Raw genomic sequence first — 144,179 nt, 5'->3', positions numbered from 1 at the left:
TACTAGAATTAAAGCAATTTTGCTTATCTTTTCAAATGATGACTACTTTATCCCTAAAAACAAAACAAATACCACAATGTGAATCCCTAAAAATGCGAGGCAAGCATACATACTTAAAGCTGTGTGGTTTAGTGCCTGAACTGGGTCAGCCTGAGGCTGAACACCTGCTGTGTTCAAGGGAACCGTTGTTGCAAAAGCCAGTTAATGTAAAGCAAATCAGCATACTCCTGCACACCAGCTATTCCATCTCTCAGGAAAAAGAGTTTACTAGGCTGCTCTATATAGAGTTGTAAATAGTGTGTGTCAACTAGGATCCATTTACATGGATGTACCCAGAACATGCCAACTTAACATCTCACCCCCTTTCCCCATGCTGCACCATCATTCACAGAATACACTGTTGTTTGTTCCCGCCGTCCTCTGCTCTACCCAGCCAGAACTGCTGTGCAATGACTGTCTGGTGCATGGCAGGTTTCTACTGCCTTATGTTGACATGTTCATTCTTGTTTTGGTGCACACACCTGGGCACGGGGAGAATTCATGCCAAAGTGTCTTTTACTGTAATAGATTGCCATACAGCATAAGAATATAGGATGTGTTCAATGTTTCATTGTGACTTAATTTGAGCAGGCACAGAGAGGTCTTCGTGTACTATTTTCATTTTCCCCCACCACCACAGCATGTGTTGCCCTGTGAAGGGTGGGCATTATAATTTTCTGCCATTTCAACATGTGATAAACAGAGCATCTAATCAGACAGTTTAAAGTATTTGGTAGTTTGTTACTGATTTCATGTGCCTTATGTCCATATGGCAAGATTGTTCACTCTGAAAGGTGAAAGTGCATATGCAGTACTTGAGACAAAATTTAAGTGAAACTTCTTTTTGGTTGCCACCAGATACAGATATGCTATATCTTTTACTAGGAATATGTTGAAAGGATCTTCGTAGTCACCATCATTTGAACATCATTTCTTTCTTGGCTAAGTACTTTGGAAATTACCCCTGGCCCTGTTGGAATAATTATGCAGGACTCCTACATCACTCAAAACAGTAAATGAGTAAATTTATTGGACGGTAAATGAGGCAAAGTTTAGTACTGAATATGGCTGATGTCTGTAAATAAATGGGCATTTCTAACATGCAAATCATAGGTGCAAGCACCTGGGAGCTAGCATTACAATACCATGAACACTAATTACAGGAATCTATTTGCTGAAGCACTGAACTTTTCAACTAATGCTGTAGCTATCAAGCTGAAGTAGGATAATGAAACAAAACCTTTTTTCCCTAATTCTGCAGCAGCATCTGTCATTTTTAAGTAGAGAATTTCTAAGATGTGATAGCTGATGTAAAAAGCTTAATTTGGTTCATAGGTTTCACAGCATGTATGGCTCTAATAACTTTTTTTCATAAGAAACCAGCCACAAGTACTGGAAGATGACCTAGTTGGTATACTGGATGACTCAGGGCTAGATTGTGTCCAGCCTAATGTTGATGCACAAGCTGTGAGGAGGAAGAAAGAATAAGGAGATTTATCCATGTTCCCCGTGTCAAGGTTTTGGTGCAATCCCACTCTTTTTGTATTCTAGGAGCAAAAGGACAGCAAATCTAGTGCTGACAGTGAAGTAGTTGGGGAGATTGGCTTCAAGGAGTGCCCCATTGCCTGTGAGAGAGTCTTCCCTATTGATATTGTATTAAAAGGTGCATGAAACTCAATGATAATACTCTACAAGCAGTTCTTAAATAAGTAGAGTCAAGCTCTGGCCATCAATTTAACACAGTCTTCTCTTCTCTGAAGAGTGTCACACTGTAAATTGCTTCTGGAGCCCTTTATATGTTGGCATTTGGGTCTTGTATTCATAACAACAATCCTACCGTTCCATTCCATCCACCAAATTCTGGATGGTTCTTGCTGCTCAAGGCCCAAATGCACTAGCTACCAACATTTTTTCAATTCTGGGTGGTATTTTTGATCATGTACTACACTAAAGGTCAGTGTTATTAACACAGCCTAACCTTATTAGGGAATAAGAAAAAAGTCACCTACCTTTTTAGATTAATAGATATCAAATGTGGAAAGAACCTCTTCAGGAATTTAGCACATGTAACTTGCACATCAGACATAGCAGTATGTACAGATTTGTACAGAATTCCCATTAGTTTTCTTTGTAGCTTTGCCTTGAATACAGAGTTCGCCCTGATCCCTGTGTTACAAAACGCCTGCTACATGTCAGCCTACATTTTTACTTTCTTTACTTTGGGCCATTATTTATTCTTGTGCCTGGACAGACTACTGAAAAAAACCCCACCCTTTTAATATCTTTGTTTATTACATGTAGAAATTTAGAAAGAATTTTGCTGTTTTCTCATATTTTTCTCAGCTTAGTATATATTCAGTTTGCTCAACCTCTCCTCATGTCAGTTTTTTCTAAACCTCTTATTGTGACTGTTGTTGCCCCCCTCTTCAGTTTATTGATCATTTTTAAAGTCCTCAGCCCAGATGTAGTTCTGGAAAATATACTAAAATGATGTATAATGAAGACACTTCTTTCTCAAACTTTGAAACTGTAGGTCAGGAACATAGTACCATGCAGAGCCAAAAGTAATTTAAATATTTGGTTTCACACTGACTTTCTGTTGAGTAGGAAGCAAAATACATACTGCTGGAGTTGCACAAAACAAAACAGCATTTACTCATGCATGGAGAGCAAATTACTTTTGGGTAGAATAAGAATGTTTGAGTTTACAACTGACAGAGTTTTCATGTTATCTTAAAGAATAATGTCAAATCTTTTCTCACTGCATAATTTTTGGGTTGGGTGGTTTGCTTTTTAAATGAAAATGAGAAATGACTTTGTACCATTGATGCATTCTTGGATTCAGGACACTTTCCCACTCTGCATCTCCTACCAGAGCTGCTGGCTCACTTCTGGGAAAGTAATTTCCCTGTGACAGCCACAAGATAGCATCTATAGATTGTTCTAAAAAATCTAAGTTCCCATTAGGAACTCGGGTGACTATTCTCTAGCAATCTAAACTCTTTGATAAATGTTTATTATTATTTCCTTCACCTGGTTGAGACTTGATAGCAATGTTTGAAACAGCTACTAGGCCAGCGCCCTCCGTATTTCTTGTAGTTACTGAAAACCTACTCAGTGACATTTGCTAGCAGTGATCACAGTGGGGAAACAAACCAATACAAGTTTTTCTAAGTATCCTATTTAATGTATCTTCTCTCAGAGTATCAGAGGGGTAGCCTTGTTAATCTGGATCTATAAAAGCAGCAAAGAGTCCTGTGGCACTTTATAGACTAACAGACGTACTGGAGCATAAGCTTTCATGGGTGAATACCCACTTCATTGCTGCATCCAATGAAGTTGATATTCACTGACGAAAGCTTATGCTCCAGTACATCTGTTAGTCTATAAGGTGCCACAGGACTCTTGGCTGCTTCTCTCAGAGTGAAGATCTTGGGTGAGAATCTCCATTCTGCTCACACACACACACACACACAGAGGGATATGGGGAGCTAGTTGCAGCTCCATGATTCTAGACTACCCAGCCACGGTGTATGTTAGGTGGTGTTCCTTATTCCACTGGTGCAAGTTCCCTCAGTGATCTGGCACTACTGGAGGAACAAAGCTTTGCTTCACTTACTCCTTATAAGTCCCTTCCCCACCACTTACACCAGGGATGGAGGGTGCCTGGTGTAGAAACAGTCTCCACCAACTTTCTGTTAGCAGGGAGCTTCCCTATGCAAGGGGAATATTCTGCTAGGCATTTGTGGACAGTTTAAGTCCACTTTGCACCACTCGAGCAGTGCAGGATGAGTTTGATGGACTGGAAAATTTGGTGGCCTATTTCTTCTGATGAAATCCTCATTTATTATGAAACATCAAGTCCAATAAGCCATAGCAAAACTGCCATACATTTTGCAGACCAGAAAGGAAACACAGAATTTCATAAATTCAATAATCAAAACAATATTTTTACACAAGTTATTGGTTATGTCAGTTTTTACCAGGAGACTAGCATGTTTGTTGATACTGCACTTGTAAGCTCTGGTCAGTGTTGTGTTAAGGACGATGCAATTCTGCTGTTTCTCATGAGCTTTCCTAATGAACATCTCTCATTTTCATTCCAGAGATGAAGTACACAGGAGATGACCATCTGACAAAGATATGGGGCTTTCTGTTCTAATAATCACAAGTGACAGTGATGGAACTGTGGAGAGAATCAAACTCAAATAAATTAATTAGCAAGGACATAGTTTATTCAGTGGGAATTCCTAATGTATGTGGTGTCTGGTTTAATAACTTACTGTCAAATCAGTCCCTCCTGCAACAAAACCATGGGGGCAGAAGGACAGAAGAAATGTAAATTGTCCTCTAGAGGAGGAGTGAATTAGAAGGATCTTGAAAATCCACTTGGAGAGAGAGACCTCCATATCTGTAGAGGCTGGAGTCATCCTTATGGATGGCTGCCCTTCAGAATACCTCCTCATGCCCCACTACTGAAATTGCTCCAAACAGAGCTGTACTGCCATTGGCTGGGCCCCAGCCACAGCAGAACGGGGAACAAGGGCATTTAAACAGTCCACTCCCACTAACACAGTGAAGCACCTATGAAGATGCAGCTACAGAGAAACAAGGAGGAAAGATGGTGCCCTAGTGGCATTTGCCTTTTCATACAAGCAAGGGGAGATTTATTTGTGAATAGTCCCTTCTTTGAGTACACCTGTGGGGATAATCTAGCCTCACTTTCTTAAATAATAACCTACTGAAATGAACTAAATCAATGATAAGGATTATTCCCTCGGACAAACTAATGTTCTTGTGCCAGATCCTGAGGTGGTGCACTGAAGTCAATGGAGCTGGTTCCTTTTTTGCCAGATTATTTCACTCTGCAACAGAGCTAGCACTAGAAGTGGATTTCCATTGACAAACTACTTTCTTCCCTTTTAAACAGTCTTTACGGAGTACTTCTCACTTGTGTATTATAATTTTAAATGCACAAAGACTGTAGTTCACCAGGGAGTGATAATTAAGGCTCTTCATGTGCCATGGCTGTGACTTCCATAACAAAACTTCTAGAGGTTTTATCCTTAAACTCATGGTACTTTGCTACCCTGGCCAGCCTGCTACTAAAGAGGATTACTTAAATGTTAACAAATCAGAATCTCTATATATCCAGTGTAGTGGAGTATAGGAGAATGAGCAAGATCTTTAAATAAAAGAATTTGGAGCTTAGTAAGTATGTTCTCCAAGGAAGGAAAGGTCTCAGTTATATGTCTGTATAGTGTTTAGCATGAGACCCTGGCTTTAGCAAAAACTAAGTATCCATAAAACAAGTGACTTCTGTGACACTGTTAGCCAAAACATCCTCTTCCTTATGTACTGCTGGGCCACTTCAGTGTTCAGTACTATTCAAAAAAGCAATGGAACATTTTTGAAAAGATTCATTATATCTCTATACTTCTCAAAGAAAAACAAAAAACCTCCACACTATTAAGTCTGACCCATGTATTAGTGAAGGAGTGCAACATGTCACATTTTTTGTTGGAATAGTGATGGCCTATGGAAGGGTTAAAATATGACAGTTAATAGAGAAAGAGATGTTTCAGAGTAGCAGCCGTGTTAGTCTGTATTGCTCCAACCCCTCAGACAGAGACAAACACCTACAAGATCTCTATCAAGCATTCTTACAAGTACAATACCCACCTGCTGAAGTGAAGAAACAGATTGACAGAGCCAGAAGAGTACCCAGAAGTCACCTATTACAGGACAGGCCCAACAAAGAAAATAACAGAAAGCCACTAGCCATCACCTTCAGCCCCCAACTAAAACCTTTCCAACACATCATCAAGGATCTACAACCTATCCTGAAGGATAACCCATCACTCTCACTGATCTTGGGAGACAGGCCAGTCCTTGCTTACAGACAGCCCCCCAACCTGAAGAAAATACTCACCAGCAACCACACACCACACAACAGAACCACTAACCCTGGAACCTATCCTTGCAACAAAGCCCATTGCCAACTCTGTCCACATATCTATTCAGGGGACACCATCATAGGGCCTAATCACATCAGCCAAATTATCAGAGGCTCATTCACCTGCGCATCTACCAATGTGATATATGCCATCATGTGCCAGCAATGCCCCTCTGATATGTACATTGGTCAAACTGGACAGTCTCTACGTAAAAAAATAAATGGACACAAATCAGATGTCAAGAATTATAATATTAAAAAACCAGTCGGAGAACACTTCAGTCTCTCTGGTCACTCGATTACAGACGTAAGAGTGGCTATTCTTCAACAAAAAAACTTCAAAAACAGACTCCAATGAGAGACTGCTGAACTGGAATTAATTTGCAAACTGGATACAATTAACTTAGGCTTGAATAGAGATTGGGAGTGGATGGGTCACTACACAAAGTAAAACTATTTCCCCATTTATTCCTCCCCACCCACCCACCCCTCACTGTTCCTCAGACGTTCTTGTCAACAGCTGGAAATGGCCCACCTTGATTATCGCCACTAAAGGTTTTCTTCTTCCCTTCCCCCCCCTCCTGCTGGTGATGGCTCATCTTAAGTGATCACTCTCCTTACCGTGTGTATGTTAAAACCCATTGTTTCATGTTCTCTCTATGTGTATATAAATCTCCCCACTGTATTTTCCACTGAATGCATCCGATGAAGTGAGCTGTAGCTTGCGAAAGCTTATACTCAAATAAATTTGTTAGTCTCTAAGGTGCTACAAGTACTCCTTTTCTTTTAGAGAAAGAGATGGCAGTGTAAAATACGCAGTACTTTATGACATCAAATCTAAAGTAAAAGATTTCTCTCTAATATAATATTTTAAAAAACAAACATATCCATAAAAGCGGCAGAGTCCTGTGGCACCTTATAGACTAACAGATGTATTGGAGCATAAGCTTTCGTGGGTGAATACCCACTTTGTCGGATGCATGGAATATCCATAGAATTTACAAAACACAGTCCTTACTACTTTGTTTAAGATGGTCATAATCTTCTTCCATTGTAATTTCAGGTACTAGTACAAGAACAGAAACAACTATACCTGCTCTCTGGCAAGAGAATGATTATTTGATCATTGTAAAATAAAGTGCTGTGTCACTGTCTTCCCTATGCTAAATGCACTTATGGATATGCAAAGGAGTAAGACTATGAAAAGAAAAAAATATAAAATGAAAAGAGGGGACACTACTGAATTGTCCACCAGAACAAAACTAAATTAATATTATGTGAGTCTGCTCTATACAATTAATATGGGTCCTAGTCCTATAAAGGGACCCACAAAGGCAAATTCTTTGAATAGAGACCATTGACTCTGCACAGAGTCAAAAGTCTGCTTTTATTGGTCTCAAGAATGATTAGGTCCATAATGTAATTTATCACAAATATATGCAAGTGTTACACATGAAAGGTAAAATTTTGAAGTAACTTAGTACAGTGGCTTTCCAGACTACTGTACCCCTTTCAGGAGTCTGATTTGTCTTGCGTACTCCCAAGTTTCCCCCCCTCACTTAAAAACTAGTTGCTTACAAATTCAGACCTAAAAATACAAAAGTGTCACAGTACACTATTACTGAAAAATTTCAACTTTCTCATTTTGACCACAGAATTATAAAATAAATCAATTGGAACATAACTATTGTACTTACATTTCACTGTATAATAGTCATTGTATGAAATTTTAACTTGTATTGACTTCGCTAGTGCTTTTCTTGTAGCTTGTTATAAAACTAGGGAATTACCTAGAAGGGTTGATGTACCCCCAGAAGACCTCTAAGTACCCCCTGGACAGGGCTATCTCTATGTTTTTTGCCACCACAAGCAAAAAATTTGCCACTTCAAGAGTGCAGCTGCCCAAGCTAAAAAAAAAAAAAAAAAAAAAAAAAAAAAAGGATGGCCGGAATGCTGCCCCTGGAATTGTGCTGCCCCAAGCACGTGCTTGCTTTGCTGGTGCCTAGAGCTGGTCCCTGCCCCTGGGCTACACATACCCCTGATTGGGAACCATGACTTAGGAGTCTAGGAGTAAAATTTTGGAACTATGTCTTTGTCATTTAGGCATGTAATGCAAATGTAGTGCATACTGAGTTACCTACCCAAACATAAACCTGATGATTCAGAATTTAATTACTGATTGTTTCATATTGAATGGAGTAGAAATTGGACATTGATACTATTTTTTTAGTTTTATTAAAACTACAGTTGATTTATAGGCAAGAATCACTATACTTCAAACTAAAACAATGAGGAGTCCTTGTGGCACCTTAGAGACAAACAAATTTATTTGGGCATAAGCTTTTGTGGGCTATAACCAACTTCATCAGATGCATGGAGTGAAAAATACAGTAGGCAGGTTTTGCAGTTTCTGGACACTCAATAACTTAAAAGTGGCCATTCTTCAACAAAAAAACTTCAAAAACAGACTTCAACAAGAGATTGCAAAGCTGGAATTAATTTGCAAACTTGACACCATCAAATTAGGCCTGAATAAAGACTGGAAGTGGCTGGGTCACTACAAAAAGTAATTTTCCCTCTGTTGATACTCACATCTTCTTGTCAGCTTTTGGGAATGGGCCACATCCACCCTGATTGTGTTGGCCTCATTAGCACTGACTCCCCACTTGGTAAGGCAACTCCCATCTTTTCATGTGCTGTATATTTATACCCACTGACTGTATTTTTCACTCCATGCATCTGATAAAGTGGGTTATAGCCCACGAAAGCTTATGCCCAAATAAATTTGTTAGTCCAGGGGTGGGCAAACTATGGTCTGCAAACCAGATCCGGTCCCTCAGGGCTTTGGATCCGGCCCACGGGATTGCCACCCCCTTGGTGCTGCGGGCCTCAGGCTGCTCTGGGAAGCGGCCAGCATCACGTCCCTGCAGCCCTGGGGGGAATGGGGGAAGAGGGCTGAGCGCGCTGCCCTTGCCTGTGGGTACCTCCCCCGAAGCTCCCATTGGCTGGGAAGGGGGAACTGTGGCCAATTGGAGCTTTGGGAGAGGTACCCACAGGTGCGGAGCCCTCTGCCCCCCCACTTCTTCGGGGCTACAGGCTGCAGGGACGTGGTGCTGGCCGCTTCCCAGAGTGGCATGGGGCTGGGGAGCTTGCCCTGGCCCCGCTGCCGCCCCGGAGCTGCTCCAGGTAAGTGGTGCCAGGCCAGAGCCTCCACCCGAACACCTCCTGCACCCTACGCCCCAACCCCCTGGCCCAACCCCCCCCGCCGCACACCAACCCCCTGATGCACCCTGCACTCCCTCCTGCACCACAACCTCCTGCCGCATCATTCACCCCTCCTGCACCCCAACCCCCTGCCCTGAGCCCCCTCATATACTCCTCTCCCCTCCTCTGCTCCAACCCCTTGCCCATAGCCCCTTCCTGCACACCGCACCCCTTCCCACATCCCACACTCCCTCCCACACCCCAACCCTCTGCTGCAGCCCTACATTCATGGCCCTGCATGCAATTTCCCCACCCAGATGTGGCCCTTGGGCCAAAAAGTTGCCCACCCTTGTGTTAGTCTCTAAGGTGCCACAAGGACTCCTCGTTGTTTTTGCTGATACAGACTAACATGGCTACGCCTCTGAAACCTACACTTTGAATTGAGATTTAAATACGTTTGCTGAGCTCTGAACTAAAATCTGAAGTATATAATTTTTTAATTTTTTATTTTATTTTACTTTGAAAAATATTTGGTAATGGACAAGATGTGTAAGTTTGTTTAAAGTTTACTAAGTACTGCATTATGGAATTAGTGTAATCATATTAGAAGTTAATGCAGTGTGATGGCAAGTAATGTGAATGCAAAGCAAAAGGTAGTCTTTTTAATTATGTTCTGAGTCTACAGAGATAGAATGATTGCTGCTAAGATATGTTTGTGAAGACCCCATTCAGTTGCCAGGAAAATGTGGTTTTACAATATGCATCTTTGTAACCAATGGCCTGATGCTAAAGTCCTTACTTATATAAAACCTCCTTTCATGCAGGCCATTGTGATGCTCTTAAAATGTCTTTGTCATATCAAAACAATTTCAGTGTCATTTGAGAGAGAACTTAATATTCTTCCACCAAGCTCAGATGCTGAGTTGCTACATAGTACAAAGGCAAAGGCAGGCAGCCAAAAAGGAGGTCCACGAGTTAAACTGCTTATTATAGAAAAACCATACATAAATAGCACAATGAAAGTACACTTAGTCCTAAATAACCATTAGCATACAGATCAATATTTCAGCTTTTTGGTGATTTGACCCAGTAAATGTTTTATGCACTCGTGAGGGGTGGATGATATTGCACGCTTACATAGAAATACCTTCATTTGATTAGATAAAATAGGCCTAGTGGTGCACAGACCTGCACAATATACCTTGCCCAATGAGCTGGCACTTGTGTCTGCACCTCCTTCTCTACAGGCATGCAGAACCTAAGTGGCATCATACTGGATGCATTGGTGCTGAGCCCTCATTTACACTATTGACCTGAGGAGCATTAAAAGTCATTTTCTGAAGGCACATGGGTCCCTTGCCAACGTCAAAAGATAGTTAATAGCTCCATACCAAACTGAATACCTCAGCCACGCAATTATGGGTCTACCTCTCCACCTCACTCCGCATACAGGATCAAACCATTAGTTGTGATGCTCATAATTACCCTGTTTCAACTCATTTGTAACTTTCACACTCACAGGACTCGGCAATAAGATTTCCCATTTTTAATGGGGCCATTGAGAGGAAGAAACTCAATGTTTTGTTATTATTGGGTAAAAATAAAAGAACATAACATGGCCTGGGCATTGTAACAGGCGGGTCTTCCTTTTTAGGGACAGCAGACTGGGGGCCAACCCTCATTAATCAGATGCAGCTGAGAAAGTGGTAGGTATTTGGGGTTATTAGACCCACCTGAGAAGAATTAAGAGAAAGGGAGAATTGGATGGCTGGGAAGGGGAATTAGAGAGGCTCCAAGCCCAGTCAGAGGATGCTACTAAGGAGGAAGAGGAAAGAGAGAGAAGGCTAGAAGCCATGCAGGCTGCAGTTGGTGGTGGTCTCTCTCAGGTTCCAGGAAACTAGCCTGACCAGACTGAGACTCTAATTTGACAACTTGACATGTGGGAGCTTTCAATGAGAATTCTGAAGGAAGGGCCTTATGGACTGTTGTAACAATTGCTCCTTTTCAGAGACTTTAATGAAGGGGACATGCTTTATTTTGTTAGTGTGTTTTTGGCTTCCTCTTGCCCAGATCCTTGAAAGGAAACTTATAGATGCCCCATATGAGGGAATGGAGAGAATGAAGGTGGGGTACATTTGCAATACCACACTTGGCTGGCAGGGGACGTGTGGGGATGGCACTTACATTTTACAGGCATGAATACATTTTTCAGTTAAGTTTACAAATCTCACAACTCCTTCCCAGGCTTTTTACAACTATGGGTTCAATTATGCAACATTTACACATGATTAGTAGCAACTGACTCCATAAGAGATCCCGTAGAAATCCAAATGAGGGTATGTCTACACTTCAAGCTACGGGTATAATTCCCAGCACAAGACAACATATCTGTGTTAGTTCTAACTGAGCTAGCATGTTAAACAGAATATAGCTGTGGCACCACCAGTAGTGGGATGGGTTAGCTCGAAAGCTTGTCTCTCTCACAACAGAAGTTGGTCCAATAAATGATATTGTCTCACCACCTTGAGCTCTTGCTTATAAGACTGTCCTTTACAACCCAGGGAGAATCATCATTGTGCTTGTTTCACTCTTCCATGGACACGCACTCCTTTCCATCTTGGAGCTCACCAAGCTTTCCCCTATGCAGAACACAGAAAGGGAACATAGAATAGAAAATTGCTAATCAGCCTCATTTGTAGGTAAAGAATAACAATTATTGAAATTCCCACAGAAGGTAACTATTTAACTCCAGACACTCTGCTAGGGAACAGCCTAGGAGGGTACCCTAAACTGATCCCAGCCATATCTCTTCCTTTCCTTGCCCAAGAGGGAATACAAATCAATCAATCAATCAATCCCTACCAAAACAAGAGAGTGGCAAAGAGAGCATGCAAATTTATTTTGTTGTGAGAATAAAAAATAAAATAGAACATTAAAATGGTTTAGCATCATCATACTTCAAAGAAAAAATATTAAAATATTATGGATTTTAAGACAAACATAGCTTGAATTTTAACCTCTAACTACTTTTCAATGCCATAATAAAACCTGAGGGGAAAAATCCTACTGAATTGTCCCAGAATTAATATCAGATTTCTCCAAGTCCTATAATAATAGTATTGCCATATGAGGTGTCAATTAACCTCTCCTGACATTCCAAGCAGATTATTTTAAGGGTTGTGAAGCATACAAATAGAAATTTAATTTCAAAATGGACATACACCATAATGTTAAAAACTCCAACACAACTAGCTCACTGTTTCAGCAAACAGTAAAAGATGATGTCAGGCAGTTTGACAAAATTGGGGCTCAATAACCAAATTTCTTTCTCAGGTAGAGAACAGAAAGATGAAGAGATACTATTTTTTCTGATATTCAAGCCTACTTTCTCTGTTGCCCAATTTCATTTCATTACCCCTTGTTATAAACCCCAGGGCCACAATTCCTTTCTTGATAATTATGTACTTCAAATATTTCTACTTGCCTATCCCATCACCCCTCAGTCACTGAAAAATAATAAACAATCTCCACAGGAAAAAATATACACACATAAACCTGCCAATTTAAAATAGGGTAAGAAGAAAGTTTTAAAATAAACTGAAAGCAAAACAGATAAAAGCTGAGCTCAGCCGGAGAGGTTGTTCCACCCACTGGAGAAAGGACATAAGTATTTTTTCTTCAATTCTTTGATTGTGGTCGATATAAAAAAATGCCTTTCATTTTCTGTTACCACCTGCTGGTAGGAAGATTCCCACAGTGTCCCTTAAGACACAGAAATTATTAAAATCACTGAAATCTTTCCTGAGAAGTCACTCCCTTCAGCAATAAAGGTGTTGCTTTTCTTTGAATTCCCTTCCAACATGTTTACATCATTCATGTAATGAGGTATCCAGAGATGTACACAGCACTCTAAAGTTCAAGTGTTGAGTGCCCTCACTTCCAAATCAATGGGAGTTGGGAGCATTCAGTACCTCACAGAAAGCACATAGGCCTGAATGCTCAAAAGGAGTTAGGCACTTCAGTGTGTGTTTCAGGCACAGAGGTCCAATTTTTCACAGTGATGCACAAAACTCTTGCTGAAACCCTGTAAGTGCCTAAACTAGCTCAATGCCCATGTTTCTGCAGTAACAGTTCCCTATATGTCTATGTGTCTACCTCTGAGCATGCATTGCAAACTGCTGCCTCCCCCTAGGCGTTGCAAACTGCTGCCTCCCCCATGGGCCTGATTCTTCTTTCAGTTACACCAGTGTAAATCCATTTATTTCAGATTACACATAATTACAAATTACACCCATCTCCCCCACTGAGGTCCAGAGCAATTCAAAACTTGGGGAAGACTGGCATTCAGTCTCCTAACTCAGCTGATCTGATAGGCATGCTCAGAGGCTGCCTACTGGATTTGTGCCCAATAGGTAAGCTTATACACAACATCAGCACTGTCCAATAACTTTTAGCCTAGTGGTTAAGGTACTTACTTGGAGACCCCAGGGGAAATCCTCCCTCCGCCTAACAGGAAAACAGATTTGAACAGGGGTCAGCCACCTCTCAGGTGAGTGCTGTAGCCATTGGACCATGGGATAGTCTGATGCAGGGAGTCCATCAGTCTCTCCTGTTGAAGCTGTTGCACTGTGGATAAATAATGAAAGAATCATTGGAGTAGGGGACTGGACCCTGGGTGGGGGAAAGGGAGGGAGTTTCTCTCTCACACACACACACACATACACACACTAAAAATCCCATTGGCCCTTTTTCTGCCACACTGCATGACAAATTCATATCTAATTTGCTGCCAATATCATCCCCTCAGTCTCTTTCAGCATTACTGTTTTTAAAATGTTGCCTCCCACTGAATCTCTATGTGTCCAATTCGGTTTCCCTAAATGCCTGAACTTAGAAAAATGCAAGTTCAGTCACATTCTGTTACATGCTAAGACTCTTTTTGGTGATCCATAACTCATTGAACTGCACTTGTCACATAGCAGATGTATGGGGATAACATGCAAAGTATGCAACATTCAATCATTACAAATTCAAGAGTTTGCCTTCTCCCCGCTCCCAGCCCACCTCCTGCCAGTTAGTAATTAACCAATACTCAGCTTATCATTATATTCTCTCTCATAGGTATTGTAAATATTTTTAACATACAGCTTATACTGCTGGCCCTTCTCCTCTCTCCCCACTACGACGGCTGTATCCTAAATTGACATTCCAATTATAGGAATCAAACCACAAGTCTAGTTATGCCTAGTAGGTCATAGCTCCCAATCATTTAGTGCATTAACTCTTTTTATTTGCCATTTATCTGAAGGATTTTTCTTATTCAAAGGCTAGAGAGTCTTTAAATATTTAAATGAATGAGGGACTATTAAAATGATGTGCTGAATATAATTCTTGGACAAGGAACTTGTGCTTTATTATCTTTAACTCATCATAGGGGAATTGCAATAACTCCACTGTTCACTTTTGCTTTAGCCCACTCTCCTGGGAGCAATAAGGTTGCCACTAAATAGTGTGTCACTTCTGATGAGTTTACTGGTTCGCATGGTAACAAAAACAAAGAAATGGCTGATGCTAATGGCCCTGAGTGCTGGAGCACAGCAGCTCCCAACAGCTGGAGGAAGCCTGAGGTGGCTCTGTAGGGTCCTGCCTCAGTTTATCCTCTTCAGGGCTTTTTAAATAAATTCTACCAATTCAGAGTCCTCAAAATATTCCCTCTGCCTCTTCCCTGAGCCAGGCCCCCAATGTCTCCTCTTTTCCCAGGAGAGAATCCAAGCCTTTCAGCTTCACCCTGCTTCTGCTCTGACTTTATAATGAATATTGTTGCCTTATCCCACACTTTCTGGTGTTGTTTTCAGAAGTACAAATTCATATCCGAGTGTGTAAGACTTGGTAGATGGGACTATCAGGCTAATTTTCAAGTTTTACCTTGTCCTTTTCCCTCTATGCCAATAAGACTTGTCGCCAGGCCAAGCTGAAGACAGATTATTTTACAATGATGTTTTCCAACTAGAGAAACTTTTTAGCTGGTTTTGCCAAAGTGGTTATGTTGAGATTTTGGAGGATTGGAAATATAGGCCAGAGCAAGGTCTTTAGGGAAAAACGTGTTAAGTGTTTTCATCCTGGGCTGGCTCCTTTTGGGAAGATAAAAAATCATAACATACATGCAACCCCCTCAACCCATTAACAATAAAACCAAAAAGCAGGAGGGAACAGAGAACTTTTTCTGTCCTTTCCTAATTCTTCTTATCCTCCCCTCTGGGCACCTTTTTATTTATAGTCCCCTCAGGTCTCCTCTCTCTCCCACTGAAAAACTAAATAGGCCTCCTACAGCTGTTGCTTTGTCTATCAGGTGCACTCTACTGCACATACCAGTGCCCCAAAATGACTAGTGAATAGGCTGCCACACTGGTGCAAAGACACAGTACAGAATTGCTGCAGCTAACATTGGATGGTGAGAGAAAAGACAGCGAAATACCCCACCACCATCAGCAGGAATCCTTCAGGGGAACTAATATCAGCACCCTTCCCGCAGACTTCCCCAAAGTCTGCACTGCCGGATCTCTTCAAGGGAGGGGGACACCATCTTACCCAGGGCACTAGCAGTAGCAAAATGGTAGCAGTTTCCCTTCCCTGGAAGGATCCTCAATTCACTGAAATGTGAATTTCAGCTCCACTCAAGCAGCAAATCATCACCTTCCCCTTGAGGGGATACTTAGGTGGAGGTTAGTGCTGGTAAAAACTACAGTGGAGCCAGCCATGGTAATAATCACAATAAAATGCCTAGATGGATAGAAGACAATTCAGCAAGTGAGAAGAGGGAGCAGTACCGAAGGATTTCATAAAGAAGCTGGAATGTAATTCTGGACCATTCCCCTCATTTTTATTCAGTTTCCAGGCAATGCCTGTCTTATAGCGTGGATAAAACTGCCATGGATTTAGTGAATTAAAAAAAAAAGCACACATAAATACAATACAATACAATAAAAATAAAGATAAAACAGAGAGACGGACAAATGAATCCATATAGCTGGAATAATCCCCTCAGCAGTGAAACCCCCATCCTCTGTTTAAAATCAGGAAACCCAGGCGATTCTAAAAGCATAATTAAATAACATCACTACAGGAACTGCATCCACATCCAGCAAACAATTTCTAATACATTTTAAGCAGTGACCTTGCTCTGTATTTAAAACAAAGACAAAAAACAGAGACTGATCCACCACAGAGCAGAGTATTTCAATGTCAACATACCTAACTTTCAGATATAAATACTAATGCAGTCAGGACAGCAATGTTTAGTGTATTCCTGATTAAGGACATGCACAAACCATCTCAAAATGCTATTCAGAGCAAGGTATTCTGGCATTCAGGAGTTTCCGTGCTCAAAATATTCATGTTCCCTCAATGCTAAAAATTTCAAGCAGGGACTCTCTTAATGGGGAAAATGTTCAAGTATGTAGCTAAATGTAAGTCAGCTTGTCCATCACATATTTTTCATCATTTTTTCTAGAATATTTGCTAATAGCAAAAACATTTAAATGTATAAACGAAGGGTGGTTCATAGCCAATCTACTCATATTTGACCTCGCAGTAGAGCTATAGAATCAAATTATTGTGGAGTTGCACCCATTTACACCAGGGCAGAATCTGTTGCACATTGCTCATTTTGTGACATCACAATCTTGATTCCTCTCTATGACAGCATAGTATGATATAATGAATTCAGATTTATTATATCACTGTGGAATAAATCAGAAGACACAGCTGCTCTTTAATGGAATAATCTCTGACTACTGCAAAGGTAATAGCAAGAGAGATCACAGAATGATATTGGCTATATACCTGGATTTTCAATACACATTTTCTTTTTTTCAGATTTGCGAAATCCCCTCCTTTAAAATTCATGAAATTTTGCTCAAAGAACGTACAGTGGCCAAATTTTAAATGTTCATTCTGCTTAAAAGTAGTCTACTAGTGTGACCCAGTATATTCCATAGACTTAAAATAGTGAGGGCGGGGAGAGGAATGGTGCTCTCTCTCAAAGAGGAGTGAACTTCCTGAGTGTGAATAGTGTAAGAACATAGGAAGTGAATTATATTCTAATAATTATGGAGTTTAGTTTACACTGAAGATAACGTTAACGGCTCACTGTTTGAGATTGTTTATAACATTCTTTTTCTGGCTATTGCCACTAAATCAGTAACTTCCAAACTGTGATCTGAGAACTACTGTCTGTCTGTAGGATACTTGCTGTGAGTTTCAGAGCTGGCTTGTCACATAGTGTAGGCTCTTCATTGGAAATGAGATACATAAAAGCAACTTGAAACAAACAGGAGAGGAATCCTACATATCTCTGCTAGAAACTGCTGTAGCATAAGAGTAGGAGAGGAAACAGGTGCTGCTCTCCAAGACTGGTATCACCAGTGGGATTGGTGTTGCCAAGCACTTTTCGGAAAGAAATATTCAAGGGAAGCAGAAGAACAGAACCATGTGGCTGAATGTCCCTGGGGGAAAATAGGAGAAGGAAATGAAGTGGTAGGGAAGCATATGCAGGGGAAAAGGGCAAATTTGAACCACAAGGGAAGCAGCAATAAATAAAGGACTTGGGCCTCATTCTCCACTCCACCTGTTTTAGACTGGTGTATTTGCATGTGTAGTACTGCCAGCATTGAATCAGTGTACCATAGTAGAGAATCAGGACCTTGAAGTGAAACCTTTGTGGTTTATATATAAAAAGGAGACTGGGACACTGATGAGTTAGTTCCAGTATTTTAGTATATTGTGCTACAGGCACTTTTTATAGGAATTTAGACACATCGCCTACTCTATACCCAGAGACCAGTGCATAGAGCAACACAGATAGCCTCAGAAAAGACTAGAGGTTGAGAAAGTGCAAAAAGCATCTCAGAATAAATGAGATGGCCAGGCCCAGTTTAGATATTCCATTGTAAATGACAATGTTTCGTTGATGATTTAACCATTCAGCTGACACTCTGGCCATGTCTACACTTACTGGGGATCAACGCTACTGCAATCGATGCAGCAGGGGTCAATTTAGCGAGTCTAGTGAAGACCCACTAAATCGATCACATAGCACTCTCTAGCCGACTCCAGTACTCCACCCGAACGAGAAGATTAAGGTAAGAGAAGGAGCCAAGAGCAACAAAGCCTCTGACTAGCTAGCAGGTAAGCAGAAGGAAGGGAGGGAGTCTCCCTTCAGCACCACCTACTAGGGTAGCCAAGTCAAAATTTAGGAGACCCCAGCTGGGAGGCTGGGGAGCTGTAGGGGAGGCCAGAAAGAGGAAGGTTATGCAGATGTGGGCTCTATGCAGGAACTAGGTCATGCTGCAGGAGGCACAGGCCACTGGATCTGTGGGGTTCTATTCATAAATGGCTCTCTCTTACCCCACTACTCTCCAAAAGTGGGGTCATTCTCTCCCACTACCCAAGGCATGGTAGTGAGGTGGCTCCAGGAAAACAATTTTGATAGATATGGCAAGGGAAAAAAATCTCAGACAAAACACATTTTAGTAACATTCAGTTATCATCTTTTGAGCTTTGGCAGGCAATTTCCCTCTTAGAACATTTTAGCTCAACCTTCTTAGGTCTTCAGAGGCTGCACTGACAAGCAAAAGTCTAATTACCATGTTTACTTTGCTATTTTTATCATGCTCTGAAATCTTTATCATCATTTTGCTGTGAAAAGAAGTTTTTGTTTTGTTTTGTTTAAAGAGGTTTCTTCACTAATATCCTTGCTAGGATAATACTGCACCAGAGAGGCCTTTGATTGTTTGCTTGTGTTCAAATTACCATTAGTCCTGTTTTCCTTTGAAAGTACTTCCTGTGGGTTTACTTTTACACTGTCTGGCGAAGGAGTTTATTTTTCTGCTTGGTTACGACTGCACATACAAAACATACAGAAAATAAAATGCTCTCTCTGTCTCAGGATTCACTCTTTTTGTCTCTCTTTGTGCTGTATCAAAAAATTTCAATAAAATCTATTGAGTAATAATCCTATAATAAGCATAAAGACATGAAAGTGGAATATAGCACATTGACAAACCACTGGGGCAGAAGACAAAGCAACTTCTTTTCAGCAAAGATAAACTCTTTTGAGTCAATTTCTTTTTAACCTGAAGTTTATGTATTTTTTGTTGACAAAATCTTTTGCTTATGAAAACAAAACTCTTGCATCACAGAGAGGTGGGAGAAATATTAATATACAAGTTTAGCTTTTCTGTGCCATGTACTGTGCTCATGTTCTGAATTTGGCTTCAATAAACAGCACTACTAGTCTTACAAAAGGGAAACCATTACAAATAGAGAAGCTAACACTTACAGTAGAGAGAAAAAATCAAAAGACTTTTTAAAAAAATCCTTACAAATGTGAAAAAATCAGATATTTGTACATTACACTGTGTCATACATCAATCGGCCGTGCAATTACAGCAGGTAAAATATTTGAAAATTGGCATTTTCTTCATGTCTGTGGGGGAGAACATGAGTAGAAGAGTACTTTGTAAAAAAATGAAAGAGTGAAAGAACATAGAACAAAATAATAGAAATAATAAGTACTATGGTAGGGTTTAAATTCTCCACTGTAAAAGCAAAAAAAAAAAAAGGAGGGGGAGGGGGAATCACATCATCAGGCATAAATTGGTCCATTGCAGCAGAAAAAAAATATGCTGAAATGAGAGAGTCATTTTTACAATAGTATGATGCCTCTGATTTTATGGGTCTTCCCAGTCCATACAGTTCACTCGCCTGACTGTACTCCCTTTTTTCAGTGAATGTTTTATGCCTGCTTCCTTTGCTGAGCACTTTTGACTGGTATGCAGCAATGCCTTTTTCTCATTACCACCTCCTCTCTCTGCATGCTTCCTGGCTTTTCTGTCTCAGACCAATTCAGTTTTCCTTTTCATACAGTGCTATTAAATAACAGCATATGATTCTAGAATAAGTGGTAGATATGAAAACAGTTGCTATCAGTGCCATTTTGGGTAGCAGTAATAAAACTCTCACAGAGGTGTTTCAGGTTTAAAAGGCCACTCGCTGTTATATTTTAAAAACCTCATAAAATCCAAGGTTACCTGGCATCTCTTAATCTGTGTGAAAAGGGATTAAATCAGAGTGAAGACACCAAAGTCTATATCTATTGTGATAGGAATCACAGCCTCTTTTTCCCTCAACCAAACCTTGGAGAGACAGAGCAATTCAGGTGCACCCATGTGATGGCTTACATCTGTTCTCCTTCATAAGTCTAACACACCGCTATCATCTGTTTGTGTTTTGAGAAGGGGCTACTTCAATCTAACTCCTACTGAAAAGCATCCCACCTCTGAAAATCTGAGGCAATAAAATGACTAAATTGTTGTTGTTGTTTGTCCTTTGAGTTTGAAGATGACTGTGACACCACTGATTGGTTTGGTTTCTGTGAACACTTGCGTGACTGATCAGGCCAATTTGAGCTTTGAACCATCTGTTGCACACTGAACAAGAGATGCCGCTTGGGTTACTTGATTAACAGTGGACATGTTACAAGATTCACGTGCTGGTGCTTCTGCTCTGCCTCAGCAGTTCTCCTCTGCTAAGGGACTGTAGCTCCTGCATGGATGAGGCTTCACCAGGTAGAATGATCATGAATGACATCTTCCCAAAACTCTGGGTCAATGCTAAAACACTGTATTGATAACTTGAGGCTGTCCTTGAAATGTTCCTTCTGGCCTCCCTGAGAGTGCTTTCCCGCTTTTAGCTCACCATAAAAGATCTTCTTGGGCAGTCACTCATCTGACATTCTTGTGACATGGCCCGCCCTTCTCATCTGTGATTTCATCAACAGAGTATGGGAGCTTGGAATATCTATATTCTATATTAGAATCTTTGTATCAGGAACCTTGTCTTCCCATCTCATCCTCATCAGTTTCCTCAGACAGCCCATGTGATTCAGCTTCATAACACTCTCAGGCCAGTCCTTGCTTACAGACAACCCCCCAATCTGAAGCAAATACTCACCAGGAACCACACACCACACAACAGAACCACTAACCCAGGAACCTATCCTTGCAACAAAGCCCGTTGCCAACTCTGTCCACATATCTATTCAGGGGATACCATCATAGGGCCTAATCACATCAGCCACACTATCAGAGGCTCCTTCACCTGCGCATCTACCAATGTGATATATGCCATCATGTGCCAGCAATGCCCCTCTGCCATGTACATTGGCCAAACTGGACAGTCTCTACGTAAAAGAATGAATGGACACAAATCAGACATCAAGAATTATAACATTAAAAAACCAGTTGGAGAACACTTCAATCTCTCTGGTCACTCGATTACAGACCTAAGAGTGGCTATCCTTCAACAAAAAAGCTTCAAAAACAGACTCCAACGAGAGACTGCTGAATTGGAATTAATTTGCAAACTGGATACAATTAATTTAGGCTTGAATAGAGACTGGGAATGGATGAATCATTACACAAAGTAAAACTATTTCCCCATGGTATTTCTCCCCCCCACCCCACCCCCCACTGTTCCTCTGATATTCTTGTTAACTGCTGGAATTAGCCTACCTTGCTTGTCACCATGAAAGGTTCCCCCCCCCCGCTGCTGGTGATGGCTTATCTTAAGTGATCACTCTCCTTACAGTGTGTATGATAAACCCATTGTTTCATGTTCTCTGTGTGTGTATATAAATCTCTCCTCTGTTTTTTCCACCAAATGCATCCGATGAAGTGAGCTGTAGCTCACGAAAGCTTATGCTCTAATAAATTTGTTAATCTCTAAGGTGCCACAAGTACTCGTTTTCTTTTTGCGAATACAGACTAACACGTCTGCTACTCTGAAACCTATACATATCCCTGTGTCGCATGCATACATCAGAGTTGGCCACATGATGGTTTTGTAGACCTTCAGTTTTGTTTGTTGACTAATGCCTCTGCACTTCCACATATTTGCATGTAGTTTGCCGAAGGTCACACTTGCTTTGACAATTCTGGTGCTGGTTTCATCATCGATGTGAACTGCACGTGACAGTGTACTGCCGAGGTAGGTGAATTTGTCCTCTGCCTGGAGGGTTTGGCTGTTCACTGTGATAGTATGTTGTGCCATAAAGTAACTAAGTATAATAATTTAAACAAACCACATGCAGCTACTGGCCCTCAGAAGTGTCAAACGTAAAACTGTATCCATCATCATTAATAGTGACAGCCAAAACATTTTCTACAAATATTGGTTCAAATTTTTGTTGTGAATTTGCTTTGACTATGCCCACACTGCTTTAAGTTTTACTTCCCCTAAACATTCATGTGGTATTTTTTTTTTACAGGTGTCTATGTTTAGCAAAAGCAAATTTACAAATCACATGAGCAAATTTTCAGGAACAGCAAATTTGGATTTGCATATGCAGATATTTTTGCTGGTAGTGCTTGCTCTTTCATCCAGTCACAGCTAACCTACAAAATTGGAATGGCAAATTGCAAATACAGACAATTTTTTTTTGCAATCAATGCATAGAGTAAAACTAACTAAATAAAAAAAAAGCAAAAAGAGTAGATTGAATACTTTCAAACAATGAAGAGATTCAAGGATCTCCTTGTGAAAGTTCCAATAGCAGAAAGAGGTTAAATTTAGATAAATTGTTTCCAGTTATTTGCTTAGGTCTTCTAGAGAATCATAAACTAAATGAACTACAGTACCACACAAAAGAATAAGCTTTAACACCTACAGGATTCACCTAAGGAACGTGAGAATAACCGTGCAGCATCACTAATACACTGCAAGGAGAAATTTCTCTCTTCATCCCAGGTATAGGAAGGGTGACCCACAAGAGAGGAAAGAACCTCCATTTCATTTCACCACTATATACTGATCTGTAGTTTCACAGATTCTATTTTGTTCTTGCTCATTTTCATCAGGAAAGACACCAATAGTACAACAAAGGGGGTTTGCATGGAAGCTATATGTAACAGCATTTATAATATTACTTATAGTACATGTAACATTAGGAATTGTTTACATTCATTTGAAGTTAGACAGCAAGGTTGATTTTGGGCCTTGGAATGACAGATGGTGGTAGCTGCCTATGGGGTCCACATTTAAGAGAGAGAAAGCCTTTACAGCTACTGGCTCTTCATGGTTTGCTGACAGACCAGTCCTCATGTTCTTTTTCTCTGCACTTCAGGTTTTTGAAGGAGATCCCTGAGCAGTGTGAAATCCTGGCCTTACAAAAGTCAATGGGCATTTCACCTTGATTTCAATGAGGCCAAGATTTCATTGAGGGTCTTTTCCTTTTTAGTGGCTGAAGGGCCATGACTCTTCTCTCCCTGGTACATCAGGGTTGAGAGCCCATGCCTTAATGGATTAAAAAGTCATTTCTCCTTGATGTAAGACAGATCTTTCATGACTGGCCAGGGCACTGACATTTCTTCACTGCGTTCTATGGTTGGAGACCCAGACTATCAGGCAGTGGGTACTGGAATAGTTGTATGCAAAGGATACCAATACACTCAGAGACAGAATTTCTGAACAACAAAACAAAACCAATTTGGATATATATTAGAAGAATAAAGCATCCGCTGAATGGTGTGTAACAACTCTCCAGTGGTAGAAGCCTTTGACTTGGAACTTTGGGTTGAAATTAGAAGAATAGCTCAGAGGCCATAATTATTCTTGGAGTCCTTGCAGGGAGCAATAGTTTCTGAGAAAAGAATTTTCTCTCACAAACAGTCAGAGTACAAGACTGGTGTCAATTATCACTGATCCCCAAGAAAAATATCAAGTATCTTAAGAGTTGAGAACCACTTGGCAGTATCAATCAATATAATGCAGTGTTTCTTTGATTGCTAGAGAAAAGTGGACTGATTCAACTTTAATACAGTATGTGAAAGCAAATATTTTAAAAATGTTGAGTGCATTCAAAAGGGTTAACTAGAAAAACTGAAATTTCGAAGACAATAGGATGTATAGGCATGCTGGAATATATTTAAGTTGATTCAATTAAAAATACACTTTCAGGCAACTAATTTACTAGTAAGTTTATTTTTGTGGAATTTTAAAGAACCATCATTTATTTACTCAGCTACAATACAGTGAAATTGCTCATTTTGCTATCCTGTATTAATAATAAACATGCATATGCAGCATAAATACACGTGGTGTCAGTATTTTAAAACAGTGTTCCTAGGAATACAAGATCATTCAGATTCCCCTTAGCATCCAGCTGTTCTTAGTTGAACATATTATTGTGTTATTTTAAAGCACAGGATAGATAAGTTACATATGTGCAAATATAGCTACAAAAAGCTGTCCTGAGTTATGTTTCCTGAACTTCAGTTGGGCCTCAATTATTTTAATGTATATTCATAACTTTTGACGAACAAGGAAAATATCTAAAACCGTTAAACCAAGAGCAAAGTAATTTAACTTTACAATCTCATCACTCATATTGTACATTTCAGCTTCAGTTATCTCACATTATTTCCACAGGAACCATCCTGTAAAGAAAATGACAACTTCAAGAAAGCAGTAAGGTAACCATCTGTCAAGGAAAAAAGTTAAAGTTCCAATCTGCAATACTATGTTATAGAACAATTATAATACCCAATAATACTGTTTGCCTTGGAATGATAATTACATTTTCAATTTATCCTCTGTCCTGCCATCCTAACCTATAGTAGATGTATATTCTTACCTTGATATGCTTATATAATGAGCATACAACTGTCTCCTCATAGCCAATAAACACATTTGCCTCCAAAATCTGTCATTGCACTAGCAGCCAAATTCCATCCTTGGATAAGCACAAAATATTGCACCTCTTTTCACTGGGAGATATGGAGATACAGCATGTGCATCTAAGGTCAGAATTTGGCCCTATATTGAGCAAACAATATGTTTTCACCATCCACCTCTCAATTATAGGCATAACTGAAAGTTACATCTGTAACTAAGTCTGCCTAACACTTTCCATTATGACAGGTTTCAGAGTAGCAGCTGTGTTAGTCTGTATCCGCAAAAAGAAAAGGAGTACTTGTGGCACCTTAGAGACTAACAAATGAAAGCTCATGCTCAAATAAATTTATTAGTCTCTAAGGTGCCACAAGTACTCCTTCACTTTCCATTATAATACCTGTTTTCTGTTGATTATAACCCTACCAAAATCTATCTATTTGGTCTGAAGTTTTCCATGACATGTGACTGCCTCAGGATGAATTTTTTGGGGAGAAAGTTTGGCCAGACAAGTTGATCTAGAGTGATCTTAGGGAAAATATGCACTGCCCATGTAAAAAAATTCTTACCATTTTGTTGAGAAGTTCTAGTATCTACATGGTTTGGAGCAAGGTCTTGATATTTCGCATGTTGTGGGGTGGTCACCTTGGTGTCAGGAATGTGCCTTTTTTTCTATTCCTGTGACAAAGCACGCAGATTTGGCCAAGTTATACGTCTCTGAAAATCTCAGTTTGCATGTGCTCAGTAGAGACTTGTTAGAACACTTGGCAACTAAATTCTACAAATCATTCCATCTTCACTGAGCATATTGCATCCTTTCACAGCTCCTAGGTGATAATTGTACTGTGCATGTACAGTGTCATCTCCAGAGAGCGAATGAACATGGTCTATCCTTTGTCTTGAAGAACAGGCAGGTCTTTTTTTAGCTATTGTTCCTCCTGGCTGATGGGGGCCAGGCACAGGAACTGAAAGTAGAGAGACAGGCTTCTCTCTCTTTCTCTTTTTCAACTCCACGTTGCCTGGGTACCACAGCAGAGACGGAATTGAGAATACAGAAGAGACTGACTCAAATACAGAGGGGTAAGGAGTGATGGGGGTGGAAGGGAAAGAGAAGCAGAAGGAGGGAGCTGGGGTAGGAATTGGGGAGGAGGGATAGGTGCAGAATGGGATGGAAGGATATGAGTGGGACAGGAGCTTCAGTAGGGTTGCCAACTTTCTAATTGCTCCGAACACCCTTCCCCTGCCTCTGCACTGCCCTTTCCCTGAGGCCCCACCCCTTCTCTGAGGCCCTCCCCCACTCACTCCATTCTCTTCCTTCTCCCCCACCTTCACTGACTCATTCATTTTCACTGGGCTGGGGCAAGGGGTTGGGGAGTGGGTGAAGGCTCCATCTGGGGGTGCAGGCTCTGAGTTGGGGATGAGGGGCTTGGGGTGCAGGAGGGGGTTCCAGGCTGGGTCAGGGGTTTGGGGTATAGGAGGGGGTGAGGGCTCTGTCTAGAAGTGTGGGCTCTGGGATGGGGCTGGGTATGAGGGGGTTGGGGTGCAGGAGGGAGCTCTGAGCTGGGGCCAAGAGGTTCAGAGTGTGGGAGGGGGTACCTGAGTTGGGGTAGGAGGTTGGGGCACAGGAGGGGAGTTTGTGGTGTGGACTCTGGGAGGCACTAACCTCAGGCGGCACCTGGGAAATGGCAACATGTCCGTCCGGCTCCTAGGTGGAATGGCAGCCAGGGGGCTCCATGCACTGCCCTCACCCACAGGCAAGGCCACCACAGCTCTGTTGGCCATGGTTCCTGGCCAATGGGAGCTGTGGAGCCGGCGCTCAGGATGGGGGCAGTGTGTGGAGCCCCCCTTTCCTCCTCACCTAGGAGCCGGAGGGACATGCTGGCTACTTCCTGGGCTGTATCCTGTCAGCCTCGCTGAGAGCAACCAGACTTTTAGTGACCCAGTCATCTGTGCTGACCGGAGCCACCAGGGTCCCTTTTCGACTGCGTGTTTCAGTTGAAAGCTGGACGCCTGGCAACCCTAAGCTCAAGGCAGGAAGAAGGGAGTATAGGAGCAGAGAGCAAAAGCCTGGAGGGGGAGGGAATGGACCAGCAGGGTCAGGAGCTTGGAGGTACGGTAAAGAAGTGGAAGAGCAGACAGTGACAGGAGCAGAAGGAGAAGCTGGAACATGAGGAGGGTGGACAGGAGGAGGAGTTTTGGGGTTCAGGGGATGATGACAGAGGCTAGGCCTCAGGGGTGGGGGCAATAGAAACATAAAAGACAGAGGCAGAAGAATTTACAACCACAGAACACAGTCCCCTCCAGAATTTGGAACTGAACCCAGGATTCCTGAGTCTCTACATTCCTCTGCTGCCAGCAAATAGCTGTGAAACCCACTGGTAATATATGTCTTTTCCCCCTCAAGTGGCTGGTCCACACAGGATAACAGCCTTCTACTACTATCAGTCATTTTGTCAGTTCAAATGGCAAAGGTCTGTGCTGTGGGTCAAAAAATATCTACCCTACTAGTGACTGGGGTCACTGTAGTTCCACACTTATTTTTTTTATTTGCTTTTTTAAAAACCTAGGCAATTACATTAAAAAGTTAGGCAATGCCAGCATTAAGGTTACACATGAGACTTTAATTTGACCCCCTGCATTAGGATACACTCTTTGATTACACGATCACATAGTATTTTTCCCCCACTAGCATTCTTTTAATACCATTTTTTGACTGTAATGAACTATTAGTACCAAAGTACTGGGACTAGGCACCCAACCCAAGCAAACTCTATTGATTATTTTCTCTATTATCTCTTAAAGCACCATTTTCTGTTTTATATCTGCCTCTCCTTCTCTCTGCTCCAGCAATGATTTCCCCAAGACCTAATTCTTTCCTTTGTAAATGAAAATAGGTTATTGTACTGGGACCCACTAGCAGTCCTACGATTAGGGGGTCTAGCAATATTTCTAATATAAAGACTGTTCTAAAGACTTGGACTGGAATGGCTCCAAAAGAAGCCTTACTGAGTAAATTAAAGTAAGTTTTAAAAACAATTGTCTTCGATTGTATTTTTCTGAGAGACCATTATGGCTATATGAGGCAAAGGACACTTAAAGACTCTTCTTCATATGACGTATGTACACAATATGTGACTTTACAATTCTTTCATATTTACACAAGAAATCAAAACAGTAACTGGCTATACTGGTAAATAATAGCTTATAATATCGCCAGTACTATAGTACCATCTGACTCTCAGTCCTGACCATGGTTCAATGCAATAAATAGAATTTTGCTCACTCAACCAATAGTTAGGTTGTCATTAATGGATAGAACATCAATGTTGTCTTTGTCACTACTAGCCGGCAGCCTCTATTTTCCAGCAAGCAGCACATGACATGTATAAGTATGCTACACCTTGAGGGAGTGAGTCAGTATTATCAGTAGCTACTCTTTTCTCAATCTATTATTCAAATTTGTATACAAAACCATTTTTGATACACAACTTTAAGGGATATCATAATATTTTAATATACAATTTCATCCACAGACTATGCCAAAGGACCATATTCTGTCACCCTTACTTGCTTTGCTCTGCCAACAGCTCCACTGATTTCATTGGAATTTCTTGCCAATTTTAGGTACTACTCAGAATTAATAAAGATGGCAGAAGAAGGCCAAAGCCAAATGCCCCAAAGAAACAATAAGATATTCAGACTGATAGCTAAGATCTGGGCTGGCACTCCATCCTTACCCCATGCCGTTTGGCCTTGGTTTAGTGATAAGGCACACATGATGTGTAGGTCATCAATCTCCGAAATACAGACACAGTAGGATTAGCAAAACTGTGAAGTGTCATCTTAAGTATCCACCTGCACTCTCTCTTTTTTTCCTTTGTGGATTTAAATCAGTTCCTTAAAGTATAGCGTAATAGAATTTGTGTGGTTTAAAAACAATACATTGACCAATGGAGGACAAATGACAATTCCCTCTGCAGCTCGTTCTCAGCATCATAGGTTTGTTTAAAAATGCTCTTCTTTTTCAGCTCACCAGACAAACTCTCAAGTACCTATGAAGCAATCATAGAAACCTCCCTAGTAATGTGAGTGCTATATAACAACAACAACGTCTAATAAAAGCATCCTCCATAAAGCACTTTGAGATGCCTTGAATATAAAACATCCTATATCAAATAAAATTCTATTCTTATCCTATTCGATCCTATTTTTCACATTAATTGAAATGTGAACAGTAGCAAAATCTAACTCATAAGCAGAATATTTATAATTAATTATGTTTAAACAACAAGGAATATTATGTAATTAAGATATTATGTAGTTTGCCTTCTATATAAATCACAATAAGCATATATCTTACAGAGTAGTTAAAGCATTCTTGCAGCATGATATTCCACTCATGGCATGTAGCTGAATAATACAATAAAAAACGTGAACAACATTAGTCATTCCTTTGGTGCTACCCAATGACAGTCTTTCACTATTCTTCTATGGCAGAAATCAAATGTTTGGACTATTATACCTAGACACGGGACAGACCCAATAAGAGAAAGAATGGTCCAGCAGTTAGGGCGCTAGCCTGCAACTCAGGAGACCAAGCTTCAGATCTCTCCTCTGTCCCAGACTTCTTGCATGACTTTTGGCAAATCACTTAGCTTCTCTATTTCTGACTTCTTCATCTGTAAAAATGGGGATGATAGAATTTTTCTACTTCACAGGGGAGTTGTGAGGCACTCAGATACTACAGTAAGGGAGGCCACAGATCTTAGCTATCTAAGTAGGGTGTTTGTATCAAGGGTTTTCATAACTTTGAGGAAGTCCAGACTCACAAAGGACCTAATTCTCCTCTCACTGCTACTGCTTTTACACTGGTGTAACTCAATTCACTTCAGTGGAGTTGCTCCTTATTTACACTGCTATAAGTGAGAGGAGAATCCAGCTCAAGAACCTTGTGGCTTGAGGCCATCTCTATTTAAATGTAACAAACAGAAAGAAGTACACCAAGAACTCAAGTGTGTTTCAGATTTATTACGAAAAAATGTATCCAGGCAAAAATGGAAAGTGTCACAGGAAAATAGCAGATATGCATATACAAGGCAAGAGAAAGCTGCGTGGGCAATAAAGAAGCAAAATTCACAGATAAATAGTGGATACTAATGATATATAAAAGTCTAAAACAAACAAGAATTTATTTTCCAATAATCCAACTTAAAAATGATCAAAGATATCTTTGGTTCAGGATGTGCAATGGAATTTGTCATATTATTTGCCAGTGCCAGTAGCTAGCAGCTAGCTAGAACAGGTCTCCAAAAATCATCAAATATACAAAAACAAAGGGTCTTAAGTCATGGGTTTCAAAGCATGCATCGAGTAGAATCCATGAAGTATGATGGACTGTTCATAATATATTAAATATAAAAAATACCATGCCCTTCAGATACCTGGAGAGCTTGAGGTTTGTCTCTACAGTCACACAATAACTAGCCAGGCAGACCCTACTATCGTGCACTAAAAGTGCCACAATTCACTTTGAACTAATACAGCCATTTCACCATTGGAATGATAAAAAAGTCAAACAGGAGAGCTCTGTATTTGGTGGGAAAGGAGATAGCTCAGAGCAGATCTTGTTGCTAGTGGCTAAAAATCATTCAGAATATGGAGCTGCAAAGATAGATGGATATCTATCCAAGCATGACCAATCTCTAGGATGAATGGCAGGAAACAACAATTTCCTGGGGTACATTCTGAAGTGAGGTTTTAGATAAACTGATTCAGCCACTTGAGATTCAGAATGGGAGTTTGATGGGCAATTTCTCCCATCCAGAGACACAATCATAAAGCCCTTAGGATTACAAGTTATCCTTTTGCTACAATTCTAGTTTCTGGGAGGAATTATGGGGAAAAGTGGCTGTCAGGTTAGACATCAGCCTTGACACTTTCTTCCCCTTCTCTTCAGCTCAGACATATGCTGCCAAACAAATTAAAGACAATACCTGGGAGCTTAATGTTGCTGTGATCTGTCTCCAAAGAGGACAAGAGAAAAATGAAGTGAAAGAAGAAACGGAATGCTAGACAGAGGGAACCAAAAAAATTTCACCAAGCATTGGTTATGCTGTAAGTCAAATGAAGGAGAAGGGGAAACCTGATCAATTACAAACTGATAGTGTGAACAAAGAAAGGATAAGGAGTCTGGTGGCACCTTAAAGACTAACAGATTTATCTGAGCATAAGCTTTCATGGGTAAAAACCTCACTTCTTCAGGTTCATGGAGTGAAAGTTACAGATGCAGACTTAAATATACTGACACATGAAGAGAAAAGAGTTACCTCACAAGTGGAGAACCAGTGTTGACAGGGCCAATTCAATCAGGGTGGATGTAGTCCACTCCCAACAATCGATGAGGAGGTGTCAATTCCAGGAGAGGCAAAGCTGCTTCTGTAATGAGCCAGCCACTCCCAGTCCCTATTCAAGCCCAAATTAATGGTGCTAAATTTGCAAATGAATTTTAGTTCTGCTGGTACATTGTGGAAGAGATACATTTATTAACTTTGATTTACCTTTTTTTTATTAAATTTATTTATTAAAGGTTTTATTGCTCTCCTACAGACAACAGCCTTCTCCCTGTTTTGGTGTCATGCCGAGGGATCACCACCAGCTCTTTGATCATACAGAATGTATGAATTTTGCGATAACATGCCATGTTCTGAAACTGATAAGTTTCAGAAATGAGAAGCAAATAAGATTGCTTTCCCTTCATTTCAGAGCTGCTAAAGGATATAATCTCTTCATGTCTTCATGATTATGGTAGTAAGAATATAGCTACTACTAATTACTGCACTGTAGAATTTGATATATTTTCAGAGAAAAACAGCTGAACCAGCTGATTAAAATATTACTTGCTAATTTAAAGCTGCCGCAAGCACAGGATGGATAGAGTGAGGAAGAACAGAATTGGAAGAGTTGCTGTAACTGCTGCACAGAGGGGTGGAAGCCATGAAGAAAACCCAGTGCTTCTGAGAGACGGCAATGTGAGGAGCCATCCAATGTTTTTAAAAATTGAAATTCAACTCTTCAGCACTCCCCCTTGCTAGATAAACTTGAGTAGACAAGATTCCTCAGTTCAGGATTCCCCATTGATTGGCACACCCAAAAATATCATGTAATTCAGTGTCCCCTAGTATTCCCTCACTCTGTTTCCTTGCAATATTTAAGGCCCAAATCCACAAAGGTATTTAGGCTCTGTACTTTCACTGAAATCACTGGAAGTTTGGAGCCCAAAATGCCCCTGTGAACCTGGGACTAACTGCCTTACTTGTTTATCTTTGACCGCACAGAACTTTATTTTGTACCGTGTATGTCACACATACACTTTATGCTCCAGAATTAGAGAGAGAGAGTTACAAAGGATGTTTTGTGGACAGAGAACAATATGTGGAATAAATCCATACAACACTAGCCGTTAAGGGGAAGTTTATGTTGAAAGGACATTTTTCTCATGAATTTGAGAATTTAAATGTCAGAAAGCCATCAGTAAGGTTCTACTCCAAAACCAATTCATAGTCACACTAAAACAATCTCCACAACCCTTTACTCTGCTGTAGTCCAGTTGTGACACTATAGAATCCTTAGATTGGCTTAAAAATATTGCTTATGAAAGTCTGTGTATTAAGTTTGACATCTTTAAGTAATGGAGAAAAATGCTGAATTGATTTATGGACCAAATGTACAACTTTTATTTATGAATATCCAACCTGCAAGGTGATTTGCCATTATGTTTTGATGGGAATTACAAGCAGAATGAAGTCTATAGCCTATGACTGTGGATATCAGTAGTTTTCAACATGTACTGAGAGAAAAAGATTACAGTGACATTCTTTCAATCTTGACACATGACTTTACGATGCATTTATGCATGCAAACCTTGGTTTGAAAATGGCTTGAATAATGTATGACACCATAAGAAAATACAGTATTTAATTTTATGTAATTTGTTAATTAAGAATCCCCAATAATTCTGCATTTGAACTTTTAACTCATGAAAAGGAGCAGACTATATGCCTGCTTTGAATTTGAAAAGTGTTTTTCCCTACCTGCCCAGTGACAGAATATATAAAGCTGGTATTTTGGATGTGTGTATGGAAAGTGAATTTGAAAGAAAGTGTATTTTTAAGTACAATTATTACAGCAACTCCTCTGGGATCATAATTCCTCCTATAGCATTACAACCACTTGACTTTTACTTCCTGATAGTTGTTCAGTGTAATGGTGTGCTGGTTTTTCCCTGTATGAACTAGTATGAGTTTTGGTATCTGTTGCTTTTACTGAGGCAGGGTTAATATTATAGTAGTTTTCATGTGATTCTGTGTCTTGTGCAATTGAAACTCTGTCTGAAATTTCAGGGTTTCTAACATTTGGAATTTTCATGTTAAGTCTAATATTCTTGAAGGATAACATGCACTCTAAAACAGATACATATCTGCAGCTTCAGATTCACCTTAACAAATTTTACATAGGAATTTCCTTTAAAAATGAGTCCTAAGGACTGATGGAGAGGAGCCCTATTCTTGTAAACTCTAGGAGATATACAAGAATGGAGCTTCAATCTAGCAGACATTAGGAGATCTGCTGGGCATGCCTCCTTTTCTGCTAGCCATGAAGTCTCCTACTAGCCACAGTCTACCAACCTATCTGGGAAAGGAAATCCTGATGCTGCAGAACACCCAAGATCTATAGAAAGGAAATCTCACTCTGGCAAACCTTTTCAGCTTCTTAGGATCGGTGCTCCATTCACATAAGAGTGTGGCTCCACTTCCTGTTGACTCTGTAATGTCAGTCAATCTGGAACTCTGCTCCCAAGGCCTGCAGATGTAGCTGGCAGGAGGCTTGGGAGTCACCAAAATGGGCATGGGATGAGAATAAATTTCCCTCTTCTGATACTACCTTGTATCAATGCAGGGAGCCACAGAGAGTGAAAAATCCCTCTCTTACAATCCCTGATCACTCACACATGGCTGAGAACTCTTCATTCCCTTGACAAGTTTCAGACTTTACCCTCCCCCTCCCTCACCCCCACCAGGAAGTTTATGTACTTCATCAGGCAGATCCTAAACCTCCAACCCCTGAAAGTTTTTAGGTGGCTTATTCAGATCCCTTACTTCCTGTGTGTATTAGAAGAGTCATGGACCCCTCCTCCACAGCCATCAGAGACTCTTTTGGGACCTCTTCAAGTTACATCTTCAACCCCTATGGTTCTTAGGAGCAACTGGTTGGTAGCTGTTCTTGTCTCATGAGCTTGGGAGGCCCAGTGTGGAACCTCCCATAAGTCTTTACAGGCTTCTCAGGGCCCCCACCACTGCATTAATTGTCTCCTCATCCCCACTTATCCCAAAAAGCCTTGCCACCCCCATTAACAAGCAAAATATGAGCTCATCAGGGACTAACATACCCACTTAGGAACATGTGGAGTTGGCTCCCAATGAACCTCCTAGGGCTTGGGGGTGTGGGCCCAAAATGAACCTAAGGCTCCTGTGGTGTTAACCTTGATGAGCATCCCTAGACTCAACAGGGAACCAATGAGTCTCATAAGGCTCACTATGGAGTCTCCTCTCCTGTAGGCTTCAGGATTTCACAGCTAAGGGAAATGCACCTTGTCCTGCTTACCCCCAGTTCTCTCTAGTTTCCATCCATCCACAGATCTCGTAAGGTCTACAGAAGTAGAACTCTCTTTCTGTAGATCTCCTCTGCGTAGTGGGGATGGTGGGAGACTGGGGCAGAGCAGAGAGAAAGGGGGCAAAATACCTAGGAAACATTCTTTCCATCTTGCTCACCAGCAGGAGGACCAAGGGAATGAAGAATGCCTCTTCCCTCAAACCCAAGCCCCAGGCAATTCTAGCTGCCCCTTGACATTGACTCTGGAGATCCTGATGCAGTTGACCAAAGGTGATGTGCCATCATGGTATTCATCATTCACAGCTGAGTAACTTGGAAGTAGACTGATCAATTAAAACTTGGTCCTGGGCTATAGATCCCAGATGGATTACTCAATTAAATTGGTTTTATTTCTCCTTCTCTTTCCATTTTTATTGCTTCAAAGTGGCAGAAAAGACGACTTGTGTACCCCTCTAAATTTACGGTCATAATTCAGAAACTCCTTCTCTAATTCAATTAAAATCTGGTAGAAATTCTACATCTGCCCCAGATCAATTTTCAGGTAGGTATGGTTTTTTGTGGATTTTTGATGAAAGAAGCAAAATTGGGCTTTTAATAGAAATTCAGTTTCATTCTTAATTGTGGCATAGTTATCATTATTCCATAAGGAGACCAAACACATAGCTCTGTAACAAACAGAGTGTTGACTAAATTAGCCTTGTCCTCATGCATAGCACATTCTTCCTTACTTGCACACTTTACTAGCCTAATAAGAAATTGTACTCTGCATGCTCACTATGCAAATTTCGAAGGCTCATAACTCAGTCTAATGAAAACCAGCTTTCTCTAAAAAGCTCAGTAAAGACTCCCCCCGCACACACACATACGAAACGTCATCTGTTTTAGCAATAGAGTTTAATGAAGAGCAAACGAAAGGTTGCAAGAATTTTGTTTTCTTTTATATAATGGGCAAAATATATATATTCACTCTTCTTCTATTCAAGAACATCTAGAGAATTTTACTTAAAATTCCCCCCCACCAACCCCTCAAAAAAATCAGTCACCAACAAAAATATCCAATACTCGCCTTCCTGTGGAGACCAAGCATGGAAAATTTCAGCAAGTTATGAAAAAATAGAAAGCAAAGCATTAGAATGGAAACCATTAAGTGCAGCAGTTGCTGCTGACCCCACCCCTAAAAAAACGTAGTACTACAAACCCATGAAGAGCTGTACAAAAGGTAATCTGAGCAATACAAATAGCAGGGTCCCTGCTTCTAGAATCTTAAAACCTAAAGGCATAAAGCTTTAATATTCTATTTGTCCATTTTAAAGGAGAGTGGTTAAGGCTTAAGGGAGTAATGTTTTCCCCCATTCTAATTAGTCAATGACTTACTGGACACTGCAGGTTCATAAATATAGCACTCTGGTAATTTTACAACAGTGCAATACAAGGTGCTGGCTATCTTTTAGAATTCATTTGTATCACAACAATAGTCTTGTTCTAAACTAACTGTATGAAACAAAAAATAATAAAAAAAAAGAGAGCCAATCCACATAAAGACTTCATTTAATGTAAGGACAAGTGGGAACATTTTATTTACTAAAAGAAAAAAAGTCTATAAATATTTGGGTAGCCTTTATTTATATCAAATCACAATAAAATAGCTAATTGTCAGTTCATACTGATGTTGAAATGTCTCAATCTATTGAGTGCTTTATTTTCTCTTTTGCTTTATATCTGTTCAGAAGACAATTTACATAATCAAAACAGTTATTATACTGCAAAGTAAGTATACGTTGCCTAATTTATTGGGCAGAAAACATAGACATAAACTTCATCCACTAACTGCGTAGGCAGTTTCTTCAAACTTTGCACAGTCAGTCAATCATATGTTGCATCCACTCTTTACAAGAGAAAAGTTGTCCCCATTTCCCCCCCAAAAAACAAATGATACTATTTGCTGCTGTGATAATAATACTGAAAAAAAAAAGAGAAATACATTGGCATTTTCATCTCTGTCTTTGTGCCTGGTAAACAGAGATTTCATCAGTCCCACCCTAATCTGGGAAACTAGAACTGAAACTGTAACCAAACAGAATTTGACATAACAGCAGAGTCATTCATATGATAAGTATCAAAGTGCCTATTTCCATCCCAGTCTCCCTCCATCTCCCTATCATCAGAACTTCTACCTGTTCCCCTATCCTGTCTTCCAGCCTACCAGCTTTCTTCCCTTCCTCTATCCCCATCCTTCCAGCTAGCCTCTTACCAGTAAAACTTTCAGCATCCCAAACTCTAATACATCCCTAGAAATATCACCTGACCTTGAAGGCAGCTTTCTGTTGGAAAAAGCTATATAATGAGTATACTATTGACTATAGTAGTTACAGAATCAAACCTGGACAGAATACACATAGAAATGAACCGCAACCAGAGGACAAATTCTCTACTGGTGTAAATGGACAAGAGTCCTCTGATGTCAAAGGAGCCGCACCCATTTATATCATCAAAGAATTTGGCCCTGGAAACATATTAGGATGCTTCAGGTATGCAGCAAATATATCTTGCTTCCTCTAAGTTAACACTGAGCATTGCCAGGTAAGAGGATGCAAAGTCAGCAAATTTAAGTCTCAGTGAGTCAAATATTCATCTCCGTCTCCAGCATATGAACTAGCCTGCTCACTTTTTCCCAGGTTCATTTTGAAAATAACTCAAATGATGATAAAAGCCCCAGATGGGGAAACGTGGACCAAGTTAAGGACGAGTTTTTGAACTACTCTCAGTCTGGCAAGAATTTATCACTATTGCTTTTGATTTGCATTTGTCCCCTATTAAAATGAGACTTTACAATTATTGCAACAATATTGGTCATTTTACCTTCCATCCTATTTTTGTGTGTGCTCAGTTAAAGAGAAAATAAAATTTCCCTTTACCCATCTAGAGACACACTTATGTAATATGACAAGGAGTATGACAGTGGATGTACCAGTTTCCTCAGCTCACTCCCCTTGACTGCCTATACCACACCATAATTAGTTAGTAGCACAGGTCACGGCTGCTCTGCATTGTCTGAATAGTTCCTCTTCTATTCTGGTATGGTCCCACCTAAAAAATACTAATGCAAGTATCTACTGGTAAGATAACTCCAGGACAGCTGGGTCTCTGAGCTAATATTACAGCAATGGACATGTCAAATATATTCTCTATGATCTGTGCATATCTATCTAGTCTATCTCTAAGAAAGTAAGTTGCACCACTAACTTCCACCAATATTCAGAACCACCAGAGACAGGAACAGATGAGAGTGACATGCCTCGTTGGTATTCATGCCCAGAATTCTAAGTGATCAAAGGATCTCAGCAGAAGAAAACTGATGTAGCAGCCTGAGATAAATCTGTGCTGACCAAGGCATGGTCTATGCAAGAAAATTAGGTCAGCCTAACTAAATCACTTAGGGATGTGAAAAAAAATCACTTCACTAAGTGACATAGTTAAGCTGACCTAACCCCCGGTGCAGATAGCACTATGACAACTGAAGAATTCTTCAATCAACCTAGCATCCATCTCTCAGGGAGGCGGATAACCTATGCTGATGAAAGAACCCCTTCCATCAGTGTAGGTAAGTCTACATTGAAGCACTACAGTGGTTCAACTGCAGCAGCATTTCAGGTGTAGACAAAAGCTTTATTAAATAAACCAATTTAGTACACTCTCCAATCTATTTGGTAACCATTTTTACAAAAACTTTACAACCACCACCAGATACTGGTCTTACCATCAGGATCCTGATATATCTTTGATTGATTTATTTGTCATTTCAGGTCCCTAAATAATTCTAAAGGAGGATCCTGCTAGCCTGCCAAATACTAGCATGGAGATTAAAAAAAATCTGAGTCATAATTTAGTAATTCATCTGAAAAGATGTCCAGATCCTTCCACATTATAAAGTTAATTCCTATAAATATTGTTTACATTAGAGTTTAGGATTCCCCACCCCCATATCAAGCAGAGAGAAGATTTGCACTATGGCACTTTTCACTGTATCCAAGTTTTATGAGAAATTTTGAACCGTGTTCCTATATTCCTGGAACACACGGTTAATAAGATTAGTGTTAGTCAGTAATATTGCCAAAATATATCCGATGCAGTTAATTTCTTGGGTTAAATCCTCTCACCCAGTAGCTCCCAAAAAGAAGCCTGTCAGATTTATTCTTTTATGTGCCAATAGTTTTTCTTCTGTTTATCACTTTAGGTTATATGGTATTAGTTTAAATTGGATCAAGTGTTCGCTATGAGAAATGACACCGAGTATACTCAGTTACTGGCTTTATCTTATTTTCAAAGTGACAGTGCAGAATGTTTTGTTTCTAAGTGACAAAGTCAAGCCAGCCAGAACTCTGGTGTGTAGTATCTTTGCCACTTTAAAGGCTTCCCGTTTTATTTCAGATGCTCTAATGGTCATTTTCCCCTCAAAGAAAGATGGTATACACTTAAAAAGAATTAATAAACTGTCATGTACAGACAGCTGCAGAGTTGCCAGTGACTCAGACATGGGCCATTCTCACCACGGAAGAGTTGTCAGCTAATGCTAGACAACATAAACAGCAAAATTCCACTACCAAACCAAAATATCCAAATCCCACTCAGACCATCCACTGAGAAAAAAGCCTAAGTGAGCATAGAGGCTTTGCAAGATGTCCTGCAGTTCAAACTGTGCTGGACCAAAGTGGAAGAAGATTCAAGACTTGAAGGTCATCCCCATCCTCTCAGCCAAGAATGCCAGGACCCCAGATATACAAAGATAGGGACTGTCAGCTCAAGTGTCCCAGCTTGTGAAATTGTGAAATTTTACAGAAAGCATTTCCAGCCATAATATTGGTACACACAGCACCTCTATCAAAGTTAATCAAGTCCATTGTCCATTAATTCTGTGTCTAGTTTAAATCTTTGAGTCCTCTGTCTTCACGTCTTAGTATTGTAATGCAACTGTGTTTTGAGAGACCACTGATGGAGAAAATGTTATTTTCAGCTTTAGATACCATTGATTTAATAAAAATAAATCATCATTATTTTCGTTGTGGTATAAATATGGCTATTACAGATGTGTTTTATTTGGAGGTATGAAAAGATTAAAGTCTCACAGTCTTTCAAGTTTTTAGATTTGTTGCATAGTAGAGTTATTTTGATATATTTCACTCTGTATCCTGTACACCCTTATGCAGGTGTCTATTTTTCTAACAAGATTTTTTCCAAGGGCAATGCAGCTCCACTTCTGAGAGGCAATAAATCCTTTAATCTTTATAAACAAAATAAAAATACTAAATGGTTGCCTGCCATTTACATTAACCTTTTTAAAGGTCTTCTGAACTCTGATTTATTCAAGCAGATTTTTACTGTTATCCTTTATCTGACAAATTCTGATTGATGCTAAAATCGGTCTCCCTCCATAATGACATCACCTTCCATAAATTATTTTCCCCAGCAAAACTGCTGTGAGGAAAGAACTCTGAATTGAAGACCTTCTCTGTGGAGAGAAACACCTTATAAAAGGAAAAAAATACAGGATCATTGGTTGCTGTTAGGAGACCATTAAAAGGAACTAAATATCAAGGCCCTAAAATTGACATCCTCCACAAAAAGCATTCACAGAAAAACTTGTAATAAAGTTTCTTTGCAATGATTCACAAACAAAACTGGACTTTGAATGAAAACACCCCTCCCCCATGTTTAAATAAGATAAGAAATACTGACATTACAGAACCATCACATTTTCCATAACTCCCCCCCCACTTCTAATAGATTAAAGGGGAGAAAGGGAAAATATACATATACTGGCATATAACACTGAAATATAAAAATGAAGGATTGCTGAATGGTTATGTTAAAAGCTTAGTTAGCTATTTGTTTAATGATTTGTAATCATGCATAGTGAATAGGTACAGATGAGGTAACATAGACTAAGTCCTTGCTGGCATAAGTCTTTAAACCATGATTTGAGGACTTCAATAGCTCAGACATAGGTGAGAGGTTTATCGCAGGAGTGGTTGGGTGAGATTCTGTGGCCTGCATTGTGCAGGAGGTTGGACTAGATGATCATAATGGTCCCTTCTGACCTTAATATCTATGAATCTATAAGTATGGTTTTGCCAATTTTTTTTAAAAAAATACAGAATTAGTAATAACATTTTAAGCAGATTAGTGACAGAACAAAGGTAACCTGTTGTGTTGGAAGATATAAGTAAAAGATACACAAACATGTCATAATAAATAAAAAGCTCTCTTTTGGGGAAGACCCGAGGCAGGGTGATATAAAATGACATGACCCAGAAATTGTAAAGCCCGCTGGAAAAATACAGAAGTTGCATAATTGAAGCTTATACACGCATAATGTCCACGGTATCTGAAATCCACAGGGTTGATGTGTTAAAAGCCAATAGGATAAAGATTAAGTAGTTTGTAATGTAGACATGTACAAAAGACGTAAATGAACATGGACCCAAAATGGGAGAAAAACTGGAGCAGAAACTGAAGAATGGGACTGAAGGACCCGATCAATGGCTCAGAGAAGGCGACAGCTATCATGGAAGATGGAAGAATTTCCCTGTGCCCCACAATGTGGTAACTTGGACTCATTGACCAATTCTATCTTGTCCAGGTTTGCCTGGCATAAAGGTATGTCAGACACTATGAGTGACAATAATTTTGTCTGAAACTATATAAAGGCACACATTGATTACGCCTGAATTGAATGAACTTGTGACTCAGTTTCCCAACTTTTATCTCCAACAGTTGCCAATATCATGTTATAATTTAGCATATCATACATGTTCCTTTGATTAGCATAAAAAATCAAATTCACTCAGAGTTCATAACACAGGAGCCCCACTGGATTCTCAGCTTTCTGGAGGTCTGGATTGCTGCAATGGCCAAAAGCACTTTTTCCCCCGGCTAGGAGACTGCAACTTTAATTTTGATGCAGCCCTCCCCACAGTAATGAATCCCCCCCTTTGTTACCTCCGCACTGAATTACTGCAATATGTTCTACAAGGCACTCCCCTTGAAAGCCATTCGAGGACCAGGACCAGAGCTGGTATAAATGAGCACAGCTCTATTAACTTCAATGGCACTATACCCATTTAGACCAGTGAAGAATCTGGCCCAAAAACTGGCCCAGTGCAGAACACAGCTGCCCAGTTTCTCAGCAGTGCTTCTTTCCTGGAGCACATTAAAATTCTTCTCCATAGATTTTCCTGGATTCCAGTTCATTTCTGAATACAGTTCAAGTGTTAGTTCTAAGTCATGAAACACGTTATTATTTCACTGCTGTCTGTCATAGAGATTCCCTCTCTCCTTGTATTCTACTCCAGCATTTGAGATCTGCTGGGACACAAGCCAACAATCCCTATATTTGTGTATTTTGGGGACAAAGGCAGAATGTTCTCAGTGGAGAGTTTAGAGTTTATTTCCCTTTCTGATCCTAAATTTCTTGACCTTCAGGGCTCACCACGAAGCCTAACTATTCACTGAGTTTCTTTCAAGGGGCAGTTTAGTTAAAGGAAATGACGTTTTCAAAAGAGCTTACATTACTTAGGAGCCTAAATCCCATTATGAAAAGCGAGTTAGGTACTTCGGCTCATAAGTTTGTTATATAGGACATGTAAGTGGTGCGCACTCAGCAGCTCATTCTGACAGTTTGCAATGGCTGGAGATAAACATAAACACAAACTTTTGTTCAAGCTGTCACTTTTGAAAATGAAAATTAGGTGCTTTTGAAAATATTACCCATAGTCTTGTTCCAGTAACACTGCAGTTGTCCCTGTTTAGGGTCCGATCCAAATCCATTATCATCCCCCATTGACTTCAAGGGGAATAGAAGGGCAGTTTATTATATGTATGTAAATTGTTTCTCCAATGTCTGTGCATAAAGTGAATAGCATTGACCCTTCATGATTCCTTTATGATTCTTCTCAGCGAGTTTATACATAAACAATAAAAAGCCTGTGAATTACTTAAAATGTATGATATCCACCTGTATTTCACTAAACTGTTTGGCCCAGATCCACAAAGGGACTATTTAGGTGCTACTGTGATCCAACTCCCCACTCATTTGCCGCCTATCCCTGTAGGTACCTAAAAATCTTTGCTGTAAAAGTTCACCAGGCATCTAAGGTTCTGCCTTTGGGCACGCGCATTGCAATTGCAGGCAGGTACCCAGATGTCTCTCTCACATATAAGCCCCAGCACATTCCTCAAATCAGGTAAAGATAGGCATCGCCCTGCTTATTTTGACAGTGAGGCCTGAGTTGGGAGGTGATCTCTGAGCATGGCTAACTCCACATACAATGGCAGAAGAAGTAAGAGGCCTACCTTATAACCTTGAGCCCAGGGGTTAGAGCACTCACCCAGGATGTAGGAGACCAGGATCAATTCCTCACTCTGCCTGCTGAGAAGGGATTTGAACAGGGGTTTCCCACCTTTCAGATGAGTGTTCTAACCACTGGACAATGGGCTATTCTGCTATGGGTGTCCCAGGCTTCCTTGTTGTGCTGTTCCACTTCTCAACCTATTTACATTGTGATCTGCATCCAATATTACCTGTATGGCCCTGAGGATGTCACGTGGGCCGCAGGTTGAGAACCACTGGTATAAACTAATTAAATATTAATTGGGCCAGAGAAAGAGTGAGATTGATGTCAGTAGTTAGGATACATACCTGAGCAGTGGTCTCCTGCATCCTGGGTGAGTACCCTAACACTGGGCTAAAGGTTATAAAGGTAGTAGTGAACTACTTCTTCACCTCCTCCCATCAGGTGCATGACTCCAGCATAGGGGTTCCCAGATGTGGATTGCAAGTAGAGATAGGAACCTCCCCACAGCCCAAACTTCAGCACCTCTCTCTATGAGAGGGGTGGGGCTTAGGACATAGCATTCTCATTGATATCTCCCATTAGCTATTTTAGACACCTCCCTGCTTAGCATGCAGGCTTTTGTGGTTCCCATTCTTAGGCACCTATTTCTCCCCACATATTGTATAGAGAACCTAGGCATCTAACCCAGGGTTTGTGGATTCCACTGATATTTTACATGCCTAACTTTGGGGATCTGAGCCTTTCACCCTAGATATCTAGAAACAATTTTGAGCCAGTAAGTGGTTAAGAGTGTTGAGACTGGAGGATTCATTACACCAGTTCAACATAGTGCCTGTTTAAACTGCTTACATGCAGTGAAAATATAGCTGAAGGGCTGAGTGTGTGCTTTGAGCAATTACAGCCTAGAGATTTTTCAAACACCATCATCCATGATGTCACATTAAACTGACAGCATCTCAGACAAGAGAAGGAAGTATGAATTAATGCATTATGAGTTGTAATCTTAAATAATTTGCCATTGGTTATATTGCTATGTGGTTACTGTCATCCCATAGTGAACTAAAATTAGGACCGTAGTTATCTGTGATTACACCTTCAAGTGAATTGCAAAATAAATGCTAAGCAACATTGACTCTTATGTGCTTATTTGGAATTAATGTGAGAGGTGTGTGTATGTGGACTCAGCTGAGAAGGTGTACTTGTAACTAAATTGGCATTTCAGTAAATAAGCTATTTGCTTAGATTTCTAAATTTCTAACTTTTGAATTGCTTTTGGTTGAACTGTCACTGACAGTCTTCCCTTTTGACGGATATAAAGATTGACTCACAAATAGACAAGGGCTTGTACTGGGGATCCATACTTCCATATTGATACTAGAACCATATACCCTAAATACTCTAGAATTAGAACAAGTTCACTCACTGTCACTGTGTGATAAGATTTAAATTTGTGATTTAATTGATGATTTCTTAATAAATTTTAAACCTCCTATATTAAATTCTAAACTTTAGAAATGCTGTCATAATCTTTAATTTCTCTTGTTTATTATTTATCTTTATATTCTATTTTGATTACTAAAATTTAACACTTCTTGAATCTGTACTTCAGTTTAGCCATCCTGAAATTCAACAAGTGCATGAGCAACATGGTATGTATGCTTAATAAGTTCATGAAAACAAATTGCTTAAGTAACTTTGTATGACATAGCCTAACATTCTCACAATACGGACAAGAACAGGAGTAGCGAGTATCAGAACTGTCAGCACACAGCTCCAATTTAGAGACGAAATCAGCTTCCTGCTGAAGTGGGTTAGAAGATGAGGCTGAGGCACTGTTGTAACTTAAAAGGCACAGACCCAACTGAATCTATTATGAGACCAGAGGGAAAAGTTGAGTTTATTCTTAATCAAGTGCATACATCTGGGGAACAACTCCAGGTACTAAAATTTAAAGTTTACAGGAGTGCCAGAGGGGAGGAAAGGGTCATGGAATGATTATGGTTCTAAAAAAGCTATGTTTAAGTAGTCCTTTAATCTAAACTGTAGGACATAACATTTTCAGATCCAAAGGGCCTACTGAGCAAGCATTTATTGAAAAAACAACAAAACAAAACAAAAAACCCACAGGACACACACATCAGTGACCCAAAACAATTATCCTTACATCTCTGCACTTCCACAACATGGAAATGTTTTTTAGAGTCTGTAGACATGTAGCACATTTGTATTACACACACAGCAGTTCCACCCCCTCCCTTATTAATAGTACTGACTTATTTTAAAAATTAAAAAAATATAGATGCTTCAGTTGCAGAGTAAGTGTAATGGGAGTCCTTACTATTAGCTCATAGCCTCCTTTTTTGGACCTCCCCCTAGCTTGCAACAGACACCTTACACACCATTTCCTTTCCCCTCACATTGCCATGCCCCATCCCTGTTGTCCCCCCTACCCTCTCCCTCGGCTTTTTAGCTCCTGACCACCGCCTACTAACTCTCTCTCTCTTTGCTTTGTATTTATTTTTTATTATTATTTTTGTTTTTTCCTCTCCTTCCCAGTTGCTCCCTCTCCTCATTCCTTTACTCACCAGCAGACATTTTGCTCAGCAGTCATCCACTGGTTTCTCTGCGAGGCTGGAACATGTGATCATGTAGCTCAGCTGCGTGTTGCCTGAGAAGAGAGACAAAGCCTGGGCAGTCTAGGTGCTCTCTGAGTACACAAGTCCTGATCCGTCCAGGCTGCTCTATAGCCCCAATCCAGGAAAGACTTATCCACAAGATGAACATTACACAGGTGGAGTATCAGTGAGTTCAGTTTACTCACATGTGTAAAGTTAAGCACATCTTCATATCTTTGCAGATTAAGAGTCTCAGAGCAAAATTCACCCCAGTTGAGGGACAGCACAAGCCCTACTCCCCACTTAAATTCCATGTAAGCCCTCAAAATAGAAAGTAAATTGGATTTAAGTGGCACATCAGCCTTGTGCTGACCCTCTTCATAGATGGGAACTTCACTCAAGCAGGTGTGTTTCCAGTTGGCCCTATGCTATTTAACATTTTTATCAATGACCTGGAAGAAAACATCAAATCACCACCAACAAAAAGTTTGGAGATGACACAAAAATTGGGAGTGTGGTAAATAATTAAAAGGAGAAGTCACTGACATAGATGCCGAATCTTGGATGCTCCGGAGCTGGAGCACCCACGGGGAAAATTTAGTGGGAGTTCTGCACCCACCAGCAGCCAAGCTCTCCTCCCCCCTGCCCCACCTCCTCCTCCTCCTTCCCGCCTGAGTGCGTCATATCCCTGCTCCTCCACCTACCTTGCAGTGTTTCCTGCCTGGCCGCCGCCAAACAGCTGTTTGAATGCTCCGGGAGGGCGGCGGGAGGAGCGGGAATGTGGTGCACTCAGGGGAGGAGGCGGGGCCAGGGCAGTGATTTGGGGAATGATTTGGAATGGGGGCAGAGAGGGGGCGGAGTTGGGGTGGAGACTTTGGGGAAGGTGTTGAAATGGGGGCAGGGAAGAGGTGGGAAGAGGCATGGCCGCATGGAAGGGGTGGGGTGAGGGTAGGGCCGGGTCAGGGGGGGTTGAGCACTCACAGAAAAGAGGAGATGTCAGCGCCTATTGTCACTGATTCAGGGTGAATTGGATTGCTTGCTAAATGCAAGCAAACAATATGCATTTTCATATGGCTAGATGTAAATGTATGCATCTAGGAACAAAGAATATATGCCATACTTACAGAATAGGGGACTCTATCCTGGGATGCACTGACTGTGAAAGTGATCTTGGGGTCATGGACAATCAGCTGAACACAAGCTCCCAGTGTGATGCTGTGGCCAAAAGGGCTAATGTGATCTTTGGATGCATACACAGAGGAATCTCAAGTAGGAGTAGAGGCTATTTCACCTCTGTATTTGGCACTGGTGCAACCATTGCCAGAATACTGTGCCCAGTTCTGGTGCACATAATTCAAGAAGGATGTTGATAAGTTGGAGAGGGGTCAGAAGAGCCATGAGAATGATTAAAGGATGAGAAAACATGGCATATAGTGACAGATTGAGCCTCCCCTGTGATAGTGCTTGGGGTGTGCTATAGACCACTGGGATCTAATCTGGATATGGATAGAGCCTACTTTAATGTTTTTAATTAAGTAAATACAAATGGAAACTGCGTTATCATGGGAGACTTTAACTTCCCAGATATAGATTGGAGGACAAGTGCTAGTAATAATAATAGGGCTCAGATTTTCCTAGATGCGATAGCTGGTGGATTCCTTCATCAAGTAGTTGCTGAACCGACAAGAGGGGATGCCATTTTAGATTTGGTTTTGGTGAGTGGTGAGGACCTCATAGAAGAAATGGTTGTAGGGGACAATCTTGGTTCAAGTGATCATGAGCTAATTCAGTTCAAACCAAATGGAAGGATAAACAAAAATAAATCTGTGACTAGGGTTTTTTATTTCAAAAGGGCTGACTTTCAAAAATTAAGGAAATTAGTTAGGGAAGTGGATTGGACTGAAGAATTTATGGCTGTAAAGGCAGAGGAGGTTTGGGATTACTTCAAGTTAAAGCTGCAGAAGCTATCGGAAGCCTGCATCCCAAGAAAGGGGGAAAAATTCATAGGCAGCAGTTGTAGACGAAGCTGGATGAGCAAGCATCTTAGAGAGCTGATTAAGAAAAAGCAGAAAGCATACAAGGAGTGGAAGATGGGAGGGATCAGCAAGAAAAGCTACTTTATTTAGGTCAGAACATGGAGGGATAAAGTGAGACAGGCTAAAAGTCAAGTAGAGTTGGCCCTTGCAAAGGGAATTAAAACCAATAGTAAAAGTTTCCATAGCCATATAAATAAGAAGAAAACAAAGAAAGAAGAAATGGGACTGCTAAACACTGAGGATGGAGTGGAGGTTAAGGATAATCTTGGCATGGCCCAATATCAAAACATATGCTTTGACTCAGCCTTTCATGAGGCTAATGAGGATCTTAGGGATAATAATAGCATGACAAATGTGAATGGAGGATATGGAGGTAGATATTACCATATCTGAGGTAGAAGCCAAACTCGAACAGCTTAATGGGACTAAATCAGGGGGCCCAGATAATCGTCATCCAAGAATATTAAAGGAATTGGCACATGAAATTGCAAGTCCATTAGCAAGAATTTTTAATGAATCTGTAAACTCAGGAGTTCTACCGTATGACTGGAGAATTGCTAACATAGTTCCTATTTTTAAGAAAGGAAAAAAAAGTGATCCGGGTAACTACAGGCCTGTTAGTTTGACATCTGTAGTATGCAAGGTCTTGGAAAAAAATTTGAAGGAGAAGTAGTTAAGTTACATTGAGGTCAATGGTAAATAGGACAAAATACAACATGGTTTTATGAAAGGTAGATCGTGCCAAACCAACCTGATCTTCTTTGAGAAAGTAACAGATTTTTTAGACAAAGGAAACGCGGTGGATCTAATTTACCTACATTTCAGTAAGGCGTTTGACATGGTGCCACAAGGGGAATTATTAGTTAAATTGGAAAAGATGGGGAATAATATGAAAATTGAAAGGTGGATAAGGAATTGGTTAAAGGGGAGACTACAATGGGTCATACTGAAAGGTGACCTGTCAGACTGGAGGGAGGTTACCAGTGGAGTACCTCAGGGGTCAGTTTTGGAACCAATCTTATTTAATCTTTTTATTACTGATCTCAGCACAAAAAGTGGGAGTGTGCTAATAAAGTTTGCAGATGATACAAAGCTGGGAGGTATTGCCAATTTAGAGAAGGACCGGGATATCACACAGGAGGATCTGGGTGACCTTGTAAACTGGAGTAGCGGTAATAGGATGAATTTTAATAGTGAGAAGTGTAAGGTCATACATTTAGTGATTAATAACAAGAATTTTGGTTATAAGCTGGGGACACATCAATTACAAGTAACAGAGGAGGAGAAGGACCTTGGAGTATTGGTTGATAACAGGATGACTATGAGCCGCCAGTGTGATATGGCCGTGAAAAAAGCTAATGCGGTCTTGGGATGCATCAGGCGAGGTATTTCCAGTAGAGATAAAGAGGTGTTAGTTACAAGGCACTGGTGAGACCTTACCTGGAATACTGTGTGCAGTTCTGGTCTCCCATGTTTAAGAAGGATGAATTCAAACTGGAACAGGTACAGAGAAGGGCTATTAGGATGATCTGAGGAATGGAAAACCTGTCTTATGAAAGGAGACTCAAGGAGCTTGGCTTGTTTAACCTAACCAAAAGAAGGCTGAGGGGAAACATGATTGCTCTCTATAAATATATCAGACGGATAAATACCAGAGAGGGAGAGGAATTATTTAAGCTCAATACCAATGTGGACACAAGAACAAAAGGATATAAACTGGCCATTGAGAAGTTTACACTTGAAATTAAATGAAGGTTTCTAACCATCAGAGGAGTGAAGTTCTGGAATAGACTTCCAAGGGAAGCAGTGGGGGCAAAAAGAAAAGGAGTACTTGTGGCACCTTAAAGACTAACAAATTTATTTGAGCATAAGCTTTCGTGAGTTACAGCTCACCTCATTGGATGCATTTGGTGGAAAATACAGTGGGGAGATTTATATACACACAGAGAACATGAAACAATTGGTTTTATCATACACACTGTAAGAAGAATGGGGGCAAAAGACCTATCTAGCTTCAAGATTAAACTCGATAAGTTTATGGAGGAGATGTTATGATGGGATAACATGATTTTGGCAATTAATTGATCTTTAACTTTTCATGGTAAATAGGCCCAATGGCCTGTGATGGGATGTTAGGTGGGGTGGGATCTGAGTTACTACAGAGAATTCTTTCCTGGGTATCTGGCTGCTGAATCTTGCTCACATGCTCAGGGTTCAGCTGATCACCATATTTGGGATTGGGAAGGAATTTTCCTTCAGGGCAGATTGGAAGAGGCCCTGGGGTTTTTTCGCCTTCCTCTGTAGCATGGGGCACTGGTCACTTGCTGGAGGATTCTCTGCACCTTGAAATCTTTAAACCATGATTTGAGGCCTTCAATAGCTCAGACATAGGTGAGAGGTTTATTTCAGGAGCGGGTGGGTGAGATTCTGTGGCCTGCATTGTACAGGAGGTCAGACTAGATGATCATAATGGTCCCTTCTGAGCTTAATATCTATGAGATTGAGCTTCTTGAATCTATTTAGCTTAACAAAGAGAAGTTAAGTGGTGACTTGATTTCAGTATATGGGTATCTACATTTGGAACAAGTAATGGGCTCTTCAGTTGAGTAGAAAAAAAACACATAATATGATCCACTGACTGGAAACTGAAGCTGGACAAATTCAGACTGGAAGTAAGGTTTACATTTTTTTAACAGTGAGAGTAATTAGTCATTGGAACAGTTTATCAAGTGAATTCTTCAACACTGACCATTTTTAAATCAAGATTAGAATTTTTTTTCTAAAAAAGATGCTCTAGGAATTATTTTGGGGAAGTTCTATGTCCTGTGTTATACAGGAGGTCAGACTAAATGATCACAACAGTCCCTTCTGGCCTTGGAATTGATGAAGGCCACTAAAAGTAAGAAAAAAACTTTACTCTTTCCTCTGAGATAGCCACATCCATCTCAGGGATAGGGTGTGCATGTGATGGGGAAAATTATTAAAATTATGTATGTAGCCATGTCAGTCCCAGGACATTAGAGATAAAATATATTACCTCACCCACCTTGTACTGGAAAGCTTGTCTCTCTCACCAACAGAAGTGGTCCAAAACCAGATATTACCTCACCCACTTTGGTCTCTAAAATCATGTCATCATGCAAAAAGTTTTTGATGTTATATTGTTATTGATCTTGGGAAATTCAATATTTTAAATTAAATTAAAAAAACCCAAAATACTGGCTATTTCTCACTTCTGCTTTAAAAGACATTCTACTTTTGATCTAGACGGAATTTAATAGAAAAATGGGGAAAAGACTGAGAAGAAGGACTTTTTCATCTTGAAACTTATAAAGTGGTTTAGGACAAGGCACTTCCAGTTTTATTGAATATTTTAAACTATTCATTTAATTTGATGCTTATATCATTAACTTGGCAGGGAGGGAAAGCTCCTTCATGTTGTTTTTCAAAGTGTTCCACTTCATTATTAAGCAATAATGCCAAGCTGTTCACCAAGATTGCTGCTAGCAGGCTTGAACAGTTCCTGCCAAATGTGATTAATGCAGATCAAACAGAGTTTATTCAGTGGAAGAGATTGGCAGATAACATTTATCATCCTTTGAGAGAGTCAGAATTTCCAAGCTGATGTTGGGCTAGCAATGAACTTAGAGGTTGAAGGATTTTTGACCAAGTAGTTTGCATATGCTTAGAAAAAAAGTTGCTTCCATTTTGATTAGCACTGAAACTTGATGTGATTCTTTCCATAAGCTTTTTTAAAACTTATGAACATAGGCATTGCCACACTGGATCAAACAGTAATCCATCAAGTCCAGTATCTTGCAATTACCCCAGTACCAGCTTCTTCAGAGGAAAAGTGAGGGAAACCCCACAACTGGCAATTTTGGGATAAATGTAGTGACAGTATTGTCTAATAGGAAGGTGATCAGATAGCAAGTGTAAAAAAATCTGGATGGGCTGGGGGTAACAGGTGCCTATATAAGAAAAAGCCTCCAAAATCGGGACTGTCCCTATAAAATCGGGACATCTGGTCACCCTATCAATAGATAGAGCTCTGGACTGGCAGTCTGGAGATTTGGATTCTATTTCTGGGTCTTCTGAATGACCAGAGGCAGACAACTTTGACTCTGTTTCCTCTCCCACACTTGATCTATCTTGTCTACTGAAGATTGCAAAGTTTTCAAGGCAGTGGACAATGGGCACCCAACCTCAGCTGCAGCCATTGGGCCACTGCATTAATACAAATAAATATGAAACAATAATAACGTGCCTCTAGGAAAAATTTCTCATCTGAATATTGGTGTAAGCCATCAGAGGAGAATGAAAGATGGTTAGTCTTCACACAATAAAATTTTCTGGGATAGATCCTCAGCTCCACTTCTGGGTATGCTCTGAGTGGCACAAAGGGGATCAAATTTCACCATAGCTCTTCGCTGAGAATTGCTCTGGCAAAAGGGGAATTCTCAACTGGTATAAGATTGGCTCCTCTATCAACCTTCTTCCCACCCTGTCAGAGGGAGCATCAAGGAAGGGGAGAATGCTCTTCCCCTATGGCAATTCTTAGCTGCTGAGTCATCCCTTAGGTACCATAACCAGCTGTAGTAAGTTAGAGCAACCCTGGGCTACTCCAATTTATATCAGGGCTGCTGTTGGGGCAGCTTAAGAATCAGGGAGCTATAACTCGTCCGCTCTTTTTCCTGTACCAAGTGGATCTTGATGCAGGATAGAATCTGATGGTAAACCAGTTTTAATATAAAATTCAAACTGCTTTACAATCTCCTACATCAGGCTTTGATACCACAAGTGTCACCTTTCAGCAAGATAGCAGGCACTAGCAGCAGGCACAAAATAGCAAACTTTAATTAAAAACTGTATTTTAAAATAAAATTCAGTTAAGACATGGAGATAAGCGATTCTCACCATGTGAAATTTCAGATTGCTGTGCTGAGAAATGGTTGCAAGCTTTTCATTAATTTCTGGCCTAGCTGGGTTTCAAGGATAATTTTATTAAAAGTGAACAGAGCCTTATATAATAAATCCTCTCCAGTTGCTACAATCACCTGTGTTATTTCCCAGCCCACTAATATAACATAACATAGCACAGTTGGCTAATCTTCCCACTTTCCTATCCAGGATACTGAGCTGTAATACTCTTAGAAGATATGGTATGCATATATTTATTTTAAGTTCCATTCCTTTTTGTACAGTAGAGCTGGAATTGGCAAGAATTCTACATAATAATTTTAAAGGGTTCACTATGTAGAGCTCTATAAAGTTTCATATAAAACCATGAAAGTTTCTTAATGAAACTAACCAAGGTACCCCATAGGTTTTATATGGCAACAAGAAAAAGAGTGCTCAACTGAACTGCCAATTATTGACCATATGGAAAATTTCTCACGGGAGTTAACCTTAACAGACAAAATCGGAGCACATAAAAACAAAGACCAACAGGACAGCATTCACCAAGATGGCCTTGAAACACAAATAGGGAAAACATGGCTCATGAGGTTTACTGCTCCCTAACTCAATCTACCTCACTTCTAAGTCTAGCTTTTATAAGAGGGGTGGGAGGAAATCACTCTCCTTCCTTCTTCCTACATTACTCAGTGCACTGCTGGAAGATACTGCACTTATCACTGTAGTATTAGGACCTATTTAGGGTGGCTAGTTGTACCTTAAATATGGATAGATGACTCTGTGTGCATGTAAAGCATATCTCTATGTCAGTGGTTCCCAAACTCGTTCCGCCACTTGTACAGGGAAAGCCCCTCGGCCCACGCTGCTTCCAGCAGCTCCCATTGGCCTGGAGCAGCGAACCGTGGCCACTGGGAGCTGCAATCAGCTGAACCTGCGGACATGGCAGGTAAACAAACCAGCCCGGCCTGCCAGGGGCTTTCCCTGCACAAGCAGTGGAACAAGTTTGGAAACCACTGCTCTATGTGATATGAGAAATAATTAAATTAATTAGAGGCATTTTTTCTTTCCTCCCCTTTCCTGCCCCTTCTGTCTTTTCTCTTATTTCTTTCCAGGTTGTTCCCTCAACTACATTTTATTCCTTTTCTTGTCTGGGAGAAAGGGTATAGAAGAAAAATTCATCTGTTTTGTTTGTGGCTAGGCAGAGAGCTTACATGGGAGTTTTAAAAGGGAAAGATGCATCCCACAATTTGTATGGAATGTTTTGCAGAATAGCACAATTCATCTGATCTTGTTAACATACATTTTCCCCCACCTTTTTTCCACTGAAACAATGGCTAATTGAGGGTTAAAGAACAAATAATCGTATAAAAGCTAGATCCAGGAGCGAGGGAGAATGAGAAAATCTATGATGAGCTAAGGAGCAATAAGCTTTTAGAGCTATACTTTCCGTTTGTTTTATAACAAAACTACAAGTCTGTCTATTAAGCCATCTAATCTGAAAGTGACTTGAGGCCTTCTTCTGAAAAGGCTGAGCTTGATATTTTACATACATCTAGTTTTGCTGTGAACTGGACATGCTTTTCCAAACTCCGCGTTCTTGAGCTGTCCAAGGAGGTCACAACTAGTGAAAGTTTGCATGAAATTGCACTATACACAGATGAAGAGTTCTGTTATCTTTATGCCTAAACGTATAAGTATATTAAAACACATAGCCATCATGTCTTCATTTTATATCTGCTAAGCATTCTCTCCAGTGCTCTCTGGCAATTAGTAATTATTACTGTTCTTAACTAAAAGTAATTTTACTTTTTGATATTCTGTGGGGTTATGCTTAGTTGGGCTACCAGCAAACTGGCTCCATGAGTGTTGGGGTCTCTCTCAAAAGAACATTCATTATGACAAGCAACAGAGATCATGAAGAGCATGGACTACTTATGTATGATCCACAAGAAAGAATAGTTTGTTTTAATTATCTGTAAAATTTACAGCTGAATTTCATGGATATACTTGTGCCATCCTCCTCATTCTCTAGTTCATAAAATAGAGATTCCCATATGTACTATTGAAAACCTATCATTGAAAGAGTGTTAATGACCAGTGCACTCATCTGATTCTGATGTCCTATAGACAAAAATATCATCCAGCCAACTTCAAGCCTTCTGGAAGTATAGAAGATGGACATGAAAGATTTATTCATGCCTATCAAGAAAGCCAGAGCAGAGGAGCTTGATTTGATGTTTAGGGCTGGCTGGAAAACCATTATGAACATCAATCTCCCACATGCCAGATGAGTGCCCCAGTTGGCCAATCTGGTGTTTCTCTCTCACCAGAAATTCCAACCTGGACCTGAGAAAGTTTCCTAACTCATGTTTTGTCAGAACAGACACTTTTTGTTGAAATGTGGATTCCAACAAAAGGCATTTTCTAATGGAAAAAACATTTTGTTGATAAATTCCCAACCAGTTCTATTGATGATGCTCTGCACAACACAACCACTTGAAAGATCCATGGGATCAATGGAAAAAAGAATATGCTATTCATGAGTGTGCCATATTAAACAGTGTCGACATCTGGCATGAAAAGAATTCACAAGTGAACTTTGGAATATAGCCCTTTACACATCTTTATATCTGATGTTTTATCAAAGGGATGTGAACTTCTTCTTCTGACAAATGTTATAAAGTGCAGTCACAAGTAAGGATTTACCAAAACCCATTAGAAGGAAACTGTGACCACAGAAGGGCAAAACTATTGCTTCAGATTCTTATTTAGACATGTCCCTGGTTTGCAACCATTTACCCAAGTCACAACCTTTATTAACTTCATTCCTGGGCTCCTGAAAGACAGAATTCAACTATAAATTATTTGGAAAAGCTAGAGTCTCCACGTTAATTTACTCTTGCACAGCAGTGTATTTCTTAATACAGCTCAAAAGATATCAGGTACCTCCCTCTCCAACGAATTCACCAGCTCTAAATGGGATTTGACATTATGAGGTCAGATTTGCTTTCCCTCATAGATGACTAACAAATTTGCAGAGACATAGGTTCACTGTTCTCACATGGATCACTGCTCAACAGAGCAGTAGTTTTTGATGGTAACATTTAACTTTCAGCCATTAAATAGAAGGGGCCATTCAGGCTGTAACAAATTACCCAGCATCTAAACAATGTTAAAGTGGCCCATTAGGAGTGTCTTTAGATAGTGGAACTGCACATTGTTTTTAAATTGCAAAGTTCAGTCAATGGAGAGAGAGAGCATTCACATTTGAAATGTTTTACTAAACTATCCAAAGACCATCACAGTGTAACCTGCTCATAGCAAACATATAATGGAACTCCATTTTTATAGCAAAATAGGTTACAGCCTTCTTCTACCCAGTGTGCATTGTAGAAATGCATTGCAGAGTGTAAGGGTGGTTATAAGTCATCTGCTTATAAAGCTGCTCTATTGAAAATGACTTCACTGTACATTAACCCATATTGGCACTGCAAACAGTTGACTCCTCTTTACGATGAAGCTGCAGTACACTATTCCCAGTTCCTATAATTTAATCCCAAACCCTCCCAACTTCTGAGCCTGCGCATCTTGAATCAAATCAATATCACAGGGGAGAAACTTGGAGATAAAAGCGAGGGGCAAAAAAAGACTTGTTTTAAAGAAACAGAGAGATCAAAGAACACCAAACCCTTAAATAGTGTCCCATGATTTTTAAAGGTCTAGTAAGTGTAGTTTATAGGTTGTTTTTAGCTAGGAGGAAGGTTAGGGAGGAAGACATTTTGCAGAAAAGAGCAAAGATAAAGACACCAGATAAGAACAGAGGGCTGGAATAAGGTGCATAATGGGTCACTGGACAGTCAGCTAGTTTCTGGGCAAGCTACGTGGGGTTACTACTGTGGAGATGAAACAGGGAGCTCACAAAGACAACCTCTGTTGGCTGATGCTCCACCCGTTCTTGGTTCACTGTTGATCCTTGATGTCTCCCATCTCAACCCATCTCCCTCAGCCTCTCACCTCCTCCAACAGCAGTACTCATTGTGCTGCATCTACAGCCACCCCTAGAGACCAGATCCCTCTCCAGGCTTAGTGAACCTGAAAGGTCCACTCCCAACTTTTGAGCCTGTTCCAGAAGAGGAGGAACCTGAATCAGGAGTGAGGGGCAAATGACTGGGAATGTGAGCAGGTCCTTGTACAGAGGAAGGTCACACACATGGTCCACTATTGGGCTGCAGAGATAAAGAAGATAAATTATGCCTTGATGGTTCCTCCCTGAATCCTAATGCATGAAAACAGTAAGTGGTTTTGAAAAGGAGAGGCTAAAAGCCAGGGGAGGAACTCTAGAGGTGGTCCCTGCAAACACATGTAGGGGTGGAGAGACTAGGGAAGAACAAGAATGAAGGAGATTGAGAGAGAACATAGGGAGTAAGAGTTGGCATGGAGAGATCATCAGTGAAGGGAGAGAGAAGGATAAACAAGAGAGGACTGAAGGAATATGCTCATTTTACAGTATGTATGTTACAGTAAAATGCCTACAGGTTATATGATCAGTCCATATATTCTTTATGTAAATCGTACCACTCCATTCACAACCATCTGAGGTATTGCACAGGTATAACTGAACGGGTTTTGGCAAAATATTTTTCATTACAGAATTTATTTATTTTTTAAATTGCACCACTCAAGAAAACTGGGTCATTCAAGAGACATTGCCTTGGCTGCCTTTGGCCACCAGTCATACTCTGACTGGATGAAGAAATGTCTGCAATAGAACACAGCCTCCTTTGAATTTTAAGTGACCTCTACTTACTCAGCTACCTTCTTTGCAATCCTTCCCATTCAAACTTATAGAAATGCAGTATGATATTGCCACTTCAGACTACATATTCAAGAGACTTACTCAGGATCACAGGTCATAACCCAGAGGAGAATGAAGCAGGTATTCATTCAGACTCTGGAATCAAAGTTGGATATGCTTCTAAATTGACCTCCTGATCATGCCACAAAAAGGGTCACTGGAATTTTATTTAAAAACAAACGAACAACCCTGTAGTTATCACTTCATTAATACAAAAGACAGTTGTTCGCTTTGGTCATCCAGCACAAATCTTTATCTTCGGCACAAGATAACTGGGAGAAAATTGTCAGCTATTTATAGAAACAATCCTCTCTTTAAAAAAACATTCACGAAACTTGAGCTGAATAGCACTTCTAAAATGAGCCAATGTAACAAACAAACAAAAAAGTGTTGAAAGACAGCAACTATTACTCCAGCTTGTTACTTGGTCTATTATCTTGGAATATGAAACATTTCACGATAGAAGGCCATAAAAGTGTGCTCATAGGGATTGCCTTATAAAGTGTTTGGACTCTCCATTGTCATTTGTTTGGGAATTACTGTGGCAGACAATTTTGCTCTCTGTTTGTAGAGTACTTTGGCAGCAGATGTTGCTGAATTAGAGCTCTTCTTTTTATGAAAAGAAAAATATTGTTTCAAAGCCTGTTTGGAACCGAGCATGGATACAATTTTGACTCTATAAAGGAGAAAATAGACAGTTTAATCTTCAGTCTCCAGCAACACAACTGAACTAGATGAAGAAGTAGTAAAAAAACCCTTCAATTCAGAAGACAACAGAATGTGAAGATTACACGAGTGAACTCATTTTTGTTTACTTTGTTTTTAAGAAAGAAGGGGATTAAGCCATTGATGCCTCTTGCAATTAGAGTGGAACTGATATTCTAACATTAAAAAAACAACAACAGACATTTCAGAGACCTTACAGTCACATGGACATTAGTGCATAAGAACAAAGGAATTGCCATTCTGTGGACAAGACCAATGATCCATCTACGCTTGTAGCATATCTCCAACAATAGCCAGTACCGAATACTTCAAAGGAAAGCATACATTTCTTCTTATCCCCAGACACTCAATGGCTGTGCTTTGTCCTGGAGCATGAAGGTTGATGTCTTTCATAAATATTTATTTTACTATAGCTAGTGTAAAATTGCTTTTCATATAAATGGCTAATTCCTTTCTGATTGCTACTAACCTCTTTGCCTAAGGACTGTCTTGTGGCAATGAGTTCCACAGGTCAGTTATGCACTGTGAAAAATGTCTTTTTATAAGTTTTAAATACCTTGCATTTACATTTCATTGTGTGCCTTTTGCTCTACGCTCTTCTCCTGGCTTTTTCTGGGTTGGCTACATCTCCTGAGAGGGTGACCAGAAATTAACATAGTGTTTGATATGAATAAGCACCACTGGATTTATATAATAATTTTTGGTATTACTACCTATCCCTCATTTAATACAGCCTAATGCCTTGCTTTTTTTCTGGACACTGCTATCAGTTGAGCTGTCCATAATGACACAGGTCCTTTTCCTCAGTTGTTAGAGGTGCACAAGGGGTAATAAAAAAAGTTTCCTGTTAACATTAAAACATTCAAATCAGAGTGAGGCAAGGGTCTTACAAGAGCTGAGACCCATTAACACCTTACAGGGTCAGAAGAATCCCTGTCTTCAAGACCTGGTTCTAGCTTGCATCACATCAGTAGAGGTGGTTAACCAGTTCACTGAAAAGCAAGTTCACTGTGCAGATAAATGCAATGTCCCCCTCAGGTGCACACACAAGGTAAACCCACTCCCACTGATATCAGTGGTGTGGGGTCAGTCCTACACTGGGCTTAATGCAGTGGGGCAGGGGGGAAAATTCTGCTGAAAATACTGAAGAGCATTCAAAAGCTCATAACTCAATCAAACCCAAGCCAGTTTACTCTAGAATAATATGTGCCACACTGAAGGCAATTTTCATGCCAAATTTCATCTTTCAATGCTCAATCATTTTGTCTGCAGGTTGGGTGTCAAAAGGCACTTCCCCTCCCTCCCCCGCCACCCTCCGCCCATACACAGACATACACATACACTACAAAAAGTATCATTTTCACTCTCCAGCCCTCAAAACTGGGTGAAAGTTTGTGTAAAAACTTGTTCACTTTTGGGTAGTGACCAGGAATGAAGAATTACAATAAGTTCTGAGGGAGTGAAAACTGCAGGTTCTAGAGTAGCCAACACCAGGCACCCTCTATAGTGAAGACAAACCACCACATAAATCTGTAGTAGCAGAAAGAACCCGTGCTTTATTGAAAAAAAAAATCAAATCTTTCTACAAGGTCTCTTTAAATAGAAAAGGAGTACTTGTGGCACCTTAGCGACTAACAAATTTATTAGAGCATAAGCTTTCGTGAGCTACAGCTCACTTCATCGGATGCATTTCAGTGAGCTGTAGCTCACGAAAGCTTATGCTCTAATAAATTTGTTAGTCTCTAAGGTGCCACAAGTACTCCTTTTCTTTTTGCGAATACAGACTAACACGGCTGCTACTCTGAAATCTTTAAATAGAGAGGCCATTCTAATTACGCATTGCAGCAAGCCACAACGAACTACTGCACTCAAGTCCGCTGTAATACAGTTTCTGCATCCTTGTGGAAGGGAATCTTTTATTACAAGTTTTGCCTTTCATGGCCGTGTGTGTGTGTGTGTGTGTGTGTGTGAGTGTGTGTGTTTGCATGCGTATGTGTAGAGTTTTCATCTATGTGTTTTTAAACCTCAGGATACTGATATATGTCCCTTGGATTTATTTGAGGGAAGTCAAAATCTGAAAGAGGAGGAGTTTTACAGATCTGGGCTGAGGGCCGCTGTCAGAGCCATTTAAAAAGCTTACCTTGTCCCTGACTCTAGCCACAGCCATCATTTTTATGAAACAAATTCACCTATTTAGTATGTAAAGATTGATCAGCTATGTGAAGGACACTAATCTATGAAAAACACATTCAGATCAGATGTGTCTGCCATCCAAGCAATCATATTATCAGAGGTGACAATGCTCAACCAGTCAGATCTGCTGGTTCAGGAAGCAAAGCCAAGCTGAAAAGTTGAGGCTGAGCTGAAGAGGAAGACACACGAAGGCCAAATTCTCTGGTTCACCAAAGTCATGAGGGGCAAAATGAACTTCAGTGCGAGTCTTGGTTTTTTGCACTGAGAGGTGTCAGAAGTGCCTTCTGCACCAGAATTCTGCCCACCTGGTATAAGCTGAAGAAGGGGAATATTGAGGTAAAGGGAGGGGAAAGTATATGGCAGAGTGATGCTCTGCTACAACCAATTCCCTGACAGTATTAGGTTCCTGAGGGACCTTCTGATGGTTGCATAGGTTAAGTTTAAAGCTTCAGGAGGAGAAATGTATGATGGTGCTGAGTGGCTGAGAATCAAAAAGCCATGGTTGGCTCCTCTCAGCTGTAGTGGTGTCTAAGATCAATCAACTGAAACAGGTTATACCAGTAGCAGAGAAATAAAAGTTGGGGCAGGAATTAGAAAGAGAAAATTGTTGCATAGATGCAAAAATAAAGTGGGAGAGAGTGGGGGGACTATGATACTACTTACTCAATCTTTGATCACTTTGATTTTTTTTAATATTGGGCATATTATAATCAAAATATCTAATGATTTTGGGTGACCAAGTTGATACACCTCAAGGAGATTTTATTTTCAGAAGGTCAAAGCACCCACACTGTGAAAATTAGACCCCTTTAACACATCTCTATTTGGACACACAAAAATTGAGGCAATGAATTCACTAGTCACTTTTGGAAATCACTTTCATTTCTGAAGTAGCTAAGTAACTAGAGCAGGATGGAAAAGTGTTTTCCTCCCCCCAATAAAAAAAAGTTGAAAAAAAGCTTTTCTTTTTTATTGAAATCTTCTGTGGCAAATATCAGGTTTTCCAGTGAAATACTGAAACACCAAATATTTTAATTCAAAATGGTGCTGCCATGTCAAGTAAGAGTTATCTTTTGGCTGCCTTATGCTCCCATTCTCTTGGATGGGCTGGGCTTTCTGACCAGAGTACATCTAATATCCTCCAAATCATTGATGAAGATACTGAAGAGCATTGGAATAAGAACAGATCCCTTTGAGACCCACTAGAAGTGTTCCCATTGGACAATGATTTCCCATTTACAAAAGCTTATTGAGATCTACAGGTTAGCCAGTCCCTAGTATGTACTGCACTGATTTTGTATAGTGCTTATTTTTTAACCATGCCATGTGGTACTAAGTCAAATATCACAATACCATGAGGGGAGGGAGGGGATCCACTTTAAGAAATCTATGCATTTCACAGAAATTCAAGACATGCAGATGAATTCATATAATGTAGTACAGATGTAATGTACTGCATAGATCTCTAGAAAGCATAGCAGAGCACAGAATGGCAAAATTAATTGAACTACAAAGACAGCAGAATTGTATTAACTGTACAAATATTATCGACCACTGGGGAATGGAGAAGGAAGACAAATTAGACCCTGTGCACCTTGCAACATCTTATTAGGCCATGTAACACCACTGGATGTGCTAGTCAGGCCCTCAGCCTAGGTCTGCAGTGTGCCTGGTTTCTGCATGCATGCAATTTAGTGTGATGACTAGAAAGGGGTCAAGATCATATGCAATTAAAATTTTGTTGTTCAGTTTTAAAGATATTTATCTATTACACAGTGACATTGTTTCCTCTGAGTCAAACAGCATAGTGTTCAATTTTAGATGCCACATTGTGCTGGCAGGAAGATAATCATATGTAGAGTAGTGGTGCACACTATTTTCATGAAGTCTCTGAAAACTTACTTGGATTCAAACCCACCATTTTAAAACATGAGAGAAATTACAGTTGTAATCCACTGTCTTGATAATATACTGTTGGTGTGAAATCTTAATGCTACTTTTCCAGTAGACTGATGCATCCCAAATAAAAGCAGAGTGCTGCAATATACAACGTGACAAAAATATTAATGCAAAAAGTTTGAACCAAGAAATTATTATTTTTAAGATTCTTTAAATTGAGATGCAATAGGTTAAACCTAGACTATGATATACTGAGAGAATCTAAACATAAAGGAACATTTGACACACATACCTAATAATTAAACTGCATGTATTTTTAGCTTTTTGAAAAATGTTCACACTCAGAGATGTAGAATAGCTGTAGTTGTACTCAATGTTATTCCAATCTCAAGTGTGCGGGGAAAAGTATATAGTCTGTCCCTGGCTCTCGTAATCCAGGAACCTACATCTCACTCATGGCAGTTGCAGCTTTAAATTCAACTCATACAATAATGCACCTGCATGGCTGAAATTCTTCTGGCTTCTGTGAAAGTATTTGAATAAATAACTCTTCAAGCTGATTAAGTCCCTTGTCTAAGAGACATAAATTAGAGAATATTTTCATGCCAATTACTATTCACGTTTTTATAATGACATCTTTGAGAACCTTGAAACTTAGGGCAAAATAACTGTTCAGCAGTATTTAGACAAAATGTCCTGTTTTGCCCTGTAACAACAACAACAAAGAAAAAACTCTTTTGCAATGTCCTAAAGGTTAGTAACAAAAATGGCTTAGGTGCGGTATCTCTCCTGAGCTACTGAAGGAGATGCCTACAGAATGTGAAATTATGTTGGTAATATAATGGTATCAGTAACCTCATGAGCTGTCAAATCCTAGGCTGCACAAGACTAATAGCTCTCTTATAAAGATTGTCTTAGTAATGCTCCCCAAACCCAAAGACTCACAAATCAGCTATTTAAGGTAAAAGTGATAAAGGGTCACTTACATTGATCAGCCTTCGCACTAGCAGTGTTTTGATCCAAAAGCAAGTCACAGAACCCATTAGCAGCTAGAGAAGTAAAGATGATAGATTAGGACTCCTTTTGCTTGTTTGCAGGGATATTTGGTAATACCACATAATACCATCATTAAGGCTGCATGTCTGTCTTGGAGGTCACAGATTCCATGACTTTCCATGATTTCTGCAATGGCCAGTGCTGGCTCAGGGGCTGCCTGAGCCAGGCAGCTAGCAGCAGCAGTTTGGGTGTGTGGGAGGGGGTATGGGGCAGAGGGTTGGGGTGTGGGGCAATGTTTATGAGGGGTTGGGGGCCTCCCTGACTACCACCAGCATGTCCCTGCAGATCCTAGGCAGAGGAACCAGGGGCTCTGCGTGTTGCCTGCAGGCCCCACTCCCACAGCCAATGGGAGCTGTAGAGCTGGCGCTTGTGGTAGGGGCAGCGTGAAGAGCCCCCCAGCCTTCCCTCCCCCTAGGAGCTGCAGGGACACGGCGAGCCAGGTAGGGAGCCTGCCAGCCCCACCCACCCCCACCCAAACAACAGCAGGGGTCCATCAAGTAGTGGTCAGCCCTGAGATAGCTCACTGCATCCACTCAGATCTCCTCATACAATCAGGGTCTTAATACTTAGTTTGTTAAATAAACTAAGTGCCAAGAGATAGGGGGCCAGATTCACTGGTCTGAGCTGGCTGCCTTCTGTCATTCCCTGGATTCAAAGTAGCCATAAATCCAGTTTCATTGGCCAGGTATAACAATTTCACAGCTGTTTCACATATTTGGAGAAATGCAAATTAATCTGAGTATACCAGGGAATGTCAATCAGGCTCAAAGTATTCTGTTCACCACAAAGTAATATGCAATTCTAAATTGTTTGGTTGAAGATGAAGAGCTGGTCGTAAGTGGAATTTCCATTCCGTGGGAAATACCAGTCTTTTTTGGAAGTCGGGGATAGCGGAGGGGGTGGGGGAATGGAAGGGATAATGAATCAACAGAATGAAAATTTCATAAAAAGTTTCCATTTGGGACCATCAAAATGCTTCATTTTGATATATGTCAAAACAATATAATAGAGAAGTTAAACAAAATGAATCAAAATGATCAAATAAAAAATGAAGCATTCTTACATCAAAATATAATGAGAAAGTCTAAAATCATTCATTTTGACTTTTTTGTCCATCTAAACTAAAATATTCCAGTGAAAAGTTTAAGTTCCAACAAAACCACATTTCCCAATGGAAAACTGTTCTGTCAGAAATTTTCTATCAGTTCTGACATCTACCATGGGAAATTACAGACCAAAGGCATAGTGTTGTAGATTTAGGCCAGAATTCCAGTTGTAGATTTAGGCCAGAATTCATTGCTGGGTTAAGCAAGCACAACATAATGGAAGTAAATGAAGTTGCAATACATTACATCATCTTTGAATTTGACTCATGGTTTCAGGATTGCCAGTGAATGTTTGGAAATAAAATGGTGGTTTACTGACTACTTGCTCTTTAGGGTGAACATAAACACATAAGAAAGGCCATACTGGGTCAGACCAAAAGTCCATCCAGCCCAGTACTCTGTCTAACAACAGTGGCCAATGCCAGGTGCCCCAGAGGGAGTGAACCTAACAGGTAATGATCTAGTGATCTCTCTCCTGCCATCCATCTCCATCCTCTGACAAACAGAGGCTAGGGACACCATTCCTTAACCATCCTGGCCATGAACGGACTTACCCTCCATGAATTTATCCAGTTCTCTTTTAAACCCTGTTATAGTCCTAGCCTTCACAACCTCCTCAGGCAAGGAGTTCCACAGGTTGACTGTGTGCTGAGTGAAGAAGAACTCCCTTTTATTTGTTTTAAACCTGCTACCCATTAATTTCATTTGGTGGCCCCTAGTTCTTATATTATGGGAACAAGTAAATAACTTTTCCTTATTCATTTTCTCTACACCACTCATGATTTTATATACCTCTACCATATCCCCCCTTAGTCTCCTCTTTTCCAAGCTGAAAAGTCCTAGCCTTTTTAATCTCTCCTCATATGGGACCCTTTCCAAACCCCTAATCATTTTAGTTGCCCTTTTCTGAACCTTTTCTAATGCCAGTATGTCTTTTTTGAGATGAGGGCAAGAATTTAAAACACACAGGAAATAGTGTTATTTAGCTATTGCTTTTATAGTAAATCGACCAAAAATTGAATAGTGAGGAAGAATTGCATTTATCTGCCAAAAGAATTTTGTCTATACTGTAGGTTTTAATATTCACCCTTTTATTTTATATAGTGCAGAGATCAGCATACATTGGTTGCCATTAAAATCATTGTAATTGCTGCTGAAAAATAGTGAGTATTATTTCTATATTCATGGAATTCTGTAGACTATGGAGGTAACATAAGTTACTTTCAAAAAACAAAATAGTAATGATTTTGTTGGCCACCACTATAAGACTGAAGGTGAGTTTACGGATATAGCTAGTTTTCCCCTTATATACCACAAGCCAGAATGCTTGCAGCCTTTTCCATATTTTGTCTCCAAATCTAATTTTGTTTGGGTTGTTTCATATATACAGCTTCCACTCCATGGGGCCAGATTGCTATGCCAGGCTGATGGACCCAGGACAAACACACTTCCAATTTCAAAGCTGTTTGTTTTGATAATACTGGATATAAGAATTCTGAAAGTAGTGTATGCTCATTTTTATGTTGATCAAAAGGCTCTTCCAGCTCAGAGTATTTCCATACCTTCCAACCTGCCAAGACACAAATGTGGAATATAACATATGACAAAAACTCAAAAAGAAGGACACAAAATTGTTCATGCAGGAACATTTAAAATTCTGTGGGATTCATTTCTTTAATGTACATTCTAATTCTATATAGGTTCTTACATTGCACTCATCACCAAAGTATCTAAGCACCTTTGTACAACTCAAAGAACTCTTTCTGTAACTTCAATTTCATTACTTTTTATTTATACTGTAAATAATTTTCACATGGAAAAGAGACGGGGGTAAGGAAAGGTGGGAGGAGACAACACATTTGTGTGGAGCAGAGGTAACTTTGGCTCTGGTTCAGCAAGGTACTTAAGTATATGCATAATTTAAAGTACATAGGTAGTTCCATGGGCTTTGGCATTAAAATGAAAAATGCCCCTCAAAATGAAGCACACTTGTGAGGTATGGTTATTTCACAGCATTGTTAGTAATCTGAGCTCCTGGAACAAGTTTAAAGGTTTGGTATGCTTACGGTTTTGCAATTTTCTTCAATATCCCTTTCAAATTAGAAGGCTTCATATACCTTTAGCTTCCAGCCATAAACTCATGCTTGCAAATTCTTCTTTTGTTGATCTATACTATTACTAAGCTAGTTCTTATACACTGAAAACACATCTATACTGGATTATACTCATGTGCATATTGCAAAGAGAAGTAAATTCTAAATTGTAAGCCTGGACTGATATCCCTCTACCTCCACATTCACAATCTTGAAGCACCCAATCACACCTAAGCCCAATGATACACCTAATAAATACTCAGACAATTATCATAATGAATTATGTGTATTAGAATAGTGCCTAGAGCCCTAAATTAGATCTGAGCCCTATTATTCTAAGCTTTATATGTATGCATAGTAAGAGATCTGTATCCTGAAGAGTTTACAATCTAAACAGACAAAACCCCTTTTTTCTTCTTTCTTTAATATACCATCAATATAGAATGTGCCATCTCTTCAGGAATAAGAAAAAGTAATCAGAGAAAACAGAACAGCAGGTTAGAATAGTTACCAGCTGGAAAACAGGAGCTACAGCAAGCAGCAGCCAGTTACAAAATGATCCATTTTAGTGTTTCAGCTGCCTTGGCTCTGCTAAATGTAAAGGGTTAACCCAAGAAAAGCATGCTGGGAAAAAAGTTCCTCTAAAAGGTCACTGGGTTGAGTAGCAGGACCAGGAAATCATCAACAAGAGATTAATTCTGCACAGTGCTTCTATATCACAATAAGACATTAGAAAAATCATAATATTAAAATTCAATACTAATTTCTCTAATAATTTGTACAAACACTTCAGTTCTGTAGGGATAAATATATAGTTAGGCAAATATTAAAAAAAAAAGACAAAGAAGCATATTGACCCAAATTGTCAAGTGAGGATATATCATTTTGCATATATCTGACTTAGGCACACTAGTGCTCCACTGCTCACACACAATTTGTGTGGATTGCATAAATAATGTGCAGACATCCTCAATTTACATGGGTACGTTGAGTGTTTATAAAAAATATGTATGTTTTGTCAACACACCCAGGTAAAATTTGGGCCATTAGGTAGCAGTTTATATTCAGCAGCCCTTAAGATATTTAAGTTTTCAAAGAGTATCCACTAATTGGAGTAGCTCTTTAGATTTTCACCATGCTATCACAGAGCTCCTGCTGTCTCCAGTTGTCTCAAGCAGCCCAAGGTTTAAACTATGTGGTACTCAAGGATGACAACCAACTTTTTCAGATATCTAAGATATTAATATAGCCCCCATTTCTGTTATATTTGAGTTCCTCACAATCTTTTAATGAATCTTCATGTGTGAGGTAGGGCAGTACGGTTATCCCCATTTTATAGATGGGAAACTGAGGCACAAATCCTCAAACGGTATTTACACTCCTAACTTTCACTGAAATCAAATGACTTGCCCAAGGTCACACATCAAGCCTATAGTGGAGCAGGAAATTATACCAAGGTCTCCTAAGTCCCAGGCTAGCACCCTAACTACTGGAGCATCCTTTCTTATTCTCATCTATTAAAGTTAGCACAACCCACTCCTCCCCCACCACCCCACACACGATTTCTGATGGAATTTATAAAAACCACAGCAAAAGACACAAATTTATTGTTGCCAACATTCAGCCTAGTATACTAACTGAGTTGAATGGGTGTCGGATCTTCTGCAAGCATACTTAGGATTTTAAACGAAAAAGCAATCGAACACAAACTCTGCTCTCTGGCCCCAAATCATGAAAGCATTTATGCCTGTTCTTAATGAATCCCTATCCAGGACAATACTTAAGCATGTTTACAGTTAAGCCTATGCTCACATGTTGCACTGAATAGGGGCCATCTGACATCTGGCAGCAAGATTTTGTTACCAGAAGAAAAATTCTACTGACATATGTAACCTTTATAAAGAAAAGGTATCCCGAAATCTGATCTTATTTAAAATTGATTTAAACTACTGCTAGGAAAATACTGGCTCAAATGCTTTCATTTTCTAAATGAAAACTTTCCTGCACCATCTGTTGCTGTGCATCACAATCAGAATATAGCTGAACTGAGGTCCTGAAACAAGGAACAGTTTAAGGAATGTCATTGACACCAAATGGAAAATAAAAGAGCACACTAAAAAAAGAGAAACAGGTTCAGCGATCACTTATCTTTTTTCCAGGGTTTTGTTGTTGTTTTTTTGTTAAAAAAAAAAGGTTTCCATAGTCTGACAAAAGATGAGACACACAGCAGGGTACAGCAGTCCACTTGTACAGAAGAGCCACGGGCTTCCAAACGAAGCCCAGGAAGAAAGATACAACTGCCTGCCCAGATAAAGTACAGTATTAGTCAATTTACCTGTCACACTGTTCCCCTGTGAATGGACCATAAATCTCAGCTACAATGGAACTCGTTTAAGGAATATTTCAAATCAATTGATGGTGCTGTACTAGAGTACAAAATAAGTAATTTAAAGAAAAGTGATTTAACTGAGAATGCCTTGATCTTTTGGCTTTAAGATATTAGTTGAGCTCTTCATGCATTACATCTTTTCCCAAGAAATGTGTTTATTATTATTTACTTGTATTATTACAGTACTTAAAGCCCAACGCTCCATTATGCTAGGCACCTGAAAAGCTCGCCACTTTGGAATCGCCAAGACTAGATTGTGATTACTCCTAGCAGTGAGCTGCTACTCTCACACATGGTCCCACCAAAAATCAATGGGACAATGCATGTAACAGCTCACCATTGGACGTAAAAAGTGGCCCAGTATGTCTCTACATTTTTAACAGAGTATCTGAACCTTAGTATTTTTATTCCTGTTTAAGAAATTGTGTAATTAAATAGCTTCCCTGAACTCTGCTATGTGTAAGACCAAAATTATCAGCACCATAAGATGAATGAAAAGAAATCTAGTTATTCTAACACTACTGCAGTCCTACAAGGCAGTGAGCATCTACTGAGGGCCTGATAAGAGAAGGCTGAGTTACATGCTTAATAGTTGCAGGATGACAGTGGAATGTGCAGTTAGCAAGCTGAAGGCAAGATGGTGATATGGATACCAACATGGCCAATGTATCTATATGATTGGCATTTGCTTAGGGTGACCCTACACCCCATTTTGACTGGGACGGTCCCTTTGTTAGCCCTGTCCCGACTTTTTTTCCCCAAAAGGAGGCATGTGTCACAAAAGTGCGGTGCAGAGGGGGTAAACAGAGATGCCAACCCCCTGCAGAGGGGCTGAAAGCAGCGTTCCAGCATGGGTGGGGGCAGGATTCTAGCCATGGGCAACAGCCTCCTGAGGAGGCCCCCGCAGGGTTCCAGCCACTAGCAACAGCCTGGGGTGCAGGGAGCTTGGACAAATAGCTGGAGGGGTCCCATTTTTCCTTTTGAAAATATGGTCAGCCTTGCACATCAGTGAGGCTAAAGGACAGTATTTTTACATGGACTGGTCTCAAGACACAGCTGGTTTACTGGACCAGTACAGTAAACTAGAAAGTGCCCGTATCATTACTGGGGCTGGGTCCAGGTAGGCCCACATTATTACAGTGCATGGTGATATGAATGAGATGTGATGCTGCAAAGGGGGCCTGTACTGGTGTGAACTGTTTTAAATCAGTTTTTACCATAGTACCATATAACTGTCAATTTATTACAGGTTTTTTGGGACTCTAGGTTGATTGTGATTTTAGGTTTTGTTTGCTTGTGACATTTAAAGCTTTATTAAAATTTCAGTACACAGCTTCCTGGTTCTTCCATCCTTTGCAAGTACCCATACAGCAACCTATTATACAACAAACAACTTTAACAACAAAACCAAGCAAAGCGCGGGACAGGAGTTAGGGAGAAGAGATACAAATCCATTACAGGCATGCCAGCTGCCCACAGCGAAAAACAAAGTGTGAACAAATCATGGAAAAATACAGAGCAGTCAAATGTCTAAACACTGAGAAGGCCCATCTCTTTGGTAACTGTAGCAGTTGTTTGAGGTGCTTCTCCTGTTCTCCTTCCCCCTTGCAGAAGGGCTTTTACCTGCGCTGCATGTGGTTGCAGGGTATACCTATCTACTTCAGTTCATGGAGTTGTTTATTACCCAGCCATCCCCCACCCTCCCATTTTCCAATGCCTGCAGGATGTGATACCATGGAGGAGACATTAAGGACATTGGTGTTGGTACCTGAGCAGGATGCTCCACTGGTGCTGGAGCGGTCAGAGGAGGTGACTGTGGAGTTGGCAACTGCACCCTATTGGCCACTAGAGTGATCAGTCTCTCCAGGAGCATATGCTCCTGTTTCCCATAACTCCACTCTTCAATAAGGAATTTGCCCAGCAGTCTCTCCTTCCACTGCATATCCTGCTCCTCCTTCACCCCTTGTATTCAAAGTACTCTTCACTCCTGTGTGCCATTTTGCCAGACATCTGTTCCCTGGCCTTGTTGCATTTTCCCTGTTGCTGTACAATCCTGTCATCCTGCATCCTGGCTGGAAGGACTGGCCCATGTGATGCTGAAGTCCCCACTTTCTGCATTGACACACAGCTACTGTTTGCAACAATTACATTTTGGTATGCTTGCATTACTCCTTCATGAATTCTCCTGTTCAGAAGCTCCAGCTGCTAATATTGGAAGCCTAGACACATGCTAAAATAAGACTATATTTCATTTAAAACATTTTGTTGAATTGGGCCTGGCTGAGGTAAGGTCATATGAAGTCCTAACAAGGGAATTGTTACAAGTATTAGTTGTAACTTTATTTCAGGCTGGAAAAGCCCCAGAGAATACAAATATTTTAGAACTACCAAAATGGAAGATAGAAAATCTTTTCAGGCCAGTGGCAGGATTCCATCTGTCTATGCAAAGGAATTATTTAGGGTTCGAAAAGTACATCAGCAAGTGGAAAGGTTTAGTAAGTTACAAGGGCAGCCCTATAAAATTTGCTCTTTCCAGGAATCTGAACCCCTGACTAGTTTCTGCTGCATGAAAAATTTGCAAGCATCAGCTGCTAGGAGCAGAAGAAAATTAACAGGATGCTGGAGCAGAATGCAGCTGCTTGCCAGCAGCAGAGCGGATCTCCTCCTTCACCCCAGCCCAGGAAGTGTCAAATGAATCTTCTACTTGGTTGAGGACCAGAAAGAATTTACCACTTTCTGCAGCCCCGAGGACTTAATCCAGGCTCTCTGGGACAATGATTGGTCAGTCAACGTATACATCTATATCATTAGATCAGAGTGACTGAGTTGCTGAAGATACGTGCTCATGCCTGCTAATCTGGCAAGCCTTTAAGTATTTTGCAAACAAAAACTGAAAATATTATCGACACACAGCTAATGACTCTTCCAATTCTTTTTCTTCCTTTGGCATGCATTTGGGGGTGGGAGAGGGCAGGAGGAAAGAGCTATGGCTTCTTCCCTGAACCATAGCTTTAAAAAACACCCCATTGATTGCATGCCACATCCTCCACAACAGTTGTATTGGTCAGAACCCAGAAATTCTTTCCTATTAATGACAGCTTAACAGTGGTTAACTAGAACCCTAGCATGTGCTCCTCCAGCCAGCTAGCAGCACACTTTGGAGTGGCCATCTTCTAGGTTGTTTGGCTGTACCAACCTCAAAAAGTGGAGCAGTGCAGAAAAGGAGTGGTTAAACACGAAGCAACATTATATGAACCAAATAGGTAGCTTCTCATCCATGGAGAATGAATGGGAAGGGAGTAGGTAGAAGAGCCAGGTACAGGGAATTGCAGGAGAGGACTAGCAAGACTCAAGGCCAAGTGCCCTTGCCTTTGCAAAGTGGGTAGGCAGGAGGATCAGGCACGCTTACTCATATCAGCTCAGGCTCAGCACACCCCTAGATGCACATCTTAGGACCATGAGTGTGGATGATAAGGGGATTTGGACAAAAACCATGCAGCATGACATTCAGCACACCTGTGGCTTAGACTACCTAAGTAACTCTTAAATGAATATTAAAATGCATGCTGTAGAGGATCAAGCTGTCTCCCAAAGTGAGATTTATAGCTAGATTTTCAAAAGAGCTCGGCTTAAGTTCTGGCCACTTATTCCAATGCCTAAAAGGGAGCAGAGACCTCTTGAAAAGCTGGTCCTACTTATAGGTGCTGAGTTCTTATAAAATTCTTGTCCTTAGTGACCTTCTCTGGGACTTTTCTATCTCAAGAAGACATTGCAAAGAGCTTTCTTGCTCTTACCTTAAAGTGTAACAATTTATGGAAAAATGGGAACAAGAGCCTGATTTATTTCATTTATTATGCATGTATATTGCTTTATTATTGTATATCAGTGTATTTCTAGGCTCCTTTTCCTGTACCCCAGTTCTGACCAAATCATGGCACTGATAAATCTCTATAGTAAGATTGGTTTCAGAGTAGCAGCCGTGTTAGTCTGTATTCACAAAAAGAAAAGGAGATTAACAAATTTATGACAGGTTTCAGAGTAGCAGCCGTGTTAGTCTGTATTCGCAAAAAGAAAAGGAGTACTTGTGGCACCTTAGAGACTAACAAATTTATTAGAGCATAAGCTTTCGTGAGCTACAGTTCACTTCATTGGATGCATTCAGTGGAAAATACAGTGGGGAGATTTATATACATAGAGAACATGAAACAATGGGTGTTACCATACACACTGTAACCAGAGTGATCACTTAAGGTGAGCTATTTTACTTTTCACAATCCCTATTGCTAAAACCCCATTGCTCCCCTTCCCTAGTCCAATCTCTCTGCTTTCCCCATCTTCCTCTTCTGCTGCTCTGGCTACACTATAATACCCCATCCTGGCTTATTCTCTCTCCACATTAAGTTCATACACTTTTGTTCTCAGCTTCACAATTCCACAAAATTCTTCTTCTGACTGTATCTGACCTCTTGTTTCTTTTTACTCCATTATGCCCTATGTTCTGCCCACTCTTAGGCACTTCACAATCCCTTTAGAGCTATTTCTGTGATGTTTTGAGCACCTCAGGAAGGCAACAGGATGTAAGCATACTTAGCACCTGCCAGGAGATGCTCATCACCTTGTAGATTGGTGCCTTTTCCTCCTTCAGTTTGGAACACCAGCATTTTTCACACTGCCCACCTCTTCCAAGTAATGTATTTGGAGGACCAGACCCTTTAGCTATAAGCGCCTCTTATCTGGGGCCTAATATGAATAATTGCCTGTAAAGTGCCATGCAGATTGTTACCTCACTTTCACTAGAAACCAACCAAGGATTACACTTATATTGGTTTTATGAAATGCCGCTATTGTATCAAACAGAAAAGGGAAGTAGCTTTCATGCATGCACATATTCAACACATTCATACCCTCATACACCCACACACCTCACACAGGCTGAGAGTTACCAGAGACAGCAGAGGAAGCCGAGAAGCCAAAGCATAGTAGATCTGGTGTGTCCACCTGCGATCATGGGTCTGGACCGGTGAGCAGGTCAAGAAGAAGAATTTATGAGCATGCTTTCTTCCTTTTATTGGAACTGGGTGGCTCCTGTCACGTACACTGAGTTTTCCTTCTGTGTCTGTCACTGAGAAGCATTCCCAGACCTCATTCTTTTCACGCATACCAGGTTCTTCTTTTCTTTACAGCACCCCATGATTGCCTTCTCAGGGCAGATTACATCAGACACACCTGGCTCCGGGCTCTTTTCTCCTTGCAGTTCCTTTCCGCCCAGTCCCACACACACTCCCTTGTTCACATTCTCCCTGATCGCTTGAGGGAATATTGCTATGCTTGGAGATTATACAAGTGGTAACTGAAAAGGTTACAAAGCTTGCAAAAAGTTACAAAATTTAAAAGGCTGCGCTAACAACAACTAAAAGTTACAAAGTTTGCAAAAGGTTACGGAATGTAACGATCATACTAGCAATGATGAAAAGTTACAAATCTTACAGTTGCATTCTACTGGATTGAGAGGAGGCTTTACACAACACAGATAAACAGTACTATAATAATAACTGAAAGCCTAAGAAGAGTTTGTTTCAGCTATGCCCACTTACCGTGAATATTTAAGTGAACGGGTTTTCCAGCAGAAAATATTCACCAAAACAATGAATTTTAAGCAAATGTTGCAGAATGTTAACCCTCAAAATTCTGTTTAGTTGCAAATATCAGAATCAGAAGCCTGATTCTAAAAAGTTGCACTCACCCAGTCAGAAAGACTCTTATCCTATGATTTACATCTATGACATGAAGCAATCTCACAACACAATGGACAGGTAAAGGCAAATGTACTGGCAAGTGAATATCTCCCTTGCTCAGACAATTACCTATACAGATCAAAATTAGATTTGTGATGAAGCGATAAGGAAACAGATGCTGCTAGTGTCTGTCCAGCTGCCTCACCTATAAATATACTTTGGCCTTCAAAAAGACTCCCCGTTTCTTCCCCCCCGCCAGAATATAAAACACGCTCTCGCAAAGCTCAAATCATTCTTCTTTAGTCTTATTTTGTTTAAGCAATGCAAAAATACCAGTTTCAATTTTTTTGTTGGTTTGCTGACAGAGGAGACCCCAAAAAAATCTGATTATCCCAAGTGCATATAGTTAAAATAATTGCAATACAAAGTAGTCTGGAGAATCAGATTGGCCTCAGAAAGCAAAGAAACCCTTTCAGTCCCATAAGTATGGCATGAGTCACTCTGCTACAATAATCCCACCACATTACAATCTTAATTGCCTCCAAATTAAGAAGAAGGTTAGATGCATTTTACTGTTAGCAAATGACTATTTCTGATCCCTGCTGCTAAATAGACTTGCAAAAAAGATTCCCGAATGCAAACCAAATCAGTACTGTAATAGGAAAACTGTCAGTTGAACAAGTTATTCAGTCATTTTGTCAATTATCTGTAATTTGTTAAACCCTTAGCATAAACTTCCTATTTCAAAACCAAAGGTGAATTTTATTTCTCATATTAAGAGGAGTCCCTTGAGCTCTCAGTTTTTCTTGGCACTTGACAGCAGCGTGATTGCAATGACAGAGTTCTTAAAGAGACTTGCTAAAATCAGAGTTTCTGTTTTGTGGAATTTCTTGTGAAAATTGTCACCATTTGATGCAATCTCTCCCAAGGAAAAAAAGACTGCTTTAGGATTATTTCTAGTACAGTAGTGCTAAAAGGCCCCAGTAATGATCAGGGCCCCACTGTGCTGAGCACTATACAAAGAGGTAGAAGAACAGTTTACAGTCTAGGGCCTGAATTCTGCATTGTGCAGTGTGCGGATAGACTGCTCTGCCCAGTACCCACATGGAGCCCCACTGAATTCAGTGAGGCTCTCTACAGGTGCAGCAAATCCACATGCTACATGGTGTGCTCAGATCTGCAAGGTGCTCGGTATTTTGGCTCTGATCCAGCATAGCATTTAAGCACCTGTTTAACCTGAAGATTCTAAATAGTTCCATCAATGGTGCTGCTTGAATGCTTAAGCTAAGTTCATGCCTAAATACTTTGTTAGATCAGGGCTGACATGCTCAGCACTCAAAACTTTGTAGGATCCGGTCTTAGGGCACTAACAAACACTCATGAGCACAGACCCACTGGACTTAATTCAGGTGTGTAAAACAACTCACATTTACAAATGGGTTTAAAACTTTGTGAATACCTATTTTCACAAAAACAAAACAAGTCATACCCACTTTTTTTAATGAAAGTGTCACTTTTGATGCCAATGATGCCATCTGTACTCAGTACATTGAAGCTTTTTTTAAAAAAGGGGGGGGAAGCGGGGAGATTGCTAAAGTACAGCATTTTGAGTACCTATGAAAATTCCAAAAAAGAGGTGAGTTCTGTGACTAATATTTTGCATTCCCCTACTTACAAAAGTATTTAGCGCAAAGCATTCCGATGAGAATCAATAAATAAGTGGCAGAAGAGATTCTCTCTAACACAAAATTAAATTCAAAATAACCAAAGCTGGTTCAATTATGTACATAAAATGAAAAATAGCACCCCAGAAAGAAAGTTAAAACAGAAACAGGTTTGTCTGAACACCTTAGAGGGCAAGTGAAAAATACTTTACTGCACAGCACAGTCCAGGAGGATATTGAGCAAGCCTCCTCTTGGCTTCCTCTAGAACATTTGTTGTATTAAAAACAAACCTAGGAGCAGCGTTCTCTTTCTGAAACCTCTGGGCGTGCAGGGAGGCACAAAGGTCTTAAAAGTGCTGACTACAATAAGTTACATGTTGGGATATTTCAGAAATGATCAGGCAAAATGCAGGTAAAGATATAACACAGGAGCACATGGAGGTGAGGAACAATAGATGACCTAGCTGGGAAGTTACTAAACACAGTCAGGGATCACATATGGCAGTGGAGAGAATTCCCTTGGCTTTCAATCCCTTTAGAAATAAGAATGCTGAAAGACCATATATTTCTCCATGCAAGTAAATCCTTCAAATATAGTGGAGAAACTGCCACTACAACACAAGATGCCAGACTCCTTGGAAAAAATGTTATTTATAAAACAGCCAAAACTGTACTTAGCAGGTTTCAAAAAAGATCAAACATGCACACTGATAACATCATCATCCAAGGTAACAGTAAATATTAAAAACAAGCAGCATAAAAAGCACATAAAACCTCAACCTTCAGGACATAAGCCAACTTGTCACAGCTGGGGGTTAGGGCACTTTCCTTGGAGGCAGAATAGCCCACAACTGCTTGCTCCTTCCTCTGAAGCATCTGTTGCTGGCTACTGTCGGGACACCTACTGGACTAGATGGACCATTGATCTGATCTGGTATAGCAATTCCTATGTTTTTATTTTGTTGACAGGTGCAATTCATCCTCTCTCCACAAAGCAACATTTCACCAAGCTGTCACACAGTGCAAAGCTCTTGGCAGGTCTGGCCCTATCCCAGGCCAGGGCTCAGCAGCCAAGTGGCAACAAGAAGTCATGGAAGGCAGCACATGGAACACACCCGTTGAGAGGAAGGAGAAGCTGCCACTGCCCTGTGCTTGCACTCTCCTTCCCACCCCTGCAGCCATCCTGCTGGGTCACACAGATGGGGAGCAGCTGGTACTGTAGCTCCTTCTACCCTCCTAGGGAACGACCTGTGCAGAAACCTTGAAGTAGATAAGAGAAAGCATTGAGATTAGAGCTAAACAAATAATTGATAATTTTGTTTCCCCGTTCGCTGGCAGTTCCAAAAAAATTTTGGTTCAGGTCAAACAATTGGAAAAATTCAAAACATTTCAGAGACCAACAATAAAAAAAGTCTGGTTTTGGTGGAATAAAACAACATGTTGTATGACCAGAAGTGTTTTGTTTCTGGTCATATTTAAAGGGTTCAATTCACAAAATGGCCAGAGGAAGAGGTATTTAAGGTGCTCTCCTTATTAAAATCTTTAGCCGTGGTTAGGGCACTCACTGAGAATGTGGGAAACCCAGGTCTAATTTCTCCTTTGGCCTAATGTGGAGCAGGGATTGGCACTTGGTTCTCCCATCTCCTAAGACAAGACCCTAACCACTGGGCTATGGGGCAGGTGTTTGTTGTTGAAGCTTTGCATAAATACTTCATCCTGATGAGGCTGTAGTGAGAGAGAATATGACTCTACAGCATGGTGGTTAGGTCACCCACATGAGAGATGGGAGACCCAAGCTCACATCCTTACTTCATAGGACTAATCAAATATTTTATATGAAATGGAACCACTTGAACAGAAGAGACTGAAAAAGAATACTTGAATACCCAAGTCTCCCACATCTAGAAGTTTTACTGGAAAAAAGGCATAAGTTTTTAGCAGTGTGAGTAATTAGCCACGGGAACAATTTACCCAGGGTCATGGTGGGTTCTCCATCGCAGGCAATTTTAAAGTCAAGATTGGATTTTTTTTTTCCTAAAAAGATCTGCTCTACGAATTATTTTGGGGAAGTTCTGTGACCCGGGTTACATAGGAGGCCAGACTAGATGATCACAATGGTCCCTTCTGGCTTTGAACTCTATAAAGTAATATTTATAAGACGGGCACCATCACTCCCTTCTGCGGCCATTTTGTGAATGGTACTAGAGCCCCCTTGTGAATGTAGCCTCAAAATTTGTCTAACCAAAACTATTCAGCAAATTTCTATAAGATTTGCAAGTAGTTTATTTGCCAAAAAATGCAATCAACCTGAAATTATTTACTTGAGATGTAACTAAGGCTACTAGAGGGGAAGGTGGCAGCCTGCTAATGGGATGGTTACAGAAAAGAAAAACAGTGCATGTAAAATAATCATCATCTCCTGATAGGACTTCTTGGTATGTATGATTATTTTATTTGCATAGCACCAACACTGTATCATGTACAAACATTAACAATGTACTCTGCAAAGCATATAGGTTGCTATTTAAGAACACAGGGTCTGATTTATCTCTCACAGAAACCAGTGTGAAGCAGCAGTAACTCAGCTGAATTCAATGGGGTTATATAAGCATAAAACCAGTGAGAGGCAAGGATCAGTTTCAAAGGCTGTGTATTATTTTGGACAGAAAGACAGCTAGGAGGAAAAAGGTACATGTGCCTGTCAACAAAGTCTGTATGCTATTTTTGAAGTGAAGAGGTTTTCCTGTTATAAAATTGGCCACCTAATTTGATCGTCTAATAGAATTCTCCAGACACGTGTCATTTTATTATTTTCTTCATATTCATTTTTATAACTTAAAATAAAACTTGTCATCCATTTCCTCCACAGTGGAATTCTATTTTAGCACATTTAGACCTTGGTGAGGCTGGATATATAGACATCACATTACAACCTAGTTACAATTTTTTTTCTCCTTTATGCATACTGGCTAATAGGAATGTGCACTCTTAATCCTTCTGTTTCCCACTTGTGCATGCATTACTATACAGTGCTGGAAGAACTATTATTTTAGCTAATTAAATTTCTAATCCAGCTCACATTGAAATAAGTCATAGCATAACTCCCCATAAGTGATTTTGAAGCCTTGTAGATGGACTCCCAGTGTTTAAAGAATGGTGAGATAATCTTGGCTCTAGGACCCAGACTAGTAATTTCCAGATCTCCAGACAGTTCAAAGGGACTACAACATAAAAACAAACATCTGTCCAAATGCTCTTTTATGAATAAACAGGAATAAATATTTAGTCTCCTCACTCCTATCCCACGGCAGCACTCTCCATTTACTAAAGTGGTTGTTCACAGGGGCGTTGACCCACCAAACTGACTGTTTACTGTACTGCTGCACACAAGAGGTAGTTTGTATTTTGTTACAAGTGCAGTGCTGTAATGGCCTGATACAGCTCAGAGCTTGTCTAGTAGGTAAGTTTAGTGCATGGCAAGCTGTAGTTCCACAGAGCATTAGCTGTGCTCTAACTGGCCTTGTGGATCCACACACTCAACAAATTTTTTAGGTCCCTTGTTTCAAACATTAGCACAATAATGGCACATGCACTCCTAGCAATCGTTCCAACTTCCAACACAAATGTATTGATTGCTCAGTAACCTTTCAGTATGTTGAGGCACAACTAGGGTGTCCAGATATCCTGATTTTATAGGGACAGTCCCAATAGTTGTATTATATTAGAGCCTATTGCCCGCTACCCTGTCCTGATTTTTCACACTTGCTGTCTGGTCATTCTTCCCACAACATTTTCCCTTCTTAAGGCTTCAATTCAGCCCCATTCAGCAAAGCAGGTAAGAACAAAGTTTTAGTGCATTCTTAAGTGTTTTGCTGAATAGAAAGAGACACAGACATCCTTACCCATGCCTGCTTTGCTAAATTGGGATCTAATACCAGCAATACCTCCCCTTAGGAGAGAAGGAGGGTATCATGCAATCAACCGTAGGAGTTGCTTTTCAATGCTTTGGTTAAGTGGAATATCTGCCAGACTTATGATTGTGCAACACAGAGCAGATTGTACGAATGCCAGAAGCCCCCTCATCATCTGCAAATGTATTGATTGTGGTGAAGTGGTGGACAGAATTTGAAGTGCATCAGGGAGAACAGGAAGGAATTTAAAAGGGAGTGGGTTGACAAACAATGGAATGGAAACTTTGAATAATGCTTTCAGTCCATTTTAAGTTTTTTTAGTGCTTAACTGTTGGAAAGTCTGCTTATGAATTCCAAATTCCCTGTATCACACACAGTGGAGAGCAGCTTCAGCTTTTGGAGGGGAAGAGAATACAATGATCTACCTTGCTTGCAGTCAGTCAAGATAACGATTAGACCAGAACTTGGCACACCAAGTAATCTGCAACAGAGCAGTAGAGCTACCAAAGATGTGATGTCTGAAAGCATCACTTCAATAAAAAGCAACTCCAATGCTCCTGAAAGCTCTGAGAAACAGAGAGGCAGAAAGGAAAGGGCTGCAGTCAGATTGCTCCAGACTTTTCTTTTATAGAAAGCCTCACATAGTTATAACAGCCAACCATAGCTGACTCCAAGCCAGCTCTTGTTATTAGGTAGGTCATTTTTACCTGTTCACTGCTTTCAATATCTTCCTGATCCTCTATGACACTTCAATCCACATTTCCATCATCCTTGCCCATGTGTGCTAGACACTCTGATAATGCTCAGCAGTTGATCAATACCAGTTTCAGAGAGTGAAAAAAATAACGAAGAGGCCGTGGGAGACAAAAGCTGCTAAATTCCTCTTCTGTTCTTACTCTCACCTTACTCATTCTCACTGACAATTCCTGTGTTACTGCCCCACTCTCTGATAGCTACCTTCTTTCGGAGGATTCTGTTTTGTTTGTTATCTTAGATGGATACAATTGGCACATACTTTTTTCTTCTCGGGGAAGGAAAACACCATTATTCCCATAAAAATAAATCTGAACATGTATCCTTTCTTGGCCTTTAAGAACATGCAGCTAGTTTTCTGTATGTTTACTGGACTGCTAACACATATTTGCTTTTTCCTTCAGCACCCCAGCACCAAGGTCTTACTTTGATTTCACCAGGGTATGTATTTGGAAACTGTTCTTTCCAGCTTTTTTACTCTGAGCAGATGAAGCAGCTCATTATGTCACTTCTGGTTGTAATGGACATCATAATGGCAGAGCAGGCCACTGCTCTTTTTACCTGTGCACATTTAATAGCTTTTCTATATTCTATAATTAACTTAGGATTCTGTGACACGGTTTCTTTAAAATTGCCATTCCCCACACCCCCTTTTCTTGTATGCAGTTCTCCACTAACAAAAGGCCAGATCTGGACCCCATCTGTCAGGGTGGTAAAGGACAAGCTAACCCACCATGGGCACAGAAGTTTATCCCACCCCACTCCACAGTGCTGACCATGATAGGGCCAAGATTTCACCCTAAGTGAGAAGGGGTAAGTTTATTGCCTGTAAAATAAGTCAGGTCTCAGAAATGCTTTACAGCTGTCTGCCCATCCAGAAATAGCAATGGGGATTAAGCATGTACTTAAATCCCAGACTGCTGAATTGGGGCCAAAAGGGAGCAGCAAAATCACCTTTCCCCACTTTTATAAGTAGCATTGACTAACATAAGCACTGCAAGGACCCACCATCAGGGCAGTAGGGGCCACCACAGACCTCACTACCACTAGAGTAGTTATTTATTTTTGGGTCCCAATAGCATGCTTGGTATTTTACAGACCAGAGAAGACTTCAGTCCTACCCACAGGCCACTTAAGTGTTCATGGCCAGATTTTGCCACTTTGGTACCTTACTCCCAAGGGTTCTGACTGAAACCAATGAATGTAGTGGGAGAATATAGTACTACATAGTATGAGTAAAGGTGGTAGAATCTGGCAGTAAGTAAGCCAACGAAAACCACCACCACAAGATAAAAGTAATAGTATTGGGATGAACAGAATTGGTCTGACAAGGTATTATAAAAAAGGAATAAAGAAATGGAAAAAGGATACAGTAAGACACAAAACAGATTAGTATATTAATTTATTTCTGTTGACTGATTTTATTGCCCCTCTTCAGCTCATGTCCTAAAGTTTTATGTTTGGAGTAAAAGGTGTGATGGCTATTTTGAGCCTTTCTATTGATATTGTTGGCCAATATGGATTTTATAGTTAGAGACTGGGGGAAAATACACAACCCTCTGCCATCTGGAGGGTGCTAGCAGCCTCCAAACCTCCAGTAAATTTGGAAAATATGTTCTTTGAAAATGTGTTTTAAATGTTTGTAGTGTAACAGTGTAAGCCTCTTCAGCACACCCCTTTGTGGCAAAGTATGGCCCTGCTACCGCCTGTTTTAGCCTTCTCTTTTGATGAAGTAACAATAAAGTTACTAACAGTCCAGTCAAGTAGAAGCCAAACTCTCTAATTAGTGTCAGTGTATCTCCATTTAATACAGCATTCTACAAGGAGCACAGCACTTAAACAATGAGTTAAAGGTGCTTACCTCAAAGTCTTGAGAAAACGTAAGTCCCAAAACAACAAATCTGAGTCTGGTGTGATCAAGGCCTCAAGCTTCTCCACTGCCTAGAAAGCTTACCAGCAGTTCCCCTGCTAGCTCAGGGTCAAGCCAAGGTGTCCCTGCCTTTCTGCTAAAACAGCTCTTCTCCTTGGGGCTGGGTTATAATTTAGCCAGCTGTAGCATAGGACCTAATCAGCTTCTCCCTCAGATGGCCTCCTTTTCCTCAATTAATCCTGAGGCTAGGAAGGTCCGGCAGGCAAGCATCTCCTGATATCTGCCCTAGCTGCTGCAAGGGACAGAGGCAGTATTTATACTGACCTCTTTCTCCTAGCTCTTCCCCAATTCATTGGGCAAGAAGGGAGCCTTGCCCCATCCTCTGTGCTAGGTTCCTGGCCCCGGGGTCCTTAAGGATGTAGTGACAGGATTTCCTCCCATGCATCATTATTCCGACTTTCTCTCTATCTATATCGCCTTAGGGTGTGTGTGTGTGAGTGAGAGAGAGAGAGAGAGAGACATACATACACATACTTCTAGACACTATGTCTTTTAAACTGTTAAGGGGCCAGGCTTACCACTATGCAGCACTGCCTTTAAAGGCCTGACTGTGCCATCACATGTAGCTATTTAGAGATCCCAACACAAATAACTACCCCAGAATTCTCCTGCACTAGAACAGTTTAATGAGAACCCAGTCTTCCTCTTTTTTAATAGAAAGGTGTTTAAATTAGAATGGCTCCAAAGAACAGTTTTTCTGACCCTCTACAAAACCCTAAGGCCAGGGCTGCGCTTAGTAGTATAATCGCAGTGGGGAGGTGCCATTTGAATTTGAAAATTTAGGGCCATGGGGGAGGCAGAAAATTATTTTTCAGGCCCACTCCAAAATGCTAAAAGGTGGCTCTGTTTGAAAGACTGCAGTAACTGCAAAATTGAATTCCTTTGTGCAATGGACTAAATATAAAATATCGCTAGCCTTTTTTAAATGCCACAGAGAATGGATGCCAATATGTCATCCCTGAGATTGGTACATTCATCCATTCATCCCTCTAACGTTATCTGATTCTTCACATAACCTACAGAGGATTCTGGAGTTTGAAATCAAAGATTTAAATGCCTCAAAGGACAGAGCTAGACAGCCAACTACTGTATATCCTTGAGGTGCTCTTACAAGGGCTCCATGATGTACAATGCCAAAAAGAAGCAGAGAGAGATTTATGAAATCAGTTGACACAAGGTACCTCTGTCATCGTTAAGAAGAAGTGGGGTTATCTCACTGCTATGTTCAGGTGAGAAAAAAACTGACATTTCTCAAAAGGGACATGATTAAAGAGATAAAGTAACCCAAGAGCCACTGCTTTCTCCATAATCTTTCCCCACAATGGGAAGATTAATGATAGGACGATAGATGGCCAATTCTTTGCAAAAAACATGATGTTTTCCTTATTTCCTTTGTTTTAAGCAAAGGATTCAGATGGTGTTTTAAGCAACTGCACACATTTCCCCAATCTCAGTGAGGATTTCATTTTTTAATTTATATAAACATATAAAGCAGATGTTAAAAATCTAAATACATAAATAACCATGCAGAGGCTATAAGCCTAAACAAAGTTAGCCAAGGGTTCAGGTTGCAGGCAGGATGGATTGAGATAATCCAGAGCCCTACACACTGTATGACATAGAGGCCTTGGCTGGCCAATCCCCATGATGTGACCCACCTCCCACGTGGGAGGAGAGGCAGGATCTGTCCCAAAAGGAGAGAAGAAGCAGCATGGGGGTTCTTCTGTTTCTTCATATGGTTTTAAATGAGATTCTATAATCAGATTGACATTCCTCCAGACCCACATTCCTCCCATCATGTCTGGCCACAATCCTGCAAAGATTTACATATGTGCATAGTTTTAAACATGCAAGTAGTCCCATTGACTTCAAGACCCATTGATTGCCATGTTACAATTCAGGACTTTAGATTCCTGTCACAGGCTGACCTCTACCCTCTCCAGTGGTGTAAATTGTATGCTCCCAGAACAACAATAACAAAAAAATAGACGCTTTTAGTTCTCCCCTTTGTGGGGCATAAACAAGGTCTACATAAAAGTCTTTTGGTCTAAGCAAGAAAGTAAAGTCTCTTTTTGAGTAGAGTCTGTTCTCTTCCCTTCACAAATGGCCTCTCCTTCGTTCCTCCTGTATTAGCTAAACCTGGCAGATTAATGAGTCCCAGCTGCATTCCCTCCCTATCTCACTCTAGACTATTGATTGAGAGGCAATCAGGGGGTTTTTTCATACCATTTTCTGTACTTTGAAAGAAAAATAAACTTCTGGGAACACTAGCAGCACTTTTATACAGCAGGGATGAAGGAACCAGTGTAGAAAAGATAAGGCTGACCCACCCTCCATCTTCTTGGCTCCGAGGATGGCCATGTCTCCTTTTGCATGTTGCTCCAATGGACTCCCAATTCACACACATGCAATCATGGAAAAGATACCTAAATCTTTTCTCCCCCACACCCACACCTTTCTTCCATCCTTCACCCCTGCCCCTCCCCCACCCCTTCCAAGACTTCTGGCTCCCTCAATGTATATGTAATGATTATGAAAACCCAGCAGCTCCATTAACCTCTCCCTGAGGTTTCCGTCATCTCTGGGGAATTCAGACAGTGCATGCTTTAAGATGGCTAACGTACTCTGGAATGCCCAGATGAGCACACATAGAACTGAATTCAACAGCAACCCGGGCCCAGGAGAGCAACTGCTGGAGTTGCTGGGCCCCACAATCTGATTTTCAAAGGTAGTCAGGGTAGATAACCAACTGTAGAGATGGGAGAGGGGGTAAAATTTAGGAAGGTGAAGGTTTGTAATGACAATAGGTTTGTAATGAGGAAAGGACCTGGGGTAGAAAACTATTGATAAAAGTAGGATCTTAGAGTTCTCTCCTCAAATCACATCAGTATCTATTCAGGGCTCACCCTTATGTTGTAGCTTGGAATCTATGAAAGTCATCCAAGGTTACACCACAGCAGAGCAACTCCCCGTGGCTTGTAATAAACAAATCAAGGGACCCCCTGAGGTATTGGGACTGCAATTCAAACACTCTGTTGTCTGTCAGGTTATGGAAGAGCTAAAAGATACATCCATAATGGATGTGCTGTGTTAATGGGCATTCAGGAGTCACCCTGAGAAAACACCATTAAAAAGTGCAATCTAAGAGGATTATATTTATATGTATACATATTTAAGATTTATTATGCCATGTAAAAGCCCAAATACAATAGAAGGAACATGAGTAGATAGAAATGCATTGCTGAAAAAGGAGCAAAAGGTTTGGATAGGATAACAGATATCTTAGTTACAAAGGGAAGAGTGAAAGCCTCTGGGCTCCTTTTGGTACTGGGACACACTGGCTTCCACCAACATACCCCAGGCCTGCAGGAGTCCTGCAGCTAAAAATCTTTCTAGTGGAAGGTCACAGTAGAACAAAGTTGTGCAACCACTCAGGCAGAGGGCCGAAGTAACATGCCCCAAATCCAGACGAGAAACTCGTACCAATGTCAACGGCAGTTGTGCCCATGGATGGAGCGCATTGTTTCCATAACAGGCAAAGAATGCTTGCACTCCAATCACAACTTCACCCAGCCACATTCAGAGTGAAAACAAACAATAAAATATAATAATAAGATTTAGCAAAGCACTAACTTGTAAAATAACAGTAATAGCGGTGCTTTAGCCATTTTTTTGAGGTACTAATCAGGAACTAGATTATGGCCTCATAAAACAGCACAGTGGAAGTACAGTATTATGAATTTAGTGTGTACAACTGCAGTGTTACTTCAGGGGTTTTTTTGGACAACAAAGTGTATAATGTGGTATGGTAACTATAAATATAAAATCAATCTAAATTGTGTTGGATTATGGCTTTCATCATATCAAAATAGAAAAGCAGTGCATAAGGGAAACTGAAATAGCAAAAGATATGCATGACTAAAAAAACTGTAACAAAAGACAAGCTAGCACTATGAGCTGCCTAATTGTAAAAATATCTCAACAAGTACCCAGAAGCCTAGCGGTATTTACACAATGCATATAAAGTAACAGCCTTAAAAGCAAGTCATCAACTATATAATAGGGAAAAGGGAAAAGGAGAATTAACCAAGTGGGAGTACGCACCAAAAGCCATCATTTATATCGCAGCAGTCTATGTTTTATTTCTCTGTACCCAAGAATATAAAAATATTTCTTACACTACTATATTATGTATGTGCCAGCCTCGTAGAAATATGTACAATAAGGGCTTTGTGTAGTGGTGTAATTTCTGAGGCTTTGGAATATCTCAAAGGAGTAATTACACATATAGAGTTCTATGTGGTTATTTATACAAATGAAACAGAATTTGGTATCCCAAAGCAACGAGCTATCTATGGGCAGCACAGTGCTTGCTAAGTCAAATGAAGTCACTATTGTGTGCGCATCAAGGGCCTGATCCGGGGCCTAAGAAATCAGTGGAATGCTTCACATACTTCAGTGGGCTTTGTACTAGGCTCCATTATATTCCCTGTCTTTCTGTATCCACCTGCACCACAAGGCTGTTTGCCTCCACTGCCTGGCATTTCAGATTCAGGGAATGAGAGTAGCATTGTGCAACAAAGTGCTGTGCTATAATTCTCCCTGTGGATGCTGCAGGCATGAACTTAAAGTTCCTGAGTACTCTAATGTAGTCCTCTGAAGTGCAATTCACCCCCCCCCTTAATCCCAACTGTGGGGGACTGCAGAGATGCCCACAGGGTTCTAGTTCAAGTTTGGGGCTCCTAGGTGCTTGTGCAGTATAAAATAAGAAGCTTACTGAGATAAGATGAAATCCAGGACTAAACCCAAGTCTTCTGAAATTTGCCACTAGATATTTAATTTGTATTTGCTGAGCCATTAAAAGGCAGGCAAAAGGAACTACAGTTTAACGTCTTCTCCTGAGCAGAATTGTTATTGCAGTGCGGCACTTCCATAGAACTGCATCACTCGGTAACATCTCCATGTGGTATGATCTAGAGAGGTGCATGATGTTTCATTACCAGACCAGTTAACTTGTCTGGCTTTATTTAAGTTTCCTTTGTGTTTGGAGTTCTGCTGCTGCTTTTAAAAGACACTGCCCAAAGACATCAACATTTTAATCACCAGCATATACAAACTGTGTAAGAAAGTCTAAAGCATGCAATACCACTTCTTCCAGTGCAGGTAAACTATTAATTTGGGCCCTCTGGTGGTAGGTGCTGTACAGAGTGAGAGAAAAGTCCCTGCTCTGAAAAAGCTTACAATCTGAGGTGTTGATCCTGTTGATTTACTGGACACAGGCAGACTGCTTCACCCACACAGAGCCCCATTGACTTCATCTTCTTCTTCTGCTACACGACATCATCCCCTTGACACTGTCCATAGATTCCCTGATCTGCCCTGGCTTTTCTCAATTTCCCCTTACTATTCACCCCTTCTGGCCCTCCCAGTACTACCTGCTCCCATGTTCCCTTCCCTCTTCTGGCACTGGCTCAATACCCTGAGCCCGGCCCCAGGTATCCTGGCCAATCTCAAAAGGTTAGCACTAGAGTTCTTTTGACCAGGACTGCACTGAGTCTCTGCAGGGTTTTTGAGACTTCCTCTGGAGGAGGAGGGACAGGGCCTGCTTTGCCTTCGCAGCCAGATCCAGGTCTTCCACCTCCAGGCCCTGCAAAGACTTCTTTATGGTACAAGCTGTCTAGACTGAAGCACGTTGGCACACGCCTTCCTCCACTGCCTCTGAGGGCTCCAATATGACCGGCAACTCTTTTATTTTCATCCCAGGGATCTTCTGCGAGACATCTCTGAGCTGCTGGTCTTCTATCAAGACCTCCTCCGGATCTGGAAGCTGGTCTTGGCAACCAGGTCCATGGTGGTTGCTGAGGGGATAGATCTCCTCCTGGAGTCCCTGATACACAACCCCCAGCTTTGTGTGCAGGTGGCTGAGTCCCCCTCAGTGCACCAGAGGTTGGTCCTGGCATGCACCACCAGAACTGGAGACCTCCTGGACTACGACCAGGGAGACTGGGTAGATACCCCAGCTCAGCCAGCGCATGGGGCTCTCCACCCCTCATATGCCCCGACATATTTATCGTCCACAGCTTGGGTCTTCCTTGAGTGGGTCCTGTAGGAGGGTGTTCCCTACTCACCCTCCAGACTTTTTTATTGGACTCCTGCCCCACAAGTCCTCACCCCACCCCTCAGCCCTCTCCCCTGCATAACCTGAACCAGATGCATGACTTCCAGCTGGTTTGTTTCTGACCCATGCCTAAGGAACAGCTGTACATGCACATGCTCCACATATTCCATTTCCTCACCCCGCAGTCCCACTGTGACATCAAGTGGCAGGACCTTTTACCACCTGTGGAGGGTGAAGAACTCTGGTGGGCCAGTCCGTATTCCATCTTGGTCCCACAGCCCACTGGGATATCTGCTGGTAGCTCTTTCATGGAGCCGTGAGTATGGGTGTGTACCTGGCATGGTTCACCCTCCCTCCCCAACACCTCCCCTTTTCGCGGCATTAGGAAGACCCTGATGCATGTCTACTTGGAGTGCGCCAGACTGCAGCCCCTTTTCTGGCTCCTCCAGAACCTTCTCCTCAGGTTCTGTGTGCACTTTTCCCTGCACCTCCTGATACTTGCACACCCATCCATGGGCCCATGAAGTCACGAGACCTCCTCATTAATTTCCTCCTGGTGCTTGCCAAGATGGCCATATATTCCACCAGGAGGAGGATGCTGGACAGGGAGGTGCTCTGAGCCTGTGAGGCCTATTTCCACTCCTCCCTTCAATCACATATCCAGGCAGAGTTCCTTTGGGCCACATCTGCTGGCTCTTTAGACATCTTCAAGGAGCAGTGGGTGCTGTCTGGGGTTCTCTGCTCAGTGCCCCCTTATGAATCCCTGCTTTTAAACCTGTAACCCTCAGTCCAGTCCCTGTTTTTTTCATTCGTTATCTCCCATAATTGCTTGAGCCCCAGGTTCAGTAGCCCATTCCCTTAGGGCCTTCAGATGTGAGCAGGCACACATCCCAGAACTTAACAGGTGTTCCCTTTCGTCATACACACTTCCTTTATTAAATACACACTTCCTTTAAAAATAGAAGTTTGCAAGATTAGGTGCATTTGAAGCCCCTCCCTTCAGATTTGTAGCATAGCTGGTATTTTCAGAGGTGCTGAACATGGCAACACGCATAGACTTCAGCTAGATTTGTGCACATTCAACACCTCTGAATATCAAGCCCTATATACCCCAAATGCCTTGGGGGGTCCTGAGGAGAGGAATTTCTTATTACATTTTTTACTGGTAAAATCATCATCCCTTTGTTAATTTTTCCGTCTCCTTCAGATAGCAGAAAGTAGTACATGATTGCTGTGGGGCTATCAACAATCAGGCCATTGTCAACCGCTGCCATAAAGTAACACAAAAAGAAAGTTATCCTACATTTATGTAAATTCCATCTTTGACCTACATGCAGCTGGCAGTGTATATTTTATTGTGTTCACTGGCTTTTCATTATACCCTTGTCAATTGTGGAAAGGCATTTTAACTTCATTTAAATCTCTTTCTGCTTCAGAAATGTCAATAAATGTCATTGTTATCATCAGTTTTGTCCTACGTTGGCATTTCTGAGCTGCCCGTCTTTAGATTTGTTTGAAATTAGGAAATAAATATTGAATAACATATTGATTGTGGACTGGAAAAGGTTGCAGATTATTTATTAGGTTGTGAGCATGATACCAAGGTTTTAAAAATGTAATCTTAAAACTAACCCCATTCATTCCAATTGGAAAGGGGTTTTTATAACTACTCTAAACTGAGCAATTGTTTCACAATTCTTTGCTTGGTCATCTGTGGAAATGCATAGGTCATGCTAAGATCAATGTAAGTTATTCCATAGTGTCAGTGCATCAGAGACATTAAAACAGGCCATTAGAAATTATTAAACCACAAATCAAAATGCCCTGTTTACAAGAAAACCTAGACATTGTTTGTGGACAGTAATCTAAACTATAATTCACTCCATTACCAGTAACTTCATGTACTGCTTTATCCAGCCTTACAGAAGACTGGATATTTGAAGCTTTATGTCCTAAACTGACACCTTGTCATTCTCAAACATTGCATCATCAGTCAAAAGAATGAAAACTTAAGCTACCAGCATCAGCTCAGAAATGCTCCTGCACTTTTCATCATACCAATGAACTCTCAAGTTTCTTCCTGCTTTCAAAGTTTTTCATGACAGGGACAAATGAACTGTACAGTGTCTGTAATATTTTAGAAGTGATATTATCAGCTAGGCAAGCTGGTGACGCCTGCAGCTGCGCCAGCTAAAACCCTGAAGCATGAGCTTTTAGAAACATAAGATGTAAACCAGAAATGAGCCCCAGGGCTGCTGAACCCAGCCCTCTACCGTCAGAAGCAACCCCATCTCCTCTCATAAGATAGGCCCTTCATTCCCCTCATCATCTTAGTGGCTTTTCTCTGAACCTATTCCAGTTTGCATTCAGCTTTCTTGAACATGGTGACCAGAACTGTACAAAATATTCAAAAGGAGGTCTTACCAGTACAATCACATTAATAATTTTCTAGTTCTACTGGAAATGCCTCGCCTAATCTTAGGATTGCTTTTTTCATGGCCGCATCATGTTGGTGGCTCATAGCCATCCTGTGATCATTCCACACACCCAGGTCTCTCTCCTCCTCTGTGGCTTCCAACTGATGAGCTCCCGGCTTATAGCAGAAATTATTAGACCCTAAGAATGTGATCTTGCACTTTGTCCTATTCAATGTCTTCCTATTTCTGTCACTCCAGTCTTCAAGGTCATCCAGATATTCCTGTGTAATGTTCTGATCTTCCTCTGTATTGACAATGCTTCCCAACTTTGTATCATCAGCAAATTTCATTAGCACTGTCCTACTTTTGTGCCAAAGTCATTAATAAAGATATTGAATAAGATTGTTCCCAAGATTGATCCTTGAGTAACTCCACTAATAAGCTCCCTACAGTCTGATAATTCACCTTTCAGAACAACCCTTTGGCTTCTCCTCTTTAGCTATATCCTTGTACACCTTGCAGTTCTTGTACTAATCCCCATCTTCTCCAATTTTACTAATAATTTTCCATGTGGTACCATATCAAATACTTGACTGAAGTACAAATATCAATCTGGTTTAATACCCCTATGTAGTCAAGTCCCTATACGTATCCAGAAATCATGGGTATTTTTATGCTTCTCCTCCCATTAGTATAGTATCCGAGCACCTCACAATTGTAAATATATTCTTATTGTACCCCTGTGTGTAGGAAAGTTTTATTATCCTTATTTTACAGATGGGTAACTAAGGCAAAGATTAGGTGAGTTGCTCAAGGTCACTTAGGAAGTCTGTGGTAGTTAAGGACATCGATTCTGGGTCTCCCATGTCCCAGAGGAGCAATCTAACCTCTGGACCATATTTATAAACGTTCTTAGTGTGTTGTACTATTCATTTGTAACTTGCAAAAGCTAAAAATCTCACATTTCACCTTTGTGTAGGAAGAGTAAATGAATAATACACAGCAGCATTAGTATAGCTCCATAGTCACTGCCAGAACATACTATCTAGTGCTGGTGTCACATCTGGCTTTGTGTTCACCTTCGAATGTAAACAGGTTGCCACTCTAAGTGACACAATAGCAGTCAGACAATCTCACTGATAGATTTGTAGTACTGTAGTATTAGGGAGGCCAGGTACATTGTAAGGCCTAAAGATAGAATCTATGCAGCATTGTAGACAAAAATAACATCTGGTTAAAAAAAATAGAACTTTCCTATGGGATTTAGTGTATTCTAAGATCACTTCCTAGGGACTTATAAAGAGTAAACATTTTTAAATTCAGAAACTTTTCATATGCAAATGGAGAGGAAACGCCAACCTAAATTTATTTTAGGATTGTGTCCTAGAAAAGACCAACTAGTGAGAAGGTCTTAATGATGACAACTATGGAGATGAATTGATAGGAGATGAAGTGCCCTCACACAAGGTATTGAGCTTTCTTACATACGATTTGTGTCTTATTTTGTCATTGAATAGGAAATGGGGTTGATTTTCAAAAACATTTAAGCAGTTTAGGAACACAGGTCCCATTGAAAGTTAATGGGATTTGTGCTCCTAAATCTCCTTGGCATTTTGGAAACTCTCCCTATGCTGTCTAAGACATCTACTCCTCCAGATTTGTAACCAGGTTACAAGGATCTGCATCCTTTCCTAATATCCCATTAATATTGATATATTCTTTCACTGCACAGGGTATCAGCCCCAATCATCAACTCTAAAAGTTTAACTCCAGCTGTAACAGTGCCGCTCTTACTTAAAAGGTGCTCTGAAATATTGGTATGTGAGGGGAAAATATTCACCATAGCTATGTCTTTTAGTTGCCAACCATTACCTGCAATATCCCCTTGCATGGCCTGTAATAAATACAAGGTCAGATCCGCACCTAGTTTAAATCAGCAGAGCTCTGTTTATTTCAGTGAAGCTTCACTGATTTATGCTAGTGGAGGATGTGTGTTGTAAGGGCACCAAACTGAAAAGCAAGCACCCAAAAATATTGGAGTAAGGAATTCTTACAAAAGTATTCTACTCTAATGGTCTGTATTGCAGTTCCCTATTATTTCCTTTGTTGCATTCCAGGCAAGAACAAAACATTTCACTTTAAAAAAATCAATAGAATGTTTGACAAGATATATATTATTTTATTTGTAACTTCCCCCATTTAACAATGGCTCCATGATGCCGCATCTGTGCACTGAACAGCAGCTGTATTTCAAACTGCAAGATTCAGAATTAGAATGGATTCTTCTGCACTCTCTTCCCCATCTCAACCCTCTCCTAGTGCTTGCTGCTAACACAGAGGCAATGCCCAATCAACTGACAGAGGAGGGTGTTGATGGACCCCTGAGATGCCTCTCTATCCCAGCAGCAATGAGAGGGCAAAAGGAGAAGAAACAGAGTCCATTAACAACTTGAGGAGGATACCAAGGGATTAAATATTTTCCTGAGCTGCAGCATGAGATGGGGGTTGAGTCACAGCTCCAGCTGACACACTGGGAAGAGAAAATGAGACTGCAAAGGCAACTAGAGGAGGAGAGAATGTAGTACTAAAATGAGAGAATAAGACTGCAGATGGAGAAGAAAGACCAAAAACTCTAGGCTACACTGAGTCTTTATGAGCAGCTCTGAATAAGGCACATTATGCAACTGCACTGGACCAAGAACTGTGAAAAATTGTGGCTTAGAGAGTCACAGTTCCTCTTGTGCACCCCTCTTTGGTGTAGCTTTTCTCCCACTTGATGCCTGGCCAGCTATTCTGGCCAGCCAGTTGGGGGAAGGAGGGTGGATCCAAGACTACACACACTCTCTGCCCCTCTCCACCTCTTTTCTTCCCCATTTATGTATTATTTAGTATCCAGAGAGCAGAGGCAGTACTCAGGACCAGACTTGGACCCAAGACCCAAGCAGACTTAAGCAAGACTGTAGAGCAAGACAATAGAGGTGGGTGTGACGGGTTGGATCACAGAAACCCCCGGGGGCTGCCAGCTGATGTTCCATGCTTCTTCTGCCTCTGCTTTCCTTGCCAGTTTGGGACTCCAGCACCCTGTCTTGCTGAGCCAGACATGTCACTCTGCTCCAACACAGACCCAGGGTCTGAATCACATGGCCCAAAGCTGAAGACTAACTGAAAGCAACTAAGGAAGTGTTCCTGTCTTTGACACTCAGATGCCCAATCCCAATGGGGTCTAAACCCAAATAAATCTGTTTTACCCTGTATAAAACAAGGTTCGCCCTCTCTAACACTGATAGAGAGGTATGGACAGCTGTTTGCCCCATCGCCCCCAGGTATTAATACATACTTTGGGTTAATTAATAAGTAAAAAATGATTTTATTAAATACACAAAGTGGGATTTGAGTGGTTCCAAGTAGTAACAGACAGAACAAAGTGAATTACCAAGCAAAATAAAATAAAATATGCAAGTCTAAGTCTACTACAGTAATAAAACCGAATACAGGTAAAATCCTCACCCAGTAAGCTTCCTTTTACAGACTAGTCTCCTTCTAGTCTGGGTCCAGCAATCACTCACACCCCCTGTAGTTACTGTCCTTTGTTCCAGTTTCTTTCAGGTATCCTTGAGGGTGGAGAGGCGCTCTCTTTAGGCAGCTGAAGATAAAATGGAGGGATCTCCCACTGGCTTAAATAGACTTTCCTTTGTGGGTGGACACCCCTTCCTCTCTCCTATGCAAAGTCCAATTCCAAAATTGAGTTTTGGAGTCACATGGGCAAGTCACATGTCCATGCAAGACTCAGAACTACAGGTAGAAGCCATGGTTCACATGCTACCTTGAACGTCCTCAAGTAGACTTCTTATGTGGATTGGAGCATTCCAAGATCCATTGTTTCTTAAGTGCTTCTTGATTGGGAACTTAACTTTGCAAATTCCTTTCTAAAGAAGCTGACCAAATGCCTGACAAAGCTTACTTAGAAATCAAGCAAGTACACAGCCAATATTCATAACTTTGAATACAAAAATGATACATGCATACAAATAGGAGGAAGTTATTCAGTAGATCATAACCTTTACAGAGATATGTTATATGGCATATGTAACATAAAACATATTCCAGGTACGTCATATTTACATTCATAAGCATATTTCCATAAAACCGTCACAGTGGGATGCTTATTTTTTCTTAATCCTCTGTTCAGGTGAGTAAGACAAAGCTTTCTGAAAGTATGCATAGAATGAAGTTCATATCAGGTGGATGGTGCTGGAAAATTATTTCCACTAGTCAGGAAGATTTAGGACTTCATGCTGCCATGAGAAATGGATACCGGATACCTAAAAAAAAGAAGCTCAGCAACGTAACCCATGCTTTCTATCAAACAACTGCTCCTTTATACTCGTTGCAGTCTACAGACTGCCTTTTCCCAACCTCTCCACCTTCCCATCATCTGTATCTTCTGTTTGCCCACCCCACTACACCAGCATCTTCCTCACTTAAATGATAGCTCAGACACATTCCCACTAAACAAAAATTAGACTGCTTGTTTTCGATTGTCTGTCCCTGACTAACAAACAGGTAATATAAAATATGGTCTGTAAAATTTAGTGTGCCTGTGATTACTGAAAGGTTAGTTATATAATGTGTTCGATTCATTGATCACGCAGAGGAAACTGCATCATACTTTCGTGCTTAAGTGACTGTCAGAGAGGTACAAAAGGGAAGATAATTCTACCATCATTGAAGCTTATCCAAGGCCCTCTACCATCTTCCACATCCAAATATGATGGCAATAATCAAGCTAATCAGGAAGTTGGTGATTATAAATGAATTAATATACCAGTTAATGCACTGCCTGCAGCTACTATTATTGCCAGTACACGTCAGTTAATTGTTTTCCTCCTACTTTGCCTCTTCAGAGGGAAAGTATTGGCATAGGAAATCCCTTGTGTTAGCTTTGCTGACTCTGGCAGCAATGCAGGATTCTTGCACCTCAGGAGTTTCTGGCTGGTGGGATGTAGCAGCCATCTTGGTTTCCCCTTTTCACTACCTGTGGGAGACAATCCTCCCCCTGTGCTGCCACAAGCAGAGAGCAAAATACAATATGCCAAACTAACAGTGGGGATGTAGTCAATGTTATGGCACTTTAGACTACATCTCCCTCTTGTCCTCAGCTTCCCAAAGACATGTTAGACAAGTTAGATGTCTTCAAGTCACCAAGACCTGAAGAAATACATCCTGGAATACTCAAGGGGCAGACTGAGGAGATATCTGAGCCATTAGCTATTATCATGAAAAGTCATGGAAGACGGGAGAGATTCCAGAAGACTGGAAAAGGGCAAATATAGTATCCATCTATAAAAGAGGGAAATAAGGGCAACTCGGGGAATTATAGAACAGTGAGCCTAACTTCAGTTCTCGGAAAGCATACTGAAGGAGGAGGGAGAAAAATTGTTCTCCTTAACCTCTGAAGATACAACAAGAAGCAATGGGCTTAAATTGAAGCAAGGGCAGTTTAGGTTGGACATTAGGAAAAACTTCCTATCTGTCAGGGAGGTTAAGCACTGGAATAAATTGCCTAGAGATGTTGTAGAGATCTCATTGGAGATTTTTAAGAACAGGTCAGACAAACACCTGTCAGGAATGGTCTAGATAGTCCTGCCATGAGTGCTGAGGACTGGACTAAATGACCTCTTGAGAGCCATTCAAGTCCTACGAGTTTATGATTCTATGTTCAGCTGCCATTTAGGTGTTCCTGAGGTAGCAGTAGAGGGAGCATTTAGTATCTTCTGAGTAAGGTTTCATTAGCCAAGAAGCAAAAGGACAGTAAGTAATGCCAGCAATTACCGTAGGAACAGAAACATTATTGAGTTCAATGCTGTGCAGTAGGAAGATCATCCCTGTCTCTTCCTTCAGAGTTCTTGAACATCTGTTAGACACCAGCCATTGTGTAATAAGGCTGAGGGGCCAGGGCACACTCCCTACCCAATGGTCCCTATGGAGCTGTGAGAACCACCTAGCACATGAGCTGGAGCCCCACACTTTTTAGACAGTGCTAAGTATTTGAACCCTTTTCCCCACCCCCAATACAGCAGCACATGGCAAACCAGAAATTAACCTGACAGTACTTGCCTAAAGTCACACAGCAAATCATTGTCAAAGTTAGAATAAGGACAACTCCTGAGTGCCAGTCCCCTCCATTAGCCGCACTGCTTCCCCTTATGCTCACTTTCTCCTCAGTGATGGTATGTAAGACATGAACTCACCAAATCAAGCTTATTTGCTACCAAATTCTGACAGCACAGGTAAAAAACTATCTCACCTTTCCTCCTCTGAGGCAAGATCCAAAAATGGCTTTTAGTAGAAGCAAAATGATAATGAGGTCACACAAGAAATAGTTCACACCACCCCATGTTTGATTCATCACCACTGGTTAGAACAGATGTCAATCCCTGTTCAGTACAGCCCCCTGCATTAAACTGGCATACAAGATGAATTATTCCTCAGCAGGTGTTCCATTCAGGTCAGGTTGAGAATCCTGGAAGGACCACATGGGAAGATCTCATTTTGACTGAATAAGAATAGGTGAAAAAGAACTTATGTTTCTCCTTGTTTGTCCCTGACTAACAAACAGGTAATATAAAATATTGTCTGTAAAATTTCACCATACAATGGAGTCTAAAAAACATTTAGTTCTGCTCTGTATGTTAGCTCATCCACCACACATACACACAGTGCAGACTCTATAGAAATCTTATCTTTCATTAGCAAGAAGAAGATAAATAAGAAATTATTCTCTTAACAAGAGGTTATTATAGACTACCAACCAAGTTCTCATTCTATATAGGAATGTAATTGTTCTAGCTAAATTATATTACCTTGAGCATATGACATCAATTCATGGGCTTTCTATACAATTATAATGAAATAATTCAAAAGAAGCTTGGCTGCTATATTATATGTAGACATTTAGGCAAGGACTTACTCTCTTAAGCCAGCCCCCCAAAAAAGTTTTGTGCCTTTGGATACACAGAAAATGCATTTCTTTATAGTTTTAAATAAAAATATTGTTGTCCTAATTAGGGACTTGAAGATATATATAAAGGATTGATATGAAACCACATGATACAAGGCTAACTAGGACATGTCTGAGCTCCTGAACAGATTGTACAAGAACCCATATTGGGATTTGCAGAACCTACTAGGAGCTTTTGCCCCACAACTCCCCCTTAAATTAATGAGAGTTGTGGGGCTAAATCCCCAAAGAGAATTTTAGGCTACAGACCTCTCAGCTAGCAAATTACAGCTCAGAAACAGGAACAAGCCTTAGTAATGTCAGTGGCAATATATGTACAGTCAACAAAACATCCTCCATAAAAACAGACATAAGAAAACAAAGCAAGAGAGGCAGAGATGAAGGAGCAAGGTACACTAGAAAAGGTGATTTGACAACCAAGACAATCAAGAAATCACTCAGACATGGCAAAACTCATGACAGCAATCATTAGATAAGCTATTAACACAAGCTGATATTTTTAACAAGTAAACTGACACAGCAGAGCATCCCAGCTGAAGTTAACCCATTTATAAGGCAAAACACGCAGCTGCTGTCTGAGAACATAACCGAGGATGCAGAAAGTCTGGAGCTGTCAAAACAGTAAATACACTGTGGGGAGGAGGATTTTCAAAGGTGGTCTGGATTGCCTAATTCTGCTCTCGTTGAACAGGAAACTCCCACTGACTTCAATGAGAATAGAATTTGGCTAGTGCTGAGCACTTTTGAAAAACCCAGCCTGTAAATTGAACAGGAAACCCCATTAGTTCTCAAACTTCAGCAGTATTTGCTAATTTTGTGTGCCTCAGGGTTTAGGTGCCCAACATGATATATGGATCTGATTTTCACTGCTGATGAGGACACACCCTATTGACAGTCCAACTTGTATGAGGTGCAAGATTTGCATAGGTATGGAAGTGGAAGCAATTTTATTTACTGAAAGAAAATAGAGGAGCTGAAACAGAAGTTGGAATCATTCAGAGGTAACATGGAAAACAAAAATCTGATGGCACATGGACAAAGGCACAATCAGACACATATCGTAGGTTGAGAGAATGAATGGGAAATGTATGGAAGGAATAAAAGAGATGGAAGACTGTGACAAGTAACAAGATTGGTAAGAGAAAAGGCGAATGTCAACAGACCCTTTTAATATAGTTACTCACAACAGATATTCTGCTCTTTATGAAGAGAAGGAGGAGACCAAGAATAAGTATATGGAAGCCCAAACAATGACAATGCAGCAAGCAATGAAATGGGACACACTTAGAAACTTAATAGAGACAATATTCAGACAAAGAGAACAAGATTATATGTAGCTTCCCAGTATGTGTCTATGCAGCAAAGAAAAGAAAAGAAAAGAAAAGAAAAGAAAAGAAAAGAAAAGAATAGGAAAACTTGCAGCTGGCCCATGCCAGCTGACAGGCTCACAGGGCTTGGGCTGCAGGAATATTTAATTACTGTGTAGACTTCTGGGTTTAGGCTGGAGCCAGATCTCTGGGACCCTCCCATCTTACAGGGTCCTAGAAGTTGGACTTCAGCTCGAGCCCAGAAGTCTACACAGCAATGAAGCAGCCTGAGCCTGTGTTGGCTAGCATGGGCCAGTTGTGGTGTTTTCTTTGCTGTGTAGACATACCCCCAGGGACCAGAATGGGGAGAGATGACAAAAACATTGAGGAGTATCTGGAATAAATCTGGCTGAATACTGCAGAAATGGTGTTTGCCAACATTCGAGTTCTACGTGATTACTTAGTTCCTTCATGTCCATATCCCATTTTGTTTGAAGAGTTGTTTTTCTTCAGATGAAGACATATGTTCACATGCAAACAGAGTTATTCATGTGTGAACACAGCAATTGTGATTTGATATTCATTATTCTCACATTTTAAAAGTCTCAGTTCATTCAAGGAGCAGAAACAAAACCATGTGACTTTGATGACTATCATTTCCTATATTTCCTAGTTTATGAAGCTGGCTGAATTCCTGTGGGACAGATGATTTCAATGCTGCTGAGAGTCAATGTAATTGCATTTATTGTATAATTAATTATGCTGTGGTGCCTAGAGCCTTGGATAGGCATCTTTATTATTTTAGCAAATAGCTGAAGTAAACAGCTTGTAAACAATGCATAGAGTAATTCCAAATCCATCATAAATTATTAAAATCCCCCCTTGTGAGAGAAGGTTGGAGGAGCCTAAAAGATAATATTAAAGGCTCACCCACCTTATCTCTCTAATATCCTGGGGCAAACACAGCTACAACAACACTGCAAATATTAAAAGCATGGCAGACTATTGCTCTCAAGAAGGAAAAACACAATGAGCAAGAAATTGCCTAGGGATATTGTGGCATATCCATCATTGGGGTTTTTTTAGAGCATGTTGGACAAACACTTGTCAGGGATCGTCTAGATAATACTTAGTCCTGACTTGAGTGCAGGGCACTGGACTAGATGACCTCTCAAGATCCCTTCCAGTTCCATGATTCTATGATTTCCTGCATGCTTGAGAGTTCCTAGATTTTCTGTCCCGGAGGCACAACCAGTCCTGGAGCTCCCCACAGGGCAGTGCAGCTTCTTATGAACCTCCAAGTGGGTAGATCAGTTCTGTGGATATAACAGCCTAGACAGGCCTAGAACTAAAATCCTTTTTTGTTTGTGGCTACCAGAATACAGTTAGCTTTACTAATTATCATAAGTAGGCTGTAAAATTAAAACAATCTAACAAGAATATGGCTATTATAAGACAAAATATTCCAAGCTCAGGTAAATTTCTTGGTGATTGAGGAAAAATACCTCCAGAGAGAGAATCTGATTATTACAAGAAAGGAATAAGAATAAATATATGGTACTTCTAAAGTGTATGTGTGTGCGCTCCATGAAAGCTTCTCTTGATAAACATTCAAGATGAGCTATAAAACTACAAGATTAGGATATTTTTAAATGTGATACCTGAGATCAGAGAAAATCACATTGTTAAGTATACAAAAGCACTCAGATCTGTGCAGAATGCATTACTCAGTCATGGTAAGATAACCACTTTAAATTTCATGATTACCTGAAAAACACTTTGCAGCTTTCAATCTGCAGATACAGCACTTAAAATATGCTGTCTTTCATGTACTGTAGGAAATAAGCTAGGAATTGCATAAAAATCTTCCAACGACTGTACAGAAAATCACCTGGGATGCTTAACACCAAGGACCACATCATGATGTCAAAGGGAGTTGTGTTCAAGGCTCAAGGGCATTTTTTTTAGTTTAGAAAATGTGCCCATTGTAGTGATTGCCTTTAGTCCATCAATAAGTCATACCTGACACAGAACAGAATTAACGTAAAGAGAGAAGGCTAACAGCTATGAGTTTAAACTTGGAGACAAAGCAGTCAGTGGGCTTTCTGGTAAATTAATACTTGCGATCAGGGGATAGTAAGCATTAGAAAGGAGTTTAATTAGCATCACAAAACACTTGTTCCAAAAGGACATAATCACATGAAGAGTGAAAGTGCCCCATTTGTGTCAATCTACCTTTGAAGGAATGTTTGGAGAAATACTGGTAATGGTAAAACAGAAACCCAGAACTGTTTATCCAATGGCAATGATTATAATTGTGAGTGACTTTTTATGTTAAATTGATATATCATAAAAAAGGTGATGATCTCCTCAAAGAGGACAGCTGGGTAAATACCTTTGTTGGAAGGGAGGCGAATTACTAGTTTTATAAGGTAGACTGTGTCATTTAGACACAGCCCTGGGTAGGTGGTAGTACAGAGAAGCAATGCCCCAGGAAGAACACCCCTCCATAGCATTTATATTGCAATTGTACCATTTAGATATTAACTATCTAATCCCTATAAAACCCCTGCCAAATAGGTGGGTAAAGTATTATCATTCTCAGTTTACAGACAAGGCAATAGAGGCAGAGAGGCAAAATGACTCACCCTATTAAACACAGTGAGGCAATGGCTGGAGACATAGCTCACCACTTATTAAATGACTTTTCTTTCCTACTTCTTATTAATTTATAATTATAAAAGTCCTTCATATTCCCTGTAGGCTCTTTGGGTGGCATTACTTCATTCTGCTTTTTTTCTGCCATCAAATTTCCCCTCTTGCCTCTGACTCTGTCCTTGTTTGGTTATCTCCTCAATAGTCCTTTTTCCAGAACAAGGTATCTGCCCCCACCACTATCAGTAGGCAAAGGTAGACTCTGTTTTCAGCTTCATATCTCTGGGAAGACACTTTGACCACTCTGAGAGTTAGGAAGTTTTTCCTAAAGTCCAACCTAAACCACCCTTGCTGCAGTTTAAGCCCATTGCTTCGTGTCCTATTCTCAGAGGTTAAGAAGAACAATTTTTCTCCCTCCTCCTTATAACAACCTTTTATGTACTTGAAATCTGTTATCATGTCCTCTCTCAGTCTTCTCTTCTTCAGACTAAACAAAACCAATTTTTTCAATCTTCCCTCATAGGTCATGTTTTCTAGACATTAAATCATCTTTGTTGCTCTTCTCTGGACTTTCTCCAATTTGTCCACATCTTTCCTGAAATATGGTGCCCAGAACTGGACACAATACTTCAGTTGAGACCTAATCAGCGTGGAGTAGAGCAGAAGAATTTCTTCTCGTGTCATGCTTACAACAACTCTGTTAATACATTTCAGAATTATGTTCACTTTTTTTGTAACAGCGTTACACTATTGGCTCATATTTAGCTTGTGATCCACTATGACCCTCAGATCCCTTTCCGCAGTACTCCTTCCTAGGCAATCATTTCCCATTTTGTATGTGTGCAACTGATTGTTCCTTCCTAAGTGGAGGAATGTTCACCTGCTACATATTCCTCTTCCTGCACCCATCCAACTCTCCTGTAGAGTTCAGGGTAGGCAGAGAAAGATAAGGCCATGCCCATCCCACTTTGCCCCTGCTCCCTTATTTACAGTTTGTTTTCCTAGGGGAAGGAATAGAGCAGTATCTGTGTATGGATGAAGGCAGAGGGTTCAGCTGTAGTTAGCTCCTGAGAAGGATGCTACAAGAAGTAGAGAATGTGGAAGGAGAATTTTCTCTGTGACCATCTCCCCACCTTGCATACAGAGGTCAGGCAAAATCTGGTCCTCAGGGTCCCTACATAAAAACAGAAGATCATAAAGATACCATTTTTCTCCTTTCCATGTTTGTTTTTCTGAACCAGCATTAACATTTACTGCAACATGTTCACCTACATGAACTAAACATGTAGTTACTCTGGCAAGTTCTTTATCTAATCTAATTTACAGAATGTATCATGGAAAAAGTCTTTACAGCCTTCCTATAAAATCTTTACTTTCTTTTTTTCTGTACTCCACAGTAGTCACCATTGTTCACATACTTTGTATACATAGCCACTTCTTTCAACATTTCTAACATTACATCTACTTTACAAAGGATTACAGCTATTTAATAAAGATACATCTTTGTCTGAGACAGTCAACCTTATGGTTATTTCCACTTCCAAGAACCACGGGGAAACTCAAATTACCAAAGTGATTAACAAAGTTTTGCTATGCCTAGTAGGAAGTAGAAAGATCAAATAAAACTGTATTTACAGCAACATCATAATACTTCTGTTTGCTTAAGATTGGAGATGATTTCTGGAGGTAGCCCTTAGTGCATAGTATAATTTTAAAGTTATTGAAACAATCAAAATTCCTGTAGAACTCATGAGTTACATGAAGGCGGGGGGGAATCTTGTTATTCAAGCTCACAGTTCTGATTTATCTTGATGGCATTACAGCCTTGTCATTCACAGTTGTCCATAATTTATTCTCTTTTTCATATACTCCCATTGTCGTCATTGCTGAAACTGTTTGATATTCCTCACTGAGAACCACAATTTACCACCTGAAAGTTAGTATTATATTGGAATTTGCATTCATGCTTTTTTATATTTCATTTTATGGTAATATAATTTGAAATAAAAAAAATACTACTTCTGTGGAAATACGCTAGATGGGTTTTATTTTTTAACATATTACAGTCTTTGCTAGCATTTAATTTGCATGTGATGAACTCAGTGGCCACAGCAAAGTAGCCAAATTAAAGCTTGGTGGCTAATGGAAATAATGAAAGAGAGATAAATAAATACCCCCCTTGCCACCAGTAGAATAGATGTTTGCTAAAGATAAAATAAGGAGGTGGGAAGAAAATGCAATTTTAATAGGAAGTTAGTTGAGTGCACTGCAGTGAAGAATTTGTGTGCAATGCAAAATTGCATATTGTTTCACTTGGTTTCCAATGCCTTTTTGTGATGTTAATGAAGAAAATGTCTTTAAAAGCTCAACAGAGAAATATGAGTTTGTAGCGGAGAATTAGTTTTTGGACACAAGGTCATAAAATTTAGGTCATACAGTCCAGTGCACAGAACAGAGCTGATAAATTCTGACTGAGACGGTTAGGATGAAAGGACAACAAAGAATTAAAGAAAATAATAGATTCCATGTGGCTATAATACACTAAGCAGCCTTCTATACTAGGATGCAATAAAGATAATTTAAAAGAAAAATCACCCGGCAGTTTAGTGGCCATTAAGTCAAAACAGCAAGAAGTTGGAGGCCAATGTTTAAATCACAATGACCCCTCCCCCTTTTAAAGATAAATATTGCTGCTTTGAGAAACAGTGAATGCCACAGGTTATAAAGAGGTTAGGACTATAAAAATGCTTAAAAGGAAGAACTCAGGGCACTGGCTAACTCACCACTTTAAGGACTGGATAGTTAATGTGGAGGTGGCTAGAAGAAGGCACAATGCCAGGAGAAAAAGTTACTCATCACTGGGAGATAGGATGAAATCAGGATGCTGTATTGGAGTTAGAACCAACCCTTGCCCTGCTAAGACCCATCCTCCTTGCTTGTTTTCCTTACAGGATCTTCCTACCCCCAGTACCAGAGTCCAAGCCCTCCTTCAGAAGTGGAACCACCAAGGAAAGGACATTTATATCTAGAGCTGAAGAAAGAGGCGTGGGGGAAGAATGATGTGGTGTTGGCACTGTTCAAAAACGAAGAGGATGGTCTGAAAGCATGTGGGGAACGTAAATTTCTGCTTATGTGGGCTGATCTGAAAACTTGGTATTATGATAAATTATACTAGGATAGAGTGTGCAGATTTGTGACATAATCCACGTATTTTTATATAAGTGTAGCAGAAGTTTACCCGGTCCAGTGCTGGGACAACACATTGCTTCAGTTTCCTCCTCTTTCCCCAGTGAAACCAACCACCACAACTGGTGCTTTGAATTGTTTTCCCCTTTTGGGGGCATGATTTACTGATATAAAATAACATTTTCACTGAAAGCCAAGTCTCTGGGCTTTCATTTCTAGACTTGCCAGCTTCTTTCAGTCCTTACAGTCCTTGTATTGCATTTCACTGCTTCACAATCTGTATAGCCCTCCCCAATAGCTCCTTCAGGGCTTTCTTTTCCTTACAGCCCTCTAGTGCTTCACAGTCTGCAGATCTCCAAGCTAGGGCTTCTCCCTCAGCAGGCAGTGCCCTCTGATTCTGAGCTCTCTCAAGAGTCTTCTCATTTACCCCCCACTGACTAAACTGTTATAAGCTACCCTTATGGACCATGTATGCAGCGTAGTTGTAGCTGTGTCAGTCCCAGGATGTTAGAGAGACAAGGTGGGTGAGATAATATATTTTACTGGACCAACTTCTGTTGGTGATAGAGACAAGCTATCAAGCCACATAGAGCTCTTCTTCAGGTCTGGGAAAGGTACTCCAAGCATGTCGGTTAAATGGCAGAAACACGGATGCAAAAACTGCAGACATATCTCCACTGCTACAATGATCAACACCTCCCACCAACACACCTTTCAAGATCCATGGATCCTACACCTGCCCATCACAACATGTGGTGTACCTCATCCTGTGTGCTAAATGCCCCAATAACAGCTATGTGGGTGAAACCAAACAATCACTATGCTCTTGAATGAACTCACACAGGAAAATGATAAAAGACAAAAACACTGTATCACCTGTGTGTGAGCACTTTTCACAAAGCGGTCACTCTATATCTGACCTATTAGTCCTCATATTCAAAGGAGTCATGCATAACGCTTTCAAAAGACGAGCCTGGGAGCTTAAATTCATAGTTTTGCTAGACACTAAACATTATGGATTGAACAGAGATGCTAGCTTTATGGCTTATTACAACAATCTGAAACCCACTAACCCCCTCTTTTTGTCCTAGGACCGTAGAGATGTTAACAGACTACTCTACCTTGAATAGTCCCTTAGAATATGTGCTAACCACTTACGCTCAATAATCTGTTCAACCCTGCATTTAGCTGAGACACACCGGGGAGTAACTTTCCCAGGCCTGAAGAAGAGCTGTGTGTGGCTCAAAAACTTGCCTCTCTCACCAACAGCAGTTGGTCCAATAAAAGACTTGACCCATCTTGTCTCTCTAATACCAGTTATTGTTCATGTAACTGACACCTGACACCCTCCCCACAACAGGATGGAATTCCCAGATCTCTCACGGAATGACATGTCCCAGTAAGCCTTTTCTAAGTAGGTCTAGGCCCACGGGCCATTACTACTTTAAGGGGCACAGACTACTCTGTTACAATACGTTATTAATAGGGCTGCAGGTTTGTCACAGTAGTAAAAATGTCATATACTGTTATTTTATTTTATTAAGATGCATCAGATGAAGTGGGCTGTAGCTCACAAAAGCTTATGCTCAAATAAATTTGTTAGTCTCTAAGGTGCCACAAGTCCTCCTGTTCTTTTTGCAGATACAGACTAACACGGCTGCTACTCTGAACCTGTTATTTTTTTGTTTGTCCTTGACTTTTCTTTGTGTTCAGGATTTTAATAAAGCAGTATTTACCAAATTGTGGGTCACAACCCACCAGACCTGGGTCATAGGAAGGTTCTAAGTGGGCCACTGGTCCAGTAGTCAGGGAAGGACCAAGGGGGAAAGGAAGAAGCAAGAGAGCAAACCCACTCCTCAGTGGCAACTCCTGTCTTGCGGGGCAGGGCCCAGTTCCCTGCCCTGGTGGTTGCAACCTGGTATGTGTTGGGTCCCAGAGCCAGTCACTCAAATTTTGTGCAGAAGCCTCTCAATCATGATAGAGGGGTGGATGGGCCAAACCTAAGCACTGCTGAGACCCCATCCATGTGCCAGGTTGCAATGTCAGGAGCAGGAAGCTGGGCCCAACCCCACAGGATAGGAGCTACTGCTGCAGGTCAGTGCAGGGTTGACTCACTCTCCAGTCCAAACTGGAGTCCTTAAAGGGGCCTTAATTGCATGTAAGTCACTGGTGCCTGGACTGTGGCCCTGCTTGAACTCTTCCCCTGAGGCAAAGCCACCTTCCCCTCTTCCCCCCAAGACCCCACCCTCGCTCCGCTGCCTTGCCTGGCCTTACACTCTACCATGGGGCTGCTCACTCCCCCTCTGGGCTCCTTATTGCCCCCTCTCACTCTGCATGGACTTCTTACTGCCCCAACCCCCACCCCCACCCCTTGCAGGCTCCTTACTGCCCCTCCCGCCCCTCAGGACTCAGTCCTGTCCTTTCATCTTGCTCACACCCTGCGAGGTCCTGGGAGGGGAAAGGGAGAAGCCCAGGTTGCAGCCAGGGGAGGCAGGGCAGCCCAGCAATGTGGCTATGTGGGGAGCTCAGGTTAAGCCAAAGCTGGCCCTTGGGAGGCAGGAGCTCCATGGCCACCACCACTTCCCCGCAGGGCGATGCAGCTCATTCAGTCACTAAACCAATAACCCAGCACAGGGGCTCAGGGATACTGACTGCACTAGTGGTGTTTCTCAACTGACAGGTAAAACTAATGTTCTGTCTAAAAAATTCCAGAATTCTTTAAAAAATGGATGTTAACGTTGGTGCATGGCCTGACTACTCACTTGGGAAATTACTTTCTATCTACTTAGGGCCAGATTTTTAAGTGTACAGTATTTAGGTGCGTAAATATGCAGATAAGTACCTACTGGGATTTTACCATACCTAGGCACCTAACTCATGCTGAAATTAAGTCTTCTCTGCAGTCCCGAATGGATACAGCATTTTTTATTCCCTTCCTATACTGTTTAGTGATGCTATGTGCTTTTAAACAGTTTCTAAAGCTCACCACAGCAATGACTGTCATTTAATGGATGGTGAAATGATCCTTGCCTGCAGTTTTCATATAAGCTTGTAAAGCACTTTGATATCCTTCTGAATGAAAGGTGCTATATAAATGGAAGACCAAGATGTGGTTTAAAAAAATCAAAAAATATATTCTATATGCTTTTAAATATTGATAAACCCGGGGAACAAATTGCTGTGGCTGCAACTTCAAAACAATTCCTCTGTTCCAGTTTGCTAAACCAGTGTTTATTTAATATTAATTATTTATACATTTTCTTTCTTCAGATCACCATATTCATTAATAACTTAAAATATAAACTATCATGCACTAAGCATGCATATTTTATTCAAGTTATGGGGCTTGATTCTACCACATTTAGTCATGATTAGTACCCGAGTTGTCCCACTGGCTTTATTGGAATTACTCTGTGAGTAAGGAACTACTCACCGAGAGAAAGGGTGAAAGAATCTGGCCCTATGTGGCCAGCACTGCTGCCTGTTGCACACTCTTAAAAATTTTGGACCTAACTCTCATGTATAGTGCAGCCTGTTTTCAGAGCTCTGGCAATAAATTACACTTGCATGCAATTAAGGCCCCTTTAAGGACTCCAGTTTGGACTGGAGAGTGAGTCTACTCTGCATGGGCAGGGCCACAGCCCAGGTACCAGTGACCCCCCACTTCCAGTGTTCCATAACCTCTCCAAAGGAAAGATGCATGTGCCACATGTGGCAATGCTGAGCAAAGCAACATCAAAGTGCTTTTGATGGTCTGAGCCCTAGTCTCTCCATGCCTCACTTTCTCATCTATAAAATTGAGCTAATAGCACTGCCCTATCTCACAGGGTGTTATGAGAATAAGTACATTAAAGATCATGAGGCCAGATAAAGGGGACTGTATGAGTACGTAAGATAGATAGGTGAATGGTTTTATGCCACATTTCTGTCCGACAGATGACCTCTATGCTACTTTATTGCATTGGAGTCCAGCTAGATTTCCTCAGCATGTAGAATTGGGGGGGAGAGGAACCAAATAACCAAGCCAGAAATGACTAAGCACTCCCATTTTACAGCTTCCAGGACATTCTTCCCTAGAGTTTATTTTAGTAATAAAGTGGCAGCCTGGTCAGTCAATTCAAGAACTGATGGGTGAGGGCTGTCATTCAAGCATTCCCTTACAGAAAACGAGAGTAAAGAATCTGTATATAGTTCATGTTCCAGAAAGGTTAGGTGAGAATGAATCAAGTTCCATGCTACAGGAAAAGATGAAAACCCATGTCAGATAGCTTTCATTATGCCCTGGTAGAAAATCCCTTCCCAACTGACCCTCTGTTTAACCCTTTGTATGGAAGTAAGAATCATCACAGTTAAATATCCATTTGCCTGTGTTGCTCCCAGGTGGTAAGTGCCAAGTTTGACCTATTCTCCAAGACCTATTTCCAGAGTTGTTCCACACACACCAGGTAGCACTGCAATGTTCATAAATGCTCAAAACCTCTACAGAGACAATTAAATTAAACAGTCTACTTAGGCAGCAACTGCTGAAATTCATGATGGAATTCTTTTTTTAAAACATAAAGGCCACAGGTAGTAATGAATAGTAATTTGGCATATCTGAATATAATAACACCCCTTACATCTTATAATTAGATAGCTTTTTTTAAGAGTACTTCTATCTATCAAGCAATTTTGGTTTCATTGTTTAAATCAGTAATTGGTTAAATGCAGCAACTGGAATTTAAAATATCAACATATTTACAAATGCTTAACATCATTTTTTGGTTTGCAAATTCAATATATAATGTAGCTGACAGTACATAAACAAAGTTACCTTTTCAGAGATGAAAGTATGCATCTTTAGAAAATGGTTACTGATGTTGGAGCTTGATCTTTAAGTAACATTTCTTGAGCATGTCAGTGATCTGGTACAATTAGTTCCTCATCCAAAAGAAATATGGCATCTCAGATTTCAAATTTTATTATTGCAAGTGTTTGATTTAACATGCTGCATACCTAAGCAGCTAGGGTGGAATACATTGTATCTAGAGCTATACTTCTCATTAAAACTATATTATACCTTAAGGGAAGTATGTTTTTCTATAGGGATTTCACTACAAGTTAATTACAGTTTGCTATCCTCTCATTTAATGAGATTCATTGGAGCTATGGAACTTCAGCGTGATTTATATCTGTGTATTCTACCCTGTCAGAATGGGAAGTGTAGCTTTTCTCATCTCAGAAAAATAATATGGTTGGTAAAAATTCTGTGGACAAACTGCAAAAATGACAGTATACTGTAGCCTCCACAAAAGACATATATCATCCCACTAACAAACCATTACCCACTAGAAACATTATAGAAACATGTGCTGGCTGGGGAAATGTAGCACCTTATATCTTTTGTCCCTATTCCAGACAAGCAACAGCGCTAAATTTCCAGGTTTTTTATGATACCATATTTTATGAAAAGTAGAAACATGACAGATTTTGTTAGGAGAACAAACCATCACAATGACATTTTTAAAATGGCTATCTTTTAAATTTCTTTTAAAATGTGTAAATATTGCACGCAACAGAAATGTGCACATATGGAGATACACAAGAGAGGTCATGGGGAGGTATTAAATACAGGTAAGTCAGAGAAGTTGGGAAAGTCATTGGAATCCTCAACTAAGTATGGAAAATAGAGGCTTTTCATCTGGGTTTTACAGGAAGCTGAAAGTCACAGTAAAACACTGTAGCAAGTATTCCTATGCTCAGTGGAAGTAGAGCTGGGTGAAATTTTGGGGCCACATTTTTTCCAGGTTTCACCAACACAGAAACGTTTCATGAATTTGTGTGGATTTTATCAAATTGTTTGTTTAAAAAAAACCCTGAAAAATCAAAACATTTTATTTCAATAATTTTGAAATGATTTTAAATTTTTTTAAAAAAAATCAAAATACTTTAAAATGGTCAGAATCAAAACAAAACATTTCAGTTTAATTGAAACAAAATGTTTCATTTGACCCAAAATGACAATTTTTCCAACTTTTCGATTTGCTGAAAATTTTCATTTTTTGTCCAACCTGAAATGAATTTTTTGACTTAGTGAAAATGCCAATGTACTAAAAAATCCATTATTTTCACAGCTGTAGTTAGAAGTCCATCCTCTCCATAGCTTTAAATAAAGGGGTAGAATGTGTTCAGAAGTGCAAGAGGTAAAGCCAGGAGCTCACATTTATGTTGGAAGGAAATGAGCTGGCCAGGTTTGGAAGGAAGAATCTTACATAAGGACCCAGGGACCAGAACCTAGTTTTGCAGAGCCTGGTGGGTGGGAGGATGAGGTCGCACAGTCCCACTGGGAAGCTATGCATAGGTACAGCCTGGGAGCATTGTGGAGACTAGGCGCTGCAAGAAGTACAGCCTAAGAGACCCGGAGTGACAGTATCCTGAGGCACTCTGATTGGCCAAGTGTCTCTACTTAATCTCAAGGGTTGCCCCGGGAAGTTGTCTGGGCAACCATAAAGCCCTTGGTCTGCTGCAATGTCAGACTTACCTGATCTCTGACTCCAGCCAGATTTTGATCCTGATTCCTGCCTCTCAATTCTAGCTTGGCACTTCCTCTAATCTCCAGTGTGCGACCCTGAATTTTGTTTATGGGACCTGGCCTTGTGATTCATACAACTCCTGCCAGGTGGCCAGACCTCAGTCCAACTGTTACCGCTAGGACAGTCAGCTTGTGCCCTGGTCCCTTACATCTTATTGGTGTGATGGTACTTCCATACTAATGGCGGAAAGTACTAATAGCACAAGATTTACCATTTGTACAGTTACTCTGCTTTTGTTGCTGGGCAACATTTCCATTAAAATACAAGGTTCTTTCTTAGCTCACCTAGAGGGAGCAGTCTCTGCACTTTCCCCACGACCAGGGGTTGTGATTGCCCTGGATTTTGAACAATGTTTGCGGTTAAGTTTCCTTCCACCCTCCATCTTCATGCTTGCATCCCAGCACCCGCCTGTAAAATCCAGAGGCATACACCATATGCAAACTATTAAAAGGAAAGCAGAGGGAAAGAGCTCTTGTGAGAAATTCCCATGACTTTCATTCCTAGAGCAGTAGCATCACTTGTTTATATTTATCCATGGGGACTATCTGATATGCAATCTGGCCTCAAAGCAATTATGTTGACAGAAAAATGACAGGGAAAGCTCACACACAAAAAGGGAAAGCTTATTTTGAGGGGTTGTTTTGGCATCATAGGTGTTGGGCTATAGGATACTAGTGACAAGGTCTGTGACTTGGGATTTCTCTGGAAAAAGACTATGAAAAGATTTATAATTTAGTTCACATTTGCATTGTTAAAAAGGGACTCTGTCTCTGTTGGAAGATATTTGTGTCTGTCAGACATCACTCAATTGCTCAAGGTGCTGGCCTAGTTCAAAACCAAATTATTAAAAACTAATCTTTGTTCTTGTTGTAGTTACTGAACTGATGTTATAAAAAGAACTATATGATTTACAGCATCCATCTCTAGGGAGGCTTCACTCAGACTTTTTTGTTGTTGTTATTGATGTGCATTTGGGATTGGATGCTGCCATTCCATGCAATCTAACTTGCTCCTTCCTGGCTGGGAAAACAAAACAGTTCGGAAGCTATGGGTAGACCTATGAAGATTCATGCTGCCCCAATGTGGGGAAGGTGAGCAGATTGATTTCATTGGCCTTCAAATGAGAGCTATAAATGGGTAGGAAGGTCGTCTAGTTTCACTGTCGAGTCTGCACCCTGTACATCAAAGCATATTCTTAGAGATGGGCCCAAACCAAAACTCTAGACCTACACACAACAAATCTGAATTTTGCAGTTTTAGCCCATCTCTGTACTGTACAAACATTACATCAGATTCAGCGGCAGGCTACTGACTATCTGCCCAAATAGGGGAACAGGGAGGAAAGATATGAGGAACTTTCCTTCCTTGTATTCTACCAAGTGGAGCTCAACCACAAGGCTTTGAGTTCTGTGCTCACACAACACTTAGTTCACACAACATTAGAAACACTAGCTCCGAAGGATGTTACAATATCCCTGGATACATTGCAAAGAGCCATTTGGTTTTACACTTCCACCCAGGAATATACACAGAAGTCTTCAAATGTTAGATTGAGTCACCCTTATATTTTAACAAGCCAGACAAAACATTTGTCATGAGAACTAAAAGCAAGATACTTTTTCACTTTCATCTCTTTCTGGTAGTAACTTTTGACAGCACGAGTACTCATACCTGAAATCCTAACCAACATATTAGAGAAAAATGTTTAATTCCTAACCCCGTAGTCCCTACTTTGTCATACTAAACAAAAGTGAGCATGCTATCACTTCTAAAGTTAATTAAGAAATAGATAGGTACTTCTGTCATTACAAATGTGTTGTAATAACCAATGCTGTTATACCAATAAAATAAAAAACAGCAGGATCTTATTAAAGGGGAAAAGGCAAAATGCCAGATTTATTGAAAGAATCATAGTAAGCAGTTAGTTATAGCTATAACATTCCATTCAATTTCATATTTATTCACACATTCATTCACACACACACACACACACACACACACAGGTTCTGCAAGGTTGTTATCATAGTTACCAGCCTTAGAGTTGCTCGTGCCAAGACACTGACCAGGTGACCTGGACATGAGGAGGGAGCAGGGCCTTGTCAGATGCTCATCTGATGCTCCTGGAAGTTGGTTTGCAGAATCAGACCCCAAAGTTCTCATTTTCTAGAGTCCATTTTTATAGGAATTTATTCCTATGCCAGTCTATGGGAATTGCTTCATCATGCCGTTGCTGAATCAATCAGCAGATGGCACATTCCTGACGGCTCCGTGCTGCCAGATCTTCAGTTCTCCCATCCTTGAGGCTGTTGGGTGGGTTCCAGTCTGCCCTCCGGGGGGTCATCCGGTTGTCTCCACTCTGCGCATTCTTCAGCCGATCGCCACTGGATTCTTAGGCTGGCAGCTCCCTGATCATTCATTTATTATCCACACCAAACATCCATCCACATACATCCTCTATCTCTATTTTAATCACAAGTGTTAACAAAGCGAGATAAACACAACAAAAGGGTGTGGAGTCTCTGTGTGCTGTTTCTGTTGTTACAAAGTATCACTTTGAGAACAGACTCTGTTTTAGGATGTACTAACACAATTAGCAGCTTGCAAGTTTCACACAGAGAGGGAGAGAAAGAGTAAAAACAAGAGACCAAAAACCAAGAGACCTCTTAATTAGTAATACCCTGGAATTTAAACTATGGGGAATCAAACTCATTTGTGATTTTAATACAGAACTTCTTTAATATGATCCAACATAACAATGCTACCCATAATGCAATATAATTTATATGGGGTTAAATCCATTCCTAATCTATCAATAATGGGAACAAAGGACACAGTCATCTAGGTTCCTTCATAATGATACTCTGCACATGTGTGACTGAACCTGGGCTAGGAAGTGCTGCTATGATTGACTGGTTTTCCCCATCAGGTGGCGGAATGGGGAAGGGCAGCCAATCAGCACAGGCATTCACCAAAACCAGCTGTGTGCAACAGTGAGTGAGAGTCCTGGTCTATACTTAAAATGTAGATAAATATAGCTATGGCGCTCAGGGGTATAAAATATCCACACCCCTCAGTGCCACAGTTCTGCTGACCTAACCCCAGGTATAGACACAGCTAGGTTAAAGGAAGAATGCTTCTGTCAAGTTAGCTATCATCATTCAGTGGTCTTCCTACAATGACAAAAAAACTTCTTCTGTCACGTAGTTGCATCTAACCTTGCAGTTATGCTGGCACAGCTATGCCGTTATAGTTAAGAAACATAAGAATGGCCATACTGGGTCAGACCAAAGGTCCATCTAGCCCAGTATCCTGTCTTCCGATAGTGGCCAATGTCAGGTGCTTCAGAGGGAATGACCAGAACAGGGAATCATCAAATGATCCATCCTCTGCTGCCCATTCCCAGCTTCTGGCAAACAGAGGCTAGGGACACCATACCTGTCCATCCTGGCTAATAGTCACTGATGGACCTAGCCACCATGAATTTATCCAGTTCTTTTTTGAACCCTGTTATAGTCTTGGCCTTCACAACATCCTCTGGCAAGGACTTCCACAGGTTGACTGTGCATTGTGTGAAAAAATACTTCTTTTTGTTTGTTTTTGTTTGTTCCTGTATTGTAGACATGGCTGGAGAGAAAGAGAGACAACCCTGTCTACAAAAGAAATCCACTGAGCTGGCAGTTCTGCCCATCCCTTTGCAGCAGTTCCACAGCTATATATGGCAGTGGAAGTTGGAGTCAATGATTGATATGGCTGACTGGTTGCAAAGTGTAAAGTAACCTATAGGAAAAGAGTATTATCCCTTTAAAAAGTTAGTCAGCCTTCTGTTGGCACTCATTGTGTTCTGTGTTTTAGAAAGCAATCAGAGCATCAGCATGTATGTAGCTTGACCTAGCATGTTTGGAAATATTAAGTAAATAGTTATTTGGGACCCATCTACACTCATAGTTGCAGCATGTTGTTTTTGTTGTATAAAGAACACCTTGTGTAATCATTTACACCAGTGGAAAGTGAATACAAAGTCAGTGTAAAACATTAACAGATCAGAATGGTAGCATTTTATATCCCATATGCACTGCAGTAAAAGAAATCACAAAAGATACAGGGCAACAGAGAATCAGGAACTTTATATTTAACCTGGACTCCTGCTTCTATAAAAATGCCCACTTGTAAAGTCAAACCACGTACTCATGGCTCAAGAAACCTGTATGTGTTTTCATCCTCCAAACTTTTAAAAGTTGCCTATAACTTCCACATCTCTGAAACACAATGCCCTATTGTTTCCATACAGACATATTTTTATATATACATATACATATGCATAGTTGAAGAGTAAATGAGCCTGGAAAGCAGCCATTTTGCCACTAGTACTACAATAAATAATGCTCTTGTCTCCTGAAAGAAATAGCAGCTCTTTGAACATTATTTCATCTTCTCACAACATTTCTAGAAATAATACTGAGCAACTGCAGTGCTACAGTGCTTTATACCTTCAAAGTGCTATGTAATATTCATCATTATGGCTCGAAACATCCCTGAGAATTATGTATTATCCTCTTTTTACAGATGGGGAAATCAAGACAAAGAGATGTTATGCCCCAGTTAGTCATGGTAGAAGAATTGCGACTACGGCACAGAATCAAGAGTATGGGTAGGGAAATCAGCAGATTCTGTTTGAACGGATGGTATCATTCCAGCTCTGCACAAGAAGCCCCTTCTGTTTCAGGTGTTTCCCCAACTACTCTCTCCACTTAGCCTACTGTAATACTGTAGAACCTCAGAGTTGCAAACACCAGAGTTACAAACTGATGAGTCAACTGCACACCTCATTTGGAACCGTAGGTACGAATCAGGCAGCAGCAGAGACAAACAAAACACAAATGCAGTGCAATACTGTGTTAAACATAAACTACTAAAAAAATAAAGGGAAAGTTTAAAAAGAGATTTGACAAGGTAAAGAAACTGTTTCTGTGCTTGTTTCATTTTAATTAAGATGTTAAAAGCAGTGCTTTTCTTCTGTATAGTAAAGTTTCAAAGCAAAGTCAATGCTCAGTTGTAAACTCTTGAAAGAACAACTATAATGTTTTGTTCAGAGTTACAAACATTTCAGTGTTGCGAACAACCTCCATTCCCAAGGTGCTCATAACTGAGGTTCTACTGTACAAGTAATTAAATAATAATAATAGACAAACACCCTGATTTGAGGGGAGAGGGTTCAGTGCTGTAGGAAAGTCATTAGCACAGCTTTGTCCTGATTCCCAGTTCTAACCATTAGACAACAGGGCCTCAGTTGAGGGAAAGAGGACTAACATATTGACACTTCACCTCCTAGGATCCAGGAACAGGCAAATATTATTAGATGGGAAAAATATTCAGGAGGAGAAATCAAAAGGAAGAGGATTGTGTTGAAGAAAAGTGGAAGGAAATATTCCAGAAGAAATATTGTACTTCTAACAGAGCAGTATACCAGGCCTTAGTTTCTCAAGCAACATTTTTCAAAGCAGGGTTATACCCTCACAGCAGCCCCATATCTCTTTAAGTAGTGCTGACTTAAAGACAAGCCTGAAATATTAAGGGGGGGGGGAACAGTCGTTCCTGCCACAGTAGCAACTTTAATGATTAAGCCTGTGCATTCCAGGGACCAACCAAGCCTTTCGGGAGCAATTATTTTTGCTAGAATGCAGGATACTGAATATAACCTGCACCCACATAGCCCTACCACTGTCCTTTAAGTACATGCCCTGTCTCTCTCACATCATCCAAATGAATACACCTGTAGGCAACTCACAAATTAGATATGAAAATATGGGAAGAAGAAGCAGTCCCACCATTTGTGAAGGTTTAGATCATGCATGCGCAAGTTTCCTTAGCATATATAAATATGCCTGAGAATATGGACAGCACTTTAAAGACATCTTTTCCCTCATCCCTGCATTAAGTGCAAAATAGAGCAGTGGAAAATTTGGCCCACTATGTTGAGGGGTTAGGGATTATGACCAATGGCCTTGTCTATATTCAAAGGTCATGGTTGGATGTGGCAGCAGATCCTCAGCTGGCATAAATAGTCACTGAAGTAAATGCAACTATGACAGTCTATACCAGCTCAGGATCTGCCCCCAGATTTTAAACCAACTTCTGTGGCTACTCTTATTTCAGTTTAAATCTGATTTATATTAATTTAGCTAAACTCAAATCCTTATCAAATTAAGCTAAATCAAACCTGGTTTATATTGATTTAGCTTAATTCAATAAGGACTTGAGTTTAGCTAAATTGATATAAACCAGGTTTGAATTGAACTAAGAATGGCCACAGAGGGTTTTGCACTTGTTTAACTAAACCATTTTTAAAACTGGTTTCAATGTAAATCATCTCTGAATACAGACAAGAGCTAGGATTCTGATACATAATCCCACAGATAGCAGCTTCATTTCATTTGTTCTTTAGGGCTTGTATACATGCAGAGTTGCACCAGTAAAACTCAAAATGTGGTTTTAAACCACTTCAATTTCACCAGTGTAAAAGGATGCATGGACACTCTTATTTTGGCTTGAACTATTTTTATTTGCATTTAGCTTAGGTTGATTAGGAACAGATTTAAACTACAGCAAAATAATTCACTCAGTCGGAAGTAAGGATGTTCACACAGGGTTTTTACAATTGTTTAACTAAATCAGTTCAACTAAACTGGAGCACATTTGTGTGTAGACAAGTTCTTAATTTAGTACATACACCAAGTGTTTGGTCCTGAGGTACTTGACTCACTAAGCAGAATTATTATTTTATCAGCTGAGCAGTGATGTAAAAACATATGTCCCTGATGATTTTTTAAAAGACACATTGCTATGAATGATTTGCTGACCCAAGCCATAATCCCTATGCCAACTTTTCCAAACCCTCCTATTTAAACCAAAATGTCAGGCTTTTGTGAGGCCCTGTTTCACACATTGCCTTCAGACTATTAATAAAGACCAAGAGTGCTTTTGCTTTTTCTGTCATCCTGAACACTGTTATGGTTAGTAAGTGCACTACACCTGTCAAGCACTCTACTTGATACTGTCTCCACCACAGGTCATGTCCCTCCAGCCTTGAATTCTTGGGGCAGAAATGAGAGCCTACAACAAAGAGTCCTGCAGCTGTCACTCCAAAAAGATCTGTTTTATCTGTCAGTGCCAGAAAAATTAAAGAAAATGCAGCAGACTGGCATAATTTAATGATGAAATGGGAGACCCTGAATAATAATGGATTTACTATTGGAAACAAAATTGTAAACTTGAATTGGCACACAATTTAAAGATAACAAGCTGGAGATAGAATGTGATAACATTCCTCTGACTGTGGAAAGCTGTCTCCCGACTATAATGAAGAACTTGAGATGTTCTGTGCAGAATTGCTTGGAACCTTGGAAAACATGGCAAAAATACAACTGAAAATGGAAAAACTATGTTCAACTACTAAAGGAATTTGTGACTTAGAAACATACCATTATGAAAACGGAGATTGCAGGACACTACTCTTTCACACAAGGCCCACTATGTACTTCTATGAGGTTTATTTCAAGCTCACTGAAATGTACAAGAAGGAACTACGACTAAAGCAAATGATTGTGCAAGAGATGCTCATACTGCTGACCAAGATCTCATGATGGTTTATTTATTGTCTTGGTTGTACCAGCCCTATACTGAAAACAGCAGTAAACTACTGCTAGAAAGCATGTTGCTGGAAACAGGACACAGACAAGTGTAGTGTTTAAGACTACTTCTAATGATACTCGTGACACTGAAGCAGCAACAAACTGCAAGGTTAATTATATGTTGTATTTTTATAAGATTATTAAAATCTGTTTTTTCTCTGTTTGTAAAAAAAGAAAAAAGTCTTTGATAAAGGGCCTGACTTAATTTGTTACCCCTTGATTGACATCTGTTTATGTGGGAGGAGAGTTAGGCTATTTATGAGCAATGGTATTGCATGAGCAGCCTGAGAGCATCCCACTTAGTTTACACCTCAGGCCCTGATTCCCCATTACCTTACAACTTGCACAGCCATATACCAGTGCAGTGGGTGGAAAAGAAAAGGCAAAATGCCAATGGAATATCTTCATGGGCAGAATTAACTAACTTGTGTAGAGACATTGCAAAAGAAAGTACCTTCGAATGCAATATTATTTTCCAGGGCTTAATAAATTGCTTATCCATTTGCCACTATGTGACTGGCCTAATGGTCCCAATTCTGATCTCCCACAAGTTTTGTATTAGTATTACTCCAATGACTTCAATGAAATTCTTTTCAATTTACACGAGCATGAGTGAAATAAGAATCAAGCTTCTTGTTCTCCTAACACATCCTTGAAAGAGGCTTAACCATGTTACACAGATGGTGCCATGTACATGCATGAGAATGAATATCTTTCTTCATCTTGACAATCAGAGCAATGGGCAGAAATCACAGGCCAGGAGTGCCTACCACAAGCCATAATAAGGTTTTGTTCTAATTAAACAGTCTGTTGCCTCTGGCCTGTACTAGTTGTAAGTAAGATGCTAAATGCCAGCTGAACCAGAATGATACCCAACCACCAGAGAGACTATGTGGGTAAACCATGCACAGCAGCTGGGATGATATACAGTAAGGAGCTGGTTCATGGCGAGAGTCACTGCCACCCAGTATTTCAATAGAATAAGCAAATCTCTCTTGTCTCTAAACTCTGTTTCCCCCAGCCCTCTCCAACAAGGATTTGTTTATTTATTTTTGTCTTGGCTCCTCTCTTTTTCTCTCTCTGCTAAGGAGCTTGCAAGAAAAAGAAACCTCCATGACAGCTTGAAATGATATGTACACAAAAAGGCAGATCAGTTTGTTTAAAAGGGCTTTCTCTGGAAATGTCATCTGCAATAAAGGAAGAAACAAACTAAGCCTCATCAGCTCAAACATGGAAAGCTGCTTCGTAGAAACAATCTGGCATCCCTGAAACTTTATTTTTTTTCCTTTCCAGTTCTCCACACTCCTCAGGGTTGTAACAGTGTTCACATAAAGTTCCTGTCCTCTCATTTGAGCAGGGCTGTTGCTAGTGAATTAGTGAGAACTTCGTAATCACGCTATGAACAGAGTTGACCTTATGAAGCATATAATTCACACCATAAGTAGCCAAAAAAAGGAAAGGAAGGATTAGCCCACTGCTACCACTGCTGTGCACATAGGGCCTGATCTATTGCTGACTGCAGTCAAAGGGACTCTTTCCACTGACTTCAGTGTCCTTTGGATCAGGTTTACAGAGCTGCTGGCTTTGAAATCAAGGAGGAAGCTCCATATGGAGCATCAGGAATCACGTATTCAGTCAGGGATAAAACATCTAGTAAACAGACACAATGAGGGAAAGGGAGGCAATAGAATAACTGAAAGAATGACTTTCATAGTGGACCATTGACACAAAAATAAAAGTATTTGGTGAATTATTGGAGGAGTTCATGTTTTCCACCCAGTACTGAAAGACCATTATTTTAAAATCCATCTGTCTTAATAATTCTGTATTTGTGAAGTCACATGTGTTGCAAAGGAAATAGTTACAGTGTCAAATGTAGCATAAAACACTGACTGGAAGACCAAGTAGATGCAGGCCCCAGGCAGGAGCAAAGTTCTTTGAATTTAAACACAGCTGTTTTCAATCATTAACAAACATGTCAAGAAAAGCCAATATAAAACAAAATATGGCAAGGACCAGTAAATGAGCGCATACTCTAAATCTAATGGATTTGAAGGCGTCAACCAATGTAAAAGTTCAGCCACAAGTAGCCTTAACAACACAGGACTTCACTCTGAAGCCCTTTCCCAGGCAAAGCCCCATTGATATACTTGAGTCTCAGTTTTGCTTGAGAAAAGATTGCTGGGATGATTCTGCAGGTGAAATTTATGGTTTGGAGGACCATACACAAGGACTACATATTAATTAAGTTCAAGAGGAGAGTGGTGTGCAAACCAGCTGCACAGGGGTCTACTCACCCTATGTTTTGCAGAAATGGGGTCCTGCAGTGGCTCTGAAGAACCCAGGGCATGATGGAAGCTTGAAAGCAAGAAGTGGAAGGGACTGTGGCTATCTGAGTCCTAACACCCCACAGCAGGGAGTATGTGCAAGCTGCCAATATTTCCACCTTTTCACTGGAGTAATGGCAACAAAGTGGCTGCCCTTGAGCTCCCTGGCTTGTCCAGGCTTTGGGGGGTGAATTCTATTTCTTCCCCCACCTCTAATTTAGTGCCCCCCATAAAACCCAGCTATATGAGCTTCTTTGAGTAGATTTTCCCCTTCGTACATAGGGATGGAAGGCTTACTGCATTGTGGCAAAATGTTTCTGAATGCATTCAGTGTGCTAACTGTAAAGTTTGATATGGTTCGATTTCTTTCAAAGGATCAAAAGTATCTAACTCATCTAATTAATTAAGGACCCAGTACTGTGAGTCATCTTTATTTCAATGTGTCCTTTCAGTGAAGCTGAATGAACTACTTGTGTGGGTAAGGCTCTCCAGGTCAGCTCTAATTGTGTGCTAAATTTTGTTTTAGTACAGATATTGTGTTAATACATAGCCTTGGATTTGTTTTGAAACATTTTTAACTCATTCTTTTGGGTTAAGACATATGCCAAATTACAGTCAAAAGACTAACTTTTGTGGACATATTCAAAATTCCTTAAATAGGGCTTATAATGGAAAAATATCTATCAGACATTCATCTATAGATATTAAGGGGGAAAAAGAAAGAACCTGAGCATTTGTTCTTTTGACCTGCAAAATTTTCTATAGATTTTAGTGAGTGATGTTTCTGACAAAAGGAAAAGTGTGTAGGACTTACAGGCTTGCTTGAGCCTCATTTCAAGAGAAAATAAAAATAATTCTCCTTGTTCTAGATTTAGTCAGCCACTAACCACTGCAGACAGAGTCTTACTTGTTCTCCACTTCTGTCTCTATTAGCCCATAAACATGGATTACATATCATTACACCAAGAAAGCCAATATGCTTCACTTATTAGGATACAAATGAAACACTTTTAATAACTGTTAAAATATTTTCACCCACACTGTTATCTCTAACACCCCAGGCCAGCCTAAAGCTGAAATCTGTTTCCTTGCTGATTTGTTTTCTTCTATTGCATGTGTACAGTGGTTTGTTGTAACAGAGCTACTCATTAGTGCTGGGGTGTTGGCAATGATCACTGGACCATTTGTGTTTATGGCAAAATAAAGAATTAGGGACTCTTGACAGATATTGGAGGGGAAGCAAATCGGCTTGATCTGTCAAATCTATGGGAAGCCCCTTATCTTGATACGTGATCTCAGTGGAGGTTCACTGTCAATCAGGTTATACAGGTTTCAGCCTGGAATACTGGTTTGTTTCTGGCAGGGGAGAAGAAATAAATCCAGGAAAATCAAGAGAGTGTATTCACACTTTTATTATTAGACACATTGATAGCATGGTACTGTCACAAATATAATGTCATATACATCTATGCCTCCATTCTTTTGGAGATGATTTATTATTACTATGAAGATTGTTATTACTGGTTCCATGTCTTGATTCTCCTACTAAATGTTACCCAGAAGTGAGTTTAATTCTGTTCTGAGATCTGGTACTGCTAGGTCCTAATCTATTTTCAGATTTTCCAGTTAGAATTCAGTGTCACAGATGTGTGGGGTTGTAGGGTCTTTTCCTCTTCTCATGTCTAGAGGGTGTAACACATAATCATCTTTCTCCATTCTTCCATCTGATATAAGCTACACAGTATTCACTAGCCACATTTTGACCTCTATGGTGCTAAATTCAAATAACTTCCATCCACACCTGTCATAACCATAGGGGTAGCCTAAATTCCTCCTTACCTGTAAGGGGTTAAGAAGCTCAAGTAACCTTGTTGGCACCTGACGAAAGGAACCAATGGGGACAAAAGATACTTTCAAATCTGGGTGGAGAGAGGCTTTGTTTTTGGTTTTTTGTTTCTGTGTTCATTTGCTCCTGGGATTAAGAGGGACCGGACATCAATCCATGTTCTCCAAATCTTTCTAAACAAGTCTCTCATATTTCAAACTTGTAAGTAATATGCCCAGGCAAGGCATATTAGTTTATCTTTGTTTTCTCAACTTGTGAATTTTCCTTTTGTTAGAGGGAGATTTATCCCTGTTTTGTTGTTACTTTGAAACTAAGGTTAGAGGGGGTTCCTCTGTGCTCTTTGAATTTTCTGCTACTCTGTAAGGTTAACTACCAGTCTAAGTTTACAGAGGTGATTCTTTTACCTTTTTCTCTTTAAATAAAATCCTTCTTTTTAAGAACCTAACTGATTTTTCCATTGTTCCAAGACCCAGGGGTTTGGGTCTTTGATCATTTTGTAACCAATTGGTTAGGATATTATTCTCAAGCCTCCCTAGGAAAGGGGGTGTATAGGCTTGGGGGAATATTTTGGGGGAATAGGACTCCAAGTGGTCCTTTCCCTGATTGTTTATTAAATCACTTGGTGGTGGCAGCGATCCCAAGGCAAGAAAGAAATCTATGCCTTGGGGAAGTTTTCACGTAAGCTGGAACAAATATGCTTAGGGGGGTCTTTCATGCGGGTCCCCACATCTGTACCCGAGAGTTCAGAGTGGGGAAGGAACCCTGACAACAGCACACTCTGAGGAGGCTTAAAACCTTATGATCCAATGATCCCATATTTAATCTTCACTTGAAAAAGCAACGACAACTCTTAGCTTTTTGGGGTGGGGGGTGTTAAGGCTAATACTATTCAGTCCAATGATTCTATGCCATTCTGGGAAATGGACAAAGATTCTTTTTCAAGGAAGTAAATCTCATATACAGCAGCAAAAAAGAACAAATTTTAATAAAAGTCTTCATAAAGTACAGAAGATATTAAAACATCAACATCTGTCTGAGTAACTCACACACGTTTACTTCCAATGTGATATCTTTGTAGTTAGAAGCAGTTAAAACCTCCTCTGGCAGCCTTTATGTTTCTCAGAATTTGTACCTCAACATTTTTGGGGGATCTTTGGTCAGAGAATCAATATGGTCAGTGCACAATGCCCAGTAAGCTTTTAGCCAATTAGCCCAGAACAAGAAAAGCAGATGGTTTGATTTTTATAAGTATAGGTGCATTTTACTGAGCTATAGGTCAAGTAATTTTGAAATTGTACTTTGACCCCTACAAAAGAAAATACAGAGCTAGAATCTACCTACTTAAATTGGTGGATGCTCATCTAATCTGCCAAAACATACTAGTGTGAACACCTTGTCATGTCATACCTGTTCCCAAAGGCCTGTGTAGAGGTGATCCTAAGGACACCCTCTACCACGCCTCCCTTCATTCTAGAGAATACTTATTCATCTTTTTAGAGGAGAACAAACATGATATTTAATTTCTTGCCACAAAAGTTGGTGAGAAACTGCCTCTGCAACCTATCAACGGATTGGTCAGAAGATAGTATTTGTGCACTGAGCCATCCCCATGGATGGAGACTAAGGGCCTGATTTTCATAGTTGTAAATCATCTCAAAATGCATCTGAATTATTCTGCCAGACATGGGAATAAGAAACCAGAGGTCATTCTTCAACTAGCCACCCCTTCTCCACTACAGAGCTGCTGCTTACTAAACCACAGAGCCAAGGATTCCTTTCTAAATAAGCTGCAATCTTACATCTAGAAGCTAACTATTTGCTGAATTTCTTATTATCTATGCATGAAATCAAAAGAGTACCTAATGCCAACTTAAACTGCAAGTCAACAGTTATTTGTAAGGGTAGAAATATTAATTCTATTATACTTTAGTAACCAGATTAAACAGGCTGTCTGCTGATCCCCCTGGATCAGAATCACGAGCTGAATCATTTTGTTAATCTCCCAGCCAGAAACATCTGTCCCTAGAATTTCAGCTACTCTTATACATCAGGAGTTTTCAGATTGCTCTGTTAACAGTGCTTAATTTGTGCCAGGGCTTGCCATGGATGAGCCCCGGAACCTCTAGGCTTGGCAGTTCATAGCCAGGGCACCTCTGGGCTTGCCCCCTCAGTTATGACTGTAAAAAAATTGCTTGAGCCCCGGCACCTCTTTCATTACACATTAAGCACTGTCTATGGACCAGCCTCATTCTTTTGCATACCCCTGCAAGAGAATTTTCGATTGGGTTGGGACACATTCTGGCTCCTGTACACAACGTTTCAAGGCACACTACTGCCCTGGGTCTTATTCAAGCTGCATTTCAGCACTCTTATCTCCCAAAAGGCACAGGTCTGGAGCAGAATGGATATCTGTAACATTTCTATATTTCTTCTGATTTAAAATCTTTCACAGATGCTCCTCTTAAAAATATGTCATGGAAACAGACATTTCTAAAATTAAAATATGGTAGAAATTTTGTTTAGCCCCCCCAAAAAAACACAGAGGTGTCTCCTCACACAAGAATCAATATAATGCTGTATTTTGTGCCATGTTAGCAGCTAACTAATCATCACTTGAGTTGCTTCTTAGATGGTGAGGCCTTTGACTGGCATTCTGTCACCAAATTGATGGCATTGGTCGTGCCAAAGCACTTAAACAGGGAGGACTGCATGGAGCTTGCTATCTTCTTCCTAATAGGTATTTCACTACCTACCGGGCACTTCACAGCCAAACTCCTTTGAGAAAGATTCTACCTCTGCCTCTCCTACTTCCCTGTATATTCTACTTAATTTAAATTTTGCCTCTCATTCTAAGGAGATTAAATTTGACCCTCTATTATTCATGCCAGTGTGTGTATGAAGAAAGTGTTTTGTTCTGGTGTGCCCGTTTTCTCCCTCCCTTTTACTGACAATTCTTGTTTTCTTCTTGGGCTTTCAGATAAAAGCATTGCAAATGGAGAAATCTTTGTCATGGTATTTTAGAGGACACACTACTCATAACCTTTGTGACTTTTGTTCTCTGCCTCAGACCTTTTTAATGCTCATTTCCAGGCTAGATATTACTCCTCCTTCATTAGCTCTTCCTGTGAGATGAGGCTGAGGACACCGTCATGTGAATTAATTACGGGGCAGTTAAATCTAGTTGAAGCATCTATTGCTGCATTTACCAAAAAAACCCCAAAAAACAAAAAACCACCACACCTCATAATGATACCTTCCACACACTCAAAACAAAACAGGAACAAGATATAGGACATCATAGTTTTCGCTGTAAAACCATTTATGCTGCAGCTGACAAGTTCTATCCCTCTTCAGTTTATATAAATATTCCCTAGATATTACTTCTATATTTCACAGAAGGCACCATATCATAAGTGGCCTCAAACTTGAGGTGCCTTAATTGTTGTATACTTAAACTGGGACACCTCAGGTCTGATTTTGAGATGCTGGGGACCTATATCTTCCATTAATCTCAGAGGGATTTGTGGTTGCTCACCACCCATTTAAAATCAGGATCTAGATGTCTTAAAAATTGATGCATCCAAAATTAGTGGATACTTAATAATCTTGAAGTTTTTTATGCAACCATGTTAGAGAACGTGGGCCCTTTACAACCCTTCAAGGCTCATGGAGGAAAGCAGCTACTCCTTCTCATACATGGCCACTTGCCTGCCCAATTTCTTCAACCTTCTCCATTCTTGATTGGACAGCCTCCTCTTGATCTAACAGCTTCCTAATCAAGCTAATGAGCAGGTGGACCTCAATAGCCTGATTAGGAGGTATAAAAGACTGATCTCCCACCAGAAGAAAGAGTTGGAGATGGATATACAAGGACCTGTAGAGAAAAGCTATATAAGAGAAGCCTGCTCAGCAGGGTACAGGTTTACAGATTTAATTTCCTACTTAATCTGCTCAGTGTTGTATCTGACTGTGCTGTGCATCTCTAATCATGTGTGAAATTCACTCCTTTGCAGAGACATTCCAGAAGTCCAGACCTTCCTTCAGTACCACTGAAGTTCTATTTTCAGACCTATCTTGAGGGCATAAATGGTGCACATGACTTGTTCTGGCTCTTTGCAAAGGGTTTCACCCTTTGTGAGGAAGAAATATAAATTTAATTTTGCCGTATTTCTCTGAATTCAAATGTAAGACTTGATTCTGTCCCCCAATATGCATTGCGTATCTTGAAAACAGTTAGTGTATTGGGCTGTGCATGTACTGTAGCTAATTTTTCCGAGCATTGGAACAGTGTTCACGTCCGGAATAGAATTTAGCCTTAACATTATTATCCTCTCTTTTGTGTGCACTGAAAATGGTAAGTTATGAAGCATTTTGGCTATTTGCTATTTTCTTTTGGCTATATCTCTATACCAGGTTCTTGTTGAGCCTGCATCAAACTCATACATGTATTTGGGTCAATGTTCTAACTCCCATGAGGGTTCCTTGTGTAGGATTGTCTGTAGAATCCACGTAATCACACACTGAGAACATAGATACAGTTGTCTGAGAATGCCCCTCATAAATCAGATTCCATGTCTATTTCCATTACATTCTAGAACAGGTTTACAGACTGACATTATGTAATTAAAGGTTAGCTGTAATTCTAGACATTTTTCACTAGATGTGTTACAAATAGATTAACATTTTACCAATTAAAAACTACCACACATTCTATGAAAATCTTGCAATCTTTAGAATTTGTGAGCAAATGATTGAGGCAAAGAGCTTAGCAGGATTAAAAAAAAAGTAGGGCTTTCAAGTGATTAAAAACATTATTCACAATTAATTTCATGATTAAAAAAATAATCGTGATTAATCGTGTGATTAATTGCACTATTAAACAATAATAAAATACCATTTATTTAAATTTTTTGGATGTTTTCTACATTTTCAAATATATTGATTTCAATTACAACACAGAATACAAAGTGTACAGTGCTCACTTTATATCTATTTTTATTACAAATATTTTCACTGTAAAAAACAAAATAGTATTTTTCAATTCACCTAATGCAAGTACTGTAGTGCAATCTTTTCAGCATTAAAGTTGAACTTACAAATGTAGAATTATGTACAAAACCCCCTGCATTCAAAAATAAAATAATGTAAATCTTTAGACCCTGCAAGTCCAATCAGTCCTATTTCTTGTTCAGCCAATCGCTCAGACAAACAAGTTTGTTTACATTTGCAGAAGATAATGCTGTCTGCTTCTTGTGTACAATGTTACCTGAAAATGAGAACAGGCATTTGCATGCCATAGTTCTAGCCAGCGTAGCAAGATATTTACATGTCAGATGCGCTAAAAGTTTATATGTCCCTTGATGCTTCAACCACTATTCATAGAATCATAGAATATCAGGGTTGGAAGGGACCTCAGGATGCTATGTTTCTATACTGATGATGGCTTCTGCTTGATAGCAATTGAAACCAGTGCGGACCGACATGTTCATTTTCATCATCTGAGTCAGATGCCACCGGCAGAAAGTTGATGTTCTTTTTTGGTGGTTGGGGTTCTGTAGTTTCCGCATCAGAGCATTGCTCTTTTAAAACTTCTGAAAGCATGGTCCACACCTCATCCCTATCAGATTTTGGAATGCACTTCAGATTTTTAAATCTTATATTGAGTGCTGCAGCTATCTTTAAAAATTTCACATTGGTATCTTCTTTGCGTTTTATCAAATTTGCACTGAAAGTGTTCATAAAAAGAACAACAAAATATATGTTTTTACTATATGTTCCATTCTATGCATCTGATAAAGTGGGCTATAGCCAATGAAAGCTTATGCTCAAATAAATTTGTTCGTCTCTAAGGAGCCACAAGGACTCCTGCTCTTTTTGCAAATGTGCTAAAGATTCATATGCCTGTTCATGCTTTGATATATATATATATATATATATATATATATATATACACATATGCACACACACATACAGAGAAGGTGGAAGTTGCCATACAAACTGCAAGAGGCTAATTAATTAAGATGAGTTATTATCAGCAGGAGAAAAAAACTTTTGTAGTGATAATCGAGATGGCCCATTTAGATAGTTGACAAGAAGGTGTGAAGATAAGTAGCATGTGGAAATAGATTCAATATGTGTAATGACCTAGCTGCACCCAGTCTCTGTTCAAACCCAAGTTAATGGTATCTAGTTTGCATATTAATTCAAGCTCAGCAGTTTCTCATTGGAGTCTGTTTTTGAAGCTTTTCTGTTGCAAAGTTGCCATCCTTAAATCTTTTACTCAGTGGCCAGAAAGGTTGAAGTCGTCTCCTACCGGTTTTTGAACATTATGTTTCCTGATGTCAGATTTGTGTCCATTTATTCTTTTGCATAGAGACTGTCAGCTTTGGCCAATGTACGTGGCAAAGGGGCATTGCTGGCACATGATGGCATATATCACATAGGTAGATGTGCAGATGAACGAGCCCCTGATGGCGTGGCTAATGTGATTAGGTCCTATGATGGTGTCACTTGAATAAATATGTGGACAGAGTTGGCATCAGGCTTTGTTACAAGGATAGGTTCCTGGGTTAGTGGTTTTGTTGTGTGGTGTGTGGTTGCTGGAGAGTATTTGCTTCAGGTTGGGGGACTGTCTGTAAGTGAGGACTGGTCTGTCTCCCAAGATCTGTGAGAGTGAGGGATCATTTTTCAGGATAAGTTGTAAATCTTTGATGATGCGCTGGAGAGGTTTTAGTTGGGGGCTGAAGGTGACGGCTAGTGGCGTTCTGTTGTTTTCTTTGTTGGGCCTGTCTTGTAGTAGGTGACTTCTGGGTACTCTTCTGGCTCTGTCAATCTGATTTTTTCACTTCAGCAGGTGGGTATTGTAATTTAAGAATGCTTGATAGAGATCTTGTAGGTGTTTGCCTCTCTCTGAGGGTTTGGAGCAAATGCGGTTGTATCTTAGATTGTGTGGTGTGTCCTGGATGGAAGCTGGAGGCATGTAGGTAAGTATAACAATCAGTAGGTTTCCAGTATAGGGTGGTGTTTATGTAACCATAGCTTATTAGCACAGTAGTGTCCAGGAAATGGACCGCTTGTGTGGATTGGTCTAGGCTGAGGTTGATGGTGGGATGGAAATTATTGAAATCATGGTGGAATTCCTCAAGGGCTTCTTTTCCATGGCTTCAGCTACAACAGTGTCATGTGAACGCCTATTCTCACTTTTAAGTGACATTGTAATTAAGAAGTAGACACCATTATTTTCCATGAATGTAAATAAACTTGTTTCTCTTAGCGACTGGCTGAATAAGAAGTAGGACTGAGTGGATTTGAAAGCTTTAAAATTTTATATTGTTTTGTTTTTGAGTGCAGTTAGAACAAAAAGAACTACATTCATAAATTGCACTTTCATGATAAAGAGATTGCACTACTGTACTTGTATGAGGTGAATTGAAAAATACTATTTCTTTTGGTTATTTTTACAGAGAAAATATTTGTAATAAAAACTAATATAAAGTGAGCACTGTATACTTTGTATTATGTGTTGTATTTGAAATTGATATATTTGAAAATACAGAAAAATATCCAAAAATACTTAATAAATTTCAATTGGTATTCTATTGTTTAACAGCGTGATTAATCGCGATAAATTTTTTAAAATCATGATTAATTTTTTTAAATCACGATTAATTTTTTTGAGTTAATCACATGAGTTAATTGCGATTAATCGACAGCCCTAAAAAAAGGAATGGACATTAATATGTATAACAAGAATTAACAGTAGGAATTTTTTGAAAAAGTAGTTTTCTGGAAAGCATACAAACCCTGACGTTTTGGCACAAGTCAACAGTTAGCTAATGGATGTTACGAAGAGACTTTCCCTATGGACAGGTTAATCTGTGACTGCCAAAGGCAGGGTTTCTTACATATTCCTCTGAAGCAGATGGTATTGGTCACTGCCTGAGACAGGCTATTGGACCAGATGCACCACTACTCTGACCTGGTATAGCAATTCCTACTTTTCTATCAGAAAGTGACCCAGTAATTTAAGAATGCTCACATTTTTCTGTTTCCTAACAACAAAGGTAATCTACACTCAAACTTTCATTTTGGCTTTGAGTGCACCAAGAGATCTTTTATTTTTATATACTATGGTCATTCAGCACTCTGCAAAGGAGAAAAATCCTAGACATTATGGCTGAAGTAGTTTTCAAAAACATTTGGACATATAAAATATTTATATGGAGTAGATCTCACATGCAGAACCTGAGATTTGGCAACAGACATTACAAATCATAAGCAATACAGAGGATTCACAATTTAATTAACGAAGCTAAAGACAGAAAAAATAGCACACTGATATATGTAATATGGCTCTCAACTTCAATATTTAGCAATAAAACAACAAGCCAATGCATCTAAACTAATCTGAAATGAGGGGGAAAAAATCAGAAAAACATAGTTAAATGGTTATATTTCAAAAAGTAATTACTGTCAGAATATTTCAGAACTAAAAGCAAATAAGTCACCAAGTTTAATGCAAAGGGAACCACACTTTACAAGGAAGTAATTCTAAGAGGGAAAAATATCTAGAAATTTTTATTTAAAATCTAATTACAGTCAGATTAATTTAGAGCAAATGAAATAAAGGTAAAAGAAAACATCCCCATACTGCAAAATAATTGGTGTCAAAAATTTTAATTTGCTGGAAACAATCCCACTGTGCAATTAAAGGAAAGAAAACCCTAACATGTATATTAAATAGCAGCTTTCTCTGTAAAATGTAGACTTCTGAAGACTGGTTAGAGTTGAAATGCATGGCCCAAGAAACCAACTAGCTATGGGTATTTATCTTCATTAAATTAGAATGAAACCAGAAGAGGCAATTGAATACATTCTATAGAATACTGACTTGTAAATATGTTTATTCCTGTATTTTAAGAAGTCTTTGTATAAAAATGGCATTTTTTTAAAGTATAAAATATTTAGTTGCATTTTCAAAAAGCATGTTCCAGCTTGAGTGCCATTCGGAACCTTCGTTTAAATTAGGATCCAAATATTTCTGCAGTGCTCCCACATACCTTTAGTTTAGCTTTGCCAACACTCCATTAGTATTGCAGAGCAAGAAGTTAAATGTCCCCTTGGTCTCAAGATGTTAGACTGTCAACTGAGCATGATGGAAACTTTCAACACTGTCAGCCTAATATCCTCTTGAGAAACTTTATAAAAACTGTAAGGAGCCTTCCAGGAAAACTAATGCTATTGCTTAAGACTGTCAGTTTTCTGCTACCTGGCACAGATTTGGGAATTCAGACCGGTGATGGGCAAACCTCCAAATGTCCAGTGTCTGGGTTCTGAGAAGTGTTGCAAACGTCACTTTGGTCTTGAAATGTATCTGAAATCTCAAGAGAATAGGGTTTCTCGTAAAATTTTCAGTGTTTCCAGCTTTCACTCGGCCAGGAAATATACTATTCTTCACATCTCTCAGCTTTTTTGGCATTTCCACTTCCATTTGGCTACAACCAGGAAGTACAGAGATACATGAAAATTTAAACAATTAAAATAATTATACAAATTTTTCCAAATTCAGGTTCAGTTTGTGCTTTAGACAAAGATTCAGGTATTTCTTGTTTTATCCAAACCGGTTCATCCATCCCTAATCAGGATGCTAACAACCAGCTGGACCGATCCTCTTGTTTGCAGTACACAGTCATACTGTGCTGTGCAGAAAAAGCACCACACTTCAGCTATGCTCAGTCAAGAGTGTTTTTTCTATCAAGAATCCACAGGGGCAAGTTCCCCATAATTTGGCTTTGCTCCCCATGAAAGCTAATTGTATGTCTTTTGGATGACCACTTAGGCCTGCACCTCAATCCCTGGAGCACTGAGGACAAGTGCACTGTGTTTGGCACTGAGGTACCGGGAAAGAATAGAACTAAATCCATCTATAATACCTCCCTGCTCCTGTCCTGTCATCTTCCTGCCTTCTGCTCACTCCCTCTCTTCCAAGCTAAAATACCTGTCACCATTCTTCAGCAATTACATCCCACTCCTCTTAGTCATCAGCTCCACTCTTCCCACTTGCTGTTTCCTACGCACTTTCCTTCCTGCATCTCTCCCTGAACTCTCAACATAACTTATTGGTTCCTGTCCTGACTGTTCAGTCAGAAATTGGCAGGAGGAAATTGGATGAGGGAGAGGTGTGGCCAGCAGGGAGGGGTAGTATAAGACTATTAAGCATTATGCAACCAGTTATACCATGGTGTGTTATGAGAGGTAGTCAATCAAATATGGACCAGTGGCTACTGTGGAAATGAGGATTCCAGACTTAATGGACTACTGGTTTTCCCCAGCAGGGCAAATCCTATCCTATATTACAGTTTACTTTGCTGTTGGTGTCTATCTGTGCCTCGACCTTGTTGTGCTCATATTGTTCCTGCACATAATATATTCCGGTACTTATATTCTGACACCCCAAATAATGTTCATGAGTATCCCACACCACATAAAGAATTCTAATGTTTGTAGCCAGATTGTGACAGTAAACTATCTTTCAACCACTGCTCAAGTTTTGTTTTGGGGGTGGTAAGTGTCGGCAGGCGTGGGAGAGTGTAAGGGTCGATGTGGTGCTAATCCTACTTTACTATCACAGAAGCAAAAAGGATAAGCACCACACTGATCCTTGCACTTGGTCAAACACGCAGCTAATGTTTTATGGGCTTGCAATCTTTTACAATTTGCCAGTATAAGCCCACTGTTATTTGGCAGCGAGTGAAAGAATGCAGCTAACTTGTGAACAGAATGGCCTCCAAAAAGAAGGACATGAAGGAGATAGCTGAGAGAGCGACCATACAAAATATGCATGTGAGGTAGGTGAGGACAGGATTGCCAGCCATCAATGATCCCCAAGTCATCACTGCCCCATGGCCCTTTTACATAGGCACCATAAAGCCAACAGATCTGGCTCTCAGGGAATTTCCTGATGTAACAGACTTCTGCAGTAGGTACAGACCCAGTATAGCTGGCCCTATATCACCCCCTGCAACAGACCCTGCCACAACAAGCATGTTATAGTAGGCAGTCAGAGAGGAAAACATATCTGTAACACTACTATTGTTTCAAAGTAGCAGCCGTGTTAGTCTGTATTCGCAAAAAGAAAAGGAGTACTTGTGGCACCTTAGAGACTAACAAATTTATTAGAGCATAAGCTTTCATGAGCTACAGCTCACTTCATCGTAAATGCATCTGATGAAGTGAGCTGTAGCTCACTAATAAATAATTTGTTAGTCTCTAAGGTGCCACAAGTACTCCTTTTCTTACTACTATTGTTGGCTGCCATTATGCTGTTGGGACCATTGACTGCCAGTGGCAAGTTCAAGCAGCCCTCAGGTTGCTCATCTCTGCACTAAAATCTGAGATGACCCCACATTTGTATGTCACTTTTGCTAACCCTTTCAGAAGCTACAACCCTCCATTGTTCTTGAACCAGAACTACTTGGCTCCCGGAACTGACAAGTTCCACTCTGCTGTCTGAAGCACTTCTTGCAGTTTCAGCTCCCTGAGCAATTCCACTGCAATAAGGAATCATGTCCTGTAAACTTCAGTTCTGAATATCTGAACACAGCCTGTTTGTGACAGTGTTTGTTTCCCCATTGTAATTTTTCAGACGGTGTCATACTGTATTTATCCACATCTTAGTGGCATTCACAATACTTAACTATTAATTGTTATTTAACTCATTTTCATGTAGATTGGTATACAGATAGAGTGGAATGGGTATAAACATATGAACAAATTTGTTATCATATCTGCTCCTCTAATGCTACATTTTAGGGATATTCTTTCAATAAAAATATCTAACTTTTATGTACAGAAAAGAAGAAACACATCATCAGCCTGTACCAGCCCCAAAAAGAATCATTATTTATTCCTTAGAACTGATGTTCCGCATAATTTCTACATTAACCACTCAGTTCTTGTGTTATGGGGTAGTTTTTGCTTCTCAATATTTTTTAATGACGAATTAACTAGGAATTCAGTTTAGCACAACTCCAGTAGGTGGAGTAATAATAAAGCAAATACCAAATCCAACTACTCATACTTTTAACAGCCATTGTTAATACCTTTTTCTGAGATTTGCATAAACCAGATGGTTTGATAGAAGACAGAAGCAGAAAAAAAATGCAGATAAAACCCCTACCTTACACACTTACTTCAGAAATAAAGAACATAAATATCTTATGTCTACTGTACTAGATTTGTATCCTTCCATAATGTTGACATATTTGATAAGATGCATTTGTGTAAACTGACCTAGAAGCCTGAGACTCTACCTCATTGTCAGTTTGACAAAGAACCTCTGAGTGCTGCCAATGGGGAATCAGGAAGATGACAGTCCCTGGCAAGTTCAACCTTGGTATTAAGGTCAGCTGAGACTTTAGAGACAGCCTTGGCTAACAGTGTCATGCCCTTGCCAACCTCCAATTGCTTAGCATAGCCAAAGCCTTCAGTATATTGGACAGGAGCAATGCTGAAGAGACCTTTGTCCTGTAGCAGGGCCAAGAATGGCTGATGTGGATGAAAGTGTTTACATAAAGAAAAAATTTCTTAAAATGTGTCCACTTTTCTTTTTCCGTATGTGAAATCCCACGAGGTGATCACAATGTGCTCAGCCATAAAGAAGGTAAATTCTAATTACTACAGCGTCATTCTGGTAGATAAGTAAGCAGATCCTTGCCAGTTTGTAAATGGTAGAGTAGTACTACACAAGCCCAACAACATATTGTCTTATTGCAGCAAGTCTGGCCTGGATAGGAGCTGCTTCCATCTGGTGCTACCAAAACATATAAACATCAGCAAATGAAGCAGGTGTAATAAGCTTGAAGAGCTTTCACTTAGGCCTTGATCCTGTCTTTACTCTGGCAGAATTCCCACTGAAGTCAAAGTTTTGCCTGATAAAGATCTGCAGGCACAAGCCCTTAATTGCTATAACAACAAAAACTATCATTCAGTATTCATGTGTTTATTCAGGCACAGTATTTGGGCATGAAGGAATACAGAGCACCTCTGACTACATATCTTGGACTATCGTCTGAAGTCCTTGCAAAGGCAAAACTCTCTCAGAATTCAACCAGAATTTTGGTTGTTAATGTTGCCAGGATTCAGCTGTATCGATAGACATTCTAGTTAATCTCGACCTCTATTGAACTACTAAATCATATATATTCATACAAAGAGTAAATAGGATAAGGTTCAGAGCTAAATTTTTCCTATAAAGTCAATACAAAGTTTCCAGACTTGTAAACTATAATATAGACAATGATACTTCTCATATCACCATTGTTCCAAGTAGGTATATGGAGGTTAAGTGAGTTAGAGGTAATGATTAGTGTTGTAGGCCCAGATTCTCAAAAGTGTTTAGACACCTTAGTCACCAATGATTGGCTATATTCACTTAATAACATTGGAGGAAAAGAACGTCTTCTGTGCTACCTCCAGTAGGACTTCTCAGTTTTATAATCATAATTTTATTATTCTTTTGTTTCTAGTTGAGATTTACTTGTCCTTTGTTTGTTTTTTTGCCTTTTATCATCTTTTATGTTATGATATTCAACGAAATATTTAATTTAAAGATATTTGCATATTTTCTTCTAGCAGACACAAGCCTCTCAGGATGATGAGCTCTTTCAAACTCTATTTTTTTCTGTTTTCTTAAGAAAAATAAACACAGAAAAATAGATTTTTCAGTATGTGCAAAATAACCACACTTTATGTCAGAGAAAATGTAGAATGTCTCTGGGTGGAAAAAAGCTAAACCTAAACTTCTGTGAGAGAGAGAGAGAGAGAATAAAAAATGAAAATAAAATGCACCACAATCATTCAATAAAAAGGGAACTGTAAGATTAATGGAGTTGTGGATTGAAATGATCTTGAGACTAAGCGCATAGTCTGCCATGTTTTGACACACGTTCAGGCAAAGTCAATGAGTTTGAAGAAAGGAACACCTTACAAAATTGTTGCCTAATTGTGGCCTGAACCTTTAAATTGCTAAGCACCTTTTGCAATATGTGGAGCAATATGAATTAGCATTCACTTTGATCAGGGTGGAGGGTAAGTAGCACTTCACAAGAGGCACTCAGCACCTTGCAGCATGAGCATTTGCTAATTAGCTGTGTGGAACGTGAAGGGTTCAGATAAGGCAGAGGCAGACTGGCTAGGACATAAAGCTAGGATGCTATGCTGCAAGTACAGGCCATAGTCGGCATTCTTTTCTTGCACACAACCCTGCCAAATCCTAACCTTCCCTCTAGTGCAGATTACTTCAGCGCCCCCTTCACATGGTAAGTATATTTCTGCTTGTTTGGATACAATTAAAAATTGTGCCTAGGCAACGGAAAAAGACAGGCTGTATAGCAGGTGGGTATGTCAACTTAAATACAGGGTTTTGCAGGATTGGGGCCTAAGATGGTCTCTCCCATACACACGTATCCATCCTTTCTTAACTGCACACTTCACACGTTTGGCAAAAGACTCTACTACATGTGTTTTCATCATGTCTTCTCCAATGACAGCAAAAATAGTTTGCTCCCTCTATAGTAGCAGTTAAATGATTTTCAGTTCTAGTTTTCTAACATGGTTTAGACAGGTAATTTTCCTCAGAGGCTTTTCATTCCCATCTCCTGGAAATTATATATGTAAATGAGCATTATTCGTCTGGGACCTCACCCATCCTCCGTGAGTTCTAAAAGATAATTGCTAATGGTTCTGAGATTGCTTCAGCTAGTTCCTTAAGTACTCTAGGGTGAATTTCATCAGACTCTGCTGTCTCAAATGCCTTTGACATATCTAAATATTTTTTAACCTGTTCTTTCCCTATTTGGGCTTGCTCTCCTTCCTCATTGTTAATATTAAGTGCGTTGAGTTCTTGGTCTCCATTAATATTTTTAACGAAGCAAAATAGGCATTACACACCTCAGCCTTCTTGATGTCATCAATTATTCTCTCTCCTTGCCCACTCAGTAGAGGACCTACACTTTCCTTCATCATTCTCTTGCTCCTAATGTATTTAAAGAAGGTGCTCTTAAAGAGGTGTACTCCTCTTTAGCAATGCATCCCTGTTTCTATTGTAGGATTCCTTTTTGATTTTCAAGTCATTAAAGAGCTCCTGATGGAGCCATACTGGCTTCTTACTATTCTTTCTATCTTTCCTTTGCATCGGGATAGTTTGCAGTTGTGCCTTTAATATTGTCTCCTAGAGAAACTATCAGCTCTCCTGAACTCCTTTATCTCTTATAATTCCTTCTCCGGGTTCCTTACCAGTTCTCTGAGTTTGTTGCAGTCTGCTTTTTTGAAGTGAATTGTCGTCACTCTGCTCTTTGTTCCTTTCCTTAGAAACATAAAATCTATCATTTCATGATCACTTTCAGGAAATTACCTTTCACTTTCAGATTCACAACCAATTCCTCCCTCAGAATCAAGTGTAAAATGGCTCCCACACATGCACACCCCAATTACATCCTCCATTTTCTGCAACAAGAAATTGTCCAAAATACATTCCAAGAGCTTATTGGAAATTTTGTGTTTTCCAACATTGCTTTTCCAACAAATGTCTGGGTTGTTTATAGTACCTACCATGATGTCACCCCTATTTCCTCCCCTTGTATCTTTACTCACAGACATTCAAATGGTTTGCTTCTCACCTCTTTCTAGACCTCAGAACTAGTGCATATATTCTTGAGGTATAATACAATACCTCCTCACTTTTTTTCCTGCCTGTCTTTTCTGAATACATTATACCCCCTCTATACTAATATTCCAGTCATGAGATTTATTCCACAAAGACTTTGTAATGCCAATTAAGTTATAATTTATCTTATTTGTGTGTGAAAACTTCCAGTTTATTTAAACTTCCTGTTAATTCCCCATACTCCTTGTATTTGTGCATGAAAGTGTTTGTGTGTGTTTGTGTGTGTGTGTGTGTGTTGTAGTGCTTTTAATCAATAGATCTCAAAATGCTTTACAAATGAAGTCAGTGTCAATATCCCAATTTTACAGTTAGGAAAACTGAGGCACAGAGTGGGCAGTGACTTGCTCAATGTTACCCACTGGGACACCAGCAGAAACAGAATTAAAATCCAGATTTCTTGAATTTAATTTAGAAAACTATCCACTAGGAAACACTGCCCTTATTGACCAGCTTTTGTATTTGTCCTGACTCTTATTGCATGACTTTCCTGAGAGGCCAACATGTTGCTGACAATTATCTGTGGCACTAGAGTGCAGGGCTGAAATAAAAAATGCGCTGAAATAAAAACTATTCCAAGAATTCTTTTTTTTTAACCTATTTGTTATATTTCTGTGGCCACAAGACCAGGAAGTCCAGTAGCATAAATCTTAATAGAGCATAGTGCCAGGTACTGCAAATTTGCAGGATATTCGATTTTGATGATGGGAGTTATGTGAAACCACATCCTGTCTCAAGCACGTCTAAGTGCTGCTTCTCTACATATTAAAATTTTGTAAGCAACATTGAGCATTGACCCCAGGACAGCTGAGTAGAGGGACTTTGGAAATAGGAAAGGAAAAAACTATAAGAGACTTGGTTTGTGCCCAACAAATACTCAAGGGAAAGGGTATTAATCTATGCTGGACTAGAACTTTGAACCTGAAAAGCAGGCACCAGAAAATATACTGATGTAAAAAGGTAGTTGATAAATGTTAGAGTATTCTGCAGAGTTTAAATATAACCGGTGAAATAAAATGTGCCTCGCTGATATGCTTTAAGAGGGGGCTGTTTTCATGAAAGAACATAAAAGTGAAATCATTTGCAGTATTCAGAAGTCAGTGTTCAAGATATTTGTACTAGGAATCAGGATGTCATGGATCTCATCAGAAGGCACATGTCCTGGACTAACCAAATCTTTGGAAATCATCTATCCAGACTACCTGACACCTAAAAAGGTAACAATATATATTTTGCCCTTAACCAGGCTCGGTATTCATTACAATCTCCCTTCACAATGCAACTCAAAGGTGCTAGCAAAAAGCCTTGATGCTGCTTTGTTTTATCTGCATAAGGTGGGTCACAAATTAGCACTAAATATCACATTGCACACAGCAGATGAGCCACATTATAGCTTTTAATTGTACGAGGACCAGAAGAACAATCTAAAGAAAGATGTAGGGGAAAAAGGGTATTGAGTTTTTCTAAAACCTATGTACAGAACTGAAAAACAAACTATTCCAAGACATATAAATAAGATCCCCACTGAATTATGCAAATAGGAGTTCTATAAATGTATTTCTGGTATCAGAAGATTTGTTCATTATTAAACTGGAGCTGTGTTTACCTGTGTATTGCAAGATTGAGAAGTAGTTATTGCATAGTGTATCCTTTCCCTCTGACCTTCTTCTTAAGTATGTTTTGCTATCCTGGTGTGGACTAAGTGCATTATTTTTACCTATTTTCTTGGGACTGAGACAGTTATTAATTCCTAATAAGCTTGTTTCCTCCATCTGCAGAAGGGTATATTTTCCTTTCAGTGCATGCACAGAACTCCCAGGAGCTTTACTTTGCATATATTGAGCATCACTCCACACATTTAACTCTTCCAAGGTAAACTTGATTAGAGCTGCCATGTGGCTGTTCTCTGAGATATAATCTCCTCTCAAGCTGTAACCATAACACACATTGAAACGAGTAGGAGTTATGACTGTGTATAGAAAGGATGATATGGACATGGAGTGTGGCCAAATGGTGGCTTCAGTCAAGTTCATCTTTGAAGTGTTAAACGGAAAGAATGTCCCTGAATAGACTTAATTACACTCCATACCATGGAGTAGTTTAAACCATCTGATATGGCTCAGCTTCTGACGATGGAGGTTCTGCAGCAATCAATGAATTTTTTCCTAATCTTTCAGAATAGTTGCTTTTATTTCAGATGAGACAGTAATTGATAATACATTCTGTTCCATCTTCATCCAGCAGCTTAAGAGCCATCACAAAGCACACAATATTTTTCTTGCCATGTCTGCACATTTTTAAAGGTATTTAGCCCAAAGTAAGACTCCTAGTTCCAGAACCACAGGAGATGAGCTGGGGGAAGAGGAGGTATGTTATCTGAGTGGTGATGGCTGGATGCATTATAGGCTGTAAAAGCAGGCACAATGCTTTAAAAGAGACATTGTAGGGAGCATGCTCACTAGAAGCCCAGGATACATATATATAAATAAAGCACAGTGGTACATAATGGAGATGTGTTGTAGCCATTCCCTGTCCAGCAACTCACCTTCTCCAGGGTGATGAGAGTTATGAACATACACTTCTCTTCTCCTGTGATCATGGATATCAAGCAACATTTTAAGATTGCTCACTCATTATGTGGATGTGTTAGAAGGGGAAGGGGCTCCCTTTCTAGTCCACACCAATGTCCCTCTGCCCTCCAGTGAACCAGGACTTAAATAGCTATAAACAGGCCTTTGATGTTTCTCCCTCCTATTCCATCTTCTTCTGCTCTTTGATCCTGCAGAGAGGTAATAATCAGGTGTTTATTGGATGTGATGTCACAATATTAGATTAATACTTCATTGCAGGATCAAAGACCAGGACAACATAGGATTCAAATGGGGGATATTTTGTGTATGTGGGGGTGGTTCTTTTAAAAATGGATAACTGCAGTGATTGCAAAAAGAGCACCAAAGAAATTGTTGTCTAAATTTATTTTCTTCTTTTTCAAGTCTTCTCCAGAATGTAAAGTCTGTTTTTTAAGAAAATTTCACTCACGTGAAAGTCATTGGCAATAAATACCTTTTCTTTTGCAGATGGTTTATGATCACTGACAGTATGCCATCTGACTAGCAGGAGGTGAGTACATATCCTAGACCATCTTGTACAACAGGAGACAAGCATAAGAGATAAATATGCATGTGTTCCAGATATTAATCAAAGGGCATCATTGCCATGAATCTACTTGCCAGGACCATTCAAATGCATTTCAGTTCAAAAGCATTTATGTGAGGAAAGAAGTGAGATTCTCAAGTTTCTTTGAATTCTATTCAGTGCAAAATTTCACAGATTTATAGTGGCAAAAAGGTTTAAGAATTGTGAATTTTGGTTGATTTGTGCTAAAAAGAAATTTACCATTTTTGATAAATGTTTCCTTTGACAATTAAATTAATTTTCTACTTGTACTTCTTGTTTTAACACGTAATTTAAGGCAACAATTGTTTTGAGTGTCTCTCTGCTCCACAAGTTTCTGTGATTTCTGTCACACCAGGATTTACAACTGAGACAGCACTGGCTTTTAATCTTTGAAAATTAGAGTGACATGAGAAAGGTCTGTAGGCTGATGACTGTTGCCTGATGATGGCACTCCTGTTTCAGCTGCTGTATCCTATGAGATTGTAAATTAACCTGCAGTGAATTCACTTCTTTTCAGGGAAGTCCCAGTGGGTAGTTATAGGCGATTGCTCTTCCTTCCCAAGGATCCTCAAATGTGTTATTATGAAGAGTCCTGATTTGGGCACAGATTCAGGAAAAGCTCACTATTCAATACAGCATTTAAGTACATGATCAACTTTAGGCACATGCTTATATCGCATGGTAACCTCAGTGTTTGTGCTTAAATGCTATCTTGAATAGGGATGGCACTTTCCTGAATTGGAGTCTTTGTCAGCTCAATGAGTTGCATGTGCATGTGTGTTTGCTGGTACACAAAGCCTGGAACTGGATGGAAAACTGAACAAAAATGTCATGATTTTCCCTCCTCCCCCGACCTTGTTTTCTTTCAGTTGTACTTCAACAAAAATTTACCAGCCAAGTCTAGCAAAGCCCTTAGCTCTTAACTGACTGTGAAATGATTGTCAATGTTTGTGATATTTAGAGCAGGAGTGATAATCCTTAATCCAATTTCATAGTCTCAGTATTCTTCCAGTCTCTCGCTAAGATCCTGATCCTTTTAATGAGTTCCATGTGGGTGGACCCCTGCACCTATATGGAGACCATTGACTTCAGTGGAGTCCCGTGTACATACCGAGATTCACCTGCATGCAAATCATGCCAGGATCTGATCTTAAAAGAAGTATCTGGATGAAAAAGTAACTGGCTGCAACTCAACCAAGTCACAGAAGTAACTGTGGGTATTAACAGTGGGAAAGCCATTTGAGGAATGGGGCAGAGGTAACACTGAGCATGCTGAAAAACTGATTTGAAATGCTACCCACTACAAATAGATTTATGT

The 144,179-nt window shown here is 40.2% G+C and overlaps 1 protein-coding gene across 1 annotated transcript; it reads left to right on the top strand.

The window, feature by feature from the left end:
- Positions 1 to 38,104: 38,104 nt before the first annotated feature.
- On the top strand, positions 38,105 to 120,068 carry LOC119853080 (cyclin-dependent kinase 2-interacting protein-like). Its single transcript, XM_038395565.2, is given in 7 exon segments — positions 38,105 to 38,198; positions 105,296 to 105,460; positions 115,721 to 115,869; positions 119,224 to 119,372; positions 119,374 to 119,420; positions 119,423 to 119,710; positions 119,713 to 120,068. Coding segments are annotated over 7 exon segments (1,023 nt in total). The 3' UTR covers positions 119,844 to 120,068.
- The last annotated feature ends 24,111 nt before the right edge of the window (positions 120,069 to 144,179 follow it).

Source organism: Dermochelys coriacea, chromosome 1 (assembly GCF_009764565.3).
Source record: "Dermochelys coriacea isolate rDerCor1 chromosome 1, rDerCor1.pri.v4, whole genome shotgun sequence".
Lineage (NCBI taxonomy): Eukaryota > Metazoa > Chordata > Testudines > Dermochelyidae > Dermochelys > Dermochelys coriacea.
The sequence above is the reverse complement of the archived record's forward strand: the minus strand, read 5'-3'. Positions and strand labels throughout refer to the sequence as shown.